The sequence below is a fragment of the Gymnoscopelus microlampas genome (assembly GCF_963454915.1).
Source record: "Gymnoscopelus microlampas genome assembly, chromosome: 8".
Classification (NCBI taxonomy): Eukaryota; Metazoa; Chordata; class Actinopteri; order Myctophiformes; family Myctophidae; genus Gymnoscopelus; species Gymnoscopelus microlampas.
In genome coordinates, this window is record NC_139945.1 from 5,112,598 (window position 1) to 5,256,776 (window position 144,179).

The window sequence follows — 144,179 nt, forward strand, 5'->3', positions numbered from 1 at the left end:
CGCTTCCTAGTTCCTACCTCCCTTCCTTCCTTGCTCCTCCTCCAACTCTCCTTGAAACGTGCGTTCTGATTGGTGGAACCGGTGACAGGGCGTCAAGACGTCAGCACGCTCTCCTTGAAACGTGTGCTGTGATTGGTGGGGCCGGCTAGAGCCTGTCGATACGACACATACTCACGTGACGTTTGCGGGGGCCAATCATGGGGCCAATAGCGTTTCCACGGTAACGCGAGATTCCACTAATCAGAGACGTCGCTGCTGCGACACTTTAGGATTGTGGGTAGTGTAGTATTTATCCATGATTCGTGAATATAACACAAATAGGAGTATAATAAAGAAGGAGAGGTCACAAATCGCTCTTGAAAGGCAAACTGCAATCTGAACCGGACAACCATATCTTTTAATTATGTATTGCGGGCCTTTCTCAAAATAATCGTTTCAGAAAAATAAAATAACACATATATTGTAATGTCTTTGGGACAGGGTATTCAATGTATATTAATGTATTATTGTCAGGACTGATTGATTGGCTGAAAGGCCACAGGTGTGGGGCTCATCATCACACACTGAATATATACTGTCTGTGTCTGCACTATTCTCAGTAAGGTCTGAGGAAGAGCCTCCCAGCTCCAAACATTACCACCGATAAAGAAAAACAAACACGATGGGAGCAGCATTCTGGTGTGCAGATGTTATTGTTCTTACATCTTGTCTGCAACCATACATGCATTAAACACTTTCATTCATGTTGAATTTTTTATTCAACACTCAGCCTAGCAGGACAAAATGTGTGTGTCTTTTGTCACTTTACCTTTTTCATTTCTCTGCAGACAAGGTGTGTCATGTAGATGGACAGGTGTATGGATTGAGATGCACTCAGCGCCCGTCTAAAATCAGATTAATCTGCAGAAAACGTTCAGAGTTGGATAAAATTTTGAGAGCTGAATTTGAGGTTAGATACTAATGCTAGGGGGTGGCAATTGCTCTCATATCTTGGATATCAGATATGTCCTTCTGTTGTTGTATGCAATCTTTGTCCGTTTTGGAGAGCGTCAAAGGTGCAGTTCCTCTGCCAAAGTCTGAAGGGCTGTGTCTGGGTTGGATACAATTAGTACTTTTTGTAAGTTTATGTTTTTAAAATATGTCAAATAAATAAAAATGTTTGGTGAATCTGGCAGGTCATGGTAACAGGAGACGAAACAGCCAGTCATAGTTAGTATACAGTACATTAGGTGAGTGAAGTGCGTTTGCTTTTGCTCTATTTTGATCTCAGTGGTGGGTGTACTGTTTTGCAGACCCAAGCCAGCACCCAGAGAATCCAGAAGTCAAACTCTCCCTCCACCACAAATAACCATGTTTTTTTCCTGTTGTATACAATAAAATAGAGTTAAAGGAGTGCACAGCCGTACAGCCTAAACAAAACCAGGAGCAGATAATGGTAGCCTATGTATAATAAGTAAGAGAACATTTGGTAAGAAGACCAGATGGTTCACAAGACGCAGACAGTACTGGTTCAGTAGGGAACAAACAGGGGTCATCACCATGGCAGCTTGTGATGGACAATAATCAGTGTCCAATCATGGACAATAATCATCTCACCAAAAACACATTGGCCTAGCCCTAAATGTATACTAATGGACTACTAATGTGTCATAGGGTCTATCTATTCCAATGTGCTGCACATTTTAAAACAATAGTATGTCTGCATTAACTACTGAGCCACTTAACGACCAAAAACAAATCCTAATTATTTTTGGATAAAACTAATTCAGTACAGACAGTGCTTCCATCGCAAAAGGGCCACTTAGCTGCATAGAGATTGCTGGCTTTTCAAAAGACAGTGTTACTTGAGGACAGAAGGAGATCAAGTTCTACCAGCTAAACCATTGGTTTGGTTTGGCAAGGTACGGCAGCCAGTTGTGGATTCCATTAAGGTGATCAGGTATTCTCTGTTGACTAGAAAGTCCAAGGCATGCAAATGTAACAATGGAAAAAAGACACTCTACAAGCTTTGATTTATTAGACGTAATAATTACATGTTTTTTTTTGTTATCAATTGTTTTTATTATCATATCAGCAATATAATTATGTTTAAATTAATACATTTTCAACAGAAACAAGATACAAACACATATACAACTTGAAAACAACACAGAAGGTTAAATAAAATAATAATACAAATAATAATAAACCCACCCACCCCTCCCAGGACCAACAATGTCTCGAAATGCAAGGGCCAAACACCATGCCTATACCTGTGCAAGGTCACAACACTGTGTACAACACTTAAACCAAGCCCTTAAGCTTATCTGCGACGTTAGACCACATATCAATGTTCCTCTCACTTGCTCCATGTAACCTCGCCGTTGACAGTTCTAAATAAACAATATCTAAAAAATGTTAAAGCCCATTAGCGAAATGTTAGGGTATGAGGAGGTTTCCACCTCGTAGCTACCATCTTTTTCACTGCTTAGTGAGGGCTGTTAACAAAAAAATGTGGACACGGCTGACAAAAGCGCCAAATTGTTTCTACATGCTCTCCATCACCATAAGTTTCATTTTGGAAGGGGAGCCACGTCATCAAGATGGCAGAAGGCGGCCATCTTGGGTTTCAAAGATGTCCACCATGTAATATCTATAAGTGCCAATATCTCGGCTTCAAAGCCACTTAGAAGGTCAATCTTGGTGTCAAAATATACATTTTCTGGGTCAAGGAATGCAATAAAGCGTTTGAGAAAATTGAGAATACCACTAGATGTTTATTTGTGCCAAGATCAAATAAATATGGTCATTCTAGCAACATATTTACATAATTTTCAACTCGGTTAGCAGTCAGACACATGGAGCATGAAGTGAATTGACATTCAAATTATCTGTCACATTGACAACTGCAAAGATCTGTGCAATTCCAGTGTGCCTTCTTGCATGAGCACCTTGCACCACAACCACGTTTACAACCGCACTTGACCAGTTCATTGCAGGCTTTTGACGCCATCGGTAGAATGCTCCACACAGGAAGCCAGACCTGGTTGTTGTCATCCAATGTCCATCCCCATCCTTCTGGACTGGGTGTCGGCTGCTGGGCCAGTTCAGACGTGGCCCAGATCCCAGACTGGTAGGCAACTCGCTTCACGTGTTGCAACAGTGAATCTTGCGTTGGTGGAATGTGTTCCATCGTTTTGTTCTTCTGGCAGAACAACTCTCGCCGTGCTTCATTGACAGATTCCAAATCACTTGTCTTATCATACATGATGACTGTGAAACGCTCAAGAAGCTGAAAGTGTTGGGCATCTATGGTCACTGAAGTGTATGGATTTTCTGCCATGTAATTGAAGGCCTGGGTGACCTCAGGGTAGGACTTCCACGCCACCCATGCTGACTTCTTCCCTTTCCCGCAGAATGCTGATGTTGTGTCACAGCCTGTGTAACAGTGGAAGATGGGAAGTGCTGTGGACTTGTCTTTGCCCAGAGCATGGCAGATGGTGTTTATATGAACATAGGTGTAGTTCTTGCCAGTGCCAAAAGCAACCCAGATGTCTGCTGCTGGATACTTGGTGAGCAGGGCATGGAACTTGCCGATGAGGATAACGACAACATCCGTATCCACAGTGCGTATCAAGCAGATAGAACAGCCATGTTCCAGGGCATCAAGCAGGTGAATCACTATCCTGGTGTCGGCCTCTTCGTGGTTACATGGCAGCATGGAGTGGCTGGTGTCTGTGCCGACCACTGTGATGCCAGATGTGATGAAGACCAGCTTGCCCTCTTGCCAGGCGGTGGATGCAATCTTCCCAGAGAGAAAGGTAAAGAGTTCCTGCTTGTTTATAGGATCAAGCAGGAAATCTGGCCAATTCCCCGGCAGCTTGTTCTGACCAGCCACCTTCCGTCGTATCCCTTTGCCTCGCTTCTCCCTTGTTGACTCTTTTATGCTGCTGGTGATGTAAGTATCCCAGACCACATCAACTCTTTTGGAGATCTCCAGGTGTTTCATGATGTGGGGAACAAAGACACAACTGGCATATTCGTCAAATGTGGTAATGTTGGTAGTGGACAGGAAGTGCACCACAGCAGCTCCATCGAGTACTTTGACATCAAACGTAGCTGGAGGTTCTTCTTGTGTCTTCTGTGTCAGAATATTTAGCAGATCTGACTTCTTTCCCAGCCGTAGTTTCCCTCTGTCAGATAGAGAGGGAGGGTATGGGTGGTTTTCATGTTTAAAGAAGGTGCTCATGTTCCCCTCTCTGTGTTGCATGGCTATATATATACACACACACACACACACACACACACACACACACACACACACACACACACACACACACACACACACACACACACACACACACACACACACACACACACACACACACACACACTGAGACTGAGATGTTGTGCATAATCTAGCCGAAGCATGCATAATTGTGTACATATATTGCCAGAATTGACCAAATTATCTAATATTGGCTGAATTAGTCACTTATTGATATTCCCTATAGTTTTATTGCATTCCCTGTCCCATAAAATGTATATTTTGACACTAAGATTGACCTTCCAAGTGGCTTGGAAGCTGAGATATTGGCTTTTATAGATATTGCATGGTGGCCATCTTTGTAATCCAAGATGGCCGCCTTCTGCCATCTTGATGGTGTGGCTCCCCTTCCAAAATGAAACTTAAGGTGATGGAGAACATGTAAAAAAAAAATGGCGCTTTTGTCAGCCGTGTCCACATTTTTCAAAAATATGGTCTTAAGCATCCAGGCTGTTAAGCCAGCAAAGAAGATGCGCTTGTGTGTGCAGTTCAGGTGTAGCCGGGACACATCATCAGGTCAGAGGAGGTCAGACAGGTACATGGGCCCTGAATAGCTAGATGAATAGAAAAGTCCAGACCCATTGAAAGTTGCTGTACTCTGTCGTCCACTTCATCCTGAGCCACCCCAGCCTTGCAAAGTGTGATGGGGTTAAGTGAGTCCTGGGAGGGAAGCTGGTTAGCGTTACCAGGTTCCACAGGGCTCTATATTTGGTCTGCTCCAGTTTTTTCCCTCTACACCAAATCTAAAAAATATATATAACTTAAAAAATAGCCGCTCTACAAGCTCACAGTTTCAATCTCACGCTGCAGCTTACGACAGATGGTACGACACTCAATGTTCTCTCATGTCCACTTGGATGTGTGAAAGAGCCTAGTAGTGAAATCATCACTTTCGCAATGTATCATTTGTGTGATGTGATACACCACAATGTGTTACACAGCACATCATTGATTCTGTGCTTTAAGAATTTTAGCTGTATATTAATTGTATTTCATTATGCAGATATACTACACATTTGGAGTCCACTACATACATTTAGAGCTAGCTCTATGTGCTTTTGGTAATATTATTGCTGTACTTTTTGTAATCTCTTTGATTTAAATAACTTTGAGCTGCATGTACTGTATGGTATGAAAGATATACAAATAAAGTGTCTTGGTTCAGAGTCCTGAACCTTGTCCTTCATTGGTGTTACTTAGCTCCACTCCACATTCTGATTGTTTATATTTGATAGTTTCTCTCTTTTGCCATACATTTACTCAAGTACTGGGCTTGAGGTATTTCCAATTTTCAATACTTTTACTTCTACTCCACTACATCTCAGGGACAAATATTGTACTTTTACTCCACTACAATGATTTGAAAACTTGAATTACTAGTTACTATGTAGATTTAGATTATCACAAAACACACATTAACCACTTCAGCCCTATACATTTCGGCCATTTGAAAATAGCCGATCTACAAGCTCACGATGTAGATCTGCTATTTTCAAAAGATTTTTATACATGTTATACATTTGAAAACATTGTAATTTATGTAAAAAAGAAAAACATTTCTTTATAGTTATTTTCAAAGTCTTATGGATTTATTGATTTTGGAGAAATAGATACAATAATCTCACAAAAAGAAGGGGGGAAAGATGTGTTACAATTAAAGGTATTGTCCAGCAGAGGGTGCTGGTACCCTGTGATGGAGTTGGTTGGGAGTAGCAAGTACCTTGCTGTGGCAAGGTGACCATGCTATTTGCTATTTGCATTCCTTGTTCACTTTTCTGATGAAATCTACCTTGTATTTAAAGCACTTTAATTAGCTAAATGTAATTGAACAACATAATTTGGTAATTCTATACCTTCAAAGAAAGAATTTAATCCAGATATGGATTAAACATCATTATGAAAGCATTCTGTGAAAATGGAAAGCTCATATTATGAAAGCATTCTGTGAAAATGGAAAGCTCACAAGCCGGTAGATCTACCTTTTTTTAAACCATTTTTCAAAGTTAAAAACCATTGGGGTGAGTTTTCCACAAAGTTGGGGTGAGTCTTCCGGGGTGAGTTTTCTCAGGTCCTGGGGTGAGTGTTCCTACCCCCGAAAATCTTGGGGGTGAGTTTTCCTACCTCTGGGGAGAGTTGGTTTTGGGGTGAGTCTTCTTGATACCGAACCTCTCACACCTCTATACAGCTCCGAGATGAGGTTCTATGTCGTTCTCATCCAGGATCGGGCGAACGCCCGCTAAGGCTCCGCTGTTTACCCTTTTGTATACATCGTATCCCAAAACTAATGGTAGATTCCAAACCGCACGGATGTTTAAGGTTTGGTCCGGGGCATAATATTTTAGGTCGGCAGCGAAACTACCCGTTTAAATCACTTATTTAGTCAGCCTGTGGCCATGTTTCCCATTGTAGCCAAACCGGGAGCAGTACTGGCAGCGGACGTAGGGGGGTTTTCCGGGTTGAATGGGAAACATGGCCACAGGCTGACTAAATAAGTGATTTAAACGGTAGTTTCGCTGCCGACCTAAAATATTATGCCGCCGACCAAACCTTAAACATCCGTGCAGTTTGAAATATACCATTAGTTTTGGGATACGATGTATACAAAAGGGTAAACAGCGGAGCCTTGGCGGACGTTCGCCCGATCCTGGATGAGAACGACATAGAACCTCATCTCGGAGCTGTATAGCGGAGTGAGAGGTTCTTTATGGAGCTACACCGTCACATGACAACAAGGGGGCCACACGGTGACTTCTCACGGAGCGGAAGTGACGTCGCAGTGTTGTTGCTTTTATGGAATCAGAGCAGCTGCTGTCATGTGACTGAGAGCAGCTCCTCCGTTCTGTGTTTGACAAGATCAGCTGGAAGAGGAGAAGAAAGACCACCGCCACAAAACACACACACTTTACACCAACTAACACGTTCCTCCTCCAGACAGAGGAGGTGGTTGTTGTGTTAGGTCTTAGGACAGACACCATGGGGTGCTGCTACAGCAGCGAGAACGAGACCACAGAGCAGGTAACGTAACGATGATGATGCTAACCATGCTAATGCTAACCATGTTCCTCCAACTTCTTCTTGTTTCTACTTCTCCTTCCTCCTCCTTTGATTTTTATCGGAGATGTCATCGATCGATATCGTTTCGTTTTATCATATATATATCCATCGGCCCCAGAAATGGATCGATGTGATTGCATTTAGTTTGTTTATGTTGGAAGCTAGTTTTTATTTATTTTTTACATAGAAGATAGAAGCATCAGATTGCTTAGCCTTGGGTCAAGACTGTCAGAGATGTATTTGAACCAGTGTTTTACTTTCGTATATCTATGATATGCACACATGTCCAAATCGATCAAATACATCTGTGATAGTCTTGAGCCAAGGGATTGCTCGTAGATGCTATAAGGCAGGGCCCAGACACTTTGATAGCAAGTGTCAATCTGTTCCTTTGACTCTGGGAGTGCACCAATGGAACCAAATGGACCAGCAAAATATGATCAACTTGTATACACTCCCAGTATAAACCCTAATTTTAGATAGCTGTAATCAACTACTATTGGACCCAACCCTCAGTGTTTGGAACCAACGTTGTCGTTGATTTAACTAGTACAAGTTATTGTCAGTGGTGGAAAAAGTACTCAAATGTTTTACTGAAGTAAAAGTGTCAATACAACATTAAGTAAAAGAATGTTCACTTGAAAAGCTTTGGCATCAAATCTAGTTGTAGGCAGCCCTGTGTCAACTGTACACAGACGTGTGTCACATGACATGCTGCTCTGCTGAACAAATACCATCGCAACAACATCGGAAATGATGATTAACTCTCAGGCACCATCAGAGGACATGAAATGTACACAATAATATGAATTATTATTATTATTACTACTTAGAAGTTGTTTGTGGTGTTGATATAGTTGGTTTGATTTTAGTAGCATAATCAAAAAGGGGAAAAGTCAAGTTTTCCTTTTAAAGCATCGCTTTTTTTAATGAATAAAATTGTAAATTTGTCCACTCTATATGGTAGAGTATGTTAACACAATATAACTTATAGAATTGGGTTGGTTGTATTTTGTCTCCCTGCTCTTCTATTGAGACATTTAGATCATGTCAAAGGTCAGGTCTCACCTAGACATAGGATCTGACACGAATTTTGACCTAAAGGTCAAGATTTAGTTTATCCCCTGAGCAAGCAGGGAGGCTCTATTAGCTCAATGTTAATACAATTCAGCACTTGCACAGGAAACCAGAAGAGAAAAGTTGCACATAGTGCAGCACTGCAGCTTTAACTTTATGTGCAACTGCAGCCTTTAATCCATCAAGACCGGGAATGCACCTGCTATTTCTTTTGAAAAATCTTGGAAAATCTTTGTGTGTGTGTGTGTATATATATATATATATATATATATATATATATATATATATATATATATAGGCCTATCCTATACCCCCATCTCAAATGTTTTGTTCCAGGGACCCCCAGAAGCAAAGATTTGAGTTACAAATGTTCACTTTAAAAAAAATATATATATATTCAAAGATTTGCACGAATTGAGCTGGCTCTATACTTGGTATGCTCTTTTCCCCCCTGAACACCAAATCTCTTTGGGACAAATAACGTAAATATATAAAAAATATTACAGACATATTTAATAATTTTATACTTTCAAAATATTTAAAAGATAGCAGAAATCGTCAATCTACAAGCTTACAATTTGTCACATCGCATTGTGAGCTGAGGAATTTACCCCAATTTGTAATGCACAAACATGCTCAAAAGAGTGAAGAGAATAATTCCCAACATGTCCATACAAGTAGGCTTTGTTAGACTTTTTACACTCTTGCAATGACAATTCTTCCTCTCCCCCTAAATAGTTAGTTAGTTAGGACAGTGGTTCTCAAACTTTTTCATGTCAAGGACCCCTAAATTGACACTTGTTAGCCCGCGGACCCCCATTTGAAAAGATATGCCAGGGACCCCCATAAGAGGAGATTTTTTTTACGGCTCTAGCAGTGATTCTCAACCATTTTAATTTCAAGGACCCCCAGTTTGACATGCTTTAGGCTCCGGAGCCCCATTTAATGGCATTTCTATCTCTGGGACCCCAATTTATATTATAAAATCAATGTTAATTTAACTCTGAGAGTGTACAAATGGAACCAAATGGACCCGTAATTTAGCTGGGGACCCCCTGGAACTCCCTCAAGTACCCCTAGGGGTCCCCGGACCCCACTTTGAGAACCACTGAGTTAGGAAATCTGTCTTGCGGAGCCACACGACCAGAGTTCTCCGCCCACCGATAACGTCTGGGAAATCTAAATTCAACCAATGGGCTTGGAAGGGCGGAGAAAACCACGCTAACAAAAACAAACCTATGATGACCAGACAGTGCTTTGGAAAGCAATCCTGATACTGTCTGCTCCAGTATGAAGGACCTCCCTAAAGTCTTTGAATTGGTTCTGTGAGGCCTGTTGAAACCTCTTATCTTCATATTCTAACTTTTTGTCAATGCCCTACTTCATTGGTTCTCAAAGTGGGGTCCGGGGACCCCCAGGGGTCCTTGGGGGGGGTTCCAGGGGGTCCCCAGCAAAATGTGTTAATAGCATCACAATAATTTAAACCTTTTTATACTTTGGGCTATTCAAAAATAGTGAAAATGTGTGCAATGAATATATATATATATTTTGAAGCGAACATTTGTAACTCAAATCTTTGCTTCTGGGGGTTCCTGGAACAAAATATTTGTGACGGGGGTCCGCGGCTAAATTGTCATCATTTTAGGGGTCCTTGACATGAAAAAGTTTGAGAACCACTGCCCTACTTGATCATACTACAGCTTCACACAAAAGCATTAAAAGTAGCAGATGTACAAGCTCGAGCTTGTCGATCTGCTACCTTTGAATTGTAATCCTTAATTTTTCCTTAGTTTTGGACATATGAGGTTTCCACCCCACAGAGACCACATTATAATTATTTTTTTTTAAATTGCTTCCACTTCCACGCACCTTTCACCCTATTCACAGAATTTAGATGTTGGCGTATCAGACGACAGAGATCTCTGATCACCCGCTTACGTAAGACTAGGAAATCTGTGATACCAATGTAATGTAGGCTGTGGGGGTTAAATGAACTCCATGAAAAGGGTGTCACAAAGTGACAGAAGACACGGACACCCTGTCCTGCCTGGCTGGGTGCTGGGTCAAGACTAGAACGGTGGAGAAAAACAATAGAAACTGCACACCAGAATGCTGCTCCCATCGTGTATGTTTTTATTTATTGGTAACATTTGTAACATAGTGCAGACACACACAGCTTATATTCAGTGTGTAGTGCCCCACACCTGTGGCCTTTCAGCCAATCATCAATCAGTCCCGACGTCGATGACACATTGAACACCCTGCCTGTCCCAATAGATTATTACAATAGTGCATACAACATATACATTACAACACAATATTTTGCCCAGCATTTTTTTATTTTTACAAGCCGTCATAAAGCTAGAGGCGTCTCTTGTAATTTTTCTGTGTCATTTTAGATGGTAACCATTCATTTATACTTTGGCTATTCAAAAATAGCGGATATACAAGCTTGTATATCCGCTATTTTTGATTTATTTTGATTTTTGAGCAGGAACTCAAATATTTTGAGATGGGGGGTCGGCGGCCAAATACATATAATTTCGGGGGTCCTCCTTGACATAAAGAAGTTTGCGAACCACTGATGTAGCAACATACGCTTTTCAGAAAACATTTAGAAGACATTTGTGGAATCGGCCTCAGGTCTTAATGGGTTAAGGAAAGTAACAAATAAAAACGGGGACAAGAGATGCCCTATGGCAAGGACAGAGGATGTCCCTGGCCTGTACACAGGCACAAAATGAACCTATATTAGGACAGACCATAACACCATACATCAGAGTTCCATGCATATACATACTGTAGTACAGCAAATACTGATTGAAAAAATGTCTTAAACAAATATGAGAGACAAACAATTGCAATGATCAATGTGTTTTTGTACATGATGTTTAACCCCATGGTTCTCAAAGTGGGGTCCGGGGACCCCCAGGGGTCCTTGAGGTAGTTCCAGGGGGTCCCCAGCTAAATAGGCACCAAATGGACCCTTATGAGTCTGTAACTCTGAGAGTGTACAAATGGAACCAAATGGACCCTAACGGGTCCATTTGGTTCCATTTGTACACTCTCAGAGTTAAATTGACATAGATTTTACAATATAAATTGCGGTCCAAGTGATAGAAATGCCATTAAATGGGGGTCCGTAGCCTAATACATGTCAAACTGGGGGTCCTTGAAATTAAAATGGTTGAGAATCACTGCTAGAGCCGTAAAAAATCTTCTCTTATGGGGGTCCCTGGCATATCTTTGGAAATGGGGGTCCGCGGGCTAATAAGTGTCTATTTTGGGGTCCTTGGCACAAAAACGTTTGAGAACCACTGGTTTAACCTATGTTCCTATATTATCTAATTATCAAGTGTCAGTTGTTGTTTGTATGAATATTGTATGTTGTGATGTTTTATGTGGACTCCAGGAAGACTAATGGCAGCGGAACAAAGAATAATCATTTCTGCTCTTTGACTGTAATATAAATGTATATTTTGTGGTCGTGCAGGATCAAGACGATGAGCATAAGCGTTTGATCGATCCCAACCCCGACAGTAAACCCCCCAACGGGACAGACTGGAGTCCTGCCAACGTGCCCTCGGCACGCACAGACGAACAGGCTCTCCTCACGTCCATCCTCACCAAGACAGCACTGTAAGACATGGCTCTATTTTACTAATTACACCATCCCCTACACCAGGGGTGTAGGGGATGTGTCTTGAGACAAGTTGTCTCAAGACACTTTACATGTAGAGAAGAGACCCGACAATCCCACCCTGAGCAAGCAATTTTGCGACAGTGGCAACGAAAAACTCCCTCTTAACCCATTGAACGCCAGAGGTTAATCTCATAATGTACTCACCAGTGCCAAGGTTTTTTGGTTATTTTTTTGTTTTTTTCATGTCGCCATAGACCCCGCTAAATCCGGTAAAAAGGCGCGTTCATTGGGTTCTACACACACAGGGGATCTGTGTGCGACGAGCCGAAAAGACCGCATCTCTTTACGTTCCGCCATCTTGAAGCTACTGTACAGGGGTAAACGCTAGACCGTGCGATGCGAGGAGAAAAACTACACCGGAGATAATCGACTTAGAAACCGGATCCCAGACAGAAAGTGGGTGTGAAACCGGATATTTCTGTTTCCGGTAATGAAACCGGAACCGGAAGGGGAACAAAAAAATCCGGAAAGTGCACCGCAAAATTTCATAACGGATTTTCATAATAGCGGAGGTTCGCGTAGGTCTACGCGACTGGCACGCTGCGGCTTTAAATAGGTTCGCGTAGATCTACGCGACTGGCAGCCAATGTGTTAACTGGAAGAAACGTCAGGCAGACCCTAGGCTCTACATTCCTAGTGCTTATCATGGTGGGGTGTCCCCAGTTCAAATATGATTATTTTGGGGGGGTTCACGGCCTGAAAAGGTTAAGAACCACTGCCCTTGCTGAGAGAGAGATGAAGCAGGGAACCCTACTATATAAAATTGGGTTGCAGATTGAGCTTTTTCATTGTGTTGTGTTGGATTCATGTTAATGTGTATTTTCAGACATTTAACCACTTAAACCCTCAATACTAAGTAAACTTGACCTTTGGCTATGTACTTAGTCTGCTCCTTCATACACCAAACCTCTTTGCCGAAAATAGCTGATCTACAAGCTCACAACGCCTCGCAGCGCTGTGAGCTTGTCTATCTATCTTGCTATTTTCGGCTAACGTTCCCCTCAGAGTGGTAAATGTGAAAAAAACTGTCCTATCACACAAAGATTTGGCAGCCCCCCTGTAACTCTGAGGACCCCCTGTTGAAGACCCCTGTCCTACGCTATTGCTTCTAAAAATGGGGTCGGGGACCTCGCAGAGGTCCTTGAGGGGGTTCCAGGGGTCCCCTGCTAAACCATCGATAGTTAGGAACCAAATGCACCCTAACGATTGTAACCCAGAGAGCGTAGAAATACTCATTGTACTCGGTGTAGATTGGGGTCCCAAAGATTAAGAAACAATAAAATAAAAAATCAAATGGGGTGTCTGTGGCCTAATGCATAAAACTAGGGTTCTTTGAAATGAGAGAGGTTGAGAATCATGGCTTTAGCATATTCATATTAGTTTTTGGTGCAAACTCAGGGCCATGGTCTGTCTGTCGTGTACCAAATGAGTGAATAGACAATGTGATTGATTAATGTCTCTGTCTGTAGGAACATCATCGATGTCTCTGCCGCAGACTCTCAGGGGATGGAGCAGCATGAATATATGGACAAAGCAAGGCAATACAGGTATGTGGACTGGATGCTCACTCATGTGGTCATTATTGTAAAGCTAAATGACACTTTAGTAAAGGTTTAGGTTGTGGATATATCTTCAGTAGTTGCTCCATTGATGAGAAATTGATATCCCAAATTGTGTATTGGCAGAATCAGCGTTGTTTGCGTTTGTTTATGTGCTAAAAGAGTGAGAGCTGTTTCACTTCAGTCCCAAGTCAAAAAGGATATTATTTTGGAATATCAATTTCTAATCAATGGAGCAACTACTATGCTCTTTGGTGCAAGGGCGACAAAATGGATAGCACATTTCTTTTAAAGGGACTACTACATGGCAAGGTTAAAAAAACATACATATTTTGGCAAAAGTCTAAATCAGGGTGACTAAACTCAAAAAGCAGCACAAAGAAAACTTATAAAGGAAACGATCTCGTTGGCTCATTAATTAATCACTCAATCTAGTGTGTTTAAGAGCCTATGAGGTTGTTTCCTTTTATAAGTCTATTGTTTGTTTGGCTTTTAGGTTTAGTCACCCTGATGAAGGCTATCTGTGTTTTTAACCTTGTCATGCAGTAGACAATTTGTAATGAAGGCTTTTTTTTTTGTTAGGCAAGTATAAAGAGAATAAAATTCTATTTACATTGTGGGTTAATCATCAATAGGCCTATATTTTATAGTAATAGGTTATTTCAATGACTATTGTCTTGTTTTGTGTCTATTTGGTACACATACCTTCCCAGACAGTCTTTTTTTATGTTTCTTATATTCCCCATTAGGGATACTAATAACCAATGTAATATTTTCAGTAGACACAGCTCTGTACACACATTTGCACCACAATAACTTTTCTTACTTTCATGTACGATCAAATAATTTACAAATGTGCACTTTAACCACTTGAAGCCTGGAATCTCTATTCTGGTGCGAACATTTGGAAAAAATAGCCGATCTATAAGCTTGTAGTTCTGCTATTTTCAGCTAAGAAACTAAAGGGGGGAAAAAAGGAGTCGACCAAGTATATAGCCCTGGGGGACCCCGGTCAACTAAGCAGGTTAATAAAACGTACAGGTTCTGTTTGGATAAAGCTTTTGTTTGGTATGTTTATGTTTGTGTTTCAGTACAAAGCTGGCCGTGTTGAGCAACACTCTGCCACAGAAGAAGGCCCACGCTCTGCCCTCTCTCACCAGCCAGCCACACCAAGTGCTGGCCAGCGATCTGGTGCCATATTCAGATGTTCAGCAGGTGAATGTTACGCACCGACAGGTTTTATAAATGCAGAAAATGTCAGTTAAACTTAACCCCTTTGAGGTGACAATTTAAAAATACAATTTAGGCATTTTAGCAGACGTTCTTATCCAAAGTGACTTGCAGTGCAAGTAGCCTACAGACAATGAACCTAGCGTCCGTCTAAACAGGATCTAAATCACATTCTTAACATTCGTGGTCCGGAAAAAACAAATCTAAGACCGTGGGTCCGACCAAGCGGCCATGGCTGAATGGTTAGTGTAGTGCCCACTGCTCCTGTTACTTAGGGTGGGTTAAATGCAGATACCTCATGTACCTCATGTATGCAAATATACAGTGACAAATACCACAAAGGAGTGTAGAGCGTACGAGCGGAGCTGAGCGGGGGGGAATGCCGCTCCTTGCTCCAGGGGGCTGTTGTCACGCTCGCTATTTGCTCATGTTGATCCCCCAAACATAGGCCTACTGTGTGGATTACAGAGAAATGTGAATGAAATCTTGATCAGGTATGTGTGCACTTCTGTTGCAGTGTTGAGGATTTCTTTGTGTCTGTCCGTGCGACCGGACGGGCATGCTCAAACATGTGGTGCGCGGCCCCTGACCGGAGCGGCTTGGAGCGGCGGGCGGTCCTCGCTCCGAGTTCGCTCCTACCTTTTTATAAACCCGCTCCCCGCTCCGCCCGTATGCTCTGGTGTGGACTATTATTATTATTATATTATTGTTATTATCTGCATAGTAAACCCACATCAAGAAGGGATACAAGGAGAGAGAAGTGGTGGAGATTAGCATGGCATGCCAGGACTCTGTTATTTCAGTGAGCAGCTTAACCACATTAACCCTGGCGTCCCTATTTTGGGGGACTCAGTCTCTAGCTTGTGTTCACAGCCGTCATCGATGCAGATATTTGTGGATATTTAAAATATTGGTTCTCAAAGTGGGGTCCTTTGGGGGGGGGGGGGGGGGGTTCATGTAGTTAACATAGCATCACAACCACTTCAATCCTTTGCACAGAAAAGTTTGAGAACTACTGCTTTAAAAAATCTAAGGTTTCTCACAGGGGGGGATGTTTTAAGTGAATCTATGCAAATTTCTGTGCTTATTATCACTGTGAAGATTACATTATTGATCTCGTCAGGGTAAATGCAGTGACCAATGGCAAAATGAACTCGATCATAGGTTCACGTAAAAAAGCATGCACTCTTTTTTTTTTTTTTTTTAATACTTAATTAACATGTTAATTAACAGTGCAGGTAGTACAGTCAAAGGTTATGCTAAAAGAATAAAACAAAAAGACCCATGCAGAGGCTTGTTTCCATCGTGGGCCTTTGTCATTTGCCCTGTAGAATCGTATGGTATATTTACAGAGAAAGTAGGGGATGGAGCGAGGGTCCAAGGATTCTACTATCGAGGGTCAGTGTTCACTTGTATTTTGGCGAAAGGAATTATTTGAGGTTAGTTTTGAGGTTGGGCAGGGAGTTGAGATCCTTTTGTCTTTCGGTAGGTCATTCCACATTTTGGTGGCAGCCTAGTAGAATGCATTTTTACCAATGTTCTTAACCCATTGAGACCTGAAGCCGATTCTACATGTCTCCTAAATCCCAACAGTTTTCTGAAAAACGTATGTTTCTATATCAGTGGTGCTCAATCTTTTTCATGTCAAGGACCCCCAAAATGATATGAATTTGGCCGCAGACCCCCATCAAAATATTTTGTTCCAGGGACCCCCCAGAAACAACTATTTGAGTTAAAAATGTTTGCTTTAAAAATGCGCATATCAAAGATTTGCACGCATTTTCACAAATTTTCAAAAATAGCAGATCTACAAGATCTACGAGCTTGTATATCTGCTATTTTTGAATAGCCCAAAGTGTAAAATAATGCTTTTTAGCTCAAATCTAAAAATGACACAGTTCCATGCCCATGTGCGTCGCTCACTTCTAGAGAAGGACCGTAGTTTGACAGGTATCCGGGCACTGATCTCCTACTCCTGTTGCTCATTTCGTATGCATGGTTTTGGCATGGTTCTTCTGAACAGTGACTACCACGCTTTTCTGTTCTTGCAGGTGTCCAAGATAGCAGCGTATGCATACAGTGCAATATCTCAGATCAAGGTGGACGCGAAAGAAGAGCTGGTTGTCCAGTTTGCCATCCCCTGATTCAGCATCTCTGGCCTGCATATCCTTCCCACCATCTCTCTCATAACTCTCCAGGAAATAAAATCACAACATTTACCCATCTTCATTAACTGACATGCCTGTCAAGTGTCTAAAGCTACAATCCAGAATTATTTTTAATGAATAAAACGTTATTTTAACCAATCTGTATGGCAGAGTATGTTAATACAATATAACTAGCACATCTGCAGTGGTGGGAGGTGGTCTTCCCTTCTCTTCCATTGAGACATTCAGACCCTGGTGTCGGGTAGGACACCAGGTTGACAACGTCGGTAAAGTTATTTGAAGCAGACGATGCACCGGATTTGGATACTAGATGTGTCGCCATCTTTGTTTTAGTTCGGACATCTCTCTGTTTGGATGGAGAGACAACGGACATCATGGAAATTAGGGATTGTAGCTTTACAGATGCTCATAGATTTAAGTATTGTCAGGACAGTCTTGGTTGTTCATATTTTTATGTTTAGCATGACTGAATTTAATAATAAATCACCCTAAAGCTTCTTGCTTCACAAAGAAGCGAACAGGGCTTTTTGTTTAGCTGCATAAAAAGGCAAGCAACGCAGCTTTACATAAATCCAACTACAGAAGAATTGGTAGATATCCATTCTGGTTGGTTAACATTCATTCCTAACAGTTAAATGTCAGGACGTTAAACAGGAATTGTGATGACAAAATGGAAACGCAAATTAGGTTTGGCCAGTGACATCACACAAGCCCATGGCTAACAATACTTAAGTAGCATTTTTTTTTACTTTAGAATGAGGGGTGCACAGCACACGACTATTGATTAGTTCTCACTGTGGATGTCTAATATCCTTGTTTTGGATTCCTATCGTGACACTATCCACCCATTCTTTGCCCTAATGAAGGCAATCAAATTTACTCACCTTTTGTAGTGATTTTGGAGGTTGCAATCGCTCTAGTCCTGTTTTTGTCTTTGACAAGAAGTGGCAATCAGACATGAAGGAGGAATCTGGCCATGCCGCAGCTAATATAGTAATCAATAGAACAAACCACATGAGCCCTAGCACCCCCTTGTCTGGATCATAATAGGCCAACATTTTGGGAAACTAGCTTTAATAAATTCTATTCGCTATTTGACGTAGTATATAGTTTAAAGATGGAGTCATCCAATTATAACTAATTATCCAGAGAATTTGGTTCATCCCGGTGGAACATTTATTGTAGATGTGATTAGCACTGAGACACCTTGTTCATAATTTGTATTCTAGACAGCAAATTGTTGTCCGTTTTGAGGTGACATCAAGTGCTGTATGCAGCCGGTCTTTGCTGAGTGAGGGATGTAAAGATAGGCCAATCTGTGCCAATTGGGGGGGGGGGGGGGGGCAGGTTTAGACACGTTTTGGACGCCTTGCCTGAGTTTACAACGATTGAAACGTTTCATCTTTTTCTAGCTCAAACTAATCAAACTGGCAGCCCCCTTGTATTCATATACCATAACTTCCCATATATTTAATTGCAGTGGTGACAGCAGGTCAACAAGGGCATGCAGGTGGGAGGTTGCAGGTTCAGACAACGTATTGACGTATTATTGACGTTTTTTGATGCCTTCTTTGTACAGAATATTGTGGTTAGTTCAAATACAAATACAGAACGGAACCCTGAAATGGATTGTACGCAGGTCCCCTTCGTAGGGAGTACTTTGTTCAGGATTTGGCTTGAAGTCTTGGGATTGAAAAGATTTTTATGAAAATAACAAGAAAAAACACTTAAAATCCTAGCTTTGTTAGATTTTTAAAAAGCTTGAGAGTGTAACAAGTTGTTCATACCGTATGGATCAGAAAATAACTGCCATTGCAGCATGAACGTCTCCCACTGTCCAGGCACAGATGACCTTAAATGATTATTTATTTGTTTTTCTTTTTCGTATGATATTTGTGCTCTTTGTGGGAGAGCGTAAGAGTATGTGTGGACAGGGAGAGCCTCTCCTGGGTCTGTAAAGGGAAGATCTGCAAGGCTGTGATGACTTTAAAACCACACTTTCAGTTTGGGCTTTTTTTTTGCAGTGTGGTCTTAGTGTTTTGTTAGGTTTCTGTTTGTTTGTTTGTTACTTTGAAATGTATAATACTACCTGGATTATGTTTGTCATTTCTTAGGCTAGCACCAAAAAGATTTTAAGATTTTGTTTTGGTCATTTAATGCATTAATTAAAGACTTTAAACATAAAGACTGTGTTAAGAATCATGGACAAATTGTGTGTAAGTATGTGTGAGCGTGAGCTGTGTTTGGAGAGCGGCTGGTTGACAAAAATCTGAATAAAGTAATAAAGACACCAAAACAATGATATTCGGGTTTATCATTCTAAAATAGTACACAGTAGACGAGAGGTTCGAACCGTTAACTTGACCAATATTTAAACATTAGCGTACAGAAATATCACATATTTGCCTTAGTATTACATAATAATAATCATATTATATTTGTGGTTGAAACAAACAAGTGTTAAACCATAAAGCTCTATTTAATGTGATAATAATCATTGCAATAGTGTTTGTTCAGTAACAGGGGTCTCACTGTCTCTCCAACTCTTTAAATGTGGTGTTGGTGATATATTTTAGTTTAAACACGTTTTTTATTTAATAGTTAAAGCTCTATATTGTGATATTAATCATTGCTGTATAGTGTTCAGTATAAGGGGGCTCTCCATCTCTTAGGTAAACAGAAAATCAATTTTCAGGTGGGTTGCCAATTCCATCCAATCGGATTCAGTTTTACAGAATTCAACATAACATGTTTTATCTTCAAGAAGATACAAAATCAGAAATGGAACCAAATAGAGTTCATTTCATGAACACTTGCAAGCGGTTATCTGAAAGGTCACTGTTATGAGGAAATGATGTAGATATGTGTAGTCTTGTCACAATTATTGCATCATAACTATTTTGAATATTGTTAGAATAATTTCCATTCATCGGTATAAAAACAGATACAATCATATTTCCATTATTTCAACGTTGTCCACGCTCTTTAAACCTTTCAACCTGGCCTCTTTTATTTTACATTACATTACAGTCATTTAGAAGTCAGTCATTTAGCAGACTTGGCAAACAATGATGAAAAAAGTCATTCATTTCCAAAACTATTCTAAAATGGCTAACAGATCTACAACTCCTGGGGTGTGATGCGCTGTAATCATATAGATTGTTTATTTCTCTCATTTTGAAAAGTATGAAATTAAGTGGTGAGTTAATTGTGTTTTTGACGTTGCACATTGAACAAAAACGGCACAGGGCAAATCTGACAAATGACTTAAATATACAAATAAATGTATAAATCATGTACTATGGCCAATATCACAATTATTTGTATGACAATGAATCATCAACACCAATTTCATGATTGTGACAGGCCTGGATGTGGGGTTAGACTAGAGTCTGCCTCATGTGTCTCAAATATAACATTCAAGTCTGCTTTATTTTCTGTAAACACATTTTTATTTTACAACACAAACTCAAGATGAGATATATCTACAGTAACTAGATTTTAAGTATATAAATAAGGCATGATATACAGTACATACACTATGTATACTCAAAACACTGTGAAAATATACATTACTTTCAAATGATCAATACCATATACAAAGAAATAGTGTCCTCTGAGTTTAACGTCATGATTGCATGCACCAACAGTGTACTCTGTGTGCATTAGGTGCTTCGAAACGGGTTGTCTGCACCATAATGATGTTATTACACAGGCTGCTATTTTAGTCAGCAAAATGCATGGTTCCAGTTCTCTTAAATGTGATATGGACCTCAGCAGCACCCGTTATTGACAGAAATTGAAGGTTGCATTAAAGCTTCCTGGTTTATTTCTACCGTCTCGAATCAAGGTGTTGGCTCTCATGCAACTATTCCATGGCATCGACACAGTCGAAACCTAGGGATAGTTTTCAGACTCTCTCTCTCGGGTTACTTGGCACTATAGATAATGAGGGCAGCATAGAAGTGTGCATAGTTGAGCTGCAAAATGCCAAATGTTGACGTTACTATACATCGTTATTTTACATCATCTAGAAAAGTAAAACATGTAATCAGTCGATTAATACCTCAGAAGGGTAAGAATCCCAACTTATTTGACACTATAGACAATGAGTTGCATGGATCTCAAGTTATTAGACACTACAGACCACTTCTCAAAGTGGCGTCCGGGGACCCCCTGCAGTCCTTGGGGAGGGGTTCTAGGGGTAGCTAATGTAGCATCACAATCATTTTAACCACTTTATCCATTTATACGTTGGCTATTCAAAAAATACAATTGCATTTTTTAACACAAAACGTATCTTCTGGGTGTCCCTGGCACAAAACATTTTCAGACGGGGGTCCGCGGCCAAATATATATAAATTTGGGGGTCCTTGGCATGAAAACGTTTGAGAACCACTGCGTATAGACAACACGTTACATAGAATCCCAAGTTATTAGACACTATGGACCACTAGTAACCAGCCAACCGCTGTCAGTGACAATGTCAGTGGCTGACGATGAAGTGTGTATCCACCTATAGCTGTGAGCATGGCTGTCTTAACAGAGCCCTGATGAACCTCTTCAGCTCTCGGTCCTCTCTGGTCCATTTCACCAGCCTGCTCAACACAAGGCGTCCCTCCTCAGCCTTAGCCAGACCCAGGTACCACCCCCCCGCCATGGGCGGCGCCGCCGCCTTCCCCCCTTCCTCTTTCCTTCCCGAATTCCTCCGCCTCCTCTCCTCCTCCGCCGCCGCCGCTCCCTCCGCTCCCCCTCCGTCCTCCATGACGTCGTCCAGGCCGGGGCAGATGCAGGCTCCCCCCTCGGGCAGCCAGAGGGCATTGTGGGCCATGGCCCCTCCGACCCCCTCGGCTCTCTCGGCTCCGCCTCCGGCCCACCTCAGGATGCGGCTGCGGCCCAGGGGCACCAGCTGGCGGTCTCCGCCCACCACGGACACGCTGCCCAGTCGTAACTTGAACGCTGGGAGAGAAGATGGGGGGATGGTTAGAGCAGTGGTTCTCAAACCTTTTAATGTCAAGAACCCACCAGTGGTAGCCTGGTTCCAGACCATAGACCCCGCCCACTCTCTGAGTGAACTGCCCCTCTTGGTCTGGTGTTGTAATGTGAGCCTATGATTTATTCGGTACAAAAAGTACCGTCCAATGAGTGTCAGAGGTGGTGATGGGGATCCCTTGCAATTGGTTTAGGGAAATTCTAATCACCTCCCCCTTGTAATCGCCTACACTGGAGCCAATGTCAGACTGAAGCTCCACGCAGCTTCAGTCTGATAATCAGGCTACACCAGTGGTTCTCAAATGTTTTCATGTCAAGGACCCCATAATATATATGTATTTTGGCCCATGTTGTGGTTAAACAGATTTGTATGCTATATGTATGAACTAAATGAAGATCCACGGTGTTAATTAAACTCTGAGAGTGTAAAAATGTAAACAGGGTCTGAAACAAACAACTGCACTACCAAATACATGAACAAAGCATATCATTGATGACTTCTCTCACCATATGGACTTTGGCAGAAGTTGTCCTGGGTGTCAGTCTCTCCCTCGGCGGGCAGACTGCAGGCATCACAGATCACAGTTCCTGTAGATATAAAAAAAATGTTAAAGCTCCAGATTCTGATTTTAGTAAACGGAAAACCCCAATTTCGGGTGGGTTGCCAATTTCATCCAATCAAAAGAGAATACCCAATCCCATTTATCAGCTTCAATTTGATAAGAAACAACAGCACAAACCTTTGGACGCCTCCTCGTGCGTGACCTCCTGTGCCGTGCGGTGGGTCTCCGGCTCTCCTCCGGTCGGTGGGATGCAGAGGTCGGTGCCCTGGGGGAACCTGGAGCAGTTGAACATGTCGGGCCAGGGGAACCCGAAGGCGTTCATGACGGGCACGCATCCGTCCCGGACCGCCTCGCACAGAGCCCTGCACGGCATCACGGCGCTGCTCAGCTCCGCCAGACACACGGGGGCGAAGAGGGAGCACAGGAACTTCTTGGTGTCCCTGGTGGTGGAAATAAGTATAAATAAGTATTGATTGGTTGATTGGTCTTATTTGGTGATTATGATATCACATGAAAAGAGAACAATAGCACTTCCCGGACATACGATCAAATATCATCACAGAGGATAAACAAAGAAAACAAGCTGTACACAGATATGTTGTATGGGGTGTACCAGTGGTTCTCAAACTGTGGGTCAGGGCCCACAAGGGGGTCTCCAAATGATATTGCTTAATGTGCAACATTGTTTTCTCAAACCAACATACAGTATAAGTGTATACAGGGTATCTGCACCTTTCTGAAGTGACAACTTAATGACTTTTAAGACCTTAAAACATGTTTGAAATTGTGAAAATAGACGATCTGCATAAGCATGTAGATCCGCTATTTTCACAATATATACCACTGGTGTGGTTGTATACGTCATAAAACAAAGACATAAAAGTACAACAACAATAAGTACATATACTTAGTGTGTACAAGTACACTACAGTATTGTACTCAGGGTTTCTGCAGGTGTATGAAAGTCAGATTTAAGACTTTAATACCACTCAGAATTATATTTAAGACCAATCAACAATAACACGAAGTGTCATGTTTACATACATTACAGGGAGGTGATAATCATAATGTCTATTGTTCATTAAGTGCCAGGAATGCCAGGAAACCCCCTGCAGTCAGGCTGTGTATCACCTGATTAGTTAGTTATATAGTAGCTATTGTATAACCGTAAGTACCAGCAATCTGGGGACAGACCCATGCTATTGTGTTGCTAATGCTTACTGATGTCCTCTGCTCTGAGTGAGAAAGGAACTAAACACACATTTAGGACTTTCTCTGACTTGTTTTTGTCTCCTCAAGTCCTTTATAAAGGCCTTATTTTCACATAAATGAATGTAATACTGTATACTGTACAGGTGTACATTTCCACTCCACTACAGGGAAACATGTCCAAGTCCCCTACAATTATTTGAAAACTGTAGTTACTAGTTATCTAAAGGTTTAGATTAGGCCATTGTCACAAAACATACAGTGCATTCACCAATTACGCCCTATTTCATACTCTTGTCTATTCAAAACTAAGATAATTGTGGCAAGTTGTGAGCTTGTTGATCTGTCGTTTTCGAATCGGAGTAGGCCTACTACTCACTACAATTAAGGCATATTATGGCTTACTCTTAACCAGAGCAACTTACAACAAGCAAGGTAAATAATCAATTCAAAATGTACTTGTAAAAGTACAAAAGTATTGGTATCAAAATGTACTTAAAGTGCCAAAAGTAAAATTACTCATTGTGCAGAATGTCCCATTGATGCCTTGTGAGCTATATAGGGTTGAAGTGGTTAATGAATGTTTTGTATAATCAAAATCTAAAAGGTAACTAGTACGTTTTTCAAACAATTGTAGTGGAGTAAAAGTAGCCTAATATTTGGATCCAAGATGTAGGCTAGTTGAGTGGTAGAAATAAAAGTATTGGAAATTGGAAATGCTCAAGAAAATGTACTTAGTTATTTACACCACTGGGGATAGATCACCGGTAAACCAAGAACCCAGTAGCACCAGTCGAAAGTAAACATTATAGCCCTAATCAATCGAAATACTAATGTGTTACATTGAACCTATAGAATACCAGCTACAATGAACCTGGTATCTGTGTAAATGCTGGATCCCATTGGAGGCCATGGGCAGCCAGGTTAGGGTTAGATTAAATAACTATCTGTAATATCTGTTTAAATGACATAGATTACAGTCTTACCTGTGGCACAGCTTGGAGACCAGGGGCAGCCAGGCGGCAGACTGCTGCTGCGCCTCCCGCAGAGAGCTGTGCTCCAGCAGGTTGGGGACCCTCATCTCGCGGTAGCCCACCCCGTGGCACAGGGAGAACGTGCTGGGGATGGGCTTGCACGCGGAGCGCACCGAGGAGGACGAGGAGCCGCTCATCTGTGCGTAGATATGTGCGTCAGAAGAAGAACTGCCGGTAGAACGTGCGAAAGAGAGCGCAAATAGGACTCCAACCATACATAGGATGAAAAAGGTAGCCATGATGATGATGATGGGTCGATGTTGTTGTTGTTGTTGTTAGAAAACAATACCAGAGAAGAAGTTCTCCAAGCTTTGCTTCTCCACTGACTGTATAGTGTCTACTACTGAGTGTGTCTGTGTCTCTACTACTGGCTGGCTAGACTCGACCTGCCCATATAGGTGTGTGTGAACAAAGAGGTGTGTGTGTGTGTGTGTGTGGGGGGGGGGGGGGGGGGGGGGTACAGGCTCCTCCCCCCACCCAGACCCTGTCAGACTGGTTTCATGTAGGCCTGTTGACGCCCCCCACATACTTGATGGGTGGGGGGTAGAAGAATAGAGACTAGAGCAGTGGTTCTTCTCAAAACATTTTCATGTCAGTGAGGACCCCCTCCATTTGGCATGGACAGATTGGACACTCATAAGAAGAAGACCTCTAATGGTCTACTGTATATTAGGTAGAGAAACCATGTGATCTGAATAGTACATTCCCTTATTGGATTACATGTTGCTCTTTCATAAACAGAAAATACAATTTCAAGTCTGTGGGACACCAATTTCATACAACCAGGAGAGAGAGAACCCCTCAAAGATCATTTATCAACTTCAATTTTATAGTGTTAACTTACAGTACCAATTTCACTTGATTATCCTGTAGGATATGGTTATGTTTAGGTGCCTTAATGCTAGGATAAGCAATTGTTTATCCATTATCCTATACAATTCTCTCTCCTGATAAACTTGGTATCAGGTAGCCTGACCTGAACACGATAGTCAAAGGGGCTCTGCCATCAACGCCCTCATACCTGACTAACTACCTCGCCAAAGTGAGGGACACCCACAACACTAGAGGGAGTGGCAACAATGATCTGGTACATGGGTAAATAATCTTTCTACTGCACTGCCACCGCAGTGTGGAAATGCCCTGACACCATCCCTTAACACATTTGGTTCACTGGATTCTTTCAAAACAGGCCTAAAAATCCAGCTTTCAGGCTAAAGGTGGAGGTAAACTCAATTCTCCCATTGAAAGGTGATGGCATTCACTGCCTACAGCTTTTCCTTCTCTTTCCCCCCCCTTTTCTACCTTTTCTGTACATATTTGTTGATGATATTGTATTTTGCTGTTATTTTTATGCTATGTTGATGAATTGAATACATAGGACCACAATGGAAACAAGTCCCCAGGACTTTTTTTGTGTTATCCTTTTACAGTAGCTCAAATGTCTGACTGTACCTCTTTCTGTGTGCATTTCTGACTAAGTATTCAAACAAACATGCATTGTCTAAAGAGCTGGAGAGAGAGGGAGACCCCTGTTAAAACACGCAATAGCAATGATTGCTATCATAATATAGAGCTATTTAACACTTATAAGATAAGATGAGACCTTTATTGATCCTGTGAGGGACATTTAGTTGCCAAAGGCAGCACAGCAGTTAAGATACAGATTATAGGGCAAGAAAAAATACTGTAGATATATAGCAGGGTAAAAAAAAGACATCACTATGTGAATAATAGGCAAATAATTGTCTCTATCTATCTATGTACGTGTGCAGACAGTGCTGCAGACAGTGGGGGTAATAACCTATCATCATCACACTCAACCACAGGCTGAAAGACGCTCTTTGATGTTGTGCCAGAAAGCTCCAGTGGTGGAAAAGTACTCCAATTTCTTACTCAAGTAAAAGTACCAATACTGCAATGTAGAAACACTATGTTACAAGTAAAAGTCTGGTAATCAAAATTGACTTGAGTAAAAGCACAAAAGTATTGGCATATTCTCAAAAAAGAACTCACACTTTCACTTTCAAATAGCTAAAGTTTAAATAGGTCTGATGTGGTTAATGTGTGGCAATAATAATCAAACTCTACAAAGTAACTAGTAACTAAAGTTTTCAAATAATTGTAGTGGAGTAAAAGTCCAATATTTGTCTGGGAGATGTAGTGGAGTATAGCAAAAGTATTGAATATTGAAAATATTCTCCAGTAAGAACAGTAAAGTAAAAACATATCTCAAAATTGTGAGTACATGTAGCTACTTAGTTACTTTACGCCACTGGAAAGCACAAGTCTGCTCCGTTTCAACACCACAACAACACCAGTGTTCTTCATGAACTGAACATCTAACTCACACAAACAACCTGCCTTTAGTTCATTTCCTCTGCATGGAGATTATACATGTCAATAAGAGAGCATCATCATGTCATGACTCACGAGTCACGACCAATGCTAGCTGTAATGTAAGGCCTAGCGTGTAACTTATTTTACATTAGTGTACATTAGTGATTCTCAACCTTTGTCATTTCAAGGACCCCCAGTTCGAAATGTATTTGGCAAAGGACCCCCATTTGATATGTTTTCTTTTCTCCTTCTTTTATCTCAGGGATAAAATCTATAATCAGTGTTGTGTGCTAATGTGCTCTCAGCCCTGTAACTCCTCAAAGACCGCTGAGGGTCCCCGGTCCCCAGGTTGGGAAACACTGCTGTCAACAATACCGTGATCATTGTAACTTCATCTTATTGCTGTTGATTTAGCCCCTAGGTCAGGGCCTGTGGTCTTGTAGACCTATATTGATCCCACGCGGGAAATTCAGTTGTCAATGGTTACAGCAGGAAAGAAGGAGACACAGGGTAGCAAAATAAATAATACTAATTGTAATGATAAAGATACAAAAAGGGTCAGTAGCAATCCTCTGAGGCTAAAAGAGAACCAGACACCAGGTTGTACTGCAAACAAAACAACCAGCCTGGCCCCTTTGCACTTGGACTATATTACTGTATGTACAATAAAGTACAGTGAAGCTACAGAATTGACATAAACATTTGAGCATATATAACAATATTAGCCGACCAACCCCCTAATTGTCCATGAGCGTATTTACACCCATGTCTATGTAATTCATGTTTTATCATGTTTTAGTGTTCATTAATGTGCACTGTCCCTGCCAAATAAACAAATACAGTAAAGTATTAAGTCTTATCGAGGCAGACCTATATCTGCCTCGAGGAAGACCTATCGAGGCAATAATGAATACAAAATAAAGTGATGGTTAACCATGGTTAATTCACACCAATGGATTTTTATCATTCTCAATTTAACCACATCAACCCCTGTCCCTATTTTATCCAAAACATGTGGGTTTAAATTAAACCCAGAGAGGGAGACCTTTGTTAATCCTGCAGTAGCTCTGTTACATAGCCTCTCGTTCCCGAGAGGCTATGTAACAGAGCTAATCCTGCAGTAGAAATTCAGTTTCGGCTTCACCCAGCTGCTGATGGCTGCTCAGATGGTCACAATGACCATGAGGGAGGAGCAGTTAGGGGGTTAAGTGTCTTGCTCAGGTACACTTACACACATTACCGGGGGCGGGCGGGACGCGAACCAGGGACATTTTGATTTCCCAGACAACATCCCTCTACCCATTCAGCTACGGGCGCCACCCTGACAGACTATATGACTTTAACCACTATCAACAGGACCTTTTTAATAATAGGTGTGCTAGATTAAGGCGTGCCCAGAGCTATGGGTGTGTCCACTGGTCAATGTTTCCACAATCACACCACTGAACACCCCCATTATTAATCTGAGTATAGCTGCAGCTGTGTTACTGACATCAGTGGTTCTCAAACTTTTTCGTGCCAAGGACCCCCAAATGGATGATATATTTGGCCGGGGACCGCCTATCTGAAAATGTTTTGTGCCAGGAACAGCCAGAACAGAAGATTTGTGTTACAGAACTGCAAAATGATTCAAAAATAGTAGATGTTCAAGCTTGCAGCGCGTCACAAAGTGAGGCGCTGTGAGCTTGTCTGCTATTTTTGCATAGCCAACGTTTAATTGGATAAAATGATTTTGATGCTGTATTAACACAATTGGCTGAGGACCACCTGGGGGTCCCTAGACCCCACTTTGAGAACGACTGGCTTATATAATGTCAACCATTTTCAACCTCATCGTCATATAATTGGTCCTCACCATAATGCTCATTATAAGACGGCACCATTTCTGTCTACTCACTCTGTGTCTCATTGGAGGGCTGTGGACAGTTCAGAAACCTGCTACCAATGACATCATAAATGGGGATCCCAAGCTAATAGAAACTACAGCCTTTCTCTTTCTTCTGTAGTTTATTTCAGCTGTTATTGCATCAATAAACAAATACAATAAAAATACAGATTTTTTATTTTTTTAATGACCAAACCTGCCTATCAATGATGCTGATGAAGCCACTCCTAGGGGCTATGAGTGGATTTAGAAGGGAGGTTTGCAAGGCATGCTGGTAGTTGGAGTAATATACAGTGGAAAGCAATCCAGAGGAACATACTTAAGACTTCTACATCTTTTTTTCCCCATTCATAAGGTGTCAATTTCTTTCCCACCACAAATAGTGAATGACTGCAGCTTCTTCCAGCGGTAAAATTCTCCTTGAAGGACTGTCGATTACAGTATGCAGCCCGCCATGTATTTAATCTGCTGTAGTTTTTAACCTGCACTGGAAAACATACATTTGCAGTGTCTTTGGAATGGAAATCAGCTCTCAAGCTTTTCAGAGTTTTGACAGTATATTTGAATGTATTATGTATTTTGCCAATAAAACATCAATCAATCAATCAATCAAAACAATCTACAAGCTCACAACGCATTGCCACGTGTTGTGAGCTTGTCGATGAGCAGAGCAATGTTTTTTTGTAATTCTGAAACTGTTTGAAAAATAAAACAACAAATTAAGATATTATTGCCACAATCTCCAGGTATTTGGTCAAACGTATTGTGATATTTGATTTTGTCCATATCGCCCAGCCAGCCCTACTCTGATACTGAAGTGGTTCTCAAAGTGGGGTCCAGGGGGTTCTAAATGGACCCTTACAAGTATGTAACTCTGAGAGTGTACAACTGTAACTCTGAGACTGTACAAATGGAACCAAATGGACCCTTACAGGTATGTAACTCTGAGAGTGTACAAATGGAACCAAATGGACCCTTACAGGTATGTAACTCTGAGAGTGTACAAATGGAACCAACACTCTCAGAGTCATGGGGGTCCTTGAAATTAAACAAATTGAGAACCACTGCTGTATTTAGTGTAAAGTATGTGTTCTTTTCTGGACCTGTGAGTGGAGAGTGAAACCGGACTCCACACACGCCTGCACACCTGTCACTGCTAACCTGATACTCCCAAAACATCTCTCGCACTGCTGTCTCTCTAGCTGTCTCTCAATTCCTCCCAGCAGGCCAGTATCATAACTATATTGTACATAATAACTTTATTTACTCATCCCATTAAGGCTAACAAAGGCCAATGTCCCATTTCATTATTTTACAAGGTCTATTGTAAGTTTAACTGGTTATGATATATAGTTTATTAGTTTTATTGGGACCAATGCCTCATGTTTGAATAATTTCACGAGCTGCAGGCGATGGATGAATTATTTAAATGGCCGGCTCATTTACCTCCTCTGTGTTCCAATGAACACAGTCAGAGTGACACATACCTGCTTTAAGGCTCACTCACCACTGACGTGCCACCGTCTTTGTGCTGTTAATGTGCTACTGTTCCGTGTTCGCCAAACCTGCTGTGTAACAGGTGAGTTAGTGTGTTTTAAAGGAAGTGTTGTACAGAGTAGTTTATATTAGGGACTATGTTTTTAGAATACATGACACAGGTTCCTTTTGTAGAAATGATGATCACCTGAAGCAGTAGAAAGATGGAGAGGAAGTTCCAAGATATAATATATAGTTCTAGACTCTAGAGTTTTATGCTATTTCAATTTGTGTTTACTTGAATCGAAATGCATGATTCTCCAGATGAATGTACTATATTTGTGGAATGGAGTGCAGATCCAGTGTTCACCATTTCCATCACAGTTGTAAAAATCTATTATGTGGTCAATACAAATGTTAACCCGAGGACAACATGACGCTGGCTGGACTAAATAACCTGTCCTGTTTTAATTCACCACAAAAATACATATGAACAATATAGGCTATAGTTAAAATAAAAGAAGAAAAATGACCCTTAAGGGTCTTTAACTGTGAGAGTATACAATTTAGATTGAGGTCCCAGAGATAAAAAAAGAGAAGGTAAATGGGGATCCATGGCCTCGTCTGTCGGGTAGAAACCTCATAATGTCCAAAACTGTTACTTTCATTCTGGACACTAAGGAAAACTGCTGGGCGCCTTGGACGAGTGGGCATTAGGGAAATGTGGGCACTTAGGGGTGGAGAAGAGTGGGCACTAGGGAAATCTGGGCACCAGGAAGACTGAGCACTGGGATAACTGGCCACTAGGAAGAGTGGGCACTAGGTGCACTGCCTGTGAAATTGAATACTTTATTAACAATGATACTAGATGCTTAACGTGTGTTTTGTATGTAAAGACAATGTTTCAGTGGTTGTTCCATTCATGCTCATTCGTTCAATGTATTTGCATACAAATGCTGCGCTCAAACCCTGCTAATGGCCACCTATTAGGCTACCTGGCATTGAATAGCTATTACCTGTGAATGAGCACATTATCATCATTAAAGGCGTGCTTTCCATTGTTTTGTGTGGAAGGAACACTCCATAGTCCATATCAATGATGGTGGCTCATTTGCAATTGCTTGGTCTATTGTTCACCCATTATGGCTACTGCTTACTTAGGAAATCCACTCCATAACATTTGAGGGGGGAAAATAGCAAATCTACAAGCTCACAACAATCTACGAGCTCACAACTGTCTTGTCTACTTCTATCAGCCTGTCAGTTATCAGAATGTCTGTGTGACCACATCATGACACTAATAGACTATATGTTTGACTGAAAATTAAAATAAATAATCCAAGCAGGTATTAATGGAGTTACGAATGAAATTCAGTCCGATTAACACACATGGTGGTGGTGTGTAGCCTACAGTCTCTCACAGCCTTTAGTATTTCGCCCTCTCTTCTTTTTATTTAACTGTTATGCAGCTCACATTCACATGTGCAAAAGACTTGTTTCCAGCTAGACTGTGATGTTCTGTTAAATATTGATCCTATTTTAATTCATAAACTATATTTATCCTAATGTTTTTATGCCACAATTCATAAATATTTATTCACAAATAACTGTAAGTTGCATTAACTGATCTCCAAATATTGGACTAAAATATATATATTTGAATAGCCATTGATCAATACAAGATTTAGCCTTGATCTAGAGTAGACGTTTATATCAAAACTATATCAACCATTAGATTTAGACCATTTTTAAACCATTAAATTATTTTATTTTTTAGTCATGTTGTTTGAAAACGTTTATTTTAGGATGCCAACAGTATGTTTAGAAATTATTAGATGTCACTATTATTTATAAATCATGGCAGTTTGCATTAATGGTGATAGGGCAGTATATGCAAATAATTCAATTCAATTCAATTTTCAATTCAATTTTATTAAAGTGTCAAATCACAACAAGTTGTCTCAAGACACTTTACATGTAGAGAAGAGACCCAACATCCCACCCTGAGCAAGCAATTTTGCGACAGTGGCAACGAAAAACTCCCTCTTAATTCAACAGGAAGAAACGTCAGGCAGACCCTAGGCTCTAGGGCGGGGGCCTTCTGCCTCGACCGTGTTGGGGGAAAGAAGAGAGAGAGAAAGGGAGAGACAGAGGAGAGACAGAAAGAGATACAGTGCAAGCAGTAACAATATCAATAATAGCAAATATAATAGTGTAAGATACTAGCATATGATAGTATAATATAGTACAGCAATAGTGTGTATGCAGTATATAATGGAATAATATAAAAATGTTTAAGATAATATAATATGCGGTATAGTGTAGTGTAGTAGAAGTCCACGGTCGTGTCCAGGTCGTGCTCCATGGAGAGAGGCCCGGTCCGGTCCGCAGTCACAGTCTTGAGCCGCAGCTGGGGGTCCGTAGTAACAGTCCATAGACTCCATGGAGAGGCCCAGGCCCGGTCCGCAGTCACAGTCTTGAGCCGCAGCTGGGGGTCCATAGTAATAGTCCATGGACCTGCGACGTGGGTGGTAGAAGAAACTCCGGGGAACGAGTCCCCGGTTGTAGAATTAGTGGCAGGCCTTACTAGAGCGTGAATCCGTACAGGGTTAATTACGATTGTACCAATGGGACACAAACCCACACAACCAAAGGGAGGACGGGAAGAGAGAGGACGAGGGGAGAGAGGATGACTATAGGGGGACTGAGTCTATACACTTCGGCTATAGGCTTTATCATAGAGAAAGGTTTTTAGTCTAGTTTTAAATATACAGAGTGTGTCTGCTTTACGGACTGAGACTGGGAGAAGGTTCCACAGCTGAGGTGCTTGATTGATTGATTGATTGATGTACTTTATTTAGTAAGACATGAGAACAGTACATGGCAGTACATAACAGTACATGGAAGTACAAATTCGCAATACAAGGTCTACTAAACTGGATAGCTCAGTTAAGCACGTAGCTTGTTTAAGATGAGATCCCCATGCACACAAATCATGTTGACATATAAGAGACAGACAGATATACACACTACTATACAGAATGTCATACAATCAGTTTACAGGTTACTGGTATGAAGTATGAAGGGTGAAAAATATGTACAAAAAGAAAGAGAGGGGGGGGGGGGGGTAGGTTAGGTTAGGACATGGGGTAGGTTAGGACTTGGACAGGGGCCATTTTTGAATTGCAGCCTCCTGAAGGTGTATCTTTAGGGCGTTTTTGAAAGTGAGTAGGGTTTTACACTCCTTTACTCCTTTTGGTAGGGCATTCCACATTTTAGATGAATAGCATGAGAAAGAGTTCATTCCCTTTGTTGTGCCAAATCTGGGTTGAACATGGTTTGTGGAGCTGCCTCTGGTGTTATGATCATGGACTTGATTAACATTTTGGAAGTATTTTGACAAATACAGGGGGATCCCAATGTTGTGGTGTATCTTGAAGACCAGGCCCATAGCAAGTTGCTGTACTCTGTCCTCAACCCTAAGCCATCCAAGCCTAGCAAAATGGGCATGGGTTAGATGGGCTTTGTAATTGAGGCCAAGAAGTAGCCTTACAAGTTTGTTTTGGGATGTTTGGAGCCTTGTTTTTAGGGCCTTGGAGGTGTTGTGATACCATGAAGTGCATGCATAATCATAATGACCTTGTATGAGGGCCCCTACAAGAATCTTCAGAGTATTCTTACTGACTTTACGAACAAGCCTCCACATCCTCCGTGTTATTTTGTGGACCTTTTTGATCGTCTTTTCAGCGTTTTTGTCACCTGAGAGGTTTGCCTCCAAGATGGAACCCAGGTAGGTAATTTCCTCCTTTCTTGTGATAACATTTTCACCCACTTTGATCGTGAAACTCTCAGCCTTTCTAAGGTTAGGGTTGGACCCAAAGAGGATGGATTCAGTTTTACCCAGGTGTAATGAGAGTTTGTTGTCGGAGAGCCAGATGCAGATCTTGTTGAGTTCAGTGCTGAGAGTTTTCTCAACCTGCAGCCTGTCCCTATCCGAGACCAGCAGAGCCGAGTCATCTGCGAACAGGAACAGTTTGCAGTCGCAAGCTGAGGACATATCATTCACATATATCAGGAACAGTAGTGGTCCTAGTATGCTTCCTTGAGGAACACCACAAGTCACTGGGAGGGGAGGGGACTGGGTGCCGTTTACTTCCACCACTTGCTCCCTCCCTTCCAGGTAGGATCTCATCCAGTTCACCGACGTGTCATCAAAGCCTATTGCTTTGAGCTTATTGATCATAATTGGGTGATTAACGGTGTCAAAAGCCTTCTGGAGGTCCAGCATGACCATGCCGCAATATTTGCCCTTGTCGACATCTTGTTTGATAGAGTCGTTCAAACTTAAATGCTCTACCTCCTGTTCTAGTTTTTTGGGGGTTTACTGGAACCGTAAGCATTTTTTCATACTGTGGACGCAGTGGTGTTCTGGCTGGTTTACGGGGCTCGATGAGTTCTTTGAGATATACTGGTGCCTGTCCATTGAGAGCCTTGTATGTGAGGAGGAGAACTTTAAACTCTATTCTGTATTTAACCGGGAGCCAGTGCAAAGAGGCCAATGAAGGAGTGATATGATCTCTTCTTCTGGTTCCTGTCAGTATGCGCGCAGCGGCATTCTGGACAAGCTGCAGGCTATTTAGGGACTTACTTGGGCAGCCTGATAGTAAGGCGTTGCAATAGTCCAGCCTAGAAGTAACAAATGCGTGGACAAGTTTTTCTGCATCATTTTGGGACAGAATGTGCCTAACTTTTGCAATATTACGCAGGTGAAAAAAGGCATTTCTTGAAATTTGTTTTATGTGGGACTGAAAGGACATGTCTTGGTCAAACGTGACTCCCAGATTCTTTACAGTGGCCCTGGAGGTCAAGGTAATACCATCTAGGGTAAAATTCTCATCGATTAATTTATCTCTGAGGTGCTTAGGGCCGAGTACAATAACTTCAGTTTTGTCCGAGTTGAGGAGTAGGTAATTACGGGTCATCCAACTCTTGATGTCTATAAGACATGCTTGAAGTTTAGCCAGTTGATCTGTTTCATCTGGCTTCATTGATAGATATAATTGTGTATCATCTGCATAGTAATAAGCCCTTTAACAAAAAAAATAGCCTAAATGAATATAAACAGGGCGTGTCAGCGTGTGATGGCTGACTCAGCAGCCACACATAGAGACTATAATGTATGGTAACTCTTCCTTTTGCTTTATATATTTAGTGTGTTTATTTTCAGTTCATTATTAACCAGTTGAAATGACATAATTTATTGTTTAGTTGTTTTCTATGAGTTCATTTATGAGTTTTCTTTGAGATACCAGTTTTGTGGGAGGCTGCTGATATAAATGGACATTATGGGCTGACCAAAGGAATGGGGATCAGCTGCTCCAGATCTGCAGCTAATCTGGACAATTGGACTGCACCACAGTCCCTCTGCACTATGGGGTGGGGCAGGGGTTCTTAGAGTGTGTGTGTCAATGGTAGTCTTTGTCTTTTCCCCCTTTTGTATTAACAGTGGTCTGACCCGTCCCTATATATGTCCACCACCTGTGTCATTCTGGTTAGTTAGGTTTTCAGTTGTGTTGTTCAGTCCCAGTTTGTTTTGTTATTTAGTTTAATGTCTTTTGTGTTGAGCACATTTGTTTTTGTTATCAAACCTTTGATTTGCAACAACGGAAAAAAGAAAAGAAAGAAAAAGTAATAAAAAAAGAGAACAATATTTTAAAACCAACAAAGTTTTCCCTGTGTCTCTCCTTCCGACCAACTCTCTCCGGTCCCTTACACAGCGTGATATGCAGGTATGGCGAAAGCAACAGAGCAGTGAAACAATAGTTGGCTAGTTAGCTTGAGGTCCTGGTGCCCAGTCTTCCTAGTGCCTAGTTTTCCTGGTGCCCAGTCTACCTGGTGCCCAGATTTCCCTAGTGCCCACTCTTCTCCACCCCTAAGTGCCCACTCTTCCAGGTGCCCACATTTCCTAGTGCCCATAGTCTTCCCAAAAATATGGTGCCCAGATGTCCTTAGTGCCCACCTATCCTGTATCCATTTTCAGGATTCAAATTCAAAAATATCAAAAGTAGCAGGTCCACTTGAGCTTGTGGATCTGATACTTTTGATACTGTAGTACTGTATGAAAAGGCGTTAATTTACAAAAAAAAAAAGTTAAAATATGGAGATAAGATGTTTCTGCCCTCTCTGTCCGGGGGCACGGTGGCACAGTCGGTAGCGCTGTCGCCTCACAGCTAGAAGGTCCTGGGTTCGATTCCCGCCGGGGACGCTGTGGGCGCTGGGGGCGTGTTCTCTCCTCCACGTCATCGGCGCCCATACCCTAGGTGGGGTTGGCGAAAGGGCCTACTCTGTGTGGAGTTTGCATGTTCTCCCCGTGTCTCCTAGGGTAGTTAATACCCTCACAAAAACATGTAGTAATCCTGGTCACTATACTGCCTCCCCCTGGTCAGCCGGGGCGCCTGATGGAGGAGAAGGGAACTGGTTGGAATAACGTGTTCCTTACACGCGCTATGTCCAACCAGGGAAACTCCCCCCTGTCGGTTGATAAGAAGCGGCCTGCTTGCTCCTCATGCATTGAAGGAGGCATGAGCTTCAGCTTGGGCTCTCCCTAGGCTGGCAGAGGGTAGGTAGTGCCCAGGATTACATGGGCAATTGGCACTGGGTGAAAAAATGTGGGTTACAAAATCGTGGGATAAAAATTATATAAAAAAAAAAAGAAAAGATGTTTCTGCCCGACAGCAACGATATCAACCGAGAGTCCTTTAAATTAAAAATCACACCCTGTGTGAAGTGAGTGGTGCCTTGCTTAGCTTGGCTAACATGTTCAATCAGCCAAGCTAACATGTCCAATGTTAGCTTGGCTGATGGCACTGATGTCACTTTGAAACATGTAAACAATGTTTCAAAGTGATACACCTATTTATAGGGCTCTATTTCGTCATGCGTCTCGCTAGCCAATCAAAGCACACCCTTTCAACATATTGTCACGTGTCACGTGATGCTTGACCAATGTTAGCTTGGTGGACACACGGACATACAGACATACATACATACATACGGACACACAGACAAAGTATAGGAGTGGTTGCCTTCGGCACCACTCAAAAAAGGTTGACAATAAAGGATTTATGCTGATCTATCTTTGCTTACACCCATCAGAATGGTGTCTCCTGCCATCGCTCTGGCCTTCCTGCCTCTGCTGCTGACCCTGCTCATCCGCTACCGCTTCTACTTCGCGCTGTTCTACCATGCGGTTCTGGTGCGGATCTGGAGGGACTGCAGGAGCGGGCTGAGCCGCGAGGAGCGCGCCTTCCAGTACGTTTTGACCGAGGCCACGCCCGGAGACCCCGAGACCATCCTGAACGCTTTCGATGACTGGAGCAGCGGGTATGAGTTCATCAGCACCCTTGGGTCCAAAAAGGGTGAGGATTAACCACTTAAAAAGCCTCTGTTCTTGGTGAAACAGACCTGAGTTTGCAAATGTCTACTTGGTATACGCTCTTTTATCACTCTAGTCTAGTCTACACCAAATCTCTTCACCAAAAATAGCAGATCTACAAGCTCACAAACCTTTTACTGCGTGTATCACAGAGGATGTGCAGAGTGGGAAGTCAGTCGGATCAGCGGTTTTCCAGAAATATCTGTAAACCCACAAATCTCTCTGTCTGTCTGTCTGTCTGTCTGTCCGTCTGTCTCCAGCATGCTGAAATAGAAGCCATTGTTCTATAAAAAATACAAATAAAGTTGAAAATGTTGCTTTAAATGACCAAATCTGCCTACTGATGATGTCACTGGTAGGCGGGTTTCTGAACTGTCCACAGCCCTTCTCTGAGAGTAAATAGTAAATAGAGAGGAAGTGGTCCTTCAAATGAAAGGGAGCACCAGTCTAAAACAGAAAGCATGTTTTTTACATGCGTTTCATACCTTTTCGTACAGCAAAAGGTATGTTTGAAATGGTTTGTGTGTGTGTGTGTGTGTGTGTGTGTGTGTGTGTGTGTGTGTGTGTGTGTGTGTGTGTGTGTGTGTGTGTGTGTGTGTGTGTGTGTGTGTGTGTGTGTGTGTGTGTGTGTGTGTGTGTGTCTGTGTGAGACTCAATCTTTCCACCTGGCTCCCCTCCACTCAGGTCCCTCATTGCTTGCACCACAGAACAGGTCACTGAAACACTGTCACACATCTTGAATGGCTGCTATGTGTAGTGGAACGCAGTGAGCTGGGATTGAACCCGAGGCTCCCACTCAACAGTCTACGCCAGCTACAGTAGCCCCCCACAGTCAAATTAGCCAGAACTCGCGTGCAACAGACCTGCCAATCGGGCTCAGCCCTATTGGCATGACTGGTAACACGTCAGATTGGCGAGTGGGAGCCTCGGGTTCAATCCCAGCTCACTGCGTTCCACTACATATGCATACAAAGGGATCTACATAGCACTATCCTTCTCCTATCCTCCCCGTAGCGGCTCGCATCCAGTTTAAAACCCTGGTGCTAGCCTATAGGGCAGTGAAAGGAACAGCTCCTTCTTACCTCCGGGCTATGGTCGATGCATACACCCCTGCCCGACCACTTCGGTCTGCCGCCACGGGGCGACTGGTTGCCTCGTCGCTCAGTGGTCCTTCTGGCCGATCTACACGGTCACAGCTTGTTTTCTGTTCTGGCCCCACAGTGGTGGAATGAACTCCCCACTGATGTCAGGACAGCAGAGTCACTGCATGCCCATCTTTCGCCGCAGGCTGAAAACCCACCTCTTCAGGAAACTACCCTTCCTCTTCGCCTTGCCTACTTGTTGTTAACTAGTTGTACAAACTCTTGTTTTATTGTTTTACTGGATCTTGTTTATTCGATCCACTTATTTGTTTTAGCTCTTGCTCATTTGATTTTCCTATTTTGTCTCATCTGTTTATGAAAGTAGGTAGCTGATTTATTGCACTTTTACTTAAGCGCTAGCTAGGTATACTCTTGGTTGCTTGTTTTAGAAGAGAATGCACTTGATACTTCTGGTGATTAGTAGTTTCGTTCCCTACCTATGTTGAATGCACTTATTGTAAGTCGCTTTGGATAAAAGCGTCTGCTAAATGACTGTAGTGTAATGTAAATGTAATGTAATAGCAAGCCATGACAGAATAGTGGAACTGGAATTGCAAAAGACATATCAAAATATCACACATCCTCGGTGAGAATGTACAAACGTGTCATTCCATCCATGTTTCATCTCAGTGATAACCCAAACATCTTTACATCTTTGACAGCTAATACACCAGATGTTGTTGTGGTTGATTAAGAGTCCAGATAAGTGTCTGCATTAGTTTGACCCTAGCCTAGTGGAAGCCTTTATGACCAAGGTCATTAAATAGAATTACCAACCACTTCCACTAACCATCTCAGAGCTGGGCTATAGGTGCAGACTATTTAAAAAAAAATATATTTGATAGCCTAGAACACTGGTACCCAAAGGGGTGTCCCTAAATTATTTTTTGGGGGTCCCCAGATGCTTAGCTTAATGTGAAACATTGTTTTCTCACTCAAAAGTAAACAAACCAACATACAGTATTAGTGTATAAAGGGTATCCTATCTGCACATTTCTAAAGTTACATTTGAATTACTTTTAAGTCCTTTTAAATACCAAATTGTCAAACATTACGTAAGAAAGAGAAGTGTTTGTCAGACTGGGGGACCCCAGTTCAAATATGATTATTTTGGGGGGTCGCGGCCTGAAAAGTTTGGGAACCCTTGGTCTAGGCTAGGACATACAGTACCCACAGACTGCTTCTTAGAGGGTTTCAACAACTTGGGATGCCCAGAAAGGAGGCAAAAAGGCTGGCAAAGTGCTGTGCTGTCATAATTGGTAGCTGCCTGCCATGCTTTTGTGAATATAACCTTAACTGTACCTTTGATATTTGTATCCTTGTATGCTCTCCTTTATGTGGACATTTGGGTTGTCACATTTAAGTTACACAAATAATTGTCACACAAATAATTGCGATTCAAGATTTCATTGTGTTTTTGGCACCAAACATTGGACCATATGAACTTCACATTTTTATTTGTTTTTTAGGCTTCATAAATTAATCACAAATTCCACAGGGAAGATATGACAAATGACAAATAACTGAAATATACACTTTCAAGAAATGATATACTTTCAAGAAAATTTAAAAATAGCAGAAATAGCAGATCTACAAGCTTACATACAACATGTCACTTTGTAACGTGTTGTAAGCTTGTTATCTGCTATTTCCAGTACTTTTGGAAAACGTTTGAATTCGTATGAAAATGTTTCAACATGGAAACGATTATGACGATTATGCAAAACAATTGTGATTATCTCAAATAATTGTGGTTAGGCCATTATGTTAATAGTTGTGACAGGCCTAACCGGTACTTCAAGTCCATAAATGGTTAAAATGTGTGTTTCTCTTTAGGTATGATCCTGGACAGACTGCTGTTGGAGCGCAGTCCCATGACGGTGTTGGAGCTTGGTGCCCACTGCGGGTACAGCACGGTGCGCATCGCCCGGGCACTGCCACCTGGCGCCAGGATCTACAGCTTAGAGATGGACCAGGGCAACGCCACCATAGCTGAGAAGATCATACGCCTGGCGGGGTTTGATGACCGCATGGTGAGAGGACAAGCACGCACGAAACATGTTGGCAGTTATTCTCATGTTTGATCCGTGGGCACCATTGACACTTCTAACTATTGTTACCTGTTTATACCTCCTGTTTTTTTTCCCTTTTCTGACCTTATGCGTATAGTTACCAGTGGTGTAAAGTAACTAAGTACATTTACTCAAGTACTGTACTTAAGTAACATTTTGAGGTATTTGTACTTTACTTGAGTATTTCCAATTTCCAATAATTTTACTTCTACTCCACTACATCTCAAAGGCAAATATTGTACATTTACTCCACTACATTTATTTGAAAACTTTAGTTACTAGTTACTTTTCAGATATAAATTATGATATTATTTGAAATGATAGGCTATTTGAAAATAGATCTACAAGCTCACAACGCGTCGCATCGCGACGCGTTGTGAGCTTGTAGATCTGCTATTTTCAAATATTTAGTACCTTTACTTTTGGTACTTTAAGTACATTTTGATGCCAATACTTTTCTACTTTTACTCAAGTACATTTTTAATTCTGGACTTTTACTTGTAACAGAGTATTTTTATATTGCAGCATTGGTACTTTTACTTAAGTAAAGAATTTGAGTACTTTTTCCACCACTATTACTGACCTGTTTGTGTCCAGGTGGAGTTGATTGTGAAGCCCTCAGACGAGGTCATTCCTCAGCTGCGCTCTGACTACGGTGTGGAGACATTGGACTTTGTCTTCATGGACCACTGGAAGAAATGCTACAAGCCTGATCTGCAGGTAAAGCCTTAAGACAAGGAACCTTCACATCCATGGTCGTGGAAGAAGTTCTCAGATATTTTACTTTAAGGAGCACTTCATCCACTTCCAACCTCATAACTGGTATTCACTAATGCTCATTACGAGATGGCACAATTTCCATTTGCACTGTGAGCTTGTACATCTGCTATTTTTGAACATTTTTAAAAAATCTTGAAAGTGTGTGAAGAACTACTGATTTAGCAGACATTTGTAGGATCGGCCTCAGATCTTAATGGGTTAATGTTCGAGGTCAGCAAACTGTGACTGAGTGACACAACCAGAAATGTCTGAATAATTCCAGTCTGTCTTTGTGTTTTAGCTGCTGGAGGGTTCTGGTCTGCTGGGGAAAGGCTCCATGATCCTGGCTGACAACGTGTTGTTCCCCGGGGCGCCCAACTTCCTGCGCCACGTGCGCAAGAGCGGCCTGTACGAATGGAGGGTCCACCGCGCCACCATAGAGTACAGCCGAGGCATCAGGGACGGCATGGCCGAGCTCATATACCAGGGAGTCAAATAGAAAACCACAGGTTCTCACAGTGGGGCCCGGTGGGGACCCTCAGAGGTCCCCCGCAAACCTTTTTTGTTCATGACGTGTTCCTAAGCCAATAATTTGATGACCGGCGGAGTCGGCTGTAGACTCAAAGAGTCTCCATTGAGTCTCCTACCGGGGACTCTGCCGGTAGTGGTGGAAAAAGTACTCAAATTCTTTACTTAAGTAAAAGTACCAATACTGCAATATAAAAATACTCTGTTACAAGTAAAAGTGAAAAAATGAAAAATGTACTTGAGTAAAAGTACAAAAGTATTGGCATCAAAATGTACTTAAAGTGCCAAAAGTAAAAGTACTAAATATTTGAAAATAGCAGATCTAGATCGGCTATTTTCAAATAGCCTAGGTATAAAATAGGGCTAAAGTGGTTAATGTATGTTTCATTATATCATAATTTATATCTGAAAAGTAATTAGTAACTAAAGTTTTCAAGTAATTGTAGTGGAGTAAAAGTACAATATTTGCCTCTGAGATGTAGTGGAGTAGATGTAAAAGTATTGGAAATTGGAAATACTCAAGTAAAGTACAAATACCTCAAAATTGTCCAGTACTTAAGTAAATGTACTTAGTTACTTTCCACCACTGCGGTCATCGAATATTGGCTTAGGAATGTGACAAAAAGAAAAGAAACTCCATGAATTCAAGGCTTCATGGGGTGTGTAATTGATAGAAAACAAGTAATTTTGTGGGTGTACTACTCCCTATTCCAAAGGTAGCAAAAAATAGCAGATCTGCTGTTTAAAATCTTTGAACGCTATGACAAGTGTTTAATTTATCTATAATTACACCAGCTAGAATTTAATCCAATGAGAATGTACTTAATAAGAATAACCAGAGGTACTGGCAGATTCCTCAACAGAAGAACAATAGATTCACTCAGTCCTTAGTGTAGCCCTGAGGCTGTGCAATACCAATATGGTCAGCCCATGGACTAATGACTCTTGCTCACGCCCATAACTCTGCTGCTTTTGCTCTCAGTCTTGGTTGACTTGTATTCCTTTGCTCTTCTAACATCCGTTTTTATGACAATAGTGTACATATACTGTATTTTACTGTACATAATACATATATATCCCAGAGCAGAGGCCCAGGCAAGTTTTTTTGTTCTGTAGTAACCAGGGGCCTATTACACGAAAGGTGAAGCCTGGGCTTGAGTCAAATCCTGGTTTGACAAAGTCGGGTCGTACAGCCTGGTTTATTCCGTTCCATGAACGCCAAGCCAGGCTGAAAAGGAGCGACTTTGTCGAGCTAGATCTTGTAAAGCCAGGCTGTGTCGAGCCAGGATGGTAAAGCTAGGCTTCACGTATTCCTGTAAAAGACCATGTAAGCAGAATCCTTGAACGTGACCAATCATGGAGCCCAAAACCAGAGCGGCGTTCTTCTCTGTGGCTGAACAGCAGCACTGCAGCAGCTCATGGAGTCATACAAGGAAGTAAAATGTATAATAAGCAAGAAAGGAAACACGGCCGCAATAAATAGATCCAGGGAGAAAGCGTGGCAAAGTATTGCCGACAAATTAAATGCACAAGTCGTCCAAAATATATAATTCTGTTAGGCTTAAACATGAGGAGTTTAAGTGAATATCGCCTACTAATCTACAATGCTATTATATGCGGCATGCATGCAATGTTGAGATTACATGGAATCCATCTATATATCTGTGCCGTCCACGGGAGTAACGGGGGTCCCTGGGGGGTCGCCGTTACCCGCGGCGGTAAGGGGGGGGGGTCCCCTTTGCGGTAACGGGTTCACGGAGTTACAATGACATATCACATGAGTCATTGTGAAACAATTATGATTCATGGTCACACACTATTTCGGTAATATAATTAAATTGATTATATCTTATTGTATTTATTTCATTTTATTTGAATGCAGGGTCATTAAAATTAGTCCATATACAAACATATGTGTTGAATTAACTGTGGAAAAAGTCACTGGTTTAAGATTGGAGTCATTGGAGTAACAGCTATATCACAAAACTTGAAGAACAAGGCACTGGATTAATTAAGCTTGGCTGTTAGCCTGGTCTGGACCAGGCTAACTTCACAGCTAAATTGCCATGGTAACTAAGGTAGGATTTTCTTTCGTGAAATCTAGTCATGGATAAACTTAGCCAGGGTGAACTGGCTAAACTAATCTGGCAAGATAATTCAGCTTTCATGAAACTGATTCATCGCAAATCCTGGCTAAATTAAGCCAGGATAGGTGTTAAATCCAGGCTTAACCCCTAATTCTGCTTTCGTGAAATAGGGCCGTGGTGTCTGTTACTCCTTTGCTACCGGCTGTCTTGTTGCTACCCAGGGAGAGGGACAGAAAATCAAACATGAAAAGCATGTCAAAGAGAACATAATAAGATCAAGATATCTTCACATATATACACATCTGCTGATAAGCAAATTCAGTGTGTACATGAGATTAAGCAGGTGTGGAGCTTATGCCAGTGAGCACAGCCTTCTCTCTCCATAGCCTGCCCACACAGAAAAAAACACAGTTTGATATGCATATTAGGCCATGGACCCATTTGATAGGATTTTTTTTTAATCTCTGGGACCCCAAACTCTGCTTTGTAAAATCCTCAGTGCTGAGTGTCCATTTGGTTCCATTTGTACACTCTGTGTTACACACATAAAGGTCCATTTGGTTCCATTTGTACACTCTCTGTGTTACACACACATAAAGGTCCATTTGTACACTCTCTGTGTTACACACACATAAAGGTCCATTTGGTTCCATTTGTACACTGTGTTACACACACATAAGGGTCCATTTGGTTCCATTTGTACACTCTCTGTGTTACACACACACATAAAGGTCCATTTGGTTCCATTTGTACACTCTGTGTTACACACACATAAAGGTCCATTTGGTTCCATTTGTACACTCTGTGTTACACACACATAAAGGTCCATTTGGTTCCATTTGTACACTCTGTGTTACACACACATAAAGGTCCATTTGGTTCAATTAGTACACTCTCTGTGTTACACACACATAAGGGTCCATTTGGTTCAATTACACTCTGTGATACACACACACACACACACACAAGGGTCCATTTGGTTCCATTTGTAGACTCTTTAGTTACAGACCCCATTTGGCTCTTAACTAGCAACTACTTAGCTGGGGCCCCGGGAACCACCTCAAGGACCCCTGGGGGTCCCCGGACCAGACACTGAGAACAAATGTAATAGACTATATACAGGTATCACATCTATACTCACATGGGCACATACAGTATGTACATACAAACCGATAATTTATTTTATTTTAATTGTTTACTATAACTGTGTAATTGTATTAATTATGAATAAAGGCTGGCTAAATGAAATGGGAAATGAATGGGCAATTCACATTTGAAGCAGCCATACAGCAAGGTACTTGCTACGCCCAACCAACTCCATCACAGGGTACCAGCACCCTCTGCTGGACAATACCTTTAATTGTAACACATCTTTCCCCCTTCTTTTTGTGAGATTATTGTATCTATTTCTCCAAAATCAATAAATCCATAAGACTTTGAAAATAACTATAAAGAAATGTTTTTTTTTAACAAATTACAATGTTTTCAAATGTATAACATGTATAAAAATCTTTTGAAAATAGCAGATCTACATCGTGAGCTTGTAGATCGGCTATTTTCAAATGGCCGAAATGTATAGGGCTGAAGTGGTTAATGTGTGTTTTGTGATAATCTAAATCTACATAGTAACTTGTAATTCAAGTTTTCAAATCATTGTAGTGGAGTAAAAGTACAATATTTGTCCCTGAGATGTAGTGGAGTAGAAGTAAAAGTAGGCCTACAATATTTTCCTCTGAGATGTAGAGGGGTAGAAGTAAAAGTATTGAAATGTGTAAATGCTGAAGACAAAATACCTCAAAAGTGTACATAAGTAGGCCTATAGTACTTGAGTTCATGTACTTATTTACTTTACAGTTCAGTTTACACCACTGTTTAAAATTAACTGAGGTTACTGCTGTTGACAAACAGAATGAAACGGGTGAGGTATCCCACCTGAATATGCATTTTATTTTATGTTTACTAAAGAGCTGTAGACAGGGACACAAACACTTTATAGCAATGATTGTGCAGAATATAGCAATTTAACAATATTTAGTTATATTAACAAAACAATATCACTTACACCAATTTAATGATGGTGAACTTTTCAAACAAATCTGTCAGCATAACTCAAAAGTTTAATGTTTCAAAGGTGAAATAAAAAAATGGTTACATTTTTATACAGTTTAGACAATCAGTGCATGACAGATGAAAATCTTTTTTTCCCCCAAAGTACAAAATAATAGCATAAAAATATAGGCTACTACTCAATATACAGAATGCTCATTTCAGAATAATGTATTGACCATTAATCATTTCATTGCTATTTTATACTTTGTCTATTTAGCCAATCTACAAGCTACGTGTTGTGAGCTTGTAGATGTGATTAGTATAGAAATATTTAATTCAATTCAATTCAATTCAATTTTATTAAAGTGTCAAATCACAACAAGTTGTCTCAAGACACTTTACATGTAGAGAAGAGACCCAACATCCCACCCTGAGCAAGCAATTTTGCGACAGTGGCAACGAAAAACTCCCTCTTAATACATTCTATACATTTAGAAGATAATTGATTGATAATTGTATAAAGTATTAGTAATCTAAAGCTGCAAAACATTAACTTAAAGGGATATTTCACATTCTAACATGTTTGGGGTCATTTCATCATCTAATCAGGCTTTTGTGAACACCCCAGACAGCTTTTCTTTTTAATCTCACGATTTTGTAACCCATTTTTTCACCCAGTGCCAATTGTCTGTAATCCTGGGCACTACACTCCCTCTGCCAGCCTAGGGAGAGCCTAGAGCCGAGCTCATGCCTCCTTCAATGCATGAGAGCTAGCAAGCCACTTCTTATCACCTGACAGCGGGGAGATTGCCCCCCCCCCCAGAAAGCTTTTAAGTTGCTTGATTCAGTATTTAGATATTTGATATCAATTTGATCAGACACGCCCCCTTCCTATAAACCCATTAGATGCATCGAAAACACCCGTCCTTGGTTCTGGTGACTGATGTCCTTCTAATACGTGAAGGGGCAGTGTTTTTTCAATTACTTTTCCATTTATTTGTTATAATTTGCGGGGGGGGGGGCTTAAAATAATATAATATAACAAAATAAAATAAATGAAAAAAGCAATTGAAAAAACACGGCCCCCTCATGTATTACAAAGACAATAGCAATCACCAGAACCAAGGATGAGTGTTTTCAATGAATCCATCATGGTTAAAGTGGAGTTTGAAATTACAATGGGTTTGGCCCGGACGGCTGGCATAGCGGTCCAGCCAGCTAGGCTGCTAATGACCCCGACGACCTTTGCTGCGTGTAACTCCCCATCTATCTCTCCCCACTTCCTGTCAGTCTACTACTGTATATACTATCAAATAAAGGCAGAAAAAGCCCCCCCCCCCCCCCCAAGAAGAAGTTACAATGTATAGACGGATTTCCGCGCGACGTCATCACAGAGCAGAATGCGCAATCTGCGCATGCTCGGGGGGAACGAATTGTTGCGCCGTTCACTCTGTTGTTATGTTCGGGAGTTAGATAGCCATAATTCTGCTATTATAGGCATAATAGGCATAATGCTGCTATTATATACAAACAGATCCAACTTCCGACAAATCATTTTTATTGAGTAAACAAGGTAGGCCTTACAAACTGCATAATTTAATCTACTTTCATTAAACCCGGTGAAGATCATTTATTTTATCAATGGACATTTGACCAGAGCTGCTGCGGGTAATGGCGCCCTCTATAGGCTTCCCCCGGCTCTGCGCGGTCATATCCTCTCATGTTTACTAACAGGAAACCTGTCTATAGGAAGGGGGTGTGTCTGATAAAATGGATATCAAATATCTAAATACTGAATCAAGCAACTTAAAAACTGTCTAGTGTGCTAACAAAAGCCTGGGTGGACTTTCCACCACTGCATAAAACAAAGTATTTAGTTGAGCCAGTCACTTGTGTAGTGTTAGTACAAGCAGATGTGTCAGTCAGAGGTCCTGTGAACTGGTGACTGTTGGATGGTTAATTTGCCGGGGTTGTCATGACGATGCCAGATCTTTGCCATGGCCTTTTCCTGGCCTGTCACAGCACTGAAATCCACTTTCTTCAAATGCGGCAAAACAGAGATGATATGAGTCCTACGCACACACACACACACGCACGCAGACGCACACACACACACACACACACACACACACACACACACACACACACACACACACACACACACACACACACACACACACACACACACACACACACACACACACACACACACACACACACACGCACACACACTGGTGTGTTATCCATGGTCATATGGATGTGCTTCCACAAAAGTGTTTTATCTACAGTTAGCCACATGAACCCTAGCATCCCTATTCTGGGGCCAGAAATAGATATAAGAAATAAGCTGTGAGCTTGTAGATCTGCTATTTTGGGTCAAGATATTTAGTGTATCCAGGATATCAAGACAAGAATCTAAAAGGTTTTTGGTTTATTTGTCACTACTGATACAGGTAGGCCTACAAGCCGAGAAAGCTGGTAGATCGTCTACTTTCAAATAGCCGATGTACATTGCAGGTTTAACCCATTAAGACCTGAGGCCGAGTCTACAAATGTCTTCTACATGACTACCGTAAATCCTAACAGTTTTCTCAAAATTATATGTATTTGGCTGCGGACCCCCATCTCAAAATATGTTGTTCCAGGGACCCCCAGAAGCGAAGATTTGAGTTAAAAATATTTGCTTTAAAAATATATTCAAAGATTTGCACACAAAGTGACGCGTTATGAGCTTGTATATCTGCTATTTTTGAATAGCCAGCATAAAGCATAAAATAATGCTTTTTAGCTCGAATCTAAAATGACACAGATGCAGTCTTCATGGGTTAAGTGGTTACACAGATTTTCCATGGCTGTCTCCTCTGCCCAATTATTTAATAAAAAATGAATTAAAAACGTCAAGTCACACAGATCACTTGACTGTAATACAGTTGTGCACAACCAGAATAATAGACAAACATCTGTGCGTTCACTTATAGAGTATGAATACTGTTGCTGTGCAGACTGTAGACAAGGTATGTAATATGAACCCCATCTCTGCTGCATTTAAGCACCTGCTAAAATGCTATGCTGCTGCATGCCTGCTCAGCGCCTGTTACACAGACCAGGGTGAAGAAGTACTCACATTTTTTTACTTGAGTAAAAGTATCAATACCATCATGTAGAAATTCTCTGTTACCTGTAAAAGTCGGATATTCAAAATTGACTTGACTAAAAGTACAAAAGTATCGGCATCAAAATGTACTTAAAGTGCCAAAATTAAAAGTACTCATTGTGCAGAATGTCCCATTTTCACAAGGTATAAAACATCTTCTGAAAATAGCCGATCTACAAGCTCACAATGCGACGCATTGTGAGCTTGTAGATCATTTTCAAATGGCTGAAATATATATAGGGCTGAAGTGGTTAGTGTGTTTGTAATAATAATCAAAATCTTCAAAGTAACTAGTAAGTTAAGTTTTCAAATAATTGTACAGTACTTGAGTATACCACTGGTTACACACGCGCAAACACACACACACACACACACACACACACACACACACACACACACACACACACACACACGCGCAAACACAAACACACGCACACGCACAGGCACACTCACAAATAATTGCAAACTGTTAACACTGGAAACACTCTTTGCAGTGTCACTCTACGCCCTGCATACTTTGCCATATGACAAATAGCAGATCTACAAGCTCACATGGCGTCGCCTTGCTAAATACAAGGTGGAAACCTTGTATGTACAAAACTGTTACTTCTTGGGAAATGGGAAAAAAGGAACCTGTCTTCCAATTGTCCAATTGCATGATTTGGAGACAAGCTCTTGTCAATGCTTTTTATTGGTTCAATACAGACAGACAGACTGACGGCTTTTACTTTCAAACTTTTTCAAAACTAGCGAAAAAAGCAGGTCTACAAGCTCTCAACACACGTTGTGAGCTTTTAGATCAGCTATTTTCGCTACATTTGCCTAACTCTCTTGTACAACGAAGGCATTCATTCACAAAAGACAAAGAGTTGAAATATGGAGACACAAGGTTTCTGGTGTGTATCTACCTGTATCCTGGTTGGTTCTCTATGAGATTTCCATGCAGGGTGATGGTGTGGAGATACAGTAGTTCTCCCAGTTTGTCCACCTCAGACAAGCTGCAGATGTTGTTTCCATGAAGATACAATACACGCAGCTCCTGTAGCTCACACAATACCTGACACACACACACACACACACACACACACACACACACACACACACACACACACACACACACACACACACACACACACACACACACACACAGTGCCAGTTACAGCCATATATAATATATATTTTTAAATATTATATATATTATCAAGTACGATATACAGTATTTCCTCTGTTTATATGTAAAGCCATTAAAGCCACAGCCATTCAAGTGTCTTACCAAGCTAATTTCTTCAAGTTATATCTGAAGGTTTTGCATGCTTCCATGAAGAATTACAGTGACAGTCATAGTGAATAGATCTAACAGTACACTACAGTAACAATGCAGTAACAGGTGTGGTAGCTCTGTTCCTTTAACAGACAGAAAGAAAGAAAGAAAGACAGAAAGAAAGAAAGATGGGAAATACAGGCAAACAGGGAAAAGTTTATCAATTGAAAAGGACAGTGTGTCACTGTGTCTATGTGTGACCTGTTAAAAACAGACTCACTGTGTCTATGTGTGATATAATTGTTATAGGACAGGTTCACTGTGTGTCCGGTCATACAGTCTGGAGCAACGGAACCTCTTTTGATGATTAAGGGGGGAAGCGGAAGCCCCGCCTCTTCCCCCACTTCCGTTTCGTCTTTACAGTCGCGGAAATGTATCCTAATATAAATCAAAATCATCTAAGCATATATAGCTTGCTGCTTAGCAGAAATGGAAATTAAGAAATAAAATGTAAAGATATTTTAAAATATGTTTTCGTGAACGGAAATGACGAATGGATGCTAGCTTCCTGTCTCGGATTTCGGGAGGTGTTCCAGACTCTATATATAGCATTCGGAGATTGGGGAATAGTTATCTGGCTACGCGAGACTACTGTGTGTTAGACCTGTTAAAAGGATCCCTGGCTCATAAGCCGTATATGCCTTAATACAAATACAAAATACCTTAAATATTTCATTTATTTTAGAAATAGTTCATCCTTCACTCAATAGGGACCGCTCCAGTCGCAAGTTGATGATGTCATATGTCCATGTGTGATCAGCCCTATGGAATGTATGGAATGCATGCCATGTGCTAATTAAAAACGTAATACTTTCTACGGTTAATATGAGCATCAAAACAATATTTTAAATACTTTTTATTACATTCTTTAGGGCTGAACCACACATGGACGTATGACATCATCAACTTGCAACTTATAGATGGCAATTATAAATGTATTAAGACATATAAGGCTCATTAGCCAGGGATCCTTTTAAAAACAAACTCACTGTGTCTATGTGTGACATGCTGTTAAAGGACAGGTCCAGCCAGGCCAGCTTGCGCGGTTCCGCCAGGAAGCGGCTGACGTTGTGAAGGAAGTTGCTCAGGTCAGCTATGTTGTTGTTATTGAGACGCAGAGAGCCACACAGGTATCTGTTCTCCTTGTTCTTCCTCAACGGACGCAGTCCAGCTCTGGGCTCCTGTGCATCTAAGAAACAGGGGAAGAAATGAACCGAGTGGTGTGTGTGTACTTTTTTTTTTTTTTGGTTCAAGGTTTCCTTATTGGTATTTTCTATTTTCACATACAGTTCAATAGGACAAAAGCATACAAAAATGTTACCCCTCCCACCCCCCCAAAGTTCCCACTCCGAAAGAGCCACAGCCCTGGTATCTTGTTGTATCATTAACACAAAAAGACAATACAAACAAATAAGACACAATTGCAATTAAAGTTGAAAGAAAATGTAAAACAAAGATGAAAACAGGGCAAAGAAGTAGTAGCTGGACAAGCTCACAACAGAGCTTGTTGATTTTCAGCAAAAGCTTTACCCACAATAACAGAAAACAGAAAATACACTGGTATAGAGAGAGTGGTTAAAGGAGTAGTTCACCCAAATAATGACTTGTTTACTATCAATTGCACACCCCATGGAGCCTTGTATTCATGGAGATTTTTTAGTTTTTGTCGCATTCCTGAGCCAATACTTTTATGACCATGTCATCGGTCAATAGGACTTTTGAGTCAGCCGATCATCAAATTATTGGCTCTATCTCCATGAATTCATGGGGTGTGTAATCGATAGAAAATACGATTTTTTGGGGGGGTGAACTACTCCTTTAATGTAGCTACAGTTTTGTCTGTTTCCAATCCAAACCCATGTATCAATGAGTATCACGAGGTAAGGAGTTAAAGAACAATTACAATGAGACAGATTTCACATCATTTAAAAGGTCAAAATAACACTGCACAAAAGGTCAGTAATAGATAACAACAAATAATTGAACGTATTTATACATTTTCCGTAAAATGCAGATCCCAGAAGAATGCACGGAATCTCTGTGTGAACCATCTGACTGATGTCAGTACTAGGGCGTCTCATTGTTCCGGTTCCGATACCAGTATCGGAAAAGCTGCCAATACTGTCGAAAATGCTGGTATCGGTTTCGGTGAGTATGCCAGTCTAATTCCAATCCCATACCACATCATTTATCACATGAAGATATGTCATTCACAGTAATCAATTATTTTGTATTTTGAATGCTTCACTTGATGTTGCTCTACTGTTTTATATATGTTTTATTTATTCCTAGATCAGTGGTTCTCAAACCTTTTTATTTTCAAGGCCCCCATAACTCTGAGTGTAGAAATGGAACCATTTGGTTCCATTTCTGTTACAGACCTGTAAGGGTCCATTTGGAACCCCCTCAAGGAACCCTGAGAGTCTCTGGACCTCACTTTGAGAACCGCCGTCCTAGATTTCTTTTTTAATTACACACAGGTATCGGATCAGTACTCGCTCTGTATCGACCAATACGCAAGTTATGGGTTTCGGAATCGGTATGGGGAAGGAAAAACTGGTATCGGTACATCTCTACAACGGGCACACCCTCTTGTAGAGATGGAAACCAGGCTGTACCTGCCACTGACGTGATGCTTTGAAATGACAAATCCACAGGAGCACCGTACATGTTCTACAGACTCCTCCAGGCAGATGTTTTACCTGTGTGAGGAGAGACAGGGAATGACATGACTCGGTTTCTAGCTCAATGGTTCTCAAAGTGGGATCCAGGGACCCTTCTTAGAGTCCATAGCTAAATGAAAAACTGTTTAATTTGACGATCATGTCACTGCCTGCCTACAAGCAGGGGTGGGCTGCTCTGACGGTGCAAATGCGTGGCCGTGAGAGAGCCGTCAACGCGCCGTCAACACCCCTAGAACAAAAGCCCTCTCTACCTGGCTACTTTGCATAACATTAGGCTACTTGAGAAAGGCCATGGAATTGAATGTGTACATACATTCCTCTCACAATGAGAGACAATTGGTCTCTGCACTGCAGAGTGTGAAAGGTGATACAGCCAGATGGATTTAATCATCATCACCCCAATCCGTACAAAGTTACTGGTTAAACGGGTATCAGCCTTGATGTCTGAAGTTACATGGGCCACCTATGACCGGGACCCTACAGATTATGTGATAACTTGGCTGAGATCCCATCGCTTAGCAGAGGACCCAAGAACAAGAGCTGCACCAGACACTCTAACAAGGTTATCCCTGTCATTCAAGTAAAGACAAGTTGTCTGATTATTTTAAGTATAGCCTACTTATGTGTGTGTGAAGAGCTTTGGTATAAAACTAAAAGGAAAATCATTTCAATAAATCTAAACAAAAATAAAAACAACAAATGAACAATGCAACTACATAATACGAAATGTGTGGTGGTTTTCCATCACGTTATGTTGCATACAGTATTTCAACTAGCACTGAGCTGAGCGGCTATGTGCACATGCGTGCGGGTGCATGTGCACGTGACGTCATTACAATAGAGCTCCACTGCCTAAAGAATCCACAGCACACCCCTGCCTACAAGCTACAATGAGAGAATACACAGGGACGTTTATTCAGATGTGGTGGAAAGTAACTATGGGCAAGGCAACATGCTGGCACAAACATTTCACATGCGTACAGAGTACAGACAATGTTAAAATGTCACTTTTTAAAACCTATTGCACTCCACTATATACAGCCCACTTATGGTGCCGTTATAGCAATGCAAAAATGCAAAATCTTCAGGTTGCATATAATGATGCTTTTCGAATATACCTGAAACACCCAAGATGCCCACCTACCATGCTGTGTTGAGGAATGTTATGTTTAAATGTATGTGTAGACTGATGGAGTCAAAGAATGTATTAATTATGGCCTTAACAGGGATCACACAGAGTGATACAAGGTATTCCTCATGCTTCTGGAAACACTGGAGGCAATGTTTATATGTTTTTAATTGATCTGGGCTTTATGGAGTGAAAACAGTCTGGTACTCATGCAGGCTATGTGTCTATGTGTTGATATTGTCTGTTTTGTATCTCTGTTTTTTTATATGGACCTTTTGTGTCTGAAATGGAAGGAAACAAAAGTTAACTAAGTACATTTACTTAAGTGCTGTACTTACAATGTTGTTGAGGTATTGTTTTTACTTTACTGAAGTACTTTCAAATTTCTATTATTTTTCTTCTACTTCACATGTACTCCACTTTAGTTGCAAGTTACTTTGCAGATTTTCATTATTACAAAAACATTAACCACTTCAGCACTTTATATAGGCAGAGTATTTCTGCCTTGTGGTATTAATACTTTTACTTAAGTAAAACATTTGAGTACTTTTTCCACCACTGGGTTTCACTATCTCCACTGTCATCTCCACATATAGACAGTTGTAGAATTCTGTACTGAATCTAATTTGACAAAATATATGTTCTCATGGTGGTCCCCGGCCCCCTGGGTCCTTGACCTGGAAATGGTTGAGACGTGACTGTTCTAGCTGATGTTAGAAATGTTGTTTGGTTTAAGTTGGCAAACGTCTCTCCCAGTTCTTCCAGGCTTTGGCACTGAATGATTTGAGCCATTTGAGGAGTGGTCAACAACAACGTGAGTCCCAAAACATTAAGACATATTCCATTGTGCAGATAAGTGCAAATGTGTGTGTAAACTGAGTGCCATATGTTTTGTTTGTTTGTTTTTGGGTGGGGGGTGCGGGGGTAGCAGAAGAATAAATATGATAATAAATACATCCATAAAATGTGCCAGACAAGTATAATTGCAAAGGATACTGTAAATGGAACAATTCAACTAGATTGTTTTTACTTCATTTGCTGACATTGTTAAGGTTACTATGTGACAACACATTTAAGTTCAATATTGTTTTATTATTTAATTGTGTGTGTGTGTGTGTGTGTGTGTGTGTGTGTGTGTGTGTGTGTGTGTGTGTGTGTGTGTGTGTGTGTGTGTGTGTGTGTGTGTGTTTGGGGGGGGGGGGGGGTCATGTGGGGGGTAGTTTATGTAGGATCATTAGGGTTGTTGTTGTTGTTGTTGTTGTTGTTGTAGTAGAGCATGAAAGCAGTGGTGGAAAAAGTACTCTAGTACTACTAGTATTTTTTACTTAAGTAAAAGTATCCATTCAAAATTTACTTGAGTAAAAGTACAAAAGTTTTGGTAACAAAATGTACTTAAGTCTTAAAGTACCAAAAGTAGAAAGTACTCTATTATGCAGAATGTCCCGTTTTACATGTTTTCAAAACTGTATAAAAATCTTTTGAAAATAGTAGATCTACAAGCTCACAATGTGTGGCATCACGACACATTGTGAGATGCCTCTGAGATGTAGTAGTGGAGTAGAAGTAAAAGTATTGAAAACTGGAAATACTCCAGTAAAGTAAAAAATACCTCAACATTTTACTTAAGTACAGTACTTGAGTAAATGTACAAGTTACAGACAGACAGACAGACAGACAGACAGACAGACAGACACTCTTTTAGACGGCTATCCTTCTGAGCCACTCCGTTCTATCTGCTATATTTGTCAAAAGGAAAATGTCATCCACTTACACAGAGAGCTCCCAGAGTCCAACTTCTTCGCTTCTTCAGCAACAACTGGTTTCCAAGGAAACTAAACCAATATATTTTGGGAATTGTAGTTTTGGTGATTTTTTTACTCACTTCTGGTTTGGTTTAGGACTACAAAACATTTTTACTTAAGTGTATAGGACGTTTTGCATTATTATTATTATTATTGTTATTGTTATTATTATTACAATAATTATAATAATTATTATTCTCATTATTATTATTAAACAAATAAAAAATATAATAAACCACGACAACAACCAAATCTCGCACATGCGCACACGCAAGTACCACGACTTCCGCCTTGTCGTTGTGCTTCCAATAATCACAACAGATCTACAAGCTGGGGTACTTAGTTACGCGTCGTGAGCTTGTAGATCTGTTACATTCCACGCACGACACGGCCGTACGACGAGGCGTTCGGGGCGGATGGCCCGGATGAGGATTTGAACCAATCACGTTGCACGTCGCGCTGACGTTCTGAAAGGTGATTGGTCGGTTCCACGTTTAACGGCAGGTTTGAATTCCTGGGCTACTCTCCTGCTGCTTGTCTTGGCGTTGAGACAAACACACACACAACAGTTAGTTCTGCACGAACGACGAGAACCAGAATAGAAGTTAATGCTTTATAACGTTTATTTATACTTCATCACTTCCTCACGCGGCTATTTGGACTGGCAGGTATGTTGTGAATGTTTATTGTGGTTTTATTGCTGTGGTTTTATTGCTGTCGTTATTGCTAGAAGTGTATCGTCGTTAGCCAAACATGCTAACGCTACTCTGCTGTTTGTCCTGTGTTTTAGTGCTTATTGTTTTAGTGCAGTGGCTTTCAACCTTTTTCGCGTCAAGGACCCCCAAATTGACACATATTAGCCCACGGACCCCCATTTGTATAGGTATGCTAGGGACTCAACCATTTTAATTTCTTGAGGGTCCCAATCTACACTGTAGTATCATCATCAGTGTTAATTTAACTTAGAGTGTACAAATGGACCCGTTTGCTTCCATTTGTACACTCTCTAGAGTTACAGACACATAAGGGTCAATTTGGTTTCTAACTATTAATTTGGTTGGGGACCCCCTGGAACCCCCCCAAGGACCACTGGTTGAGAATTGCTGTTTTAGTGGAAACAACACGGTATAGGCTTTATTTCATGTACATCCACGTTGGCGTTTTCAAAAGCTCTGGTTTCATAAAAAGGATTTGTAAATATAATATTCAAAGCAATCCAAGCTTTGGTCTTGATCCAGGGCTAATGTTTACCATGTGCAGCCAGTTACTAGTTACTTTGTAGATTTTGATTATTATTACAAAACATACATTTACCACTTCAGCCCTATATAAACTTTGGCTATTTGAAAATAGCAGATCTACAAGCTAACGTGTCGCGAGCTTGTATATCTGCTATTGTCAAAACATTTGCATGCATTTTACTGATTTTAGCCATGTTAACTTGTGAAGTGGGACATTCTGCATGACGAGTACTTTTACTTTGGGTACTTTAAGTATGTTTTGATTCCAATACTTTTGTGCTGTTAACTCAAGTCAATTTTGATGACCAGACTTTTACTTGTAATAGAGTATTTCTGCATTGCAGTATTGATACTTTTACTTAAGTAAACATTTGAGTATTTTTTCCACCACTGGTTGTACCACACAAGTTAGTGTTATCGTATCTCTAAGTAACAACTAAACATTTACGCAAGCCTTTAGCCTACTTACAATGACAGAGCACTTTGTTTAAAAAAAAAATCAAACTAGTGTACTAGTTCCACATTTACTACTAGTAGCTACTAGTTATACAGTGGTTCTCAAAGTGGGGTCCAGGCATCCTTAGTGGTCCTTGAGGCGGTTCTAAATGGCCCTTTCGAGGTATGTAAAACATTGTACAAATGGACCCGTGGGCGTGGCCGCCCTAAGGTCAAGGACCGAACTTACAGCTGGTTCTGTGTTTGTTTCTTTGAAAGCACTAATATAGTTCTCTTTGTGCTCTACTGTCGTTTGTTGACTAGGGCAGTGGTTCTCTTAAACATTTTCATATCAAGGACCCCTAAATGAATATGTATTTGGACCCCTCATCTGTAAATATTTTGTGCCAGGTATTGTGTTAAAATGTTTAAAAAATATTCCTCATATTTTTTTTTTCTTCTCAAGATTATTTTCAAAATGGCAGATCTACAAGCTCACTGCAGCTTGTAGATCGGCTATTTTCAAATGGCCATGATTAAAGTGGTTAAATTGATTTTTATGATATTCATTAATTTTGTTCAGGGCCTCCATGACCCCTGGGGCTCCCCAGACCCCACTTTGAAAACCAATGTACTAGGCTTCATGACATTTAATCTGATTTCACGCTGGCAAAGCGTCTCTCTGATAAATGCTTATGCGTTGTATAAGTAGCTTTAACTACTTAAACCCCATATGGGTAACCGGAGTCCCTCAGGGCTATTTTCAGGAAAGCTTTCCCCACAATGCCGATGCTGGGGTTTAAGTGGTTAAGCTAACATAAGCATGAAGCACGTTATCCCAGCAGATAATAACTTTAACCACTTTGAACCTGGCACCCCTGTTTTAGGGCAGAGAAAGAGAGGGGGGGAAAACGCATCCAAACGTTTTCAAGAATAGCTACTATGTTAAAGACACGCCATCTGACAGCGAATTAAAAAGGTGTTTTTTTACACTGACTAACCATTGGTTTTTATGCTACAGGTCAAAGCCAGTGTGATCCCGTCTAGAGCCTGTCTGTCTTGCGTCTGGTAATTTTCACACACACACAGCTCACCTGATTCTAGTCTACCTACACCGTCGCAGACATATGCCCACTTAAATGTACATTTGCATGTTTTGAAAATATGCATATCATTCTTTGTATTATATTTGTGTAGGACCCATACCCATTGAGCACCCCAAAGCTTGCCTTGCTATGACTAATGCCCACACAATACTTCTTTCTTTACATCCCTACTCGTTTGGTATTGTACATTATTTATGTTGCTATTGTTTTGAATTGTGACTGTTGCGTGACGCAACCAAAGAACATGACTCTTGTGTCTTCATATTATGATATCTTTGAATCATTCTTTAAACTATCAATTTCTGTTTGCAGAGATGGAATCTCAGGAGGCTGAGGATATGAAGCCTCAAGTCGGCAACACCAAGACGCGTAAGTCACAGAACGGGTTTTATCTCTCAACTTCCATCTTGTTGTCAATCCCACAAGTCTTGGAGATGTACAGTTAGGGCGAGGCGATATGACTTCAAATATATGATGATATAAATTATATCACGATTATTTCAAACTTTTGCGGTTAATGAACTATATCATTTTCAAAGGGTGAAAATGGCTCCCGACACGCTGTGAGCTTGTAAATAAGCTATTTTCACAAAAAAAAATGTATGCCACTTGTGCAATGAACTGAAGATGGCAGACTTACAAGCTTGCGTCACGAGCTTGTAGAACCGCCATTTTCGGTGCACATGACGTACAACCAAGTATCGGGCATAACCCTAACTACGGTAACCCATATGGCTGGTACAGTTATATTGAAGTTATTTTAAGACAACAGTATGTGAATTGGTCAAATAGGAACACAATACCTGTTCAGAAGCATATCCATAAAACCATACTTAGATATTTCATTATAAAGGGTTTTAAAAGCCTCAATCTGCAATTTCTTCAACCGGTGGCTGTATGTAGAACAGCAGGAACATGGGTTTAGATTGATGATGGCTTTTTTGGGCGAAGAGATTTGATGTAGATTGGGGGGAAAAAGGTCTAGGAACAGTCAGTTCACTCGGGTCAGTTTGACTAAGATTAGAGGGTTTAAGTGATTAATTAACGCATCTTTCTCCATCCCCAGTGTTGCGCTACGTGCCAGGCTCCCCGTCCACATCTAGTGCAGGCTCCTCCATCTCTGCCTCTGACGACTCGCCATTCCGCCACCACAGCTCTCCACGCGTCCGCTTTATGCCCCTGAAGTCCATCGCCACACCACCACCGGACAGGTATCATACAGTACTTGGCTTGCCTTAAAGGGGGGGGTGTGTGTGTGTGTGATTGATAGATTTTTATTTTCTAAATAATTGTTAAATGGCTCTATATTCTGATGGCAATCATTGCTATAGACTAGAGTGTTTGTTAAGTTACAGGGGTCTCCCCATCTCTCCATGTATTTTAGTAAATTGGAGAAAAAAAAAATTGGGCTGATAACCAATTTTATCCAACAAGGAGTGCGAACTCGTACACATAGTGATGCAACAAAAGCATTGGCAGACACATTTGGAACTGGAACACTAAAATGTAAGGTTAATATAATGGGTTCTCTCTCCTGATTGAATGAACTTGGCCTCCCACCTCAGAAGTTATTTTCTGTCTATTAAAGAGCTGGGAAGACTCCTGTTACTGAACAAACACTCTGTAGCAAATTATATATATATATATATATGTGTATGAATGAGATTATACAAATATTTGGTTCTCGGGCTTCTCAACAAGCAACATTTTGTTGCTGTCGGTTAGAAACCATCTCCATATTTTAACTTGTGTTTTTTCGTAAATGAATACGCTATACTCGATCATACTACAACGGCATCAAAAGTAGCAGATCTACAAGCTCGAAACGCGGCGAGAAGCAACGCGTTTCGAGATTGTAGATCTGCTGCATTTTTATTTTATTTGAGAAGTGACAGTTTTGGACATACGAGTCCCCAGTATGTACAATAGTTCAGCTGTGTCGTCTTCATTCATGCAGGGACTCTCCTGTCACCACGCCCAAAGTCCAGCTGAAGGTCATGAAAAAGCGCGCCGCCCACGTTCAGGACACCATGGACGCCTTAGGGAGGGAGCTGGCTACCAAGCAGGACCTGCTTGATGGAAAAGGTAAGTTTGTTTTATTTATTTTGTATAGAACAGGGGTCTTGAACGTTTTTCATGCCAAGGGACCCCTTAGCTGAGAGAGGGATGAAGCAGGGACCCCCCCCACATCTTGGATTCATGCTGTTTTCAGACATTTAACGACTTAAACCCTCTATACTTTGTAAACTTGACCTTTTTAGACGTTCAATCTAGTATCTTGAGGTCCCCCTGTTGAAGACCCCAGTATAGAATATTGTATGTAATACATACCCCTTTCTGCATAGAAATATTCTATACATACTATGTATAGAATATGTCTATGCAGAAAGGGGCCATGAGATTCAGTTCCACCAACATCAGACTGAGCAGGTGACGTGATGTGAAGTGACTTGGTACGTTTGTTGGCGCTAGACGGGATGGTTCCTGCATCTCAGAAAGAGCTACCCTCCTGTACAGCACTGGTTCTCACCCTGTGGGTAGGGACCCCAGGTGACGGTGAAGTGACAATTTTTAAGGACTTAAGACCTTTTCAATACCTAAAGAAAAAGACCCATCTCAAAATATTTTGTTCCAGGGACTCCCAGAAGCAAAGATTTGAATAAGATATGTATGTGTGTATATATATATTTATTCGAAGATTTTCACAAATGTTGACGATTTCTCGAAAATAGCAGATCTACAAGCTCATAGCGCAGCACTCGATGCCAAGCTATTAGCTTGTCTATCTGCTATTTTTTTTATATTAAAGAAATATAAAGTGACATACATGCGTTTCCGGATTGAATTAATGTGAAGAAAGAAGAGAACGGTACGTCTCTTGAAAGCTAGAAGGAAGGTGACAAATAACTCTGTGAAACTGGTGTGCATTCAGTTAAATGGCATACATTGTCTACAACCTACACATCATAAGCCTGTACGTAACTTCTGAATATGCAACTCATCGAACCTTAAAGGAATGGGGGGGCATACAAATCAAATGAGGGTTGGACCTGCCTGATAGTTGAGGGGTGTGTGTGTACCTAATGATAAAATGACTATTGAGTGTATACCATTTATTACACTCAGAATATAGAGCTATTTGTATCACTTATTTTTAACAAATATTATCACTACTTTCTTTTTAACCAAGGCTTTTTCTTTGTCTCCCATTGGCCTGTCTCCTTATCAGAGCATGAAATTAGGCGGCTGCAGCATCAGCTGGAGAAGCTCAAACTGGAGCTAGGCGAACAGGAGAGTGCGGCCAGGGAGCAAGTGACGGCGTTGGAGACACGGATTGATGAGTAAGCAAAATGAACATCTACAAAATGTTGCATGCTTCATGTGTACGCATGTTGTCTGCTCAGAGAAGTGACTCTGTCTGTAATCCAAGTACCTTGGGCTGGGCAACTAAACAAAAATATATTGAAACCGAAATGTAGTACCTCTAACCGATGTAACCGTGCTCATGTAGGTTCATTGATGCATGTATTGATTATTTTCTTGAATTTCTTAATCAACGAATCGTGATATATTCTTCGTGCCATGGACCCCCAGAAGAGAATTTGTTCAAAATGGCTAACGTATAAATGGATAAAAAGCTAAAATGATTGTGAAGCCAACTACTTTTGCGGGGAACCCCCCCCCCCCCTTTAGAGTAGCCTACATTTTTACCCCCTTTTCTCCCCGATTTAGTCGTTATGCCAATTAATTCCTCCCCTCACACATTTCTGTGTTGTCACTGCTGTTGTATCCTACTGACTCCCCTACCAGCTAGGAGCCCCCACCAGGAGGACGTAGGGCCTCCGTCCTCCTGCCCAACACTCTGCTGACAGGTGCAGCCCGTAAGAGTATATGCAATGACCAATATCACCCTTCCCTCCCCCGAACACAAGCCAATTGTGTTCGCATAGTCGCATAGATTCGAACCCACAGTACACAGTATTTTTCTTTAATATCATTTAATCACCAAGACTCTAGCCTGGAAACCAGAAGAATCTGCCATTGCAAAAAAACATTGCCCTAGGCAGATTTGGTCTGGTACCGCTCAATTATGATTGGAAATCTCTCCCTCCAAAGTAGTGAGGGACCAATCAGGGCCCAGTATGCAAATATGGGGCAGGTTTATCACCAGAGGCCTTCTTTTTTTTAATATATTTACCTCTCGGAAATGCAGGTCCAGACTAGGGGCGCCCGCTGGCCTAGCGGTCCAGGCGCATACCACATATGCTGGTAATCCAGCTTGACAGCGTGTCGCAGGGTCGACTCCCAATCCCCCCCCTACCCCCCCATCTCTCCCATTTCCTGTCAGCCTACTGTCCTGTCAAATAAAGGCATAAAAGCCCCCCAAAATATCTTTGAATAAAGAAAAGAAAATCCAGACTAATATCTACACAGCGATATTAGGCTGGCCATGCCAGGCTACCAAGACTAGTTGTCTTATAAGAGGCCTGTGACCACAACCTGCAGAAACACTGTTTAAGATCTTGCTCTCATAGGTTGCAGGGCCATCGAGCTCAGCTGATCGATGAAGTCCATGAGCTGAAGGCCAACACCTCTGCCATGGAACGTAAGATGGACCAGCTCATGGACGAGAACGGCCACCTTTCTCTGCAGGTAATAAACAGTTGAAGACGGAGCCTAAAAGGCAAATCAGAAATTACATTTTTATTCACATGTTCCGATGTTCAATGACAACACAATTAAATCATTAATCGCAATTATTTGTATGACAATTAATCATTACATTTTGTATTCGCAACCACCCCAATTCTATTAAACCCATTAAAACCTGAGGCCGATTCAACAAATGTCTTCTAAATAAAACTGTTTTATGAAAAACTTGTTTCTAAAATCAGTGGCGTTGTTTTCATGTCAAGGACCACCCAAATTGATATGTATTTGGCCATGGGGGGTCCCTGGAACAAAACATTGGGGGGGTCCCCAATGTTTTGTTCCAGGGACCCCCAGAAGCAAAGATTTGAGTTGCAAATGTTCACTCAAAAATATATGTATATATTGAAAGATTTGCAATTTTTTTTTTCTTTTAATGGCAGATCCGCAAGCTCGTAGCGCGCTATGAGCTTGTAGATCTGCTATTTTTGAATAGCCAGAGAAATCTAAAATGATGCGAATGCTATCCCGGTCTTAATGGGTTAACCGTTTCCCTTTGCTATGCCTCTACCTCTGTACTTCTCACGGAATAGCCCCCAAAAAATGATTTCACCTGTAAAACTGATTCTGTTTATTTTTCCAGGTGAGGGACGTGAGCTCCAAGCTCTGCGTCGCTGACAAGACGGTCCGAACGCTGACGGAGAGTCATGCCGTGGCACAAGAGGAGTGGACCACTCTGTCCGCTCAGCTTCAAACTCAGCTCGGCCAAGTGCTAGCCGAGAAGGTGTGTGTGTGTGTGTGTGCAGTGGTGGAAAAAGTACTCACATTTTTTACTTAAGTAAAAGTATCAATACTGCTATATAGCTATGTTGCAAGTAAAAGTCCGGAATTAATAATTTACATGAGTAAAAGTATTGGTACCAAAATGTACTTAAAGTAGAAAGTACTCATTCTGCAGCATGTCCCATTTCACAAGTTTTCAAATGTATAAAAAATCTTTTTGAAAATGGCAGATCGGCAGATGTAGATCGGCTATTTTCAAGTGGCCAAAATAATAAGGCTGAAGTGTTTAATGTATGTTTTGTAATAATAATCAACATTAACAAAGTAATTGGTAACTAAAGTTTTCAAATACATTTACTGGAGTAAAAATACAACATTTGTCTCTGAGATGTAGTGGAGTAAAAGTAAATTTCCAATTGGAAATACTAAAGTACAATTTTGAGGTATTTTGTACTTTTTGAGGTATTTTTACTTTACTGAAGTACAGTACTTAAGTAAATGTACTTAGGTAATTTACACCACACTGTGTGTGTGTGGTTCTCCCAGGCGGGCTGCTAGTTGTTTTCTGCCTGGTAGTAGCACTCACACCATTCTGACATTTTACTTGATAATTGCAATTTACAATTAATTGTGCGTCTGTTGAACATTATGAATAATTTGTATTTATTCATGTTTGGCTTTTAGGCTTCAAAAACAAAAGTTTCACGGGGCAGACATGACAAATAACATGTTTATTTGGTTACTTTATACTTAAAAAGAAGTTTTGGAAATATGTGCGTGTATAATGGGGGCCGAGGACCCCCATCTGAAAAGGTTAAAAATGAAATGGCTCGCTGAATTTAGCTGGGGACTATTTTTGAAAAATTGTGAGAATTTGTGCAAATCTTTGAATATATCATTTTCTTTAAAGCAAGCATCTTTAACTCTGTTTCTGGGGGTCCCTGGAACAAAATATTTTGAGATGAGTTTGGCGGGGTCAGCGGCTAAATGGATATCATTTTGGGGTTCCTCAAGTTCTTCACAAAATGTTAGGATTCAGGAGACCTGTTTAGAATCGGCCTCGGGTATTAACTCTTTAGGGCATTCGAAAGTAAGTTAACCCATTGAGGTAACATGCTTTTGCTTCCTGTTTGTGATGTTCTCCTGTGGTCCACCAGGAGCACCTTGGTGAGCAGGTCCAGATCCTGCAAGGGAAGGTGGCATGTCTGGAGGACCAACTCCAGAGTGCGAGCAAGCAGGAGAGGGGCGAGAACATGGGCCCCATCATGGCGGTGAGTTTTGGCATCAATTGCTATTAAACTACGACTTAAAATGTGTAAATTAATTTTGTACAATAAGTTATGCTAGAAGTTCAGGTAAAATCACCTTCTAGTCTATTTGTTGTACAATGTACAGTAGTTGTTTTGTTAGTCAGGGTAGAGAGACGGCAAACTGAGTCAGGGAATGATACGCAGCAAATGTCCGCCAGGCCCGGGAATCAAACTTGTTTAAACCTACCTGCTGTATTTAAAAAACTACAGCAGGGTGAAACATGGCAAGCTGCTTAAGACTGCCCTTATAGTACACTCTGTGATGTAAGCCAGTGTGAAGCGTTGTGAGCTTGTAGTTCGGATCTTTTCACAATCTGTGTTACCGAGTCAAGCTAACTGTAACGTCTACAAGTGCTTGTCAGGGTGGGGTGGGTGGGGGGGGGGGGGGGGGGTCTCCAGTTCCAATATGACTATTTTGGGGGGGTCGTAGCAGCTTGTCAAATGTGTTTGATTTAGGCATGTTATCAATAGAAGGTGGTATACCGTCCCGGAAACGGATATGTCCCTTATGAAAACCTGGGACTTGTATAGGCGCATAGCTTATACTGTCTAAGCTTGGACGTTTGCAGATCCATGTCTCAGGAACCATCTACATCCAACGTGCTCATCTGCCATGTTTTTAATCTGCTTGTAGTTTTGAACCTGAATTGGAAAGCAAACTAAGAAATCAGCCTAGGTCCTGTCAATCAGCTCAAACCACTTTGGTCCTCTTTAGTGTAAGACAAGCAGAGCCTCCAGATGCTGCTTGCAGGGCTTTTAGACTCTTAGTCTTGTTGAAGTCATACTTTTGAAAGCTGAAAGTTTTAAATCTTTTGAGACCATTCTATTTATAAAACTGTATTTTCCTCTCGTCTAAGCAGAGGGAATTGGAGGACCAGCTCACAAATGTGAAGGACGAGTTGAAGAGTACAGTCAACGCACTGAAGAAGGCTGAAGAGCAGGTAGATCTCCTCCAAACACACCTGTCAACGGTTACCTCCCTCTCGGCTGCAAAAGACCAACAACTCGAAAGCCTCAGAGAGGAAGTTGCCATACAATCTGTTACAGTTAGAAATGTAAAAGAGGAAATTCACACCAAAGAAGAAATGCTGGCCAAACTAAAGGAGGAGAGTTCACGTCAGGGTGAAGTTCTTCAACATGAGATTCAGAGGTTGAAGATTCAGCTAGAAAAGATGCAATGCTCCCTCAAAACGGCTGAAGAGGATGTCCAGGCCAAACAAGACCTTCTGGCTAAAACGCAACAGTCAAGTACTCTAGAGAGGGAGATGTTCCATGAGCAGATGACAGCCTCTCAAGAGGAGGCGAAGAGGCTATGTGATGAAATCAAATCCAAAGAGGGTCAGCTTGCCCTGCTGAAGGAAGAGAGCTCTACACAGTCTAAACTACTACAACAGGAGGTCCAATGCCTGCAAAAACAAATGGAACACATGGGTGGTTGTCTTAAAAAGGCTGAAGAGGAGTCTCTGGCCCAACTGGCTGTGCTCGCCAGACAGGAGCAAGAGAGTGCTCATCAGAAAGAGATTCAGCAGAAACGACTCTCTGCATCTGAACAGCAGGTTAGGAGGATGAAAGAAGACATCCAGGCAAAAGAACAACAGCTTGATGTCTTGAAGGATGAGACCTCTGCACATTCTGAAGTGCTACAGCAGCAGTTACAAGCCCTTAAAAAACAAGTGGAAAGTACAGAGGAGTCTCTCAAAAACGCTGTGGAGGAGGCAAAGGCCAAGGGAGGACTGTTGGCTAAGAGCAATCAGGAGAAGCTTCAACTGAATGAGGAAATGAAAGAGCAGATGGTAGCCTCTCAGAAAGAGGTGCATAGGCTTAAGGAGGAGATCCAAGCTAAAGAAGGAGACATGCAGGCTAAAGAAGTGCTGTTTTCTAAAAACCAGGAGGAGAGAGTCCAAAAGGAGGAGATCCTGCAGTCACAGATCACCTCCTCAGAGGATGAGATCGAGCAGCTAAAGAAAGCTGTGCAAGAAAAGGAAGGCTTTCTTCTTGAGGCAGAAGAGAAGGTAAAGAATCTTCACACAGAGCTGTCTACAGTCACTTCTTTCTCAGCTGATAAAGACCAACAACTCAGAAGCCTCAGAGACCAAGCTGCCATCCATTTTGACATGGTTGAAAAAGCCAAAGAGGAAATTAACTCTAAAGAACAAATGCTGGCTAAACTACAGGAGGAAAGTTCTCACCAAGGTGAAGTTCTTCAAGGTGAAATCCATGAGTTGAAGGCCCAGGTAGAACATATGAGTTGCTCTCTCAAAACGGCTCAAGAGGACACCCAGGCCAAGCAAGTCCTTTTGGCTATGAACGAACAGGACCATGCTGGACAGAGGGTCATGCTTCAGGAGCAGATGGCAGCCTCACAAAGAGAGGTGAAGAGACTGTGTGAAGAAATTAAAACTAAAGAGGGCCAGCTAACCTTGCAGAAAGATGAGAGCTCTTCACATTATCAACTGTTACAACAGGAGATCCAAGGCCTGAAAAAAGAAACTGAGCACATGGATGATTGTCTTAGAAAGGCTGAAGAGGAGGCTCGGGCTCAGCTGGCTGTGCTCGCCAGACAGGAGCAAGAGAGTGCTCATCAGAAAGAGCTTCTGCAGAAACAACTCTCTGCATCTGAAGAGCAGGTTAGGAAGATGAAAGGAGACATTCAGGCCAAAGAGGAACAGCTAGTTGTCTTGAAAGATGAGACCTCGTCACATTCTGAAGTGCTACAGCAGGAGTTACAAGCCCTTAAAAAACAAGTGGAAAGTACAGAGGAGTCTCTCAAAAACGCTGTGGAGGAGGCAAAGGCCAAGAAAGAACTGTTGGCTAAGAGCAATCAGGAGAAGCTTCAACTGAGTGAGGAAATGAAAGAGCAGATGGTAGCCTCTCAGAAAGAGGTGCATAGGCTTAAGGAGGAGATCCAAGCTAAAGAGAGAAACATGCAGGCTAAAGAAGTGCTTTTGTCTAAAAACCAAGAGGATAGAGTCCAACAGGAGGAGATCCTGCAGTCACAGATCACCTCCTCAGAGGAGGAGATCGAGCAGCTAAAAAAAGCTGTGCAAGAAAAGGAAGGCTTTCTTCTTGAGGCGAAAGAAAAGGTGAAGCATCTTCACAAAGAGCTGACTATAGTCACTTCTCTCTCAGCTGATAAAGACCAACAGCTTAACGGCTTCAGAGACCAAGCTGCTATCCACACTGACCTGTTTGAAAAAGCCAAAGAGGACATTAACACTAAAGAACAAATGCTCGCTAAACTACAGGAGGAACATTCTCACCAGGTTGAAGTTCTTAAACATGAGATCGAAGAGTTGAAGGCCCAGGTAGAACGTATTAGTTGCTCTCTCAAAGCGGCTCAAGAGGACAACCAGGCCAAGCAAGCCCTTTTGGCTATGAATGAACAGGACCATGCTGGGCAGAGGGTCATGCTTCAGGAGGAGATGGCAGCCTCACAAGAAGACCTGAAGAGTCTGCGTGAAGAAATAAAATCTAAAGAGGGTCAGCTAAAAACTAAAGATGGTCAGCTTACCCTGCTGAAGAATGAGAGCTCCTCACATTCTCAACTGTTACAACAGGAGATCCAATGCCTGAAAAAAGAAACCGAGGACATGGGTGATTGTCTTAAAAGGGCTGAAGAGGAGGCTCAGGCTAAGCAGGCTGTGCTCACCAGACAGGAGCAAGAGAGTGCTCTTCAGAAAGAGCTTTTGCAGCAACAACTCTCTGCATCTGAAGACCAGGTTAGGAAAATGAAAGAAGAGATCCAGGAAAAAGAAGAACAGCTGGTTGTCTTGAAGGATGAGAACTCTGCACATTCTGAAGTGCTACAGCAGGAGTTGCAAGCCCTTAAAAAACTAGTGGAAAGCACTGAGGTGTCTCTCAGAAAAGCTGTGAAGGAGGCACAGGCCAAGAAAGACCTTTTGGATATAAATGAACAGGAGAATTCTCGACAGAGGGTCTTGCTTCAGGAGCAGATGGCCGCCTCACAAGAAGAGGTGACTACACTGCGTGAAGAAATAAAATCTAAAGAGGGCCAGCTTACCCTGCTGAAGGATGAGAGCTCTTCACATTCTCAACTGTTACAACGGGAGATCCAATGCCTGAAAAAAGAAATGGAGCACATGGGTGATTGTCTTAAAAAGGCTGAAGAGGAGGCTCAGCTGGCTGTGCTCACCAGACAGGAGCAAGAGAGTGCTCATCAAGAGCTTCTGCAGCGACAACTGGCTGCATCTGAAGAGCAGGTGAAGATCCTCCAGACAGAGTTATCCACCAGTACCTCCCTCTCAGTGGAAAAAGACCAACAACTCAGGAGCCTCAGAGACCAAGTTGCTATCCATACTGACATGGTTGAAAAAGCCAAAGAGGAAATTAACTCTAAAGAACAAATGCTGGCTAAACTACTGGAGGAAAGTTCTCACCAAGGTGAAGTTCTTCAAGGTGAAATCCATGAGTTGAAGGCCCAGGTAGAACATATGAGTTGCTCTCTCAAAACTGCTCAAGAGGACACCCAGGCCAAGCAAGCCCTTTTGGCTATGAACGAACAGGACCATGCTGGACAGAGGGTCATGCTTCAGGAGCAGATGGCAGCCTCACAAGAAGAGGTGAAGAGACTGTGTGAAGAAATAAAAACTAAAGAGGGTCAGCTTGCCTTGCAGAAAGATGAGAGCTCAACACACTCAGAACTGTTACAACAGGAGATCCAATGCCTGAAAAAACAAATGGATGATTGTCTTAAAAAGGCTGAAGAGGAGGCTCAGGCTCAGCTGGCTGTGCTCACCAGACAGGAGCAAGAGGGTTCTCATCAGAAAGAGCTTTTGCAGCAACAACTGTCAGCATCTAAAGAGCAGGTTAGGAAGATGAAAGAGGAGATCCAGTCAAAAGGGGAACAGCTGGTTGTCTTGAAGGATGAGACCTCAGCCCATTGTGAAGTGCTACAGCAGGAGTTACAAGCCCTTAAAAAACAAGTGGAAAGCACTGAGGTATCTCTCAAAAACGCTGTGGAGGAGGCAAAGGCCAAGAAAGAACTGTTGGCTAAGAGCAATCAGGAGAAGCTTCAACTAAGTGAGGCGATGAGAGAGCAGATGGTAGCCTCTCAGAAAGAGGTAGAAAGGCTTAAGGACGAGATCCAAGCTAAAGAGGGAGACATGCAGGCTAAAGAAGTGCTGTTTTCTAAAAGCCAGGAGGAGAGCGTCCAACAGGAGGAGATCCTGCAATCTCAGATCACCTCCTCAGAGGAAGAGATCGAGCAGCTAAAGAAAGCTGTGCAAGAAAAGGAAACCTTTCTTCTCGAGGCTGAAGAGAAGGTGAAGCATCTTCACACAGAGCTGTCTACGGTCACTTCTCTCTCAGCTGATAAAGACCAACAGCTTTCTCATCAGAAAGAGCTTCTGCAGAAGCTGTCAGCATCTGAAGAGCAGGTGAAAATTTTCCAGACAGAGTTGTCCACCAGTACCTCTCTTGCAGCTGAAAAAGACCAACAGCTCCAAAGTCTCAGAGACCAAATTGCTATCCATTCTGACAAGGTTGAAAAAGCCAATGAGGAAATTCACTCTAAAGAACAAACTGTTGTTAAACTCCAGGAGGAAAGTTCTCACCGGGGTGAGGTTCTTGAATGTGAAATCCAGGAGTTGAAGGCCCAGGTAGAGCATATTAGTTGCGCTCTTAAAACTGCCGAAGAGGACATCCAGGCCAAGCAAGACCTTCTGACAAAAACCCAACAGGAGAGTACCTTAGAGAGGGAGACTTTCCATGAGCAGATGACGGCCTCACAGGAGGAAGTGACATCAAAAGAGGGTCAGCTCACCTTGCTAAAACGTGAGAGCTCTGCTCATTCTGACCGGGTACAGCAGGAGATGCAAAGTCTGAGAAAGCAAGTCGAAACTACGCAGGAGTCTCTCAAAACTACACAGGAGTCTCTCAAAAAAGCTGTGGAAGAGGCACAGGCCAAGGAAACCGTGTCTACCAAAGTGCAAGAGAACTCCAAACAGCAGGCCGAAATCCAGGAGGCTCTACAAACACAGCTTGCAACTAAATCGGAGGCTGCTGAGCACTACAAGGCACAGGTTGGTCTAACCACACAATGTTTTCAGATGCCTACATCTTTCATTGTCGTGTAGTGGTCAGCATTAATATAAAAAATACACATCTATTTGCATTTACTTTTTTTTACATGCTGCACTCCAGTGGAGTGACATTCAGTCAGCCAGGCTGTCAGTCCTAACATTTGGTCTTAAAAAGCTATCTTCACCCCCCCATCCCCAGATGGAGAAGGCAGTGAGCCACTACAATGGGAAGAAAGAGCTACTGCAGCAAAGCCAGGAGCAGGTCAGTGAGTTGCATCGCTCCCTGGAGGCTAAGGAGCAGGAAGCCAAGCTGCTGCAGATTGACCTGGAGCAGGCTCAGACCAACGAGCAGAAGCTCCAGGCCACGATTGCCAGACTTGAAACTCAGGTTGGTGGGTTTTTTTCTTTTTCTTTTTTCGGAAAATACGAATTAACATGACTCCAATATATTAATAGAAAAGCTAATGCGTAAACAAACAAAACATGAAGCCATCTATGAAAAAGCTAATCTGCCCACACAATTGTATACAATATGTAGTGGGGGTCCCTGCTTCATTTCTCTCAGCTAAAAGGTAAATGAGTAAAAAAACACACAAATCAAAAATGTTGAGTGCCAAGTGCAGGGCAGAAGCAAACACAAAGGAAAAATGGAGTGTGCACACTGGGTCATTTTTCAAAAGTCTTAATTTTTTATAGTGTTTCGAGCATGCTGGTTGCCCGAGCTGCCAGCACGTCACACTACATGACAACCCAGTGTGATATACTTTGCATGTACGGTATATATACTTCTAGATATACAGTGCAGTATTCAATTTAGACTGCCTTTATACAAAAATGTGTCAATATTTAAAACGGTAAAAAAAAAGTTTCAGGATTTTCTGCTCTAAATATCAACTCTTGGGCACGATAAATCCTAGCATTTTCAGGGAGTCTGGAAACAAGATTATAACCATTTTCTCTTCTCTTCTACATCTATCTCAGCTTTCATTTGCCAGCCGCAACCTCAGGGAGCACAGCCGAATCCATGGGGATGAAGGGAGAGTGACACAGTCGGTGTACTTTGGGGTTCCAACTATTCAGTCTAGACAGACTAGCAGCTCCGACAGTGACCTCGAGGACTCACTCAATTCCACAAGGTAATGGCACCTCCAGTTGAAATGACAGAGTTTTCAGTTCTATTTTTAAGGCCGTGTTCAGACTGGCACATGGATTAAAGTTCTCAGTCACCATGACTGATTTCAGTCATTTGGAGTCCATAGAAGCCAGCATGTTTTCTAGGGAAGCATGTTGCGCAGCGAAAATAGCCGATCTACAAGCTCTCAATGCGTCTGCGACGCATTGAGAGCTTGTAGAATAGGCTATTTTTGATTATTATTTTGAAAGATTAGTGCATTTGAAGTGGTCAAACTAGCAATATGTCCAGAAGCATATTCCATAAAAACCTAATATCTCGGATATTTCATAAAAGCAAAGGCTAAAGCCTCAATCTGTGATTTTTTTCAAGGCAGAAACAATATTACTGAAAACCTAATTTTACATATTGTGTTCATTGGTTAGGAAACAGCGCTACTGTGGGGAGGGCTCCTTTCACACTGTTTCACAAATATTATAATAGGACTTGGCCATACACATTTTTTTCAGTCGTGAGATTTTATTTTGCTTTAATCCATGCTGGCAGCTCAAATGAGGTCGCACATTAGGACTTGGCCATACAAACATTTTCACTTGTGAGATTTTATTTTGCTTTAATCCGTGCCTTCTGTGCTGCTTTCCTGTGCAGGCGGCCGTCGGGACCGGAGGAGTCCAGCACCCCAATGGTTCGCAGCTCGGAGCGTTTGGCAGCCAAACGCCGGGGAGCAGAGTCGCTGGAAACCCTCTACTTCACCCCCATGAAACCCACCAATAGGTGGGTCACACAGACATGATTGATGTAATGTTTTATACATAACCATGGTGGCTGTGCTCTCCTCTCTCCTGACTTGCCTAATGGCCAGGGGTGCACATAACTGGTGCGCAGGTGCGCATGCGCACCCAAAATAAAAAATGCGCACCACATCAGGCGACGCGAGGCGCTTTTGCGCACCAACAGCTGGGACAGGAATTTCCAAGCTTTTATTTTTTAGCAAAAATAAAAAATAAAAGCCTGGAGATCGAGGCTAGGAATTTACTTCCTGAAGCCACACTCACACAATCACTCTAAAGCACCCGTCGGCCCCATGTACAGCCATTAGGCACAGAGGTAGAGATATGACTCGCGTCGCCTCGCATCGCCTCGCATTGCCTCGCTGCGTGCACGCGTGCACGCATGAACGCACCGTAATGGTGCAAAATATGCCGTGAACGTCCCAATCTGGCGGATAAAATCAGCGCAGCAGCACAGGGCACCAACCTTGGGGGCTTTATCTAACAGCGTGAGAAAAAAAAACGGCGAAAATCGGCGGAATTTAGAAGCAGAGCGTCATTTTTTCTCGCCCCCCCACCACCCGTTGACAAAACTGTCCGGTGGGCACCGTGCTGAACCCCCCCCCCCCCCGTTGACAAAACTGTCCGGGCTGAACACCCCCCCCCCCCCCCCCCCCCCCGTTGACAAAACGGGACGGGCGCCATGCGCACCAAGTCACATGTCCAGGTGCTCTTCCGCGTACCACACCTAAAAAGTTATGTGCACCCCTGCTAATGGCACTTAAATCTCACTTAAAGGTGCAGTAAGTGATATTGTTTTGTTAAAATAAGTGTTAATTGGCTCTATATTTTGTTTATTCAGTACTAGGGGCCTCCCTGTCTCTCCAGCGCTTTAGTAACGGAAAATGCATTTTCAGGTCGGTGTACCAATTGTGATCTAGTCAGGAGAGAGCACTCATACAGGAAGTGGAAGTGATGACACAAAGAAATGAGCAGGGAAAAATGGAAACTGGAACACTATACATTTTAAGCTTCTAATGGGTACTTTCTCCTGATTGGATGAAATTGCCATTGACAGCCCACCTTAAAATGTATTTTCTATTAAAGAGGGAGACGGGAAGTGCACTGTTACTGTGAACAATAACCAATTATTATTGGAATATAGAGTTTTAACATTTTCACACAAAAAACATTTTGCTTATACCACATAATGTACAATTCTTTCATTTGAATGAGATCCTGGTTTATACATTGTTAAATGTAAGCATTTTTATGTCTCTTTGCTTTATTGGTGGAACTGCAGAACCAGCAAGCTGGAGACCAGCCTGACTTCACTGGCTGACCTTGGCCTGGACTCAGCCAGGAGGAACCCGTCCTCATCGGTCAAACGGCGCCGGACCACCCAGGTCATCAACATCACCATGAGCACGGTAACACTTGACACACAACATCTATGAACCCGCTCACTCACACGTAGGCACACTCACGTTTTCTGCCCGACAACCCTTATGTAGTTTCCCCTGTTTTTCATCTCCATATTTAATTTTTTTAAATTGTACATTAATGACCTTTTTATACTTAGGTTTCCACCCGACAGCGACGATGAATATTCAAGATTGGTTTATTTTTCTTGTCTCTTTTTTTACAAGCGGCATCTCTAAAAGACAAAGCAAAAAATGTGTTTGTCGCTCTAAATGAAATGAAAATAAAAACTAACACATAACCAGATAAAAAGATTTCCATAGAAGAATAGCTCTTTAATTGTGCCATAACAAACTTAACCTCACCACAAAAAAACGTTCACGGTCTGAATGATCGTTAACTTTTCAACCCCCACCTCCCCCCCACCCGTAGAAGCGAGAAGAAGAGACGTTCCACAACCTGGCCCCAGCCCGCTCCCATCCCAACCTCTCCGACGACCATGGCGCCACGCGGCCCGTGGCCACGGAGCTGTTTGCCACGCCCGCCAGACCCGCCGCCGCCGGTGACGAGGACCATCTGGTTGGCCTGCCCGGGTACCGCCGGAGAAGCACCGCCGTCCCACCGCGGAGTGAGTGCCACTACAACTTCTCAAATAAGGCCTTTAAACCCATTCAGTCGGGGAACGCATTTGTGTTATTTTAGATTTTAGCTATAAGTTATAATCATTATTTTAGACTTTGGCTATTCATGGCATGGCACCAAGTGCCGCGCTATAAGCTTGTAGATCTGCTATTTTTGTTGAAAAATCTTGAATCCTTTAAAAAATATGTATATATTTTAAAGGGAATGTCTTTGACTCAAATCTTTGCTTTTGGGGGTCCCTGTTGTTACGACTGCTATAGCAACATATGTCTTTTTTTTTCTTCCAGAAAACCTTTAGGATTATATCTCTATCTATCTATCTATCTATCTATCTATCTATCTATCACCAATATATCTATCTATCTCTCACCAATATATCTATCTATCTCTCACCAATATATCTATCTATTTCTCACCAATATATCTATCTATCTCAAACCAATATATCTATCTATCTATCTATCTATCTATCACCAATATATCTATCTATCTATCTATCTATCTATCTATCACCAATATATCTATCTATCTCAAACCAATATATCTATCTATCTCAAACCAATATATCTATCAGTCAAAACCAGTTGTGGACATTTACGAAGTACACTTTGAGAACCGTACTTGAATAATGTTTTTGAGTATCTGTACTGTACTTGAGAGACTAGTATTTGAAAAATGTAAAGACAAATGCCGATCTACAGGCGTCCCATTGCAACGCGCTGTGAGCTTGTAGATTGGCTGTTATTTTTTTGAGGATTAAGAGTATGATCAAATAATACATGTCCAAAAGCATCTTCCGTAAAACCCTAGGATGTTTCATAAAAGCCTCTATCTGAAACGTCTTCAACTGGTTGGATGTCAAAAGAGAGAGAACATGGGTTTAAGAACAATGATGCCTTATTCTACATATTGTGCTATAGCTTAGGACAGGGGTTCTCAACCAGTGGTCCTTGAGCGGGTTCCAGGTGGTCCCCAGCTAAATGGAAAACATCTGCATTACTTAATTAACTTGTTATTTTGATCAATGTTTGCCTGTTTTCTCTCCTATGGTACCAACATCAATACAGCATGGAATTGTGGACAAAATCTTATCCAATGATAACAATATATATATATAAGTAAAATTTCATCAAACGGTGGTCCGTGGCTCAAATGCAGAATCAATAATAGACCTTGATATGAAAAGGGTTGAAAACCACTGGTTTAGGAAACGTGAGCGCTGGTGGGGGGGTATGCCGTTTCACAAATTGCAGATGAGATCTTGCTTCATTCCATGAGCTCTGATGGCAACTAATTTCTGTTTGTACTGTGCTGTTCCTCTTCCAGGTACAAATGCTCTGTACGACGGGGTGGAGAACGAGCCTGATGGTGCGTCCGAGGACTGGATGAGGATTGCAGAGCTACAGGCGAGGAACAAAAGGCAGCTGCCTCACCTCAAGTGCAGCTACCCTCTGGAGCCCAGGGTGAGTGGAGCACTGGATCTGTTACCTGTTCATGTCTATCTTTATTTATTTTCAGACCCAAGGGGGATCATATCACTACAATAAATACACCATACAATAAAAATAACAGAAAAAGACTTCCACCATGTTCAGAGAACCTGACAGAACTACGTATAGGGTTAATTATGACGGCAATGATGTCATTTACTGACTCTGATGCCCAACACATATACATCTATACATGAGCAGTGGTGGAAGAAGTACTCGGATATTTTACTTATGTAAAAGTAGCAATACCACAATATAAAAATACTGTTACAAGTAAAAGGCCTGTGTTCAAAATGTTGATTAAAAGTATTGGCATACAAATATACTTAAATTACTAAAATGTTTTAAAATGGCAGTTCTACAAGCTCGCAACGTGTTGTGAGCTTGTTGATCTGCTATAGCCCATGTATAAAATGGGGCTAAAGTGGTTAATGTATGTTTTATAATATAATAATTTATATCTGCAAAGTAACTCAAGTTTTCAAATAATTGTAGTGGAGTAAAAGTACAATATTTGCCTCTTGAGATGTAGTACAGTAGAAGTAAAATAATTGGAAATACTCCAGTAAAGTAAAAAAAATTGTACTTGCGTACAATAACTTGACTAAATGTACTTAGTTACTTTGCACCACTGTACTGGTGGGTACCCCAACACTAACAAACATCTCTGGCTTGCACTGGAGCTTGTTGGAGCTCTCAGCAGCAGCATCATACAGTCATTATAAGCCACTGGGAGTCACCGCAGGTAGGCAGTATAAAGAGGTCTGCACAAAGATTCTACAAATGTCTTCTAAAGCCTAACAGTTTTTTGAAAAAACTTGTGGTTCTCAAACCTTCATTTCAAGGGCCCCCAAAATATGTCTTTGGCCACGGACCCCCGTCTCAAAATATGTTGTTCCAGGGACCCCCCAGAAACAAACATTTTGGTTAAAAATGTTCGCTTTAAAGAATATATTGAAAGATTTGCACACATTTTCAGAAATGTCAGATCTACACGCTCATAGTGCATCAAGTGCAGCTTGTATAGCTGCTATTTTTGAATAGACAATGGTTAAAGTTTGATCAATGGAACTAATATAACATGAAAGGGTTTTAAAGGAAAACTGCTATTGACATTTATTTTAACAATCTATTTATACATTATTAAAATCTTTAGAAGTTGCCAAATTATTTTGGGGCCCACTTGCAGTACCCTCGCGGCCCACCACCAGCCTAGTCCACTGAGAAACCCTTGTTTTTTCCCCCCTTCTTTCTCTTCCCCCTTCAGCCTAGCCTCGGTCCGGACTTCACGGTCTCGGACGAGGAGCTTCGCCACGGCGACCCCCTGGAGACCATGAGGCGGGCCACCCTGATGCCCGGCCAGCTGCAGGACTCCCTGGCCTCCCACCGCCTCTCCTACATGGGACCGCCTCCTCCTGGCGCCGGGCGTCATTCTCTGATGCCCGGTCATCTGCCCAGAAATACCGCGGCCGCTTCTTCGTCCTCTCACCACCAGGAGACCCACAGAGGGTCCAAGCGGCCTGCAGCCAGCCTGTCTCCTGAGGTAACCGTACCCTCCCACCTGTTACGCCTATACCTCGTTTTCAGTGGTGGAAAAAGTACACCTCGTTTTCAGTGGTGGAAAAAGTACAGATTTCATTTTTCACTTAAAATGATGTTGCCATGTCAGTGGTTCTGAAACTTTCATGTCAAGGACCCCAAAATGTAGATGTATTTGGCCGTGGACCCCATCTCAAAATATTTTGTTCCAGGGACCCCCAAAAGCAAAGATTTGAGTTACAAATGCTTGCTTTAAAAACAGCACTAATGCGTTTTAGCTCAAATCTAAAAACGACACACATGCGTTCCAGGTTTTAATGGTTTAAAGGTAGGGTAAGTGATTTACTTTGGTTAAAATAAGTGATAAATGGCTGTATATTCTGATAGTACTCATTGCTATAGAGTGTTTGTTCAGTAAAAGGAGTTTCCCTTGTCTCTCCAGCTCTTAACAGAAAATGCATTTTCAGTTTTCTCTCCTGATTGGCTTAAATGTTGTCACCTACCTGAAAATGTATTGATATTCTGTTTACTAAAGGGCTGGAGAGACCCCTGTGACCGAACAAACACTCTGTAGTAATGATTACTATCAGAATATAGTACTTTTACCTTTTTAACAAAAAAACTAATCATCACATACCCTACCTTAAGTAGAAGTAAAAGTCCTGTATTTAAAATGTGCTTGAGTAAAAGGAACTGGCATCAAAATTTAAATGTGTATATAAATCTTTTGAAAATGGCAGATTTACAAGCTTGCGACTCGTTGAGCTTGTAGATCATCATTTTCAAAAAGCCAACATTTAAAGTGGTTAATGTATGTGCAGTTACTTTGTAGATTTTATTACTACAAAACAAAGTTTTAAGTTGAGTAGAAGTACAATATTGTTGCCTCAGATGTAGTGGAGTAAAAGTAGAGATTTTCAGAAAACTAAAAGGTTAGGAGGATATAGAAGGCTTTTTTTAAAGAATCTGCCTAGTCCACTTCACCCGTTTTCAACCTGTCGTCCTATAATTGGTACTTGCCTGTCTTAGAGCTGTGGACAGCTCAGAAACCTGCTTACCAGGGACATTAACGCTAGACGGTTTTGGTAATTTTCAAAAAGGTTTCAAACTTTTCTATTTTATTGTATTAACTCGAGAACAGTGGCTTCGGCTTCTATTTCAGCGCGCTAACTTTCCAGGAAGATAATGTCTCATTAGCTTCTCAATGGAATCGACATTGTGATGTCGTTGGAAGGCATGTTTGAAAAACACTATTTGAATGCATTTCTTGTCTTTACTGTCATTTGATTCACATGTGTGCATTCTTACTATCGTCAATCAGGCAAAGAGGAAGGCCACCACCAGCTGCTTCCCACGACCTCTCACACCCAAGTCCCGACAGATTCACGGTGGAGCTTCATCCTCCCGCTCTGAACTACGTGTTCCTCTCAGCCCAGTAAGTCTCACACAAATTAAATGATATCTTTGCTGTCGGGTGGAAACCTTGCATGTCCAAAACAATACATTTTCAGATAACGGAGAAGAACCAATCCAACCAATGTCATTATTATTTAGCCACAAGCTGTTGTAATACTTTTCATTGGTTAAATATTTATAAAAACCCACAGACGGACTTAACCACTTTCGTATTTTGAGCGTGTCATTCTACTCAAATCGCGACCAAAACCTCACGACGTGTTGTGGCACATCGTGTCGCAGCATCATTATTTGGGGACTTTTTTTTTTCCCCTCAAGTCATAAATATCACATTGCATTGGCATTCACCATATTTTATTTTAAATGTTTTGGTAAAAGAACGCCCTACTACGTCATACTATAGTGTCTCTCAAAAGTAGCAAAAATGGCTGAATTGAAAAATATGCCCTCGACCCTCAAATGGGTCCCGAGTCCGACCCGGTGTTTGGGGAACACTGGCTTGCATGCTTGCTCTTACTGAAGTTCACTGTTTCTTTTGAAGGTTAAACGCAGGGAGACCATGTGCTTCACCATTGAAAACACACCAAAGAAAAACAACTACCTGCAGAAGGGTCTCAACAAACTACGCAGCTCTACACGAAAATCCCCCGGCAGAGGTTCGCGGAAGTCACCTGCCACCGGCGCGGCTCACAATAAATCGCCACGGAGCGCGACGGGGGCGTCCCGTCTGCGGACCACGAAGGCTGGCAGTAGCAGGCTCACCTCACCCCCGGGTGCACCCGGAGGACGCCAGAGGAGGTCACCCCGAGCCACCGCCAGCAGCAGCACGGCAGGCCTGACGGCCAGCGCTCGCAAGGTGAGCACACATCTACTCCCCATAACTGGCCTCTTTTATTCAGTTAATTTAGGCCCCGTTGAGATTGCAGTCAAATCTGATTTATTTCTCGAATCCGATCTTTAGTGCCAAGCTCATAGTGCGGCACTCTGTGCCGCACTATGAGCTTGTAGAGCTTTCTTTGGGCTATTTTTGAACAGCCCAAAGAAATAAAAAAATGACATGTGACGGTTAGATATGCGAAAACCGTGGTTGGAGCAGTTTAGAAACTTTAGAGCGTGCAGACCGAGACGCATCTTTAGAAATCAGATTTTGAATCCCATTTGAAACCACCTCTGAATGTGACTTTGTTCTGTTCAGACTTCATGAAACAAACCGGCTTCCAATCTGGATGTGGCAAAAATCTGATTTAGGCTGGATTTGGCTGCCAGACTAAACGGGGCCTTAGTCATGCCTGCAGGAATGCTTAATTCATTTAAAGCAGTGATTCTCAAACTTTTTTTTTGAGAATTCATGCTTTTATTTATAAGAGATTGTATAGGAGAAAATCCAGACCAATCCCAAACATGTGCACTTGTGCTGGTATTTTGTGTTTTTGTTTCCCGTCAAACTACACACTCAAGATAGTTAAAAGTGTAGGAGTGCGAGCAGCTCCAAAACCTTTAGCTTATTGCATCTCCCCCCTCCTTCCCTCTCGCTGTCTAGGCAATAAACATGCAAATAGTTTGGGTTATCGGCCAAATTACAAACTCTTGCAATTAGCGGCAGTCATGGTCTGCGTTGATGGAGTGTAATGGGACGTATGAGACAAGATTACGAATACCCAGGACGGAAATTCTCAGCCTTTATACAATTGCTGATCAACGTTAAGAAAATCAAGTTGGCTGCCTCTCTTCCGCACAGATCTTAATGTATCCCTGTGTCCACTCTTTGTCTGAGGCAAATGTGTGTGTGTGTGCACACACACACACACACACACACACACACACACACACACACACACACACACACACACACACACACACACACACACACACACACACACACACACACTGGAGAAGATTCAGTGATGGCAATATACCACCTCTGCCCACTGTATGTGGAAATAAGACTCAAATTCTTGCTGTTACTAATACCTGGTATTGAACCCTTTTTAGGGTCCTGACATGTCTGCTGAAGAGACAGACTGACAACAGGTCTAGGACAAATCTTATTTTTGGTCTATGGGTCTTGGTGTGGTGGTGGAAGGTGGAAGTAAAGCTACTAATGGCACAATGTAGAAATACTCTGCACTGGATTGTAAAAGTGTACTTAAGTAAAAGTATTGGCATCTAAATATACTTCAAGTACTAATTTATGCAAGTTTCAAAATGTGTCAAATTAAGGTTTCTAAAAGCCGATCTATATGCTCACATGTCACACTGTGTTATGTGCTTTTAGATCCTCTATTTTCGAATAGACATAGTATAAAATTGGGTTGTATTGGTTAATGTAAATCTACAAAGTAACTTGTCATGGAGTAAAAAATACAATATTTTCCCCTGAGATGTTGAGTCTAAAGGGTTTGAGTGGTTAATGTGTTTAGTTTAATTTGTGTCTTTATGCTCATTAATGCGTTTAATCTTGTTTTCCTTCACAGATGATGAGCTTCAGGATGAAGGTCTAACTCAGGCGTCAACTCTTTGTTTATCTATGTCTGTCTCTATGTATAAAAATCAACGCTATCTTTTTGTGATTTTATTTTTTTCACCCCTGACTGCACTATGTTATCTTTCAAGCCGGGAACTGTGTAATTTTAAAAACATTTTTGAATAAAGATTTGGAATTTTAAAAACGTCTGTTTTGCATGCAGGAGATGCACATAATCATTGAATGAACAAACCATGGACAAAATGGCATCTACAAACTCACACAACGCCTTGCGAGCTTGTTAGTCAGCTGTTTTAATGTTTACAAAGATAATAATCGGTCATTAATCATATTGATCACACAGTAGTCTACTTAATTTTAATTTGTTTGGACTGATTGTTTAAAAATGGTCTAGCTGACTTTCTCTTTTCACATTGCATTGTTTTGACTTAACGGTTTACATTTAGTTCTGACTACAAAGTTGTCTTGGAGGTACCAGTGTCTGTCCACTAGTTCTCAAAGTGGGGTCCGGCGACCCCAGGGGTCCTGGTTCCAGGTGGTCCCCAGCAGAATTGAGTTAATATAGCATCAAAATCAGTTTAACCACTTTAACCCTATACAGTATATGTCAGCTAGTTAAAATATTCAAAAAATACAATATTTGTGCCATTTTCAAAACTCAAGTCTTCTATGGCACAAGCCATTTTCAGATGTGAAAAGTCTGGTATCAAAATGCACTTAAGTAAGAGTACAAAGGTATTGGCATCAAAATATACTTACTCATTATAAGTACTCATTATGTATGTCCTATTTCACAAGTTTTCAAAATGTATACAAAGTGTGTTAATATAGATAGGGATGAATTGGTTAGTGCATGTGTTGTAATAATACAGATATCCAAAGATCTTAAAATGACACTAGTAACTAAAGTTTTAAAATTGTAGTGGTGTCAAAAGTACAATATTTGCCTCTGAGATATAGTGGAGTAAAGGTACTGGAAATACTCCAGTAAAGATGCCTCAATATTGTACTTAAGTACAGTACTTGAGTAAATGTACGTAGTTACTTTACACCACTGGTTTATGATGGCCTCTAATGTGTCTTATAATAGCAAAGACGCTTTGCAGATGAGTAAGGCTGGGAACAAGGCTGCTGTTAGTGGTCCCTGTGGCTTTCCTTGTGGTTAGACTGCCATCCTGTGGAACAAAATGACACTGCACTAATATGACAAGTGAACTCAGAGCATATGTCTGTAATAATTCTGTAATTTTTTCTTATCAGCTATTATTTATGCAAGTTTTTAATATTGGATTCAGCTGGACATTCATTTCTTGTGTCCTGACTGACACTCTAAATAATACCATTTATAATATTAATAATAATACATTTCTAAGCTTCTACATACTAACATTAAGGTGAATTGGCAAGGAATATCACTTCAAACACTAGCTATGTTTTGAATGGAGAATAAAAGTTGCTAGTACCTTCAAAAGGAGATAATATAACGTTCCAAAAATCAACAAGGTCAGACATCAGAAGTAGAAGTACTTTGTTCATCAATCGATTTTGAGGCTAAATTTAGAACCTGTGCATTGTAATGAGTAATGTGTCCATCGATTTAATGTTGCTGTAAAGGTGGGGCAGATTTAGATTACTTTACAGTGCATTTGACCTCTGGTGGTCCCCGGACCCAACATAGAGCAGTGGTGGAAGAAGTAAAGTACTTATGGGTAAGATTATGGGTATGTGGTGTGAAGCCAAAAATGCTCATCAAATATGGTACGAAGCAAAAAAGCAGAGTTTTGATGGTTTTCTTGATGAAATGGACAGGTTCTATGTTCAAAGTTGCCCTGATGTTGACTTTGACAATGAGGTGGTTGATATTCAGGGTTCCGTTGCTGCTCATGACTGACAAAGAGGTTAATGTTGAAACCCATTACAGAAATGTGTCTGATGTTCATTCAAACCATGGCCAATCCACAGCTTCCAAGGCAAGCAAAAGGTCATTGATTGATTGAATAGTTTATTTAGAAGTTTGCAGAGAAAAAAGCATGTGGAAGTATAGTTTACAATACAAGGTTAACTGAAATGGATTGCCCAGGAAAGCCACAATGGCTTGTTTCAAATGGGATCCTCACAATAGTATTCACAGTTGTTTAAATATACTTAAGTAAAAGTATCAATACTGCAATGTAGAAATACTCTGTTACAAAAGTCTGGAATTAAAAATGTACTTGTGTAAAAGTACAAAAATATTGGTATCAAAATGTACTTAAAGTACCAAAAGTAGAAAGTACTAATTATGCAGAAAGTCCCATTTCACGTCTAAAATATCATGTCTAAAATGTATTAAAAATATTTTGAAAATAGCCAAAGTTTAAATGGGCTGAAGTGGCTAATGTATGTTTTGTAATAATAATCAAAATCTACAAAGTAACTGAAGTTTTCAAATAATTGCAGTGGAATAAAAATGCAATATTTGTGTCTGAGATGAAGTGGAGTAGAAGTAAAAGTACTGAAAATTGGACATACTGAAATAAAGTAAAAAATACCAAAAGATTGTACTTAAGTACAGTACTTAGTAAATGTACTTCATTACTTTCCACCACTGGCTAAAAGAGGTGCATGCTTTAGACAACTATGTTGTGAGATATTCCCTCATATCCCACCATAAAAAGGATGGATGGATGGATGGATGGATGGATGGATCACAGTCCACATCCAGCCACATAGGAGCTCAGATCCTGGTTCTGACAGTAACGACGCCAGGCCACCCTGAAACAAACAACCATAAACAACTAGGGTTGGGATCCGGTGCCGGGATCGGTTCCAGAACCAGGTTTTTAATCACCATGTCAGAGGCTGGTATGTGGACTTCATGTCTGATAAACAATTACAATACCAGTGGTTCTATAACTCATTGGTTCTCAAAGTGGGGTCCAGGGACCCCCAGGAGTCCTCGGATGGGTACCAGGGGGTCCCCAGAAAAATGTGTTAATAACGCGTCACAATAATTTCAACCACCTTTTATACTTTGGCTATTCAAAAATAGCAGATCTACAAGCTCATAGCGCGGCACCGAGTGCCGCGCTATGAGCTTGTAGATCTGCTATTTTTGAAAAATTGTGCAAAACTTTGAATATGTATTTTTAAAACAAACATTTGAAACTCAAATCTTTGCTTCTGGGGCTCCCTGGAACGCGAACAGCCTTTTTGCATGTAGTTTGGAAAAGGGGCGAGGCTTACCCTATTGGGCGGGCGCGCGGGCGGGGACTTCTTTCCTCTACATTAGAAGAGTTAGGACGTCACGTTCTAATACAGCCCGAATACCCAATCTCAGCACCGGCCTCAGTGGTGCACCTCGCTAATCACTAGACTCTAAATCCATTACCACTGGGAGTCTGGGTCCGACACCCGCTTGGGCCAATACTTTTCCAAACAACCGCGGACAAATTTTTTTCGCCGATAAAGTATAGTTTTGGACCATGACGGAGGCGCGCTGACTCAGCAGACCTTGAGGCCGAGGAGGCGCGCCCGAGCGCCTCCAGGCGCAAGTGCCCGCGACGACCGGCCGATGGTCTGCTAGTCGACTAAGCGCCGTCCGAGTTATGTACCGATAGGCACAGAATCGTAAATGATGTTGTGGGGACTGCGTTTGCCCCAACTGCCAGTCAGTGCACTAACATAGCTTGCGTCGCCAGGCTCTCTCCCCACCCGCCACCCCGCCCCCCTTGCGCTTAAACTACATGCAAAAAGACTGTTCGCCCCTGGAACAACATATTTTGAGATTGGGGTCCGCGGCCAAATACATGTCATTTTGGGGGTCCTTGACATGAAAATGTTTGAGAGCCACTGACTGTTTAATTTCAAGGACCACCGCAACTCTGAGACAAGTGTTTCACTTGGAACAGAGGTTCCATTTGTAGGCTACACTCTCAGAGTTACAGACCTTTAAGGGTCCATTTGGAACCCCCTCAAGGTTACTCAGAGGGTCCCTGCCAGGGACCCTCTGAGTAACCTTGAGGGGGTGGTCCAGGGACTCCCTGGACCATACTTTGAGACCCTCTGTCGAAATGTAATGGTTGTAATGGTTGTAATGGTTGCGGTCATGTGGAAACCTGTGTCCGAAACCTTTTACTTTTCATGAAATGGAACGACAACGTTCAGAAATAGTGAAAATAGCAGATCTACAAGCTCTCAATGCGTTGCATCGTGTGACGTGTTGTAACCTTGTAGATCTGCTATTTTGGCTATTTTTTCTTGATGAAAAATCTAAAAGAAAGTTGTTATATGAAGATAGGAGATTTCTACCCAGCAACACTGGTGTTTTTTGCTACTTAAAAAGGAAATGTAAGTAATAATAATAATAATAATAATAATAATCTCACCATGCTGCCATGCCGTTGGGATCCTGAACAACACGTTTAGCACAGCGGATCGCTACGCTGACGTCACCAGTCAGCAGCTCTGAGACAAAAACACACAAAACACATCTGTACTTTATAAACACATAATTCTGTAGTTTAATAACAAATAAATCTGTCATTTATATACACATACATCTGTAGTTTGAAGTGGACGTTCTAGGGTGTTTTGCAGATTTTCAGGGCCACTACGCGGCCTTCAAATCCAATCCTGTGTTGGATGTAGTGTTGGATGTTGTGTTGGATGTTTATATGTACAGTGTGATTTTGTTTTTGTTGGATGTAGTGTTGGATGTTGTGTATGTGCAGAGTGCAGTGTGTTTTTGGAGTGACTAAAAGTGTTTGTAGCACATTTGGTGCGGATTGGAACAAACAGTGCGCCTGTGGCCCCCAGAGCCCCCCTGATGGGATCTCTGTGATCTTTTCTCTCTTCATGGTGTGAGCATGTTTCAGCTGAAATGCTCTGTTCTGTCTGCAGGGGGTGCTGCTTTCAATGAAGGCACTGTATTTAACCTTTACACCAGGGGTTCTCAAACATTTTCATGTCAAGGACCCCGAAATAAATTGATATTTATTTGGCCGTGGACCCCCCATCTGAAAATATTGTGTGCCAGGCACAGCCCAGAAGAGAGGATTTGTGTAATATTTTTTTAATTAAATAATAATAATAATTATTAATAATTCCCAAATACTTTAAAGATGTGTCGAACATTTTCAAAAATAAGTAAGTTAAATAATATTATAATGAGCATTAATGAGGACCAATTATATGAAGATAAATGGCTGAAGTGCTCCTTTGACATGACCCACCCCGCGCGCGCACACACACACACACACTGACCGCTGCACTTGACCCCACACACGTTGACCGCTCCAGGGGTGTGGTAATCCTCACACCAGAAGCGGCTGTTGATCTGGAAAATCCCATAGTCCGTGGAGCCGTCTGTGTTGTGATTGGTCGCCTGTGTGTTGTAGTCCGACTCCCACTTGGACAGACACACCCCTAAGATGAAAAAACTACAACCATCAGTGTTGGCATGTGATTGAATACTTGATTGAATACTTTATTTAGAAGGTTGCAGAGAAAAAGCACATGGAAGTATAGTTTACAATACACGGTCAACTAAAATGGATGCAATGGCTTGTTTCAAATGGGATCCTCACATAGGCTACTCAATTCATGGAGACATTAAAAGACAGACCGATATACACTATGCAGAACATCATATGAACATTTTAAAAGTAAGAAAAAATATTTTAAAGGTAATAAAAACAATTTTAAAGGTAAGAAAATGGAAACAGAAGGTCCCCGGTTTAACTCCTTGTCCAGGTCTAATATGTGTCGAAGTGCCCCTGAGCAAAGTTTGCTTCCATTTGTACACTCCCCTCCCAAACTGCTAATAGTAATAAAGTATTCAATCAATCAATAAATCTCAGAGTTACAGACTCTGTAAGGGTCCATTTGGTTCCTAACTACCAGTCGTTTTGCTGGGGAACTCCTGGAACCCCTTCAAGGGCCCCTGGGGGTCCCCAGTCCGCACCTTGAGAACCAGTGGACTAAACAATAAACAATAGGTTGTTGTACTCACAGTTAGGCAGGCTGTAACCACGGTAACCATCCATCCCATAGCTCTTAAGGATCCTGGCCCACTCACATCGTGCATACACCTTGGCGCTGGACGCCCCCACCAGCTATGTGATGGTGTCAACATCATGAAATATTAGTTGACTTTTTCATGCAAGGACGACCCCCGGAATTATATGTATATATTTGGCCGCCGACCCCCATCTCAAAAAACGTTTGTGCCTGGGGACCCCCAGAAGAGAAAATTTTGTTTTCGTTCAAGATTTTTTTTTCAAATTGCAAAAAAATGCAGATGTAGGCTACAAGCTTGCAGCTGTGAGCTTGTAGATCTGCTATTTTTGACTAGCCATTGCTTAAAATGTAAAATGAAACAGATGCTCTCCCGGGTTTTAAAGGGTTAAAGATTCTGACCAAGATTAATGTGATTATCTCAAATAACTGGACTCAGACAATGATGTCATAATAATAGTGTCAGACAAAACAAAGCTGTCAGACCTTTAGAGAAATTTTAAATCTTTTGCATGCTATTTTAAATAGGTTTGGTAAAAATGCTTTCAAAAACAAAATGTTTCAAAAATGTTTATACCCTGTATATATAACATGTATATAACATGTATATAACATGTGTATAACATGTGTATATAAAACATGTATGTATATATATATATATATATATATATATATATATATATATATATATATATATATATATATATATATATACATGTATATAACATGTATATAACATGTGTATAACATGTGTATATAAAACATGTATGTATATATATATATATATATATATATATATATATATATATATATATATATATATATATATATATATACATGTATATAACATGTATATATCGTCACAATGTGACGTATAGCTCTGTTTAACACACTGCTGAACCCCCTCCAACTGTACATACCCATGTCTTTCTTAAATTGTTTTTACTTTGTTTTGACACTTGCTCTGGCAATGTAAACGTATGTGTTCTCATGCACATAAAGCTCAATTGAATTGAATTGAATTGACAGAACTTACCACCATCAAGACAAACAGCAACGTCTTCATTCTGGATGTTTCTGAACGTCCACAGTAAATATATGTCTGTTTCTATCGTCTACTGTACTGTACTGTACTGTACTGTACTGTACTGTGCTCTGTGCTACGTGATACTGAAATGCCGTGTAGCCTGCGAGCTACGTTCAGGCAGATATACTGGTTTACACACATGTGATGTATTGTACGTGACGTGTCAAGCAGCTGACCAAGTTTGCGGTCTACTTACTGGAAGCTCACCTGATCTATTGAACTTCCTCTTGCTGTCAGTGCTGCCACTGATGTTGTATGTGCTTTATTTGCTCCCACCACCACCCCAGCACCACCAATATGTGTTCCTAAAGGGATCCGTTTCCCCCTGGGGGAGTTTGTTATAGATGTTCATTATTATTTCTGGATAATGACCTGCATTGAACTCTAACACTACCAGATCAGATTTCTAAAGAAAAAACAAAATCAAGTTTCAAAAGACAATTGAAGAGGCATCTAGAAACCCAAAGATTGTAATTACACAAGCTGCAGACAGGTTATGGTACACACACAGCACACACACGTTCATCCAAGTAGGAGTTTTTAAACACATGCAGGAACATGGAACCGTGTCCGCCCAGCACAACACTTATGGAATACTTTCATTACCCTAAGCAAGGAAATACTTTGTTTTGTTGTTACATATGGGTCAATGTATTAATTAATTTACTAAGTAGCCGTGTAATAAGCTAGATAATGTACCCTAGTGTGCCCTAAATTAGGGGTATCGCCTATGTGTTTAATCATAATGTTGGGGGTTATTTAACAACGACCAGAAAAGGGTACATTATTCCTTGCATATCTCCCTGCTCTTACTGTAAGTGGGTGTCTTCTAATATGCTGAGCAGGGATGTAATGTTAGAGCCTGAACGCCAAGATCAAATACAATATTCACACTTTATATTTTATGAATAAAATGTTGTCAAGCTATCAATGGTCACAATCTATTGATGAGTTATCTGACTGAACTATGAATGTAACCTTTGTGTCGGTTCACTTCACTTAACCTCACAGAGGGAATACCGTACTTCTGTAAAGTTGACGTTTGCACAAGTTTCACAAGTAAGAAGAGGAAGTAAAAACGAGATTAAGGAGAAGTGCTACTGTATGTAGTCATGGGTTGGGTGTTTGGTTTGAAAGAATATAAGTACACACTGTATGGTCATGGGTTGTGTGTTTACCCTCTGTTTGGGGGGGGGGGGGGGGGTGAGGTCTTGTCTGTTTGGAGGTCATCTTATTGAGAAAAGGGTATGATTCTAATCGTTAAATTAAAATGAGATATTCCTCTAAATCCAGCTAGAAATGTAAAATAAATCTGCAGGTGACCAAAGGTCGCCGGCCAGAAGTGACCTTTTATAAATGTCAGCCCCTGACGACCAGAGTATACAGTCTGTATGATAGTCGTGTCGTGTGTGTGTGTGTGTGTGTGTGTGTGTGTGTGTGTGTGTGTGTGTGTGTGTGTGTGTGTGTGTGTGTGTGTGTGTGCGTGTGTGCTTTCTTGTAGACCAATATAATTGCATTAGTATAATGTATATTCTGGATATAGATATATTATATTAGACACGCACGCACGCACGCACATGCACACACACACACACACACACACACGCACGCACGCACACACACACACACACACACACACACACACACACACACACACACACACACACACACACACACACACACACACACACACACGTGCACGCACACACACACGCGCACGATTTACAGTAAGCAACATAAACACAAGGTAATAAATCAAATGTATAGAGATAGTGTAGTGCCTCAGTAACTATAGGATCATAGGTAAACCAATAACCTATCATCAGTTTAAACATAATATAAAAACAAAATAAGTAATATGTACATTGAAACTATACACAACCACTTTCACTTATACCTTAAATAGTTTATATATTTTTTATTTAAGAGTTTATATATTTTGTAATTGTAATGGAACACACACTTAAAATAAATAAATGGGAAAAAAAAGAACACGCCCACTGCACTTGTTAAAAGCCTAATATCAGTCACCAGAAGCAGCAGGGACGTGTGTTTTAAATGAGTTTAACATGGCTAAAATTGGGTTTGAAGTTACAATACACACTTTCTTATTTTTCTTTTTTTTGTCTTATGGGTTATGCAAATTGTATCTTTATTTTTTATGATCATGAAATCAGTTAAATCTGGAAACAATCATAGGCTATGTTTATATGCCATATATTTGCATTATTGTCAGCCATCGGCCATTTAAAGTTTTTATTTTTTAAGTTGCCAACTATAGTTGGCTGCATCACTTTTTGACTTGGACCGAGTGAGTTCTAAATATTAAAGAAAAACATAATTATAAATGGTTGAATGGTTATAATGTGCTCAGCAGGGAGACATATACATATAGAATACAGAGGGAAGTACGCACATACCAAAAAACTCGTTAGGTGCTGGACAACAAAACGTACATTGGCGGAAAGGAAGGGATGTCTGCACACTGTAGCTCCCAGTAGAAAATGTATTAAGTTAATACATGTAATATGTGTACAGACATTCATCACATTGATAACTACTTTTGCACATACAATTTGTATGTTATATTATCAATGAAATCTTGTTCCGCCAATTATTTGAGGGCCCATATACTCACAATATACTCACAGGCCACCGTTGGGTGAGGAATAGCTGTTGCATCGAGATTGAGTCACATTGTTTTGAAGCAGTCTGAACAGCAAAAAGAAAACACATGCAAATAGATTTTTGCAACTCAGATTTGAATCACATTCCTTAACCTTGTTCAGACAGCATGAAACCCATCCGACTACTACAATCCGGATAGGAAATCAGATTAGGGCTGCCAGTTTGAACAGGGCCTCTCTGAAGATTAAAGACAACTTGAAAGTTACAAAAAATAAATATTTCGCACCTTAACTAACGTCCATAGCATATCATAGTATATATCTGCTGCTATGCTCACACACCTTTATGTCTAACCTCAGGTACTTACTGCAGTGATTCTCAACCTTTTCATATTTGAACTGGGGACCCCCCACCTTGACAAGCACTTGGAATGTAGGAGTTGAGACATTCAATTTAGTTTGACTCGGTTCCACAGATAAATATTGGGAAAATAGCAGATCTACAAGTTCACAACGCCTCGCAACGTGAGCTTGTAGATCGGCTATTTTCAAAATGTTTGCCTCTTTCTTATATTATTTGACAATTTGGTCAATGTTTGACCAGTTTTTATAGTCTAGTTTGTTGATTACTTTTGCAGTAATGGCCTTTTTCTTTGGAATTAAAAAGGTCTTAAGTCCTTTAAATTGTCACTTCACTGTCGTCTGGGGACCACCCCAAAACCATGTGGATCCTGACCCACAGGTTGAGAAACCACTGACTTACTGCACCGGCTAGATATACTACGTGTAAATGTGTAGATAAATTGTTGTTTTATTGATCTCTCTGTTAGATTTATTTTTCCCTAGTGAACACCGGCCCGTATCGTTTATTAATTCATTACATCAATAAACGGAGGAAACTTCTTATTATAATAGTATTTGGGTTTATTCCAGAGAAGAGATCTTACAAGCGTCGGAAAAGCATGGTTCCAGATATATTCTTCTGACGTACAAACAGATATACAGAGTTGTATACACATAACGTGGGGTTACGCCTTTCGTCATCACGTCAGCCGTCAGTTGTGTCTCGACTTGCTCCGTTTCCTGGGCAACCAGGGTGATGGTGACATTTATGCACAACGTTCATAACAACAAATCCGTGTGGCAACGAGGTTAACCTGCTATCTAATATCGTTGACATACCAGAAGGAGCGCATCAGACCAAAACAACGTTGCAGGCTGCCTGAGAGGCACTGACACTTTTAACCATAATTAACACATACAAATGGAAAATGGTACACTTTAGATCCATCAGAAAATGGAACAACATGAGACCCATCACTCTCTTTCTTCCCCTTGCCCCCCTGCTTCTTCCCTTTCTCTTTTTATGGAAATAACAAAACGATAGAACTTGCACAAAAACAAATGTCACCCACTGTTCTACACCTGCAAACCTGTGATGTGACAAAAAAGTTGATTCTGATTCTGAACGTCACATACCTGTTCTGTGTAACTTTATTTCAGGCTTCAGCATGTCCATGGTAGATCTGTCCCTCCTCTGACGAGGATGAAAGGCTTTTAAAAAGCCCAAACAGTTTATCTTCAGTCCATTTGAACAGTTTATATTTGAGGCACGGTGTTACCAGCTGTAATCTGAATCTACTTAACATTGCATCGAGTACAATAAAGTAATGTCTTCGTCTTGGTCCACTACTTCACCTTGACCAACACCTCTGACCGAGACCCACTGTTGGAAAGGCCAAACCATATAGGCCTACTAGGCTGGCTTGCCAGCAAGCATGCGCAGAGGGCCTTTGATTTGGTTAAAGGACGACTTCACCCATTTTCAAACTATCTTCATATAATTGGTCCTAACTAACGCTCATGATAATATGGTACCATTTTTGTCCACTCACTCTGTGTCTCAGAGGAGGGCTGTGGACAGTTCAGAAACCCGTCTACCAGTGACATCATCAATGGGGAATCCAAGCGAATAGAAACGGCATGCTTTCTATTCCTGGAAGGTTCGTATGCTATTCACCTGTTTCCTAGGCTGTGTGTTTTCCACTTCCTGTCGATTTCATTGGATATCATTGGTCATCTGACCAGTTTCATTGGATTTCATTGGATCAAATCGACAGGAAGTGGAAAACACACCTAGGAAACAGGTGAATAATGGTTTAAAGGAAAAAAAAAAGCCTAACGATGATGTCACTGGTAGGCGGGTTTCTGAACTGTAAACAGCCCTCCGATCAGACACAGACCAAGTAGAATACAAATCTTTTGAAAATAGACAAAGTATGTAGGGATGAATTGGTTAATGCTTGTTTCGTAATAATAATAAAGATCTACAAAGTAACTAGTAACTAGTTTTAAAATAATTTTAGTGGAGTGAAAAGTATACAATATTTTCCTCTGATATATAGTGGAGTAGAAGTAAAAGTACTGAAAACTGGAAATACTCCAGTAAAGTAAAGCTACCTCAACATTTTACTGAAGTACGGTACTTCAGTACTTAGTAAATGTACTTAATTACTTTACACCGCTGGTATATGATAGCCTCCTTTAATGTGAAAAGAATGTTTAAAAGGTCTATCTATGCTGATAGTGTGGTCCCCTGTGGCTTCCCTTGTGGTTAGACTGCCATCCTGTGGAACAAAATGACACTGCACTAATATGACAAGTGAACTCAGAGCATTTGTCTGTAATAATTCTGTCCTCATTTTCTCCTTCATCAGCTATTATATGCTATATGCTATTAGTCTTTAATATTGGACAGGTGTGCAGTGTGCTCTGTTAACTGAATAATATATTCAGCAAGGAATGTCAAACAGTTTTGAATGGAGAATACAAGTTGCTAGTACCTTCAAAAAGGAGATAATATAATGTTCCAAAATTTTAAGTACTTTGTTCATCAGTCAATTTTGAGGCTAAATTTAGAACCTGTGGACTATTATCAGATTGTAATTAGTAATGCATTAATGTGTCCATCGATTTTGTTGCAGCTGTAAAGGTGGGGCAGATTTAGATTACTTTACAGTGCCTGCAGAGGTCAGGGTCCATTTGACCTCTGGGCGGTCCCCGGACCCAATGTTGAGCGGTGGAAGAAGTACTCGCATGTTTTACTTAAGTAAAAGTATCAATACCACAATGTAAACATACTCTGTTACAAGTAAAAGTTCGGTATTCAAAATATACTTGTAAATCGACTATTTTTTTTGAAATTCTGCATAATGAATACTTTTAATTTTGGTACTTTAAGTGCATTGTTATGCCAATACTTTTATATTTAAAAAAAAAAGTCTGGTATTCAAAATGTACTTGAGTAAAAGTATATAAGTATTGGTATCAAAATGTATTCAGTACCAAAACTAGAAAGTAGGCTACTCATTATGCAAAATGTCCCATTTCACAAGTTTTCAAATGTATGAAATGTATACAAATCTTTTGAAAATAGCTGATCTACAAGCTCACAATGTGTGCATCGCCAGAGATTTGTTTTTAAAATGTGAAATGGGACATTCTGTAATGAGTACTTTTACTTTTGGTACTTAAAGTACATTTTGATGCCAATGCGTTTGTACAGTACTTTTACTCAAGTGAATTTTAAATTCCGGACTTTTACTTGTAACAGAGAGTTTCTACATTGCAGTATTGATACTTTTACTTAAGTAAAAAAAAATGTAGTACTTTTTCCACCACTGTTTATCACACTGGTTCTCAAAGTGGGGTCCGGGGACCCCCAGGGGTACTTGAGGGGATAAGGGGGTCCCCAGCTAAATGATTTATAGGAACCAAATGGACCCTCATGGGTCTGTAACTCTGAAAGTGTACAAATGGAACCAAATGGACCCATTTATACACTCTCAGAGTTAAATTAACATTGATTTTACAATATGAATTGGGGTCCCAGAGATAGGGGTCCGTAACCTAATGCATGTCAAACTGGGGGTCCTTAAATTAAAATGGTTGAGAATCACTGCTAGAGCCGTACACATCTTCTTATGGGGGTCCCTGGCTTATCTTTAAAAATAGGTGTCCACGGGCTAATAAGTGTCAATTTGGGGGTCCTTGACATGAAAACGTTTGAGAACCAATGGTTTATCAGAGCCAACATTTGTTGTTGTTTGCCACAACGACTGTCTATCCATAGTGGGGTTATAGCGACACGTAGCGTTCAAAGGGAGTCAGTGCAGCCAGAGCTGTCCGAAACCGAAACAAACATTTTGCATTGGGACGCAGGCAGTGTTGCCAGGTCAGCTTATTTATAAGCGACTTTGGGCTTATTTTTTGGTTGAGTTGCTTGTAAAGCCCACTTGTAGAGTGGGCTTGTTCCTAAAGTGTAGCTGCTTACAGTGATGTAAAGTAACTAAGTACATTTACTCAATTTTGAGGTATTTTTTATACTAGTATTTCTAGCCCTGAAACATGACTGTCATACCAGCATCATGTGAACCATGGCTACTAGTATTTCCAATGTTCAATAATTTTACTTCTACATCTCAGAGGCAAATATTGTACTTTTACTCCACTACAATTATGTGAAAACTTGAGTTACTAGTTAGTCAGTTTGTAATAATAATACAAATCTACAAAGTAACAAAACATGCATTATTAACCACTTCATCCCTAAACATTGACTATTTATTTGAAAAGCCCACAACACGTTGTGAGCTATCGGTCTACTATTTTCAAAAGACTTTTATGCATTTTAAACATATGATAACTTCTGATTCCGCATAATGAGTACTTACTGTTGGTACTTTAAGTACATTTTGATGCCAATACGTGTGTACTTTTACTCAAGTACATTTTGAAATCTGGACTATTGCAGTATTGATACTTTTACTTAAGTGAAACATTTGAGTACTTTTTCCACCACTGCCCCCATACAAGATTCGTGTAGTTAAAATGTTCTTCAAGACTTGTTTTTTGAAAACAGCCCTAGGCCTAAATAGCCTAATAATAGTCGCTTCTTTTGGGCTTGTTTGCGTAGACGTGGTTGCTCATTCCTCCCACAACCTGGCAACACCGACAGAAGGGAAACAGCAGCAACACACACACAGTGCAGAACAGGAACGGTCAGTAAAACCAACCGTTGGGGCATTTGTTTCTGTTTTTAGTCCATTTCAGTGCAATATCTCTGTAAATAGGTATGTAATTGGTCAGAGTTTCATGACAATGCGTAGAAGAATTGGTCTTAAACTTTCGTAAAAGCGCTTACAAGGTGGGTATGACTATATGACAGACAGTGTGTAGGGCCAACGCTAAGCTATCTTCTTTGTAACCACAGCTGTGTAGTTTTTATTTATCAACTGCGTCACGTGTGCTATTTATCAACTGCGTCACATGTGTGTTTAAACATGTCTAATAGAGAGAGGTGTGTAAAAGTGTGAAAAGTCACACATTTTGGTTGATGGAATAACGAATGAATAACTTTTTGTGTTTTGATGTCAGTGAATCCTCAGACACGGAAGTGACACTCCATTCAACCATGATGGACGCGGAGGCGGAAAGGTAATAGAATACAACATACAGCTCTTTGATATCATCATATCTCCACTGGTGGAAAGTAACTAAGTGTATTTACTCAAGTACTGTACTTAAAGTACAATTTTGAGGTATTATAAGCGACTTTGGGCTTGTTTTTGTTGGTGGGGTTCCTTGTAAAGACCACTTGTAGAGTGAGTTGGCTTGTTCTAAGGTGTAATTGCTTACAGTGGTGTAAAGTAACGAAGGAGTACAATTTTTAGGTATTTTTTTACTTTACTGGATTATTTTCAATTGGTAGTAGTATTTTTACTCCAATACACCTCACAGGCAAACATTGTACCTTTTCTCCAATTATTTGAAAACTTTAGTTACTAGATTTTGATTATTATTACAGAACACACACTCCACTTCAGCCCGGCCTCCCCCCCTCCATATCATCTTGCACCCCCCTCCATATCTCTACTGTTCCATATTTACCCAAAACACCATTCATTTGAGCTGTGGTGGGAAGTAACTAAGTACTGTACATTTATTCAAGTACTGCACTTATTAAAGTTTGAGGAACTTTAACTTTGCTTGAGTACGTTTTAGTATTTCCTTTGTTTGATAATTTATACTTCTACTACATTCCAGAGGCAAATATTATACATTTTTACTCTTACAATGATTTAACCGCTTTAGTTTATTTGCAGGTTTGGATTATTGATACAAAACGTACATTAAGAGATCAGTAATGACTTATTATTATAGGTTAATCTACCCAGCAGCACTTGCATTTTGAATATATACAGGTAATTCCATGTAATTTGCCACTAGAGTTGTTCCGATACCAGTATCGGAAAAGCTGCCAATACCGCCTGAAATGCTGGTATCGGTATCAGCGACTATGCCAGTCTAATGCCAAGCCAATACCACAGTATTTGTCACACGATGATACGTCATTTACAGTAATCAATTACTTTGTATTTTGAATGCTTCAGTTGATGTTGCACTACTGTTTTATACCCTTAACTGTACTATTTACATTATTATTTTACTAACTTGTAGCTGCACTTATAACTAATATTAATGGAATTTGTATTCATTCCTAGATCAGTGGTTCCCCATAACTCTGAGAGTGTACAAATGGAACCAAATGGACCCTTAGGGTCCATTTGGTTCCATTTGTACACTTTCAGAGTTACAGACCTGTAAGGGTCCATTTGGCTCCCTTTGGAACCCCCTCAAAGAACCCTGGACCCCACTTTGAGAACCTCTAGCCTCGTTTTTTGTTTTAGAATCACACACTGGTATCAGATCGATGGGTATCGGGCATCTCTATTTGCCACGGTGACAGTACGTTGGGTGTGTGTCCACTCACAGGGCCGAGAGACCACCGTCCAGCTACGGGTCCATGAAGAGTGATGAAGAGTTGGTGGTAGAATTCACTGAGAACGACGAGTTGGAACTTCCTGCTATAACCAGCCAGGCCATCACTGGGTCAGTTACACTATGATGATTATTATTAGTATGATTTAAATACAGTCACACTATGATGATTATTATTATGATGATTTAAGTACAGGTACTTCTACATCACAGGGTCAGTTACACTATGATTATTATTATTATTATTATGATTTAAATACAGGTATTTCTACATCACAGGGTCAGTTACACTATGATGATTATTATTAGTATGATTTAAATACAGTCACTGAGTCAGTTACACTATGATTATTATTATTATTATTAGTATGATTTAAGTACAGGTACTTCTACATCACAGGGTCAGTTACACTATGATTATTATTATTATTAGTATGATTTAAGTACAGGTACTTCTACATCACAGTGTCAGTTACACTATGATTATTATTATTATATGATCTAAATACAGTACAACCCACAGCAAACATAAGTCCTAATTATTACTATACCACATTAACCCTCGTATTTTGGGCAAATGTTCAACATTTTTATGCAAAACACGCAGATCTATGCCACACATTGTGAGCTTGTACGTATATCTGCTATTTCTTACCGTGGTACTTTGAAGGATACAGGGTGTAAAGTGGTTAAAATACTTTCTCTTCATAGCTATAGATTATCCTACAACGGCCTTGTCCCTAGATTGTGAATGACATTCCCAGCACATCAATCAATTGCATTATAACCATAATCTAGTTATTAGTCAGTGTTTGTCCAGAATCATCACATGTTCTTTAAAAAGATTAACGCAATTCCAAGAAACTACAAGATGCTAATACTGAATGATCACAAGCTCAAACTGATTCATTTTGAATGTGAAATAAAACTTTGTCTTTGTTTGGTTGTGTCTTTCCAGGGTGAAGTTGAACTGCGTTGACTATCCGGAGACCATCTTCACTCAGACTACGCAGCAGACCAAAGCTCCAGGAGCCACTGTATTCGATACCAGGTGAAGAACGTAGTCATGTGGCGCTCGGTCGGGCGTCGCGGTGGTAAAGTGCCTGCCCACCACCGCAGGGGTTGTGGGTTGGAATCAGGGACGTGCACAGATAGACTCTAGGTGGTGCTTGAGCACCTTGCCCTTTGCCCTCTTGACCTGAAGTGCCCTTTTGCCCTTTTTTCAGTTTACAGCAGGGGTCTTCAACAGGGGTCCTCAGAGTTACTACAGGGGGTCCGCCAAATCTTTATGTGATAGGATTTTTCTTTTTACCATAACCACTCAAAACCTAGCATCCCTTTTATGAGGAGAACTTAAACCAAAAATTGTGGGCTTGTAGATCTGCTATTTTTGGCAAAGAGGTATAGGTGTAGAGGGAAAAAAGAGCAGACCAAGTAAACAAAAAAAAAGTATAATTTACTTGAGCACCTGCCCCTCAAAATGTCTGTGCACGCCACTGGTTGGAATCCACCGCGGTGCATCCGGCTTTGTCGATCGTCTATACGAACACAATTGGCCCGTGTTCGGGGGGGGGGGGGGGGGGGGGTGGGGGATATTTGTCACTGCATGTACTCCTACGGGCTGGGGGGCAGTACCTGTCAGCAGGGAGTGTTGGGCGGGACGAAAGCTCTACGTCCTCCTGTTGGGGGCTCCTCACTGGCAGGTGAGTCAGTAGGATACGACGGCTGTGACAACACACAAATGTGTGGGGAGGAATAACTACTAAATTGGGGAGAAAAAAGGGGTGAAAAGAAAGAGCATAGTCACGCACGCCATCACGCACACACAAGCAAAAATGTCTTGTGTCACTGTGGTCAGATATGGTTAGATATAAATGCTCCATTCTCACAATTTCAGTAAAAAATGTCGTGTTCCACAATATTATCATCCAAAATGTAGAGATTTGTGACAATGTAAACTGCATTCAAAATATTATTATTGTTATTATTAAAAATAAATCGCCACTGAATGGTGCAATTGAGTTGCTTTAACCAAATTTACCCTAGCTTCTCTATTTTGAGCACACATTCTGCAAAATAAAGTTTAATATATTTATGTGACAGTTTTGCTAAAGCAGCAGATCTACAAGCACATAACGCAGCACGTCGATTATCTGTTGCGCTCCTACTTCACTGAATGTTGGAGCATTGTCTCAACAAGCCAGGCTGTGTCATTTTACTCCTGCTTTTGTTTTAGCACTGAGTGGAGGTGATCGGGTTGCACTCGCAGCGTGCATGTGTACTGTGTTATTTTAACAAGTTGCATTCTTGATCAAAACTGCTGTAGCGTACTAGCAACATATTACAGCCAACCTCTTAGGTCGACCGCAGGGCAGGAATTTCATGAAGATCATGGCTGCTTGTTGCCCCTCGTTTTGGCCTTATTATGCCCTTCAAAAAACCCTATACCCTAAGAGGCCACAGTGGCCTTGATGCCCCGTCCACACTGCCCCAGTGTGCCAGCTGATTTCACCGTTTTCTCCTTTGCCTCTTTACTGTCAATATGGTTTTTAGACACCAGTGTGTTGTTGAGAATCTGAATTCTGAAATAATGAAAAGCTGTATTCATGTCATGGCCTTTGCAGCCCCAGCATTTGGCCTTTGAGCCTTAAAAAAAACAAAAACAAAAACACCGGCCTTGCCCCTAAAAATGATGAAATTCCAGGCCTGGTCGACCGTATAAGATAGGTCTCGAGTGTCGACGTAACACTGCAACCTGAGCCCATCCATGCCTGTGCCTTGCTATCTCTGGGGGAAAAACACACAAAACTTGAGATTCACAGCAGTGCAGCGCTTCACAGCCACTGAAGAATCCAAACTGGGACTGGGATAAAAACTAATGTATGTGTTTAAGAAGTGTAAACCTTTTCAAACTTTGAACAGTCTGCCTGAAGGTCAAAATTCCATTTGTCCCCCAGAGCAAGTCACCACTTGTGCTGAAATTGGGTTGGGGGTCCATAAACATTGTGACAAGTTTGAACCCATTAAGACCTGAGGCCGATTCTACAAATGCCTTCTAAATCGGTAGTTCTCAAACTTTTTCGTGACCCCCAAATTGATATGTATTTGGACCGCGGACACCCATCTGAAAAGCTTTTGTGCCAGGGACCCCCAGAAGAGAAGATTTGTGTAAAAGCGTTTCTAGAAATGATTCAAATATTTTTCAAACGCATTCAACATTTTTCCAAAATAGCAGATGTACAAGCTCGCAGTGCGGCACGAAGTGACGCGCTGTGAGCTTGTAGATCTGCATTTTTTTTAATAGCCCAGGCTAAAATCCAAATCTAAATCATACTCCTTCCCTCCAGGTACTTTGATGACTTGGATGAAGTGGAGGAACTGGACGAGCCTGAGGAGTTGGAAGACTATCCCGTAGCGGACTCTCCAGAACCCCCACCCCCGGTGGAACCGGAAGGACCCGAGGCGGCGGAAGAGGAGGAGTCCAGCCAGCCGGGGAGGCTGCACCCGGAGCAGTGTATGCCTTACATATTCAAGGTGAATGAAGGGGTCCCCAACAACACACACACACACACACACACACACACACGCACCGCTCCGACGGCGGTGTTGTCTTGGAAAGCGGTCTGTAGACGAAAATCTGTTGTAGTATACTAGGGAGAGAGGTTCTCCAACTTTTCAGGTGGCGACAAAATAATCATATTTGAACTGGGGACCCCCCAAAATAGTCATTATTTGGACTGGGGACCCCCCAAAATAATCATTATTTGGACTGGGGACCCCCCAAAATAGTCATTATTTGGACTGGGGACCCCCCAAAATAATCATTATTTGGACTGGGGACCTCCCACCCTGACAAATACTTAGAATTGTAGGCGTTGAGGCATTAGTTTTAGTTTGACTCAGTTCCACAGATAAATATTGTGAAAATAGCAGATCTACAAGCTCCCAACGCTTTTTCTTTCTTTTCTTATATTATTTGACAATTTGGCCAATGTTTGACCAGTTTTTATAGTATAGTTTCTTGATTAATTTTGATGCAATAATGCTCTTTTTTTTCAAAAGGTCTTAAAAGTCCATAATTTGTCCCAAAATCATGTGGGTCCCGCATGTTGAGAACCACTGTCCTAGATGGCTGCAGTGAAAGTGTTCCAGAAAGCGCCCCCTGGGCACGTTGAGCAAGTTGGGCAGGTTTGCCCCCCACCCCTGTGTGTGTGTGTGTGTGTGTGTGTGTGTGTGTGTGTGTGTCAACATTGCTTAAATCTTACGCCGTCGTTCGGTGGTGTCATGCACCAACAATAGCTTCACGCTCACAACGTGTTGCGATGCCACATGTTGAGCTTGTAGATCGGCTTTCTCATGTCATGAATAGAGATTAGAGAGGTTGAGACTGAGCCGGAACCAGAGAAACCGGATCCAACATTGAGGAACTGGAATGGGTTCCATCACACTTGAAAACGTTTCCGGAACCAGTTCATCACACTGTCAGAGCTGCTATGTAGACTTCATGTCTGCTATACAATTACAACACCAGTGGTTCTAAAACTTTAATTTCAAGGACCACCATGACTCTTGAGTGTGAACAAATAAAACCGGATCACATTTGTACACTTATTGATAGTTATTCTATTGTACACTCTTGGTCCTGAGTACTATTTTTGTTTAATGTGCAAACATGTAAATGACAAATAAAGTGAACTTTGAACCTCAGAGTTACAGACCTGTAAGGGTCCCTTTGGATGCGTTAAGGAATCGGACCGTTAAAATCCTGAAGGTTCCCAAACCTAGTCATGAATCATTGGTCTGAACTATAATCCTTAAACTGGGCTACCAGACTACAGGAGTTTTAATCTTAACCCATTGAGACCTGAAGCCGATTCTACATGTCTCCTAAATCTCAACAGTATTCTGAAAAACGTATGTATCTATATCAGTGGTGCTCAATCTTTTTCATGTCAAGGACCCCCAAAATGATATGTATTTGGCCGCGGACCCCCATCAAAATATTTTGTTCCAGGGACCCCCAGAAGCAACGATTTGAGTTAAAAATGTTCGCTTTAAAAATATATATATTCAAAGATTTGCAGATATTTTCACGATTTTTCAAAAATAGCAGATCTACAAGCTCATAGCGCGGCACTCGGTGCCGTGCTATGAGCTTGTATATCTGCTGTTTTTTGAATAGCCAAAGAAATCTTAAAATGACACTGATGCCTTCCCGGATTGAATGGGTTAAACATGCACACTATAATATTCTAAAATAATGGCGCATCATACACTCTGGTCCGGTGTATACAGGCTTAAACCTGTTAGATTTTGTGTCCGGAGGGTCGTTCCCGACACAAAATCAACCCAAGTGATCCTGTAGTGTGAGCCCAGCATTAATCCATTAAAACCGGGAAAGCATCTTGTGTCATTTTAGATTTTACAATCATTTTAATCATCACTTAACCATTATTTTATACTTTGTCGGTATTCAAAAATCGTGAAAATGTGTGCACATTTCCGAATGTATCTATATATTTTTAAAGTAAACATTTTTAACTCCAATCTTTGCTTCTGTGGGTCTCTGGAACTCCAAATGCATATTATTTTGGGTTTCCTTGACATGGAAAAAGTTTGAGAACCACTAACATGGCAAGTTTTTCAGAAAACTGTTAGGATTTAGAAGACATTTCTGTTATCGGCCTCAGGTCTTAATGGGTTAAGTATAAATCTGCCTTATAAGGCAATACCGTACAAGATAAAGAGCTCTGAGTGGTTGGAAGACTAGAAAAGTGTTAAATATAGAACCTTTACCATTTTGCCTCCAGTTAATATGAACCTTTTCCAGTTCATGACTTCTCTTTCTCTCTCTACGTGTGTGTGTGTGTGTGTGTGTGTGTGTGTGTGTGTGTCATTGTCTCTCGCCCTGCAGACCATGCAGACAGTGTTGGCAGATCTGACTCCTTATCAGTTTGAAGTGTTCAAGAGTCACACCTGCAGCGGCATCAAAGGCACCTCCACCAATGAGACGGCCGACGTGCTCGACGTGGTCGACTACATGATCCAAGTCAGAGGTCAGAACACACACTCGTGGATTAACCCATTCAGTCCCGGGACGCATTCTGTGTCATTTTTAAGATTTCTTTGGCTATTTGTTGAAAAAAAAACGTGAAAATTTGTGCAAATCTTTGAATATATATATATATATATATATATATATTTTTTTTTTAAAGCAAAAATTTGTAACTCTAATCTTTGCTTCTGGGGGATTCTACAAAATGTTTTCTAAATCCTAACTGTTTTTGAAAATAAGTTATGTTGCTATAATCAGTGGTTCTTCTTTTTTTTCATGTCAAGGACCCCCAAAATGATATGTATTTGGCTGCGGACCCCCATCTCAAAATATGTTGTTCCAGGGATCCCCCTAAAGCAAAGATTTGAGTTAAAAATGTTCGCTTTAAAAAATATCTATATATTCAAAGATTTGCACAAATTTTCATGATTAAAACAAAAACAAAAAAAGCAGATCTACAAGCTCATAGCGCGGCACTCGGTTCCGCACTATGAGCTTGTATATCTGCTATTTTTGAATAGCCAAAGACATTTTAAAATGACACGGATGCGTTCCCTTCCCGGTGTTAATGGGTTAATAAGTTCTCAGTCACCACGACTGAGAACTTATTAACCAATCTACAAGCTCTGCGACGCTTGTAGATTGAGCTATTTTTGGTTATTAGTTATTGTAAGATGAAACTGAAAGAGTGATAGAAGTGTTAAATTTAGCAATAGAATAGATAATATTAAAGAGTGTTTGAATTGGTCAAACTAGCTATAGAACGCATGTTAAGGAGCATCTTCCATAAAACCCTAATGGTCTCGGATATTTCATTAAAGCAAAGGTTAAAGCCTTAATCTGCAATTCCTTCAACTGGAATGTAGAAAGTTGGTTTAGAAAAATATGAGCAAAACCTCATAATTCTACATGTTGTGCTAATTGTTTAGGAAACACTCAGTTTCACAAATCACAGACTGCGGGACTTAACAAAAGGTTTCAGTATATATATCTTGCTTTAAACCATGCACACTAGTCAAACGTTTCCAAGGTTTTTATTGTTGTCTCGTTGTTGTCTGGCAGAAACCTTTTGTATGTCCTTTATGTTGTGTCACAAACTCATATGTTGTGTCACAAACTCACAACGTGATGTGAGCTTGTAGACAGACATCACTTTTGGATATTGATTGATTGATTGATTAACCCATTAAGACCTGGAACTGTGTCATTTTTAGATTTGAGCTAAAATGCGTTATTTTACACTTTGGGCTATTCAAAAATAGCAGATATACAAGCTACGAGCTTGTAGATCTGCTATTTTTGAAAATTTGTGAAAATGTGTGCAAATCTTTGAATATATATATTTTTAAAGCGAACATTTTTAACTCAAATCTTTGCCTCTGGGGGTCCCCTAGAACAAAATATTTTGATAGGGGTCCGCGGCCAAATACATATGATTTTGGGGGTCCTTGACATGAGGATTGAGCACCACTGATACAGAAACATACGTTTTTGAGAATACTGTTGAGATTTAGCAGACATGTAGAATCGGCTTCAGGTCTCAATTGGTTAATGATTCATTGATCTGTTGTTGTCGTTTCAGGGCACGAGGAAGCCGTGGCTAAAGCCCTGGACATTCTGGAATACATGAAGATGGACAAGCTGGCCGAGGAGCTGCAAAATAAATGCATCAAATGTAAACCAACACAGAACAGCCACCCTGCTAGTTATTTGATTTATTTAGCTTTATACCCCTTTTTCTCCCCAATTTAGTCATTATGCCAATTGATTTCTCCCCACACACATTTCTGTGTGTTGTCACTGCTGTCGTATCCTACTGGCTCACCTGCCAGTGAGGAGCCCCCACCGGGAGGACGTAGGGCCTTCGTCCTACTCCTCCCGCCAACACTCCACAAACAGCTCTCAAAGTCACTCTTTTAGCTCGTATACAAATGCAAACGAAGAAAATTCTGCCAATATAGATCATCACAAAACTGCTCTTTGTTTAATTATTATTATTAATAGTCGGAATCAGCTTTGTTTGCGTTTGTTTATGTGCTAAGAGAGTGACTTTGAGAGTTGTTTCACAGTACAATATAATGTCAATGAGGAGCATATTTTGAATGGTCAATTTCTGATCAATGGAGCAATTATTTTATATCTCGCCCATCTTTGGAGTTTACATCATGGTGTCCTTGCACTTTAAGGCGTATATACTTCATCATATGGAAAAATAACTAAATGACATTGTCCAACAACATTTTTGGAGTAAAAAAGAATAATACATAATTGAGAACACGTCCCCAGCACTGCTAATTTTGACAGCAAATTTAGATTTCGTTTTAGTCGACTAAATCTACAGTTGGTTTAGTGATAGCGTTGTAATGCCTGACAGTACTTGGCTGCATGCCGAAAATAGCAGATCTACTGCGACGCATTGTGAGCTTGTAGATTGGCTATTTTGGGGCCGCGACACGCGTGCAAAACCAGACATAAGATTACTTGTCTTAGTTCTACTGGATCTCTTTTCCACTACTGCCTCCCTAACATTTTAGTCTAGTTTTTATTTGTTGATTGTCAGTATATTTTGTCATAGTTTTAGTCGTCATAGCTTAGTTTTGCTTTAGTTTTTGTCAGTGAAAAAAGGTAGTCGACGAACATTTTTCGTCATAGTTTTAGTCGACAAAATGAACACTGCTCCACGGTGGATGTGAGTGCTTCCTCATTGTCTATCTTGTATCTTCCAACCCCCGCCAGCCCACGCCCGCACCAGACTAAGGAAGGACTTGAAGTACCGGTACTACGTCATCAACGAGGGCGTGCCCCAGGCCGGCAAGCAGGAGCTCCTGAACAACATCTACGTCGAGGCCCAGCTCTCCACTCAGGTTACTATAGCTTTTACTAGAACTACTTAAAACCCTCTTCTTCTTCCATCATCACACGTCCCAACTATGTGTCGTGAAGCCACGCCCTCGTCTCAGGTCCCACTGGAAAGACGCCCTCCTCTGTGGTCTGTACAGGGGACAGGTGGTGACTATGTGTTGTGAAGGTGGTCTGTACAGGAGACAGGTGGTGAGCAGAGTCCTGCAACGGGCCGGGTACCCGCGGATACCCGACGGGTATCCGCATTTGACGGGTGAAAACGGGTGAAAATTTTACTTTGATAAGATCACGGGTACAGGGACGGGCGGTACTGAACTAATCGCGGGCGGCTATCATTTTATTGTGAAAATCAGAGCACTGTTTCCGCCCAAACAATGTCACTTGTGTAACTTAACACAGCACAACTGCATGGAGCACGCTGGTCAGTTATCTTAACTCACAAAAACACATTGAACATCCTGTTAAACCTTCAAATTAAAACCCTCTGACGACTTAAACAACGACACGTGTGCTGCGTAGATGCGCGTTCGCGCACGTGGCTTAAGGTCGCTGAATGCAACACTGTTGTTGAAGGCTGCTATCTTTTTCAACACACTTTTCAATAGGATTTACATTTTACTCTGCATGTAATCACAGGACGGGTAAACGTGCGGACAACGGGTCGTTTATTTGAAGGGCGGGGCGGGTCTGGTTCGTATTTTGAAATAATCACGGGTGACGGGTCGGTCTACGGATCTAATTATTGACGGGCGGGGCGGGCGCGGGTTCTCAAAATTGGACCCGTGCAGTGGTGAGTATGGGGACAAGTGGTGACTATGTGGTCAGAAATCTGCTCAAGCTCAACATATGCTGCGCTGTCCACCAGACCCCACTTCTTCTTAGACGTTTTGAAGTAGATTTTTAAGCCCTCTATTCTTAGTAAAACAGGCCTGAGTTACGACAACTGTACCTGGACCACTTTTTTTCAGTCTACTCTACAGCATATCTCTTCGCCATAAATAGCAGATCTACAATCTCGGGATGCCGATTTTATCCAATCAGGAGAGAGGACTCTGAGGATACAGGATACATACTGAGTGAAAATGGAAGTGATGAAGCTAAATGGGTATTCTCCCGATGAGACTTCCAGCACTTGTTTTCTGTTTATAAAAAATCACACCCTGTGTGAAGCGGCACCTTTGATACATTTTGTCATCGATATGTGTTTATAATGTGTTTATAGCCATGTGTCACGTGAAGCTTGACCAATCACTTTGTTGACGGGTCTGACCAATCAGAGCGTTGACGGGTCTGACCAGTCAGAGCGTTGACGGGTCTGACCAATCAGAGCGTTGACGGGTCTGACCAATCAGAGCATTGACGGGTCTGACCAATCAGAGCGTTGACGGGTCTGACCAATCAGAGCGTTGACGGGTCTGACCAATCAGAGCGTTGACGGGTCTGACCAATCAGAACGTTGACGGACCTGACCAATCAGAACCTTGGCGGGCCTGACCAATCAGAACGTTGACGGACCTGACCAATCAGAACCTTGGCGAGCCTGACCAATCAGAACGTTGACGCAAAAGCCAGGTATAGAGGGCTAATATCCGCTCTATACCTAAAGGTATAGAGTGGCTAGCGCCGCTAAAAATCTGGAGAGACAGGAAAACCCATCTTCCATCAGGAAAAGTTAAAGCCTCAATCTGGGATTTAGCATTTTTCAACTGGTTAGTTGTATGTAGAACAGCACAAACGTTGGTTTAGAACTATATACTAAAACATAAATGTACATACTGTGATAATGGCTTAGGAAACACGGCGCTAGTTTGTGGGGCTCCTTTCATACTGCTTCACAGATTAGGACTAGGCCTAACTAAATGATTTCAGTCATGAGATTAGATTTTGCTTTAATCCAGGGGCCTTCGAATGTTTTTCAGGCCAAGGACCCCTTAGCTCATTACATTTTCTCATAGATTTCATAGATCGCTTCATATACGGTACTTGCACTTGTTTGACAGCTCTATCATCAGTGTTGCGTAAATTAATGTTGTTTTGTTTTGTTTGTTTACACATAATCTTTTAACCCATTAAGACCTGGAACTGTGTCATTTTTAGATTTGAGCTAAAAAGCATTATTTTACACTTTTGGCTATTCAAAAATAGCAGATCTACAAGCTCATAGCGCGGCACCGAGTGCCGCGCTATGAACTTGTATATCTGCTATTTTTGAAAAATTGTGAAAATGTGTGCAAATCTTTGAATATATATATATTTAAAGCAAACATTTTTAACTCAAATCGTTGCTTCTGGGGGTCCCTGGAACAACATATTTTGATGGGGGTCCACGGTCAAATACATATAATTTTGGGGGTCCTTGACATGAAAAAGTTTGAGAACCACTGATATAGAAACATACGTTTTTCAGAAAACTGTTGAGATTTAGGAGACATGTAGAATCGGCTTCAGGTCTCAATGGGTTAATATGTTGGATTGATGTTGATGTGTATTTTCAGACATATAACCACATAAACCCTCAATACTTAGTATACTTGACCGTAGCACTCTGTACACGGTCTGCTCTTTTTTTCCCACCCTACACCAAACCTCGAAAATAGCCGATCTGCGAGGCGCTGTGAGCTTGTAGGTCTGCTATTTTCGGCTAATGTTCTCCTCAGAGTAGGGATGCTAGGGTTGAAGTTCCCATCACGCGAAGATTTTAGAGCCCCCCCCCCCTGTAGTAACTCATGAGGACCCCAACAGGGGCCCCGGACCCCCTGTTGAAGACCCCTGTTTTTAATCCATGTATTAACTCTAATAAACCCTGATCTCCACGCAGGGCAACGGCGGCATTGACCCCTGGCACGAGTTTCGACCCTACCCGTCCCAGCCCCCTCCCCCGCTGCCCCCCCCGGACACCTTCGTCACGGTCAACAACCTGTTTCGCCAGAGGAACAAGACGGGCCAGCTGGTGCGCGTGGTGACGACCACCGGCCTGCCGGGGAGTGGCAAGACCGTGCTCGCAGAGAAGTTCTGTCTGGATTGGTCGGAGGAGAAGGCCAATAGGGTATGAGCTAATGTTTCATATCTGAGTGCTGAGTAGATATTACTTTTCTTTTTTTAGATTCTTACCATTTCAGCAAGTAATTCAGAAACTAACAACAGCAATAATGACAGAATAAAAACGTTTACATACATTTAAAAACAATTAAAACAAGCTCTCTATCCTGAATGGCGCTATTAACCCATTAAGACCGGGGAACGCATCTGTGTGTCATTTTTTTTATTTCTTTGGGCTATTAAAAAATAGCAGATATACAAGCTATGAGCTTGTAGATCTGCTATTTTTGGGAAAAAAACTTGAAAATGGGTGCAAATCTTTGAATATATATATACACATTTTTAACTGCAATCTTTGCTTCTGGGGGGTCCCTGGAACAAAATATTTTGAGATTGGGGGCGGGGGGGGTGCACGGCCAAATACATATAAGTTTGGGGGTCCTTGACATGAAAAAGGTTTGAGAACCACTGATATTATAGCAACATAAGAAAATAATAACTGTTAGGATTTACAAGACATTTGTAGAATCCCCAAGAAGCAAAGATTTGAGTTCAAAGGTTTACACAACAGATCTCGAACAGAACTAAGTGCCGCGCTATGAGCTTGTAGATCTGTTATTTTTGAATAGCCAAAGACATCTTAAAATGACACGGTTGCATTCCGGTCCTAATTAGTCCAGGGGCCAACACTGATATTTTCACAAATTGGTACCACCTAAGGTGACCGTAAAGTTTTTGTATTTTTGTCTTCCTACATGTCTCTAGTTTATATTTTGGTATGATAACCCTTCCAATCTTGTAGCTTAATGGCAGTTATCACTACCTACTGGCTAATGTATCTGGTAGGAGACACAAAGTAGAATCTTTGTGTCTCCTACAGCCGGGCATCAAATTATTGCGACAAAAAACAAAATATATCCATGTATTCAAGGCTTCATGGGGTGTGCAATTGATAACTTCTCAGATTTTTGGTGTTTGCAAAAAGACTGCTTTCCATAAGCTTGTAAAAGTTTACCCTCCTTCGGTCCAGGGTGGTCATAGCTGAATGGGTAGAGAGTCCCCCTGGGAAACCTAAAGAGGAGTTCACCCAAAAAAATATTTATTTTCTATCAATTGCACACCCCATGAAGCCTTGAATACATGGATATATTTAGTTTTTTGTCGCAATAATTTGATGCCTGGGTGTAGGAGACACAAAGATTCTACTTTGTGTCTCCTACCGGATACATTAGCCGGTAGGTAGTGATAACTGCCATTAAGCTACAAGATTGGAAGGGTTATCATACCAAAATATAAACTAGAGACATGTAGGAAGACAAAAATACAAAAACTTTACGGTCACCTTAGGTGGTACCAAAATATGGCTTGGCCCCTGGACTAAATGCGTTAGAAGAACAAGACGGCATCTAAGCATGGCTGTCCATTCATTTCAATGAAACTTGGTGATCGAGATTGTGCTTTATTGTGACATCTTCTGTACTGGTACACAAGAGTAAAACTTATTCTTGTGTACAGGTACATAACGTATTTATAACAAAGAGAGAGAGAGCAAAGAGCAAAAAAAAGATGTGTTATATATATACACCAACTGCATTTTTTCAGTAGCTGCCACATTAATATATGTAAATCAGGGGCAGTGGTGGCCTAAAGGTTAGAGGATCGCCCTCGTTGCCGGAAGGTTGCCGGTTCGAATCCCCGGACCGGCAGGAAAAATCTGGGTGAGGAAGTGAATTGTTCACCACTTCCCCAACACCACTGAAGTGCCCTTGAGCAAGGCACTGAACCCCAACTGCTCCAGTGGAGCTGCGTAGTGGCCAACAGTATAAGACTGTGGTTGTACTAGTCAGCTCCCAGGTTTTAATGTGTCTGTCTGTCTGTCTGTCTGTGTGTTTCTATGTGCAGGGCGTTGCTGAAAATGAGCACTTGTGCTCAGCTACTACCCTGGGTAAATAAAGAACAAAAAAAACAAAACAAAAAACAACTTCACAGTATCTTCTATATACAGCAGTTTAGGTGTGTACCATAATGACTCGTAGCTCTGAAAAATGTATTGATGATTCAAGCTGTCACGCCTGGCCTGAGTTAGACTATATCTGGACCTGTAGCTGGGTGTGACTACGCACCTGCTGTGCATTGAGAAGGTTGATGGGTAACCTGGAACGCTCGCCCCAAAACACAGTCGCCCCCATTTTTTCCGCGTGCCGCTCGCCCCCAGTGGTTCTTGTATTTATTTTACTGAGGTTAAGGTTAGGAATAAATTTAGGGTTAGGCATAGTTTTACTGAGGTTAAGTTTAGGAATAAAGTTAGTTTTAGGCATAGTTTTACTGAAGTTACGTTTAGGAATAAAGTTAGTTTTAGGCATAGTTTTACTGAGGTTAAGTTTAGGAATAAAGTTAGTTTAAGGCATAGTTTTACTGAGGTTAAGTTTAGGAATGAAGTTAGTTTTAGGCATAGTTTTACTGAGGTTAAGTTTAGGAATAAAGGTAGTTTTAGGCATAGTTTTACTGAGGTTAAGTTTAGGAATAAAGTTAGTTTTAGGCATAGTTTTACTGAGGTTAAGTTTAGGAATAAAGGTAGTTTTAGGCATAGTTTTACTGAGGTTAAGTTTAGGAATAAAGTTAGTTTTAGGCATAGTTACGTTCAGGAATACCTGGTAGCGACCGTTTCGTGGGCAAACTGGATTAGACCGATGGCAAGCCGGATTAGACCCGGGGCGAGCGTTCTTGTATTCAGTTGATGCACAGCAGGGTAAATCGGTCACCTCCACAAACATTCAGGGAGAGAGTCACCGTCTGGTCAGAAGTTTACATCTTAAAAAGTGTAAAAGTTGTTTTGTAGAGCTACAGGATTTTAGATATAGTACCACAGCAATGTTATTTTGGCGTGCCGTGATGGCATCCTAATGCCTGATTTATACTTGGCTGTTGATGAAATTGTCCTTATATTTAGTCATAATCTTAGCCTTGTTTTAATTTAGCTTCCGTGAAGAAAGGTGGTCGACGAACAGTTTTTCCGTCTGATGTCCAGCAGCATGTGATTCTGTATGGCTACTTGTAAAGTCAAATAAAAACTTGGTGATCTTGAAACCTTGTCTGTCCTGCAACTGAGCCTGTTCAGTGTCATTGACAAAACATGTGTCTTTCCTCTTCCCCCCCCCCCCCTCATAGGATTTCCTGTTTTTCATCCCACTGTCGTTCAAGCTGCTGTGGCGGCTACGCGAGAAACCGGAGATGTCCTTCTTATATGCTCTGACGTACGACCTGAAAATGTGCAAAAACCTGGACTGCCTGATGGAGCCCGACTGTAAATTCATCATCATAATGGACGGCTTTGACATGTGGATGCAGGACATTGACTGGCATGTACGTGTATACACACACACACACACACACACACACACACACACACACACTTGCAAGCTCCCAAACGTGTTGCGACGTGTTGTGAGCTTCTAGATCAGCAGATCTCACCTTTTTTTATTTATTCAAATGCTTTTGAAATAAATAAGGACTGGTTTAGGACATACATCGACAGCAATGATATATATATATATAAATATGTGTGCAGCCGTCATAGGTGATGCAAGTCATATCTTTTGGTTAAAAAAATGATTCAACAGATTTCATTAATTTCATTCATATGCAGTGTCTGCTCAGTAACAGGGGTCTCCTCGGCAGGTCCAGGGCTTTAGTACAGTGGTTCTCAAAGTTTTTCATGTCAAGGACCCCCAAATTGACACGTATTAGCCCGCGGACCCCCATTTCAAAAGATATGCCAGGGACCCCCATAAGAGAAGATTTTTTTTTACGGCTCTAGCAGTGATTCTCAACCGTTTTAATTTCAAGGACCCCCAGTTTGACATGCATTAGGCTACGGACCCCCATGTAATGGCATTTCTATCTCTTGGACCCCAATTCATATTGTCAAATCAATGTTAATTTAACTCTGAGAGTGTACAAATGGAGGTCCATTTGGTTCCATTTGTACACTCTCAGAGTTACAGACCCATAAGGGTCCATTTGGTTCCTATAAATCATTTAGCTGGGGACCCCCTGGTATCCCCTCAAGTACCCCTGGGGGTCCCTGGACCCCACTTTGAGAACCAATGCTTTAGTAAACAGTGGATTCATGTGGTTCATACTTTTTTATAATCATATCTCTTCCTTGAGTCCAGGACACGGTCATGAAAAAGATGGGGAGACCCCTGTTACCGTAAAAAAAAACATGGCACTAATCGTTATCACATTATAGAGCTATTTAACACTTTATTTTGAACAGTATCACCTTCAATTTATCCACTGAGCAAGCAGGCAGGCTCTATTAGGTCAATGGTAAAACTGTCAGCGCTTGCGCAGGAAACCGCGTTCAAATCCGGGTGTAGAAAAGGAAAGTTACATAGTGCAGCTTTAATAACTACACTAAGCCTGGTGTCGTCATAGGCAGAAATGTTCAAACATTTTCAGACATTTTCTTAATTGTTGGAGCTTTTTCGGAATAGCTCACAACGCGTTGTGAATTGTAGAACTGCTGTTTTGGAAAATGTTTAACAAATGTAGCTAAAGTTTTCTACCTCATCTATTTATTTCTATCTATCAAATAGATTTTTGATTGCCAATAATGAAGAAGATGTTAATTATTATCATCTTATGTGCAATCATATCATCTTATGTACAAGTACATAAGATTATAAAAATGAACTTGATAATAAAATGGCAGTAATAAAAATGTTGGTCTGCTGTGGAAAGTAAATGCTGGTAACCACTTCTTAAACCCTATACTTCTTCACCAAAGTTGTCCAACAGCTTGTAGATCAGCTATTTTCAGCCCAATGTTCGCTGCGGTCGCTAGGAACGTTGGGGTTAACCCATTAAGACCTGGAACGCATCCGTGTCACTTTAGATGTCTTTGGCTATTCAAAAATAGCAGATCTACAAACTCACAAGCTTGTAGATCTGCTATTTTTGAAAAATCGTTTGAATTATTATTATTTTTTTTCAAAAATCTGTTAGGATTTAGAAAATATTTTAAGAATGGGACTCAGGCCTTAATGGGTTAATCATTTTCATAATAACAATCGTCTCTCTTTTGTCCCCGTGTCCAGGACAGTCGACAAGTCACCAGCATCAACGAGTCGGCTGCTATGGACGCCATCGTGGTGAACCTGCTCAGAGGGACCCTGCTGCCCCACGCTCGCATCTGGATCCTGGGGAGAAAGGCCTCTCTCACACAGCTGCCACCCAAACTCGTAGACCTGGAGACGGAGATCCAGGGGTTCACGTATGTGTGTCCTGACAACATGCACATGATGCGGCACATGCACAAGCCGTGCGGCTGCCCCACATCCCATACTACGAGTCCATTAGACCAGGACTTCTCAAAGGGGGCTCCAGTGGGTCCTCAGCTAAATTGATTGACACAGTAGTTGGGAAGCAAATGGACTCTTACAGGGTCTGTAATTCCGACAATGGAGAAAATGTTGTGCACCGTCGGGAGTTAAATTATCACTGACAATTTTACTATTGTGAGCTTGTAGATGGGTTATTTTAGAATAACCTGAGTACAAAATGGGGTTAAAGACCTGAGGCTGATTCTACAAAATGTCTTCTAAATCCCAACAGTATTCTGAAAAAATAAAAACGTATGTTTCTATATCAGTGGTGCTCAAACGTTTTCATGTCAAGGACCCCCAAAATGATGTATTTGGCCACCAACCCCCATCTCAAAATATTTTGTTCCAGGGACCCCCAGCGAAGCAAAGAATAGAGTTAAAAATGTTCGCTTTAAACAATATATATTCAAAGATTTACACACATTTTCACGTTTTTTCAAAAATAGCAGATCTACAAGCTCATAGCGCGGCACTCGGTGCCGCGCTATGAGCTTGTAGATCTGCTATTTTTGAATAGCCAAAGTGTAAAATAATGCTTTTTAGCTCAAATGAAAATGTGACACAGACGCTTCTTCAGGTCTTAATGGGTTAAACTGACTTGAACTCATTTTGCTGGGGAGCCCTCTCAAGCACCCCTGGGTGGTCCATGGTGCCCCACTTTGAGAACCACTGGCCAATACAGTCGAGTTGAATTCAGTTGAATTTAATTGTGACATTTCTCCGTGTTGAATTCTCAGTTGGATAGGCTCTATGCACAGCAGCCATATTGGTAAGAAATTGGGCCTCTTCCTTACTTCCTTCACAGGTCTTAGCAATTATAAATCTAAAGTGGGGTCCAGGTGTCCTCTTGGTTTCCTGAGGGGGTTCCAAATGGCCACCTTACGGGTGTGTAACTCTTGAGAGTGTACAAATGGACCCGTGCACTCTCACAGTTATGGGGGGGTCCTTGAAATTAAAACGTTTGAGAACCACTGTGCTACCAACCCGATTGCCAGAGGAAACGTTCTCATTGAACGTTTTTGAAATTCCGTGCATAGACAACTGGAAAACCCGAAAATCCGTGCATAGCCGCCTCGCATCTCCCCCATTGTGACTAAACCATTTCGGAGGCGCGCAGTCTCAAGGGAATTGTCGCCACGTAAGAGACCACCGAGCGAGCTAAAGCGAGCGAGTTGCCGTCTCGAACGTTGCGACATTCCCTTGAGACTACTCAGCGCCGTTTGAGTTATGTACCGATAGGCACAGAATCGTACATTTTGTTGTAGGGACTGCTCTGCTTCCGGGTTTTTCCGGGTTGCGACTGGTTACGCCCACCGTGGGACTCGCCGTACATATGCACGGAATTTCGGGGTTTCTAGGCGACTATGCACGGAATGACGTGCACTGGATCCGTGCAAAGTATACTAAATCTCTGGCGATCAGGCTGGTGCTACACTATGGAACAGAGCCTCAATTAGTATACCGGTAATTGATAAAACCTGTGAAGGGAGTAAGGAAGAAGCCCAATTTCTTTCCAATATGGATGTTGTGCATATTGATGTGTTTTTTGTCCGTGTTGGAGTTCAGTTGAATCTATGTTATTTTTCTCTGTGTTTAATTCAGTTGAATGAATATCATTTTTCTCTTTTTAACCCTTTAAGGCCGGGAAGGGAACGCATGTGTGTCATTTTAAGATTTCTTTGGCTATTCAAAAATATCAGATCTACAAGCTCATAGCGCGGCACCGAGTGCCGCGCTATGAGCTTGTAGATCTGCTATTTTTTGGGGAAAATTGTGAAACTGTGTGCAAATCTTTAGTTTGAATATATATACTTTTTTAAAGTGAGAGTTTTTAACTCAAATCTTTGCTTCTGGGGATTTTACAAATGCCTTCTGAATCCTAAAGTACTTTTTCTCCCCCCAAAAAAGAAGATTTTTTTTTTAAAACTTATGTTGCTATATTATCAATGATTTTCAAACTTTTTTTATGTCAAGGACCCCCAAAACAATATGCATTTGACCGCGGACCCCCTCCCATCTAAAAATATTTTGTTCCACGGACCCCCAGGAGCAAAGATTTGAGTTAAAAATGTATATAAAAGATTTGAAAAAAATGTCATGATTTTTCTAAGAAATTGCAGATCTACAAGCGAGCTTATATATCTGCTATTTTTATATAGCCAAAGAAATCTTAAAATGACACAGATGCGTTCCCGGTCTTAAAGGGTGAATTCTGGTGAATCAATGTGATCTTTCTGCGTTGAATTCTGTTGAAATCGATGTGATCTTTCTCCGTTCCCACACAGTACTGGCGACAGTGACAAGTACCTGTGGCAGCACTTTAAAAAAGACCAGGAGGTGCAAGGCCAGGTCCTCCCCCATTACAAGCGCTGCACATCCCTCGTGAGGTTCTGCCGGCTTCCCTTCGTCTCCTGGATGGTCTACACGCTAATGGACTCTCGCTTCAAGTATCTGCACTATGGCAAGTTCGCCCCCAAGCTGTCGGAGTTCGTCGCCAACTTCATGATCTACCAGACCAACTGCAACCTGGAATACTACCACGGGCAAGCGTCCAACCAAATAGTAAAGTCACATATTTTTTTATAACATTACTGTGGATCTCAAACTGTTTTTATTATGAGACCTGAAGCCGATTCTACATGTCTCCTAAATCCCAACAGTTTTCTGAAAAACATGTTTCTATATCAGTGGTGCTCAATCTTTTCTATGTCAAGGACCCCCAAAATTATATGTATTTGGCCGCGGACCCCCATCAAAATATTTTGTTGTTTGTTTGAGTGCCAGTCGCGTATATCTACGCGAACCTATTTAAAGCCGCCACGTGCCAGTCGCGTAGATCTACACCAACTGGTCTTTTTTTTTCAAAAAAAAAAGAAAAGTTCACATTGCACTTATTTTTGATACACTTCCGGTTCCGGTAGCACCACCGGAAACGGAATTATCCGGGTTCCGTTTTTTCCGATCGTATCCGCTTTCTGTCTAAAACGGAACCTAAAAGTTGATTATCTCGGTTGTTGTTTTTCTCCTCGCTGATCACTGTTTAGCGTTCACCGCTGTAGCTTCAAGATGGCGGATCGCAAAGCGAAGCCGTCTTCACTGCTCGTCTCACACAGATCCCCTGTGAGTTTAGAACCAAATGAACGCGTACTTTTAACGGATTTAGCGAGGTCTGTGGCGACATGAAAAAACAACAATAAAACGCTGGCACTGGTGAGTACATTATGAGATTAAACGCTGGCATGGAATGTGTTAATGAGAAATGAAGAACCCCGACAGGGTTATCGCGTCGGGGTCTAATCACCCTGAAAGGGTGTGTTTCTCAATAATGACCCACTCCCCATTGATTATCCCGCTTATTACACGGCTACTTAACAAAGAAATGTATAAATTGTCCCAAAAGTAACAACAAAATGAAGCATTTCATTGCTCACTGCAATCAAAGTAGTCCATTCATTTATGCCAGGTGCGTCCAGTGCACTGCGGGTTAATCGATAGGAATTAGGAAAAAAGTCATTTTGGGGGTGAACTATCCCTCTAAGACACGTCTCCTTTTGGTCTCAGGAATGGAGAGAGGAGGACCGTGTGTTCCTGAAGAAGATGGGCAAGTTTGCCCTGAAGCTGCACGAGAAGAACGCCTGGCTGTTCTCGGAGGAGGAGATCAGGGAAGCCGGGCTGGACGTCAAGCTGGTGACCACGTACTGTGGCCTCTGCACGCTGGTCGGCCCGGAGGCACGCCAGGGACGCAAGAAGTACTGCTTCGTGCACCTCATCGTTCAGGTAAAAGATGCCGTGGCATTATGGTCCCCTTAACTCAGTGGTTCTCAAACCTTTTTTGTGGAAAAGACCCCCAAATGGATGTGTATTTGCACGCAGACCCCCCCATCTGAGAAGGGTTTGTGCCAGGGACCCCCTGAAGAGAAGATTTGTGTAAAAAGAAAATCCAACATTTTCTTGCTCAATTCAAAGAAGTTCGAGCTTGTAGATATGCTATTTTTGAATAGCCAACGTATAAATGGATAAAGTGGTTGAAATGATTGTGCTGCTGTATAGGTCTGTGGTTCTCAAAGTGAGGTCCAAAGACCCTCAGAGTTCCCTCAGGAGGGGACCCAAATGGACCCTTAAGATGGACCCATTTGGTTCCATTAGTTATTATTGTATTTGGAGTTATAAGGGTCCTTGAAATGTCCCTTGTTTAAAGTGATCTGTTGCGGTTGTCTTTTAAAGGAGTACATGGCGGCCCTGTGGATATTCCTGACCTTCTGGCTGGAGGGGAAGAACCTGCTGGCGCACCACCTGAAGCCCCAGCCCAAGTTCTTGGCCTCCAAGGACCAGGGCAAGTCGGTGCTGCCGCTGATCGAGAGCGCCGTCACCAAGATCATCGGCCAGCCGCCGGGCCGCTTCGACATGCTGCTGCGGCACCTCTGCGGCATCTCCTACCCCAAGCACATCAGCCTGCTGACGGGGCGCTTCTGCCGCGACGGCAGCCCCATCATGAAGGGCCAGGACGACGCCTTCAAAATGATGGAGCAGAAGGCCCTGACCCACCCGGACAGGGGCTCGCTGTTCAGGCTGTGCATGAGCGAAATGACCGAGAAGGAATACTGAGACCGGAGGAGGCGCTGTGCCGGGAGGAAACGGAGACTGTGGGCCCCATCTTACCCCTTATGCCTAAACTTATTTGGCATTTTGTACTATTTTGAAAAACATTTTAAAATGGTCAAAATGGTATCTACCTGGACTAGTTGGGAGCTTGTAGATTGGCTATTTTCACTATTTGTCTCCGCCAGAGGTGGAGACTGGAGAGTATGTTTTCGTCTCCGTCCTTCCGTGTGTCCGCCAAGCTAACATTGGTCAAGCTTCACGTGACACGTGACAATATGTTGAAAGGGTGTGCTTTGATTGGCTAGCGAGACGCATGACGAAATAGAAACCTATAAACAGGTGTGTCACTTAAAAAAATCATTTATATTTTTTGAAGTGAGCTTCCATCTGCCAAGCTAACATTGGTCAAGTGACACGTGACAATATGTAATATAAATAGGTAAGACAGGATTAATCAGGAACAGTACTGGCGGAGACCTGTGCTCCGAGGAGCACATTTTCTAGTTTCAAATGTTTTCAAAAAGTAAAAAAACGTGTAATAAGTGTAGGCATAAGGGGTAAGGCGCAGCGCAAGATAGGGCCCTTGTGCCATCCGGTTTTCCGCCATAGGACTCTCTTGTTACAATAGGCTCCATGCACTGCAGCCATATTGGCATGAAATTGGGCCACTTCTTGGCTGTTACCAATGATGCTATGTAATTAAAGTTCCAGGGAAGTAAGGAAGCGGCCCCAATTCCATGCCAATATGGCTGCTGTGCATAGAGCCTATTAAAAGGGGGTGTAAAGGTGTGTTCACATGTAAAGCCAATGCAAACATGCAAATTGACGTGAGTTTGCACCGGGCGAGCGCAAAGACACGAAAACTTATCCTCGTCTTCGCTCAAGTTGAAATATTCGCATCACAACAATCAATAAGTGTGCCTTTTTTTTTCCTTTTAGATTTATTTTACACACCAATATTAGGAAACAAAGTCTTATGCACACCTGCTCAGCTCAGAGTCGGGTGCGTAGGCAGGGATCAGACGTATAAAATGAAATAAAATGACCCGCACACTTAGAGGGACAACTTCATTTAACCCATTGAGACCTGAAGCCGATTCTACATGTCTCCTAAATCTCAACAGTATTCTGAAAAAACGTATGTTTCTATATCAGTGGTGCTCAATCTTTTTCATGTCAAGGACCCCCAAAATTATATGTATTTGGCCGCGGACCCCCATCAAAATATTTTGTTCCAGGGACCCCCCAGAAGCAAAGATTTGAGTTAAAAATGTTCGCTTTAAAAATATATATATTCAAAGATTTTCACACATTTTCACGATTTTTCAAAAATAGCAGATCTACAAGCTCGTAGCGCGGCACTCGGTGCCGCGCTATGAGCTTGTATATCTTCTATTTTTGAATAGCCCAAAGTGTAAAATAATGCGTTTTTAGCTCAAATCTAAAAATGACACAGTTCCAGGTCTTAATGGGTTAAGCAACTTTTCGGACAACAGACCGCCTTCAGGTATCTGAAGACCGAAACATCTGTTGTCTATTGATCGAAACGTTGCTTAAATAAAGTTGTCCCTATTGTGCAGGTTATTTAATTTTACACATCAATAATGAAACTGCAACTCACCGGAGACGTATACCTGCAGCACCTGCAGCTTGTGTCCAACCAGAGCTATCCCGGCATCGAACTTCTAACCAAACACCTCACCAAACTCTTCTGGGCTTTGTGCCGAGTCATGGACTTCAACAGCCTGTACAAAGCAGCGATGGTGGTGATATAGGACATGGTTGATAGCAAAACGAAAGGGCTTCTATTTGTAACTCTGAGAGTGGACGAATGTAACCAAGTGGACCCTTACAGGTCCATTTGGTTCCATTTGTACACTCCCGGAGTTTAATTTAAAACTGGTCATTTAACGCTGGAGGAGTCCCTGTGCATGTTTTCTTTTACACGTCCCTGTGCACGTTTGTTTTACGTGCCTGCACGTAAAACAACACATTCTTGTATGTCAGTGTCGTGCGAAAATAGGCAATCTAAGCTCACAAGGTGTCCCAATCGCAACGCATTGCGAGCTTGATGAGCTGTTGTGCGTGAATGCCGGGCGTTGCACAAGAATGTATACGCACACGGATATGCGCCTGTACTGACATCCTAACACATGGTACCAACTGATGTGTGCTGCACTGGCTGCCTATAATGACGGGCCCAAATAGAGACGGCAGGTTGAAAGTGTTAAAAAGTTAAAGCTCTATATTGTGATATTAATCATTGCTATAGAGTGTTTGTTCAGTAACGGGGGTCTCCCGTCTCTCCCCGTCTCAACAGAAAGTTGCATTTTCAAGTCAGGATACCACTTTTATCCAAGTAGGAGCAGGGTCACATTCAGGATGCAGGATAATCAAGTTTTAAAAGTGGAAGTGATGAAACAAAAACAAAATGGCAGACAAAATGGGAACCGGAATACTATCAAATTGATGTGAGGCTGGCCATCTGCTCCTGAAGCATGACCCTCCAGTATGCTCCTGTTCATTCATAGCCAAAAGCTCTTGCTTGGCCTGGGCGTCTTCTTGACCCGTTGTTGAGTTGTTGGTCTTTTGCAGCTGAGAGGGAGGTAACCGTGGACAGGTCTGTGTGGACTCTGTAGGATGTTCACCTGCTCTGCAGCCTTCGGTGCGTCGACTGTGCTCTTCACGTCGTCCTTCACAGTCTTGAGCTGGTCCTCCAATTCCCTCTGCTTAGACGAGAGGGATGATATAGTTATCTACCCTCTGCTTATATGAGAGGAAAAATATAGTTTTGTATATACAGTAATGGTCTCAAAAGATGTAAAACTTACTGCTGTCAAAAGTGTAACATCAACAAGATCAAGAGTCTAAAAGCCCTGCTAGCACCTCCTAGAGGCTCTGTTGCTCCTTACACTCAACAGAATAGTGCTTTAAAATGACTGCCATTGCCATTCAGTGCTCTAATCAGTAGGGCTAAAAGTGAAGAGCTTCCAGTGTTCCAGTTCTAATTTTGTGGGCTTTTTTTGTTGTTGTTTTTGTTTCATCACTTACAGTTCCACTGAATCTGTATGTATTCTCTCACGTGGTTGGACGAAATGTGTATCCTGACCTGAAAATGTACACATTTATTTTGTTTTAAGTGCTGGAGAAGAGATACAGGGACACCCCGTTACTGATTAAACACTCCAATGATTATTATATTTAAAATGTATTTGTAACAAAAACATATCACTATCACTTAACACTGTCTTAAGTTGGCAACAGTACACCTGGTCACCGTTTCATGTGGGCCCACCCAAACCGAAAACCCCAGATAATGCCTTAGAGCAGTGGTTCTCAAACTTTTTCGTGCCAAGGACCCCCAAATAGACACTTATTAGCCCGTGGACCCCCATTTGAAAAGATAAGCCAGGGACCCCATAATAGAAGATTTTTACGGCTCTCTAGCAGTGATTTCAACAATTTTAATTACAAGGACACCCAGTTTGACATGCATTAGGCTATACGGACCCCCATTTAATGGTATTTCTCTCTCCTCTGGGACCCCAATTCATATTGTAAAATCAATGTTAATTTAACTCTTGAGAGTGTACAAATGGAACCAAATGGACCCGTTAGGGTCCATTTGGTTCCATTTGTACACTCTCAGAGTTACAGACCCCAAAGGGTCCATTTGGTTCCTGTCCATCATTTAGCTGGGGACCCCTTGGAACCCCCTCAAGTACCCCTGGGGGTCCCCGGACCCCACTTTGAGAACCATGGCCTTAGAGACCTGTACAGGTTTGGTTCCATGTGTTATGATCTATTGGAGTAGCGTCACCGCCATCTGCTGGTAGAACAGTATTATTACCGGCTCCAATACCTGACCTGTCTCTGATGTACCGGGTCGGTTCTCTAATATTTGGGACCAATCGGACCTCCGAACACATTTACCCGGTCCGTTAGGGTTGGGGTCTGTAATTTATGTCTCGACTCGAGAAAACCGTTGTGCACCGTGATTTGGTCTTCAAATGTTGCAATTCTGACTGCTGGTAAAACTATTATAGCAGATAACTTGTGATGAGCGTTCATCATTATTATTATTATTTTTTACTTTACTTTATTGCCTTGTTTTGCTTTTATTTTATTACAAATTAATTGCTAATGATTGACAGTTTTCTTCAATTATGACGATTGTTACAAACTGATGACAAACTTATCAAACATTCCACAACACCTGTCTTGCAGCTGAGGAGAAAAAAGAACCTGTTTGCCCTTTCAAAGCTTATTCCAATGCTACTGATAATGTACACTAAACTACGCTGCGCCTTGCAGGGGCGAGATGAAGCCATTTCATTCATTTATAATAATGGAACCCATCACCACTACCTTGAGGGATTTTTAAACATAAGAAGAAGATGTTGTATTGAGCGTGTAGTATGTGATCAGGCCATTACAGTGTGTGAACATAAAGGATGACACAAATGTCGGCATAAACTGAGACAAAGGGACACTAACAGATGTGAGTCGGTGGCATTGACTGTAATGCCTTACAATGCAGGTCTTGCTGTCTTACTGTCATCCTCATCTCCCCTCTCCTTCTTAAAGTTGTTTTATGCTGTGTATAAGAAATACAATTTGGAGTTTTCTTACGTTCCTAAACTTCAGGTTTATTGTGACATCAAGTTTACAGGTGTAAAATAATTGGTTCTTTTAAGTAAAAAAAAAAATGTCATTGAAAAGGCCTGTAGTCGATTGCGTGTGTTAACTGTTGCATAAATAATGCAATGCCACATACAATATATAGTTGCTGTTGGGCAGAAATGTCTTACCTCCATATTCTAACTTAGTTTTTTGGTAAATGAACGCCCTACTTGATCATACTATAGCGTCACACAAAAGTAGTTTGCGCCGCGTTTTGAGCTTGTGGATCTGCTACTTTTTGCTGGAAAGTAACAGTTTTGGACATTATGAAGTTTCCCCAATGGTATCAAATATTCCATTCGTACTCAAGTTATTAGTTATCACTGACAATTTTACAGCGTAGATTGCAGGGACGTGCACAGATAGACTCTAGGTGGTGCTAGGGCACCTGCCCTTTGCCCTCTTGACCAGAAGTGCCCTTTTGAAAAAAATATTTTTTTTCCAGTTTACAACAGGGGGTCCTCAGAGTTACTACAGGGGGTCCGCCAAATCTTTATGTGATATGATTTTTCTTTTTACCATAACCACTCGAAACCTAGCATCCCTTTTCTGAGGAGAACTTTAGCCAAAAATAGCAGATCTACAAGCCCACAACGCCTCGCAGCGCGAGGCGTTGTGGGCTTGTAGATCTGCTATTTTTGGCAAAGAGGTATAGGTGTAGAGGGATAAAAGAGCAGACCAAGTAAACAAAAAAAAGTATAATTTACTTGAGCACCTGCCCCTCAAAATGTCTGTGCACGCCACTGCTGACAATTTTACACGGTAGATTGGTTTTCCCAGAGAAAGCAAATTGTATGAAATTGGAGTCTGTGGCCTATAATTAATATAATACTCCTGGGTCCTTTAACGGATAGAGGTGTCAGGTGGAGACCCTGTATGTCCAAAACAGTTCCTTTTTAAAAAAAAAAAACGTTTTTTAAATAGTGAAAATATCCACTCTGCACTGCAGGCACGCAATGTGTCACAATGTGATGTGTTGTGTGCGCATGAAAAAGCATAACAAGTTGAAATGTGTTGCAGATGCAAGGGTTCTGCCTGACGGCAAAGATTTGTTTTTGAGACACTGCAGGCCCATTGCTTCACAAAAATGAATCTGCTTGAGCAGCCATCTAAAATGAGCTGATTCTTATGGCAAGAATCTGTGATGAGATTGATCGATTGAATAGACATGCATGTTGAACTGGTTGTCGTAGACAGGTAATGCGTTTCTGTTAGCTTTAGTCTCACATTTGCAGTCCCCAACTTTTCATCATAACATAACACCCAGCAAGAACAGTTTGCTATAGTTTATAAACTATCAAGGTCATGTAACGATACAAGATGTAATATTTTTATGTATTTAATTTTTATGACACTGTGGAAGATGGTGTTTGTGCCTTAGAACTCTGCTATATGGTGTTTTTCTAGTAGACGAATAAAAAAAAGCATTTTGTGACACTTAAAATGTTGTGATACTTGTGCGGTCATGCGCGCAGGCAGGCTGTCCACAGTGCACATGAACCACTGCGTTGTTGATCAGGGAATTCAATCATTTAATTGTCAAGCATTTAATTGAAATGCGATCTATGCTCAAAGTTAAAGTTGCAATCCAGAACTAATGTTAATGAATGGAACAGTTATCGTAACTTATGTTAATACAATATTGTCTGTCGGGTGGAAACTGAGCTGCCTCACGCTACAGAAACAGTAGATCGGCTCCTGCCCTATGGGCCACATGGCTCGGCAAGGCTTACTTACTGCTACTCCAGGGACTCTTTGACACATAGCTGGGGCGGAGAGGCAAACTGGTGACCTTATGTACCCCAGGTGACAAATCTAGTCTATCCCTTTGCTATGGCCAGTAAAATGCCGCTAGAGCGAACTCTCTCTCCTCTGTCCTGATACTCCTGGACCTGTCTGCAGCGTTCGACACAGTGAACCATCAGATCCTCCTCTCCACCCTCGAGGGGATGGGTGTCTCAGGCTCTGCACTCTCCCTGTTTGCATCCTACCTGACGGGTCGCTCCTACCAGGTGATGCTGGGAGGGTCTGTGTCAGAACCACACAGGCTCGCTACTGGGGTTCCCCAAGGCTCGGTTCTGGGTCCTCTTCTTTTCTCTCTCTACACTACATCTCTTGGTGCTGTCATCCGCTCCCATGGCTTTTCCTACCACTGCTATGCCGATGACACCCAGCTGATCCTCTCATTCCCCCCCTTTGACACACAAGTGGAGGCACGCATTGCTGCTTGTCTGGCTGACATCTCGGAGTGGATGTCGACGAACCACCTGAAGCTTAACCTGGACAAGACCGAGCTGATGTTCATCCCGGGGAAGGGCTGTCCTCACCGAGACATGGCCATCACCATTGAGAACGCTGTGGTGACGTCAACTCGGACTGCGAAGAATCTGGGTGTGACCCTGGACGATCAACTGTCGTTCTCGGCTAACATCGCATCAGTGACACGGTCCTGCAGATTCCTCCTCTACAACATCAGGAGGATTCGCCCCTTCCTCACGGAGAAGGCAGCCCAGGTGCTCATCCAGGCTCTTGTCATCTCCCGCCTGGACTACTGCAACTCCCTCCTGGCTGGTGCTCCGGCATCTGCCATCAGACCTCTGGAGCTTGTTCAGAAAGCTGCGGCTCGTCTGGTGTTCAACCGCCCCAAGTTCTCTCACACAACTATCCTTCTCCGTTCTCTGCACTGGCTCCCCGTAGCGGCTCACATTCAGTTTAAAACCCTGGTGCTAGCCTATAGGGCAGTGAAAGGAACAGCTCCTTCTTACCTACGGGTTTTGGTCAATGCCCACACCCCTGCCCGACCACTCCGGTCTGCCACCACGGGGCGACTGACTCCCCCGCCACTCAACGGTCCTTCTGGTCGATCGACACGGTCACGACTTTTTTCTGTTCTGGCCCCACAGTGGTGGAATGAACTTCCCACTGATGTCAGGACAGCAGAGTCACTGCCCATCTTTCGCCGCAGGCTGAAAACCCACCTCTTCAGGAAACACTACCCTTCGTCTTTGCCTGGCCTACTTGTTGTTAACTAGTTGTACGCATGCTTGTTTTATTGTTGGATTGTTTATTGGATCTTGTTTAGTCAATACAATTATTTGTTTTAGCTCCTGCTCATTTGATTTAGCTATTTTGTCTCATCTGTTTAAGGAAATAGGTAGCTGATATATTCCACTTTTACCTTAGCGCTAGGTATGCTCTTGGTTGCTTGTTTTTGCAGAAAATGCACTTATAACCTCTGATGATTAGTAGTTTTCGTTCCCTACCTATGTTGATTGCACTTATTGTAAGTCGCTTTGGATAAAAGCGTCTGCTAAATGACTGTAATGTAATGTAAAATGGCAGTGTGATGAGACAGTGAAAAAACAAGACTGACTGTGCGTGTGCGTGTGCGTGTGTGTGTGTGTGTGTGTGTGTGTGTGTGTGTGTGTGTACAAGTGAGATCTGACACCATTGTGCTGTGCCGTGTCTCTGTCTTAAGTGAAATCTGACACTGCTGTGCTCTGCCGTGTGTCTGTGAAAAAACAAGACTGACATTTACATGTCATTTACAGGGTGGCTATAAGAAAATTAATGCATCTGTGTCTGTGTGTGTGCGTGCGTGCGTGCGTGCGCGTGTGTGTGCGTGAAATCTGACAGCGCTGTGCTCTGCCATGTCTCTCTCTCGCGCACACGCGCCAGTAAGTGAAATCTGACACCAGATTTTTTTCCCGCCACTACTGTGCTGTGCCGTGTGTCCAGATCCCATAGTCTGAGAGGATGGCAGAGAGGCCAGCCAATGAGGAAAAAGTGTCAAGTAGTGGCGACTAGGTACAGGTCTGCTTGTAGATAGGCTGGCTTTTCAAGCCACCCTGTAAAATAGCAGCAGATGTAATGACAGATAATGGTGCATGGTTTAGGAAAAATCTATCAAATGAGGCTAATAAGAGTAGAAGATTACAACAGCCATGGCAGAGAGTGTACAGTCACTACGGTTCATGTGATTAAAAAAAGTCATGTTATTGTTCCTGAAAAACACAGAGTCAGCACTTCAGTGGCCAAGGTGCGGCCACACACGCTTTGGACTGTCTGGAAACAGGCCACTAATGACCTGCTCCTGCTTTTGTCTCCCTCTCCAAACTATTCTCTCACTCCCATTTCTCTTCCTATTTCTATTCCACCCTTATCCCTTCCCCTCCCCCTCTCTGTCTCTCTGTCTCTGCCCCCACACACTCACTGCGCTACTTACACAAATTCCTCCCTATCCCTGCAAGTGTGCACTGCAGACTCAGCCCGTGACAGCTCCAGTGTGAACGCACAGGGCTATGTAGTAGGGCTTTAAAAATGCGAAAGGAGAGCAGGTTAATCCAGTGGATCTGGTGGATTGTGGTGACGGCCGGGCTTTTCCTGGTGGGGTTCATCATAGGTAAGCTGCTATGACACTAAAGAGTCAACTTGGGACTGGGTAGAAATAACGATTGCTTCTGTGGTACAAAGTTCTCTGATGGCGCAGGCAACTGCTGTATTATTCTCATTTTTGAATGTTGTACTAACTCACCAGATGACGTTAAAATGTTAAATGTTGGATCATTTATAGCAAATGTTTTAAACTGTCTAATGTTTCAGTGCAGGTGATCAGCATGCTTTATTCACCATCCATCCTAAACAAGAGGGAGGGGTCATGACATTTGACACTTGACACGACTGGGCATGTGATAAAAGGCGAACATTCGTCTCACAACGTATTGTGTTGTGAGCTTGTACATCGGCTTTTTTCGGCGAAGAGATTGGCACAGAGGGAAAGAAGTATAGTATTGACCCCTGGAGGATCCCGGTCAATGAAGTGTAGGGTCTAAGGGGCTAACATGTAACAAATGTGGCATAATGAGGGGTCAGCCATGTGTTCCTTCAGTTTAGAGCTGGGATTGGGGTTAGATTAGAGCGGACATAGACCTGATGGGACACACAGTAGGACTTACAGGAGACATAGAGCTCAGGGGACATAGGACTTATAGGAGACATAGAGCTCAGGGGACATAGGATTTATAGGAGACATAGAGCTCAGGGGACATAGGACTTAGTTATCATAGAGCTCAGGGGACACAGGACTGAGGGCATATACTGTAGGACTTACTGTAGGTACTCTCCCTATATAAGGACAAAGTGCTCCTCAGAGAATAATTATCTGCGGTCTGACATGGAATCATCTCACCAAGCTCATGCATTCTACCAATCATCTATGCATGTGGTTCTCAAAGTGGGGTCTGGGGACCTCCAGGGGTCCTTGAAGGGGTTCCAGGGGGTCCCCAGCAAACTGAGTTAATACAGCATCGAAATAAGTTTAACCACTTTGACATGCAAAAGTTTGAGAACCACTGAGCAACCTGAAAATGTAAAATTTCACTTAAACGTTTTCTGCTGTTTCTTTACTAGATAATGTAGTCTGAACAATGAGGCTGCATCATGTCACTACCAGAGTAGCAGAAAGTCATATTGTTGTTGTCGGGCAGGTAAATTAGCGCCCTACTTGATCATTCTACAGTGTCACACAAAAGTAGCAAAAGTAGCAGATCTACAAGCTCAAAATGTGACGCGAAGCGACGCGTTTCGAGCTTTGGACATGTGAGGTTTCCACCTGACAGAGACGATTATATAACGTTGACATAGAACAGAAATAAAACCAGTAATATGTGTGAACAATCCATTAGTCCCAGTGACGGTGTCAAATGTCACGGTATGTTTGTTAGGGTTTACTTACTGTGTGTGCGCGCGCGCGTGTGTGCATGCGTGCGTGTGTGTGTGTAAATGTGTGTGTAAATGTCGTGTATGTCACTTGTTCAATGTCTGTATGCTGATAACTTAGACGTCATACATACTGTACTCTCTACGGACTGACATCTCCTACTATAAAACTTAACAGAACAGAGATGCACATTAATACAGCGTCGGATGGAAACCTCATGTGTCAAAAACTGTTACTTCTCAGGATTTAAATTCAAAAACAGCAAAAGTAGCAGATCTGCAAGCTCATTATCTGCTACTTTTGATGCTTTTGTGTGACGCTGTAGTATGATCAAGTGGGGCTTTAATTTACGAAAAAACACAGAAATGTGGAGATAGGAGGTTTCTGCCTGACAGCAACGATATTGTCACTGTGTTGGGTGGAAACCTTGTATGTCCAAAACTGTTCATTTTCAGGAAATGTAAAAAAGATCATGTGTTCCAATGGATCCAACGTAGTTATCATCTAGTCACAAGCATTTGTTGATACCTTTCCTTGGTTCAATACTTATAAAATTCGCAGACACACTTAAACAATTTTGGGCATGTTATTATAGGGGAAAGTATCTCACTTTTTACAAATACACTGTTATAGGCAAAGTATAAAATAGGGCATTAATGTATGAAGATCTATACCCAACAGCAACGATAGTATGTTTATAATTGTGTTATTCGCACCGACTCTATGCAAGACAGAATGAAATAATTCAACCTTGTGTCCCTATTTTCGGCACGTCATCATCATAGGCCCAAACCTTCCAAAACGTTAAACATTTTTAGAAGATTGTTTGAAAATGGCAGATCTACAAGCGTGCGTTGCGACCCATTGTGAGCTTGTTGATCGGCTATTTTTGAATTCTTTTTTTAACATTTGTTTTTAAATAGGACCTAAAGCTGCACTATGTAACTTTCTTCTTCTACCTCGGATTTTAACCCGGTTTCCTGTGCAAGTGCTGACATGTTTTACCATTGAGCCAATAGAGCCTGCCTGCTTGCTCAGGGGATAAATTGAATCTTGACCATCAGGTCAAATTTGTTGTCAGATCCTGTGTCTAGGGCAGTGGTTCTCAAACTTTTTCATGTCAAGGACCCCCAAATTGAAACTCATTAGCCCCCATTGCGGACCCCCATTTGAAAGGATAAGCCAGGGACCCCCATAAGAGAAGATTTTTACGGCTCTAGCAGTGATTTTCAACTATTTTAATTTCAAGGACCCCCAGTTTGACATGCATTAGGGCTACGGACCCCCATTTAATGGCATTTATACCTCTGGGACCCCAATTTTTATTGTAAAATCAATGTTAATTTAACTCGGAGAGTGTACAAATGGAACCAAATGGACCCGTTAGGGTTCATTTGGTTCCATTTGTACTCTCTCAGAGTTACAGACCCACAAGGGTCCATTTGGTTCCTGTCCATCATTTAGCTGGGGACCCCCTGGAACCCCCTCAAGTACCCCTGGGGGTCCCCGGACCCCACTTTGAGAACCAATGGTCTAGGTGAGACATGACCTTTGACACGATCTAAACATCTCAATAGACGAGCACGGAGACAAAATACAAACACCCCTAATTGTATAAGTTATATTGTATTAACATACTACCGTACAGATTCGACAAAATGGCATTTTATTCATTAAAAAAAAAAGTTAGAGCCGCTTTAAGTGGTTAAAACCATATGGCGATACGTTTCTCTGTCTGTTTGATTTAACCCCTCATCGGTCACCACTGACTTCCTGTACTGTGTGATGTATAGGCTGGTTTTCCAGACCAACACGTTCACACACTGACAACGATGATGGCGCCTCCGCCCGCTACCTACGACAGTTCCTGGATGAGATGCAACCACACATGATCAAAGAACATCTCAGGTACGTCTCTGCCTCTTGCACCCTGTTTGTGTGATGTCACAGTCACACACTCCACTAAAAACCACAGGTGACCGGGCTTCTCTGTAGCCGCCCCCCCCCCCAAACTTTGGAATAGTCTCCCATCCCACATTAAGTCCTGCCCCACCGTCGACATTTTTAAATCAAATCTAAAGACCCACCTCTTCTCCCTTGCTTTTAGTTCTGTGTAAGGATCCCCCCTTGGATCACGTATAGACCCCTTAACAGATGACGTCACACTGGTTGCAAGCGTCATACTGGTTGCAAATGGAACCCATTCTGTCAGGTCTCGCTAGGACGCGCAGCATTAGCCAACACACAAGAGGGGGTTGGGGTGTGCTGAAACCAGCGCACCCCGAAACAACAGGTTGAGAAATGATTGCATGAATCACCTGTGCATCCAGTCTCAATGTTGGTAAACAAATAATTGGTCTATTGTCCTTGCTCTACATGTTTTCAATAATTTTTGAGTTTTCAATAATTTTGAGTTTTTCTTCTTTGCATTGTTTTTTTACCGTGAATTACTTGCTCAAGTTGAGCTTGTAGATTGGCTATTTTGGCAAAGAGATTTGGTGTAGACCAGGGGTCTTCAACAGGGGGTCCGGGACCCCTAGGGGGTCCTCAGAGTTACTACAGGGGGTCCGCCAAATCTTTGTGTGATATGATTTCTTTTGTATTACCTTAACCACTTGAACCCTAGCATCCCTTTTTCTAATGAGAACTTTAGCTAAAAATAGCAGATCTCACAACGTGAGGCGTTGTGAGCTTGTAGATCGGCTATTTTTTGACAAAGAGGTGTTTGGTGTAGAGGGAAAAAAGAGCAGACCTAGTAAACAAAAATAGTCAAATCTGAAACTTAAAATCTTATACAATATAGAGGGGGTCCCTGCTTCATCTCTCTCTCAGCTAGGGGGTCCTTGGCCTGAAAACGTTGAAGACCCCTGGTGTAGACTGTAGATGGAAAAAAAGAGGTCCAAATCGGGTCTGTTTCATTAAGACTAAAGGGTTTAACCACTTAATTATAAACCCCAATCCGTATTGTGGGGAAAGCTTTCACCTGAGGGAGTAGTCAACCATATGGGGTTTAAGTGGTTCAAGGGATATTTCACTTCAATTGTATTGTCTACTCAGGCTTTTATGAGCCCACCAGACAGTTTTTAAGTTGCTCGATTCAGTATTTAGATATTTGATATTCATTTTATCAGACATGCCCCCTTCCTATACAAACCCATTATAACTTATAACTTCCATTTTTAACATGTTAGATTCATCAAAAACACCCGTCCTTGGTTCTGGTGACTCATACTGCCCTCCAAATACGTTAGGGGCCGTGTTTTTCCGATGACTGTTTTAATTTTTTTATTGTATTTCATTTCTTTCATTTTCCAAAAAATATATAAAAAATAAATGAAAAAAGTAATTGAAAAAACACGGTCTCCTCACGTATTAGAAGGACAATGTCAGTCACCAGAACCAAGGATGGGTGTTTCTGATGAATCTAACATGGTTAAAATGGAGTTTGAAGTTGTATAGGAAGGGGGCGTGTCTGATGAAATTAATATCAAATATCTAAATACTGAATCACGCAACTTAAAAACTGTCCGGGGCGCTCCCAAAAGCCTGAGTAGACGATACAATGACCCTTTTTGATTTTTTTTAAGTGAAATATCCCTTTAAGTATAAGTGATTCAAACCTATACTAAGTTGACCTGAGTCCCCAGGGGACTATACTTGCCCCCACTACCTGGTTTCGCTATACATTAAATATCTTTACATAAAAAAGATGATCTACAAGCTCACAATGTGTCATGTTGTCTTCCACCCTGCACTTTTGAGAGTTTGATTGGTTCGGGAACATCTCTTTGCATCCTATTACGAGGAACGAGTAAGTTGACACCTGTGCTGTACATGACAATGGAATAACGAGCCGTTTTAAATCCACCACTTAAGCATAACCGCCGTGTAATTCTTGTTTATACAAAGGACGCTGGCATGATGTGTCAAAGAGGCCCTTTGTATAACACAGAGGCTTAGATGAGTCACAATTATGACTCATTTTAAGGGCCACTTATAAGTGGAATAAAGGCCTGCTTCTCTGAGCTACTAATGAATACATTGGACACTGCAGCTTTCACTGAAAACAGGCCAGTACGTGTTTCCAACACGAGAGAAGTGCAAACCTTTGCTTTTGCACTAATAACCCTGTTGCTTCAGGGATGGACGTACCTTAGTGCAATGGTTCCCAAACTTGTCAGTGCCGCGACCCCCCCAAAATAATCATATTTGAACTGGGGACCCCCCCACGCTGACAAGCACTTGGGATTGTAGGCATTACATTTAGTATGACTCGGTTCCACAGATACATATTGTGAAACTACAAGCTCACAATGCCTCGTTGTGAGCTTGTAGATCACCTCCCAGCCTCCCAGCCCGCTCATGTCTACGTGTCGAAGTGTCCCATGATCAAGACACTTAACCATCTGAGCAGTCATCGGCTGAGTGAACTGAATTCCTCCTTCTCCCTCCACAGGAAATTCACCCGGCTGCCTCACTTGGCCGGTACCGAACAGAACCGGCTCTATGCCGAGCAAATCAAGGAGGAGTGGCTCCAGTTTGGACTGGACTCAGTGGAGATGGTTCCCTACGATGTGCTGCTGTCCTACCCCAACAAGTCCCGTCCCAACTACATCTCCCTGGTAGACCCACTGGGCAATGAGGTAGATATCATCACAACGCCAACACGACCAGTGGCTTAGCAAGCCAACAGGTCTTTAACTCTTGAACCGTAGGTCATACAATCAACATCCTTTTCCCTTGGGTTCCGTGGATCATGATGCAACATATAGGCCCATTTGTGCCAGATTACATTTTCCATTTGTGCCAGATAAAAACAAAAATGTACAGATTTTATCCAGAACTCACACAAATCGGTACACATTATCTCTGGGTTCATGTGATCAAGATGTATAAGTTTGATTTCTCAGATCCCATTCCAAGTGGCTATGACCAGTTTGCGGGCACTGGCTAGGTCAACCCGGCCTGGCAGAGACCTGTGCTCTAGTTTCTAGTTTAGATCTGTACCCTGTCATTTGTTGACTAGGGTTCATGCTTACCCTGATGTATCACTTATAAGTTCCTCTAGTGTCTGCTAAGCCTAAATTGTAAAATTGTAAGATATAAACCGAGGAACAAACACATGCACAAAATGATACACATGCACGATGCGCCTACACATGATGCAGGGGTGTGCACATATTCACCCACGTGCAATGTGGATGGAAGTTCAATGAACAGATACCTACAAACGCACCTTACACAATATGAAATGACCGTCTGGCAAAAGATCATGCAACTACTGAGGACAGAAAGTATAATTATTTTTCATTTGTTACCATCCATTATGGTCTCAGGACAGTACTGTAAACCCTTCACCGTCTGCCAGGATTACAACATTCAGAGCCACTTAAACCTCTTAAAAGCCCTATATACTTCATTGTACGACAATTCGACAAATAGCTAAAATTGCATATATACAAGTTGTGAGCTAGTAGATATGCTATTTTAGCTTTTTTTTAAGTAAAAGAAAAACTGAAAATAATTCAAAATGTAAGAAGAATTTAGAAGGTTTTTTCAAAGTTTCCGACAAAAAGGGACGTCAACAGGGACTTTGGTTATTTCCTCCAAAGGCAGGATGCTTGGTGACATACAGTAGGTATCAAAGACATTTCTAACGATCTCCTTCATTGTGACGGTTTTTGTTCTATTATACTAGACTTGCCAATATAGCAAAAGCCAAAATGTACAGTTAACCTAGTAATCCATCTGAGATGCCAGGGTAAGATGAACAGTCAAGTGGAGTTATTGGTATTCCAGACAGAGCACTATAGTCTACATACAGTTGCGTTACTGTATAGGCTGGAAAGACAAAAACGTATCACCTCCATGTTGTAAACACAGACAGTGAGAAATACTGAAACTTCCTCCAGAAGTCTCAAGGCATTTTTCTCCATCTGCCGCACTGTTTATCTCCACTCAGAAAACCACTAGACAGTTCAAGTCCAAGGTCCCTTTACAGCCTTCCAGGGAGATAGTCACCTGTGTGTGTGTGTGTGTGTGTGTGTGTGTGTGTGTGTGTGTGTGTGTGTGTGTGTGTGTGTGTGTGTGTGTGTGTGTGTGTGTGTGTGTGTGCGCGTGCATGCGTGTGTTTGAGATAATGTTACAGTACAGTTGAGTGGAGGATTTATGAGTGTTGCCATTGCAGGTCGTCACAGCAGCCTGGCTGCATTTAGAAACACATTTAAATTCATGCGTTTACAATCGACCTATTCTTTTCCCATGCATTTAAGATCGACCCAATTCCATCATTTGTTTTGCATGCATTTACAATGTGCCTATCTAATTTGCTTTTGCATGCATTTATGATCTTGCAACCCCTTATCCCCGTTTCCCCTGATGCTATCAATCTGCTTTATATTCTGGCATGTCACAGAATGTTCCTTTTTTTTATTATTATAATCTTGTACAAGAATCTTGCTTTCAGTCTGCTATCAGTCCAATATTATGTGGTGTTAGTATCAGTGCGTGGGCATCACTGTATGGAGTTTGAGACTCTGGTAGAGAAGTTGAACGTCACAAAAGACCGCAATGGAAATAAGCTCTTGAAGCTTTTTTTGTATTTGATCCTTTTGTCAGATATGTACAAATACAGTATATCGTTGTCAATATTGTAACTTTTTGTGTTTTTTCTTAAATTAAGGCCCTTGATCATACTACAGCGTCACAAAAGCATCGAGCAGATCCACAAGCTCGAAACATGGCGCACAGCGACGCGTTTAGAGCTTGAGATCTGCTACTTTTGCAATTTTTCAAATTTTAGTCCTGAAAAGTAACAGTTTTGGACATATGAGGTTTCCACCCGACAGAGACCATATATTTCATTTTATCATGTATGCATTTTTGTCAGTTAAAAACGTCAGTCAGTCATTTTCCCAAATATGTAACTGAAACCCTATATACGTACTTAGTTGACTGGGGTCCCCCATTGGTCTAGCTGGGCCAATCACCTACAGTGGCTGTGATTGGCCCACACTGTTTTCCCTCTACTATACCAAATCTCATCGCTAAACATTCCCGATCTACAAGCTCACAATGCGTCTTGTTGCGATGCTTTGTCAGCTTGTAGAGTTGCTATTTCTGCCAAATATCCCAGAATAAGGTGGTCTCAAGTGCTCATTACTGTAAGTGTAATAGCAAAAACAAGAGAATTAGCTGAGCTGTGCAGCAGTAGTGGCTCAGAGCCTCTGCCTGATGACCAAAATCCTGATGTCTCCGCGGCCCAGGGGGAATTCCCCTTTAATCCATTAAGAACACATCTGTGTGTAAGCACTTTAACCATTATGTTATACTTTGGCTATTCAAAAATAGCAGATATACAAGCTCATAGTGCGGCACCGCGCTATGAACTTGTATATCTGCTATTTTTGAAAAAAAATAAAAATATGTGCAAATCTTTGAATGTATATATTTTTAAAGTGAAAATTTTTAACTCAAATCTTTGCTTCTGGGGGTCCCTGGAACAACATAGTTTGAGATGGGGGTCCGTGGCCAAATACATATAATTTTGGGGTCCTTGACATGAAAAAATTTGAGCAACACTGGAGTTATAGCAACATAAGTGTGTCAGAAAACTGTTAGGGTTTAGAAGACATTTGTAGAATCGTGTCTCAGGTCTTAATGAGTTAAGCTATAGAGCGTCGCAGTTCCCGCCCACTTCCTGGAGCAGGAAGTAAATACTCAATGCATTTTTCCCATTGACTTTTACAAAAATATTTATATGTATTAATTTAAGCCTAGAATCAAGCTATCCTGGTGAATCATGACCATAAAACGTTTGATTCTGTGAACAAAACCTTTTTGAAAAAGGCAAAACAAAGGGTATTTATTAAATATAGTATATCATATCATTAAATATAAAATTAAAAAAAATCACAGAAAAAAAGGTTTTATGGTCATGATTCACCAGGATCCTGGATGGCTTGATTCTAGGCTTAAATTGATTGATATAAATATTTTTGGAAAAGTCAATGGGAAAAATGCATCGAGTATTTACTTCCGGCACCAGGAAGTGGCGGAACTGCGATGCTCTATAGTGGGTAAGATGTTGGCTTTCCTTCCGGGGCGTTACGCAAGGATTTCCAAAGGAATGTAACAAGAGGCTGCTGCCTCACGTCCTCTCTCTCCTCTCATGTCAGGTGTTTAACACGTCGTTGGCGGAGCCGGTCCCTGAAGGGTACGAGCACGTGGCTGACGACATCGTCCCTCCATACAGCGCCTTCTCCGCCCAGGGACAGCCAGAGGTACTGTACACACACACACACACACACACACACACACACACACACTATCTCTTCAGCCCAAGACAACAAGCTTCAATACTAGTGGAGCTGCTAAGAGAAAAATCGTTCACTTTGTGATGCAAGCATGAAATTTGGTACATTTACTCTTCAAACCCCACTCTTTTCAAAAATACCGCTGGCCACGCAAAATTCCAAAATGGCGGCCCACAAATCCAAGATGTCTGTCCAAAAGTTAGGTTTTTCCTTTATAACTCGAAATGTATTGATTTTAAGCACCATAAATGTATTAAAGTTGAATATAAATTTGGGCATTGCGGATATTTTGGTACCAAGTACATGTCTGTATCTATTACGGTTCTTGAGATACAGCATATAGGTACTTTTACAGACTCAGGAGAGTAAGAAATGTGTAACATTGATTGTTAATAAGTGAATATGGTGATATTTGGTGTTATTTTCATAACCTGTTATTTTCAGTATGGTTATAACATACAATTCTAAATCCAAGATGGCGTCCAAGATGGCTGCCGTTAACTTGAAGTAATCATATCTTAGCAACTATGATACTTTTCTTTTGGCGTGCATATGTTTTTTGGTCTATGAATCCAATGGGGCCATTGCAGTACAGAATTTAGACGTTGATAAAAGTGGATATTTTGGTACCTAGTGCATGTCTATATTATTGCGGTTCTTGAGATACAGCTTATAGGTTATTTTACGGAATCGGGAGAGCATAAAAAAGAGGTTTGAGTTACACCTCACAGTTGCAACTGCACAGAGCTGTACACATGAGACCCAGTTTATAGCACTTGCACCTGCCACGACAGCCACATTTACAGCCACATTTGGTAAGCTGTTCGCACGTCTTGGCTATTGGAGAGTTGGCTGTCCAGAAGACCTGCCATTCCTCACCAACCTTCTGCCATCCCCAGTCTACAGGGTCCTCTGCTCCTGGCTGACACTGGGTTGCCTGGGCCCACACACAACCAGCCTGGTAGGCAGCACGCCTGGTGTGTTGGAGCAAAGCTGCTCTGGTTGGTGGGATTGACTCATAAGGCCTCTGCTTTCTGGCAAACATGTCAAACCTGGCCTCATCCACAGAAGCAGCTGTGCTGGATCTGTCATACATTAGGATGACAAACCTCTCCAGAATCTGTAGGTCACAATCCTCCACTGTGGGAGGGTAAATACCCAGTTTGGAGAATACAGACGAGACCTCTGGGCATATGTCCCATGTCTGCCAAGCAGTTTTCTTGCCTTTGTTGCGGAAGGCTGACACAGTGTCACATCCTGTAAAGGCATGAAAGAATAGCATGCCTTTGACCTTTTCCTGGCCAACAAAATGAAATAGGTCATGCACACTGATCCAGCGCAGGCTCTGACCTTGTCCAAATGCAACCCACATCTGCTGTAGTCCAGCCTCTTGAAGAGCAGCGAAGACACTTAGTGCTAAGATGAGAACATCTGTGTCATTTGCCTTGATCAGGATGGATTGGCTACCATGTTCTGCAGCATATTTGGCGTGCACAAAGATGCAGCTATTAGCTTCCTCATGAGAGCATTTATCCAGTCCATCAAGACCAGTTTCATGTGTGCTGAGGACAGCAGGTCCCTTTGTGGCAATCACAATATTTGGATCGAACATTTGTGCAACCTTGTCGGCAAGAAAGTGATACAACTCTGTCTTGTTGTCATTGTGCCTCAGGAAGTTATGTCAGTTAGATGGCATAGTGTTCTTATTTGTCACCTTGCGTCTTCCTCCATGGCCACGTTTGGACCTGGTTTCAGCTTTAAGACTTGATGGGCTGTACACATCAAAGACCAGATGTGTCATTGTGTACTTGCTGCTGTACATGTATATCACTGGTAGGAAGTCAAGAGCTGCATAGTCCTCAAATGTCTTGGATCTTTTTGGTGGCAGGACATGGACCAAAGCTGACCCATCTACAATGAGAACATCTGCCTCATGTTCTTTGTCAACTGGTGGGACATAAGTCTCAAGGATAGAGGTCAGCTTCCACCCTTGCTCAACGCAGCAGGAAAGGACTGGTTCTCATGCTGAAAGAACTCCTGCAGGTCACACTCTCGGCTCTGACAGGAGATGAAAAGCTTTGAGAACAGCTGACAGTCCTCCTTGAGAAGCTTCTGCTTTGAGGGTTCAGCAGAAGAGTAATCCTCTCTGAAGAAGTCAGCTTTGTTTTTCTTGATTGGCTCATAGAAGAAGGATGGATTGTCTTCCAGTGCCTTACAACTAGGTTCAGTTATTATCGGTTAACCTACACCTAGCCCGATCATTCATCCAATGCCATTTAAGTCCCTTGTGATCTGTACACCATCCGGGTAACTTAAGCCCCGTTACCCTTGGCTCGGCTCTCCCGCGCTGGCACACCCTGTCGATTCAGGTGCGGCTATCTAACTATATCTACTAACTACCAACTATGGTTTACTAGCTAATGGATATGGGGCAGTCAGACAGCATTTGGGACACTAAACTGAACTATACTACAACTACAAGGCTAATAAAACATTAGTATATCTAGATCAGCCGACACTGAACCCCATGCTGAGTTACACAGCAGTGATGTGTGCCCTGGTTGTGTGCTGACATTCACTCTATTGCATTTGTAAGATTTTATCAATGTCTAAATTCTGTACTGCAATGGCCCCATTTGAACGCATAGACCAAAAACATGTGCACGCCAAAAAGAAAGTTTCATAGTTGTTAAGAGTTGTTAAGTTGTTTTAGTTTTTGATTTAGAATTTTATGTTACAGCCCTACTGAAAACAGGTTATGAAAATAACATTTTTATTTTGCCATATTCACTTAACAACAATCAGTGTTACAAGCAACAAATGTATTGCTCTCCCGAGTCTGTAAAAGTACCTATATGCTGTATCTCAAGAACCGTAATAGATACAGACATGTACTTGGTACCAAAATATCCGCAATGCCCACATTTATATTCACCTTTAATACATTTATGGTGCTTAAAATCAATACATTTCGAGTTATAAAGGAAAAACCTAACTTTTGGACGGACATCTTGGATTTGTGGGCCGCCATTTTGGAATTTTGCGTGGCCAGCGGTATTTTTGAAAAGAGTGGGGTTTGAAGAGTAAATGTACCAAATTTCATGCTTGCATCACAAAGTGAACGATTCTTGCTATATTCTGCTGTTAGCAGCTGCACTATACCAAGAGATGTTGACATTGGAACACTGTGAAGAAAAAGGGGAATGTCCCGTTCCCTTCAGGTTCACCTACACACGGGCCAAACATTGCTCACTATTTTTGGTTAAACACATTTCCGCGTGTGAACATTATTCCTTCTTCTTCACTTGATTATTTTTGGGTTCAGTACCGTGTTTAAAGAACTGTGGGGATGGGCATGTCCTACCTTTTTTTCATTTGAACACTGATAATGATGGCAGCGCAGAAGCCTCTTATTTAAATAACATCATTTCAAAGAGACCATGTAATGCAGTTGAGTCTCAGGGGGTCTGTCTGTGCCCCCGTTGGGGAGGGGGAGATCACAGGGGGGGGGGGGGGTGTGAGGACTTGGATGTTCGCTTGTACGCACGCTCTTGTATTTTTCAGACATTTCATTCTCTTAGGCTCTGGGCTTATAGTATACTTCTCGTATGACAAATAGCAACAATAGCAGATCTACGAGCTCATGAGTGCGCATCGAGACATGTTCATTTTAAATAAAAAAAAAGAATTTGTTACAAATTGTGAAAATGTTTTTGGAGTTTGACTGATATCACGTTGAATGGAGG

The 144,179-nt window shown here is 41.6% G+C and overlaps 8 protein-coding genes across 10 annotated transcripts in view; 5 read left to right on the forward strand and 3 right to left on the reverse strand.

The window, feature by feature from the left end:
* The first annotated feature begins 7,109 nt into the window (after positions 1-7,109).
* On the forward strand, positions 7,110-19,285 carry lamtor1 (late endosomal/lysosomal adaptor, MAPK and MTOR activator 1). The gene is made up of 5 exons (XM_084065426.1): positions 7,110-7,321; positions 11,931-12,076; positions 13,610-13,687; positions 14,791-14,914; positions 16,981-19,285. The coding sequence occupies exons 1-5, from the start codon at positions 7,280-7,282 to the stop codon at positions 17,071-17,073; spliced, it is 483 nt and encodes a 160-aa protein (XP_083921552.1). The 5' UTR covers positions 7,110-7,279; the 3' UTR covers positions 17,074-19,285.
* A 933-nt stretch (positions 19,286-20,218) lies between these two features.
* Positions 20,219-25,220, reverse strand: sfrp2l (secreted frizzled-related protein 2 like). Its single transcript, XM_084063944.1, has 4 exons — positions 24,848-25,220; positions 22,830-23,092; positions 22,597-22,677; positions 20,219-22,056 (listed from the first exon to the last, which is right to left on the reverse strand). Exons 1-4 carry the CDS (start codon positions 25,132-25,134, stop codon positions 21,614-21,616), a joined length of 1,074 nt encoding a protein of 357 aa, XP_083920070.1. The 5' UTR covers positions 25,135-25,220; the 3' UTR covers positions 20,219-21,613.
* Positions 25,221-30,681: 5,461 nt separating this feature from the next.
* tomt (transmembrane O-methyltransferase) lies at positions 30,682-42,500 on the forward strand (the record flags this gene model as incomplete). The annotated part of the gene is made up of 5 exons (XM_084064362.1): positions 30,682-30,696; positions 37,749-38,011; positions 41,007-41,203; positions 41,840-41,962; positions 42,303-42,500. The coding sequence occupies exons 2-5, from the start codon at positions 37,750-37,752 to the stop codon at positions 42,498-42,500; spliced, it is 780 nt and encodes a 259-aa protein (XP_083920488.1). The 5' UTR covers positions 30,682-30,696; position 37,749.
* A 6,083-nt stretch (positions 42,501-48,583) lies between these two features.
* On the reverse strand, positions 48,584-53,810 carry lrrc51 (leucine rich repeat containing 51; the record flags this gene model as incomplete). The annotated part of the gene is made up of 4 exons (XM_084063966.1): positions 48,584-48,737; positions 50,728-50,876; positions 52,130-52,329; positions 53,759-53,810. 4 exons carry the CDS (start codon positions 53,808-53,810, stop codon positions 48,584-48,586), a joined length of 555 nt encoding a protein of 184 aa, XP_083920092.1.
* Positions 53,811-57,299: 3,489 nt separating this feature from the next.
* On the forward strand, positions 57,300-83,373 carry numa1 (nuclear mitotic apparatus protein 1). Of its 3 annotated transcripts, none has more exons than XM_084065370.1 (21): positions 57,300-57,423; positions 59,453-59,499; positions 59,850-59,906; positions 60,604-60,748; positions 61,495-61,622; positions 62,767-62,878; positions 64,073-64,190; positions 64,831-64,971; positions 66,128-66,241; positions 67,138-72,321; positions 72,521-72,709; positions 73,303-73,457; positions 74,102-74,227; positions 75,527-75,653; positions 76,078-76,273; positions 77,614-77,750; positions 79,045-79,320; positions 80,638-80,751; positions 81,274-81,588; positions 82,725-82,763; positions 83,207-83,373. In XM_084065370.1, exons 3-20 carry the CDS (start codon positions 59,852-59,854, stop codon positions 82,755-82,757), a joined length of 7,665 nt encoding a protein of 2,554 aa, XP_083921496.1. In that variant the 5' UTR covers positions 57,300-57,423; positions 59,453-59,499; positions 59,850-59,851; the 3' UTR covers positions 82,758-82,763; positions 83,207-83,373. The 3 variants fall into 3 exon arrangements, with proteins under 3 accessions (XP_083921496.1, XP_083921497.1, XP_083921498.1); XM_084065371.1 differs by having other exon boundaries at positions 67,141-72,321; XM_084065372.1 differs by lacking the exon at positions 82,725-82,763.
* A 1,833-nt stretch (positions 83,374-85,206) lies between these two features.
* On the reverse strand, positions 85,207-90,418 carry LOC311050455 (lysozyme C II-like). The gene is made up of 5 exons (XM_084064539.1): positions 90,251-90,418; positions 89,210-89,312; positions 88,462-88,623; positions 87,585-87,663; positions 85,207-85,971 (listed from the first exon to the last, which is right to left on the reverse strand). The coding sequence occupies exons 1-5, from the start codon at positions 90,278-90,280 to the stop codon at positions 85,905-85,907; spliced, it is 441 nt and encodes a 146-aa protein (XP_083920665.1). The 5' UTR covers positions 90,281-90,418; the 3' UTR covers positions 85,207-85,904.
* A 7,524-nt stretch (positions 90,419-97,942) lies between these two features.
* On the forward strand, positions 97,943-125,282 carry LOC311051051 (NLR family CARD domain-containing protein 3-like). The gene is made up of 14 exons (XM_084065423.1): positions 97,943-97,988; positions 98,365-98,424; positions 99,763-99,879; positions 100,727-100,819; positions 103,116-103,302; positions 105,683-105,824; positions 107,406-107,498; positions 108,560-108,687; positions 111,504-111,731; positions 114,893-115,087; positions 116,827-117,002; positions 119,400-119,676; positions 120,676-120,891; positions 121,339-125,282. The coding sequence occupies exons 2-14, from the start codon at positions 98,402-98,404 to the stop codon at positions 121,717-121,719; spliced, it is 2,256 nt and encodes a 751-aa protein (XP_083921549.1). The 5' UTR covers positions 97,943-97,988; positions 98,365-98,401; the 3' UTR covers positions 121,720-125,282.
* Positions 125,283-130,662: 5,380 nt separating this feature from the next.
* naalad2 (N-acetylated alpha-linked acidic dipeptidase 2) overlaps positions 130,663-144,179 on the forward strand; it is a 35,012-nt gene continuing 21,495 nt past the window's right edge. The window contains exons 1-4 of the mRNA XM_084065089.1: positions 130,663-130,801; positions 133,912-134,026; positions 136,575-136,761; positions 140,296-140,400. Coding sequence (XP_083921215.1) covers positions 130,720-130,801; positions 133,912-134,026; positions 136,575-136,761; positions 140,296-140,400 — 489 coding nt within the window. The 5' untranslated portion in view covers positions 130,663-130,719. The remainder of the gene's footprint in view (positions 130,802-133,911; positions 134,027-136,574; positions 136,762-140,295; positions 140,401-144,179) is intronic.

What these genes read in the sequence shown, in the direction of transcription:
- numa1 (XM_084065370.1), top strand. Translation starts at nt 59,852, where the DNA reads ATGGAATCTCAGGAGGCTGAGGATATGAAGCCTCAAGTCGGCAACACC. An exon ending in CACCGCCGTCCCACCGCGGA is followed by an intron (nt 76,274 to 77,613) that starts GTGAGTGCCACT and finishes TTCCTCTTCCAG; the next exon opens with GTACAAATGCTCTGTACGAC. An exon ending in CAGCCAGCCTGTCTCCTGAG is followed by an intron (nt 79,321 to 80,637) that starts GTAACCGTACCC and finishes ATCGTCAATCAG; the next exon opens with GCAAAGAGGAAGGCCACCAC.
- LOC311051051 (XM_084065423.1), top strand. Translation starts at nt 98,402, where the DNA reads ATGATGGACGCGGAGGCGGAAAG. An exon ending in GCCACTGTATTCGATACCAG is followed by an intron (nt 100,820 to 103,115) that starts GTGAAGAACGTA and finishes CCTTCCCTCCAG; the next exon opens with GTACTTTGATGACTTGGATG. An exon ending in CGGAGGAGAAGGCCAATAGG is followed by an intron (nt 111,732 to 114,892) that starts GTATGAGCTAAT and finishes CCCCCCTCATAG; the next exon opens with GATTTCCTGTTTTTCATCCC.
- LOC311050455 (XM_084064539.1), bottom strand. Translation starts at nt 90,280, where the DNA reads ATGAAGACGTTGCTGTTTGTCTTGATGGTG. An exon ending in GTGTGGGGTCAAGTGCAGCG is followed by an intron (nt 87,664 to 88,461) that starts GTCAGTGTGTGT and finishes TTTTTGTCTCAG; the next exon opens with AGCTGCTGACTGGTGACGTC. An exon ending in CCCAACGGCATGGCAGCATG is followed by an intron (nt 85,972 to 87,584) that starts GTGAGATTATTA and finishes TGTTTGTTTCAG; the next exon opens with GGTGGCCTGGCGTCGTTACT.
- sfrp2l (XM_084063944.1), bottom strand. Translation starts at nt 25,134, where the DNA reads ATGGCTACCTTTTTCATCCTATGTATGGTTGGAGTCCTATTTGCGCTC. An exon ending in GTCTCCAAGCTGTGCCACAG is followed by an intron (nt 23,093 to 24,847) that starts GTAAGACTGTAA and finishes TTCCACCACCAG; the next exon opens with GGACACCAAGAAGTTCCTGT. An exon ending in GCACGAGGAGGCGTCCAAAG is followed by an intron (nt 22,678 to 22,829) that starts GTTTGTGCTGTT and finishes TTATATCTACAG; the next exon opens with GAACTGTGATCTGTGATGCC.
- lamtor1 (XM_084065426.1), top strand. Translation starts at nt 7,280, where the DNA reads ATGGGGTGCTGCTACAGCAGCGAGAACGAGACCACAGAGCAG. An exon ending in AGAACGAGACCACAGAGCAG is followed by an intron (nt 7,322 to 11,930) that starts GTAACGTAACGA and finishes GTGGTCGTGCAG; the next exon opens with GATCAAGACGATGAGCATAA. An exon ending in GACAAAGCAAGGCAATACAG is followed by an intron (nt 13,688 to 14,790) that starts GTATGTGGACTG and finishes TTTGTGTTTCAG; the next exon opens with TACAAAGCTGGCCGTGTTGA.